Source organism: Ranitomeya imitator, chromosome 2, assembly GCF_032444005.1.
Source record: "Ranitomeya imitator isolate aRanImi1 chromosome 2, aRanImi1.pri, whole genome shotgun sequence".
NCBI classification, from domain to species: Eukaryota; Metazoa; Chordata; class Amphibia; order Anura; family Dendrobatidae; genus Ranitomeya; species Ranitomeya imitator.
This window is the reverse complement of record NC_091283.1, coordinates 132781365-132925543: the sequence shown is the minus strand read 5'-3', so window position 1 is coordinate 132925543 and position 144179 is coordinate 132781365. Positions and strand designations below refer to the sequence as shown.

The 144179-nt window shown below is 47.1% G+C and overlaps 1 protein-coding gene across 1 annotated transcript; it reads left to right on the top strand.

Annotated features, from left to right (window-relative positions):
• Window positions 1-36704: 36704 nt before the first annotated feature.
• Window positions 36705-139293, top strand: TAF1 (TATA-box binding protein associated factor 1). Its single transcript, XM_069747263.1, has 40 exons — window positions 36705-36851; window positions 41375-41492; window positions 42164-42280; window positions 42366-42485; window positions 43470-43711; window positions 44215-44430; window positions 46557-46790; window positions 46878-47073; window positions 47160-47276; window positions 56011-56178; window positions 56259-56386; window positions 56698-56805; window positions 64317-64490; window positions 64709-64882; window positions 64960-65064; window positions 65152-65352; window positions 65441-65582; window positions 65797-65927; window positions 67142-67222; window positions 67354-67503; window positions 67737-67859; window positions 74500-74675; window positions 78723-78964; window positions 81042-81249; window positions 81354-81519; window positions 81654-81865; window positions 96574-96682; window positions 107824-107922; window positions 108241-108418; window positions 108512-108579; window positions 110957-111079; window positions 111351-111443; window positions 111734-111818; window positions 112063-112130; window positions 114558-114674; window positions 115422-115544; window positions 116852-116953; window positions 117047-117197; window positions 129684-129858; window positions 138709-139293. Exons 1-40 carry the CDS (start codon window positions 36744-36746, stop codon window positions 138923-138925), a joined length of 5865 nt encoding a protein of 1954 aa, XP_069603364.1. The 5' UTR covers window positions 36705-36743; the 3' UTR covers window positions 138926-139293.
• The last annotated feature ends 4886 nt before the right edge of the window (window positions 139294-144179 follow it).

The window sequence follows — 144179 nt, the reverse complement described above, 5'->3', positions numbered from 1 at the left end:
CTGAGACTAAATTTCTCTCTCTCTGTGGAGGGGTAATGGACCTGCTGCGATTAAAACACCTGTGGCTAAGAGGCGGAGTGCTCAGTCAGAAGGCTAATGAATACAAATTTCAAAAAACTGACCGTCACTTCCAAACATAGACTAGGTGTGAACAGGTGCTGAACCTAGAGTCGCCAACTCGTATACAGTCATGTAATTAAGGCAGCACACTGCGGTGTTAAAACATGCAAACAGTTACACATGAATTGGCCAATTTATGCGCTAAACGCTCTAATTTTTTCATATTTCTAGTGCAGTAATGCAGTTCAATTTTCATGTTTCATGTTTGCATGTTTTAGCGCCGCAGTGTGCTGCCTTTTTTAATTTTCCATTAACATTGCTGTATGAGGGCATTTTTTGTTGTTGTTCTATTTTTGCATAATAAGAATCTATCACCAGATTTTCAGACATCTTCTATTAAATTAATCTTAGACCAGACGAGGGTGGTGTACTTACTTTGAAAACAATCAATGTCAGAATGGCTGTAAATTCCTTTTGCCAATTCTTCCTCCTGGTATTAAAATGAGCATTTCACAAACCTAGCTCTTAAGAAAACTTTCAAAAAGCAGTATACAGTCATTATAGCATGGATATTCAATGTAAGCACATTGGCCTCATAAGGTCTAAGAGATACATTTAATATTGTGTACAAATTTGACAATGTGAAATCTAGTGACGGATCCACCCTGCAGGTGAACCTGACAATGCCTGTAGTTTACTCAGCACAATCCCGATAGGTTCCCTTTAATATGTTCATTTTATTGTACATGATGATACAGCTGTGGTGAATTTTAGAAGTCATCTGCATCTCATAAAATGGTATAATAGATAACTAATCTAGACATTCATTCCGAGTGCCATATTTGGAGTTAAGGATTTCTTGTCCTAAAATATGGACATTTGGCAATTTATACATTTTTTGCATTTCTTTGGAACTGCATGGTAAAAGGTTAACCTAAATGGATGTCTGCCATTTTCAAACATAATACTTATATAACTACAAAAACTGTAGAACCTGTTGGAAAACAAGTCACATTTCACCTTTAAATCACGGGGGTAATGTATACTTCTGGTGTTACCATGGAGATTCTTTTGTGCAGTTTTATGAGGATAGCCCTGGGCATCCGCTCTGATTTCATGTGTGAGAACTGAACAGATAACTGGAGGGAATATGTTCCCTAAGCCTATTAGCCTAAATGAAAACATATAGCATTCTCCAATCTTGGCAGCAAGCCCTACTCTACAAATATATTGTTCAAGAAAAGTGCTGAAGTCAGGAAAGATACATTGCGGGACAAAGCCATGTAATAGAATATGTTTTCAGCTGAAGACTCTTTCACATGAGTACATGTGATATCCATCTCTTATCTCTACTGAGTAATGTCTCAAAGTAAGAGGAGCACTGCACAGACAGTCTTCAAAGGAGAGGTTGTATGGTCCTGCGAAGCTATTGCTTTAAGGCTTTGTGTACCTTTTACATGAAATGTATGTGTTTGCACCGTTATTTGATCAGAATTGAACATTAATGAGCTTTCAGATCACAGGTAAGCTGCTAGACGAGATCTCTGATGGATTTAGCTGTGCGCACTGGTGTACTAGAGTCCGGTGGCCCCAGATGCAAGATTTGATCTGGGCCCCTCTATCCAGGTATATATACAGTGGAATGTAAAAGTTTGGGCATTGTTTTGTTATTGTTTTGGGGACTGCCCTATGATTAAACCGTTTTGGGCGAAAGTCCAACTCCTCACTAAGCAAGTTTTTGGAGTAGATGTCCTTCTAGATCCTCAGCTCTTTCTATTAAATATTAAAAATCTTTTCCCTGAGTCCATATCTAAGAGATCCATTAGATTGCTTTTACATATGCTGACAGCAGCAAGCTGTTTGATTGCCTACCATTGGAAGCGAACCTCTCCACCTTCCCAACTAGATCTATATTCTCGCATCAAGGATGTCAGGAATTTTTTAGTACCGGGCAGCCTTTAATGACAATATTGTAGAGAGATTTAACCTTGTTTGGTCTCCTTGGGATTTATTTTGGGCAATGTTACATATATGACCTTCATGAGATGAATATTAGTAGGTCAAGGGTAAAAAAGAAAAAAGGCTGTCATCACTGTGACACCTGCAGCCAGCTTATATATCCATTTTAGGAAAGCTGATTATACCTTGCCCCCGGATGGGTGGTCACCATCAGAAAATACAATTTAGGCAATGTCCAAGAGCAAGAAAAAAAAAGGTGGCACTCACCGTTCCATTTAAAAGTTCCTGTTATTGGTCCAAGTTAAAACATACAAGCAGGAAGGTTGTCGTGTGGTACACACCGGACGGCGGCCGTTTCACGCCTTGTGAGCTTCAATGCGTCCTAACATTATTAATAGGTCACAACTTTTTATATCATATCGCCCCCTTTTCCTTTTCTCCGAGTCTATTTACTTGTTCGTTCGTGAGATTTCACACATTATTTACTTGAAAATGTTTAACCGAGAGTTAAAGTATTAAAATAGAATAACATTGCTTGACAAACTATAAATGATAGTGAAAAATTTAAAATGGCTAAAAAAATTCTTCTTTTCATGTAAAAATGTATTTCAATTCTTTTTTTTAAATTACTGTTATTGTGAACAGTTAAGCAAGTTGAAGAGGATATGATCTCTAAGAGGCCTAAAATTAAAGATGACACATTTCTTTTGGATTTTAGGCAAAAAAAATAAAAATTCTCATCGTTTACATGAGCGGCTACCTCATGTTTACTGAAGCTCCTGATGGTGGAGTCAGGCTTGAGCTGCAGGTACCTGCCAGGCACCACTCCTCGGAAGTCACCGGTATTTCAGCTGACCCAAGAGTCAGGTTCGCTGACAGTCGCGAGCTCTGTTCAGGATACTGAGGCAGGACAGATACTGACAAGGAGTCACAGACAGGACAGGATTCAGAGACTGGTTTTAGCAGTCCGGATATATGGAATGCACATTCAGACACTGGTCACACAAGGACCAGGTTGAGGCCCTAACTACATATGGACCAGGGGACAAGATTCAGATGCTGGCTACACACAGACCAGGGGACGAGGTTCAGGCACTGGCCACATACGGACCAGGGGAGCACATTCAGGCGCTGAACACACAAGGACCAGGTTCAGGAACTGGTCACACAAGGACCTGGGGTGCACATTCAGGCCCTGGATGCACACGGACCAGGGGTTTGGGTTCAGGGCATAGCCACACAAGGATCAGGGGACCTAATAACTCACTAGTTCCACTCAAACTAAAAAATCCACGTTGCTTTATCACCTCCTTATTGGGGAGGTTGCCTTTTATACAAGATGTCTCTCAACTGTTGGCTGGGGACCACATGGCAGGTGTGAGGTGCGCCACCGGAAGTCAGTGGAGATGTCCAAGGTGACGGAGAGGTGGCCACGCGGCCACTGCTACAAGTGTGTTTGGCATCCTTGCAAGGAGGGGGAAGGTGAACTGTGCAGGGGTGCCAGCAAGTGTGTTACATGCACTCATGTTCACATATTGATATCATGAGACCAAGACAACACCTAATAATTGATCAATAGTTTCTTGCCATTGCGAGGCTTCAAGCAGGATGTTCTCAGACGGAAGTGGCCGCTGAGCTTTGAGTGTCACAGAGTCATCCCCAGGTTGTAACAGAGACACAGAGAGACTGGAAGAGTCATAGTAAGGCAAAGAAATGGAAATCCTTTGGTCGCATCCCACACTGCTGACCGCTTCATCGTGAACGATGACCTTCATAACTTGATAATTATAAATAAATCTCACACAACTCCAGGCACATTTAAGTGAGCCAAGAGGCATCCATGTTTCACGTCAAACCATTCAAAGCTGTTTACATCAGCATGATTTGCGTGCTAGACGACCGGCAAGGATACCTGACCACACCACCAGGCACAGGCGCTATCATCTTGCATGGGCCAGGGAGCATCTACCGCTGTTCACCAATGAAAGTTGATTCACGCTAAGCAGAAATGATGGCCACAAATGATGTTGGAGACGTCAAGGAGAGGGCTATGTATTAGCCACTGTTGTCACCAGACAAGCCTTTTGTAATGGTGGTATTACAGTGTGGGCAGGTGGATCTAGTCAATATAGAAGAGCCCTACATTTTGTGAATGATACAGTGACAAGCCCCTACTACTTGAATAACATCATTAATCCAGTCATTGTGCCTCTGCATGAACACAGGCCTAATTTCATCTTCATGGACGACAATGGTCCAGTTCATTGAGGTCGCATCATTAGAAAATGGCTGGTGGGGACTGGGTCACCTCAAATGGAGTGGCCTGCACTTTCCCCAGACAAAAATTTCATAGAAAACTTACGGGATTAGCTGAGTTGAGGTGTAGAGGATCTTAACTCTGTATCCCAGAACCTCAATGACCTGAGGGCTGCCCTTCAACAAGAGTGGGTGGCCATACCTCAGCAGACAATAACTCCACTTGTGAACAGCATGAGACATCATTGTCAAGCTGTAATTGATGCTCAAAGCCACATGACATTGACATTTTTGTTGGGATATACCCACCACGGTTGTTGGCTTTTGTTTCAATAAGTTGTTTGAGATGAGGTAATCACAATCGCTGCTTCCACTTAAATGCCCTACCTTCATGATAAAATATCACTGTAGCATGAGCCTTTCATGTTTTTCATAAATTTCACCTGAAAGCCAAATATCCCTAACTTTTTGTGAGTAGTGTGTATATACAGTATATATATACACACACACACACACACACACACACACACACATACACCCTCCATCCTAGTATATACAGTATGTCCCTCATCCTGGCCCCACACTGCTATATATAGGCCCTCCATCCTAGTATATATGTCCCTTATCCTGGGCCCCATCCTGGTATATGTCCCCAGGCTTGCTACTGCTCTTTAATGCAATTTAAAAAATAAACAATTCTACTCACCTTCTCTTCGCCCCCATGCCGTGCTGTGTCCTCTTCTAAAGCCAGCAGCTGACTTCAGTGTGCAATTGACAGGATCGCATGATATCACTGCCATGCACCCCAAGTCACGTGCATGCCGACATCAGCTGCTTGCCACTGATTGTGTATTGCCGCACACGGACCCGACAGGTCTGTGCACCGCAATACAGTGCAGCTGAATGTGCATCCGAGAACGTACATCCAGTTGAAGTTTGAGCCGGCAAACGTTGGCCCCTCAACCTCACGGGTCCGATCGTTACGACTGGCTGTGTGGCATGCTCAGCTTTGTCTTTTATATTGTTCTTTTTCATGTTTGCAATGTCTATTTGCTAGAAAAAAATGTTTGCCTTTATCGTGAATGTGACAATCTCCAACGATTGTTCTCAATCAATCCAAAAGACTCATATATTTCAAAGCTTAATATTTTTGGAAGTTGGAGTGGGTTATTTTTAGATTTGGCTATCTTAGGAGGATATCTGTTTGTGCAGGTAACTATTACTGTGCAGAATTATTAGGCAACTTCATAAAATCCAAATATATTCCCATCTCACTTGTTTATTTCCACCAGGTAAACCAATATAACTGTTCCGAGAGGTGCACTGTATTCCCTCCCTGTAGATCTCACATTTTATGAGGGGCCACAGGTTCTCTATGGGATTTAGATCAGGTGAACGAGGGGGCCATGTCATTATTTTTTCTTCTTTGAGACCCTTACAGGCCAGCCACGCTGTGGAGTAGTTGGAGGCATGTGATGGAGCATTATCCTGCATGAAAATCATGTTTTTCTTGAATGATACCGACTTCTTCCTGTACCACTGCTTGAAGAAGTTGTCTTCCAGAAACTGGCAGTAGGTCTGAGAGTTGAGCTTCACTTCATCCTCAACCCGAAAAGGTCCCAGAAGTTCATCTTTGATGATACCAGCCCATACCAGTACCCCACCTCCACCTTGCTGGCGTCTGAGTCGGAGTGGAATCTCTGCCCTTTACTGATCCAGCCTCTGGCCCATCAAGAGTCACTCTCATTTCATCAGTCCATAAAACCTTTGAAAAGTCAGTCTTAAGATATTTCTTGGCCCAGTCTTGATGTTTTATCTTGTTTCTTGTTCAAAGGTGGTCGTTTTTCAGCCTTCCTTACCTTGGCCATGTCCCTGAGTATTGCACACCTTGTGTTTTTGTTACTCCAGTAACGTTGCAGCTCTGAAATATGGCAAAACAGGTGGCAAATGGCATCTTGGCAGCTTCACGCTTGATTTTCCTCAATTAATGGGCAGTTATTTTGCGCCTTTTTTGCCCAACACGTTTCTTGCGACCCTGTTGGCTATTTGCCATGAAACGCTTGATTGTTCGGTGATCATGCTTCAAAAGTTTGGCAATTTCAAGACTGCTGCATCCTTCTGCAAGACATCTCACAATTTTGGACTTTTCAGATCCCGTCAAATCTCTCTTCTGACCCATTTTGCCAAAGGAAAGGAAGTTGCATAATAATTAAGCACACCTTATATAGGGTTTTGATGTCATTAGACAGCATTTTTTCATTTGAAATAGCTAGTCCAGAAAGTCTGAATGTACCCCCTTGAGCATGTTCCCTGAATCTCTGCAGCCCCCCAAAATTTGTCAATTTTGTTGAAGTGGACTTGATGAACATCTCACCATTAGTGTTTCAAAGGATGAAATCTGCCATGAAATCAGCAGCGGAAATTGAAACGCTGTAGATTTTGAACCTCACGCATAATGCTGGTACTGTATATCTGAATATGCTTCCTGTAGGGACATACACTTACAGCTCTATGCTAAGACAATTGCCATTAATTTAAAAGGTTACAATGTTTATTGTGAATAGGAAAGAGATCATTTTGCTTTATATCCTAGCATAGTTATATGTAGTAAACACAGTTTTATGTGGCATTCTTAACTGTTTATGTTATTTTTATGCTGAACATGTCGAAAATCTATGAAGTATAAATGCTGCTCTCATCGACAAATAATGTGGAGATTAAAGACACGAATATGGGAACGCTGAAAGAGACAAGGCAGGCTCAGATCTGCGACTCTCACTGAAAGATCAGGGATAGATTGAATAATAATGAAGAGGGGACAGTATCGCTGCTTCTCCTAAAGAATATCCCATTGAAAGCCTTGGGCAGCACAGAGCACAAAGCGTCTATTTACTGCCATGAGTAATTTGTGATTGCATAACTCCAGCATGACAGACAGCGAGAACTCCAATGTCACCATTATCAATCTCTTTGTAGCCATGCTCTGTATGGGAGATATTTTCTCGTAGAAATTATTTAATTGCTTGTCTTTAAAAAATAACATTTTACTGAATATCACTATAAAAAAAATGTATGTGCAGAAGCCAGATATTTCATCTTTATAAAAATTGAATCTGTAAAAATTTTAAATGAACTGTACTAGATTAGAAAAAAAAAGCCTGCTTTCTTGTCGGGGTAGCACCACTTGTGTTCATGGGCAAGATCTAGTATTGAGGTATTCATTTGTACAGTAGAATCCTTTTATTAGAGCAAAAGAAAATGGATGTACCATGAAGACAACCTCTATCCATAAGCCCTACTAGGAGTTGCTCTTTGCATGGAAAGTTTTACTAGTGGAATTTTTGTGTACATACTTTTTTTAATCACTTTATATTCTTTTGTTTTTGTAGGAGAGCTGAACAAAAAACAGCAGAATTGTTTTTTTATTTATGGCGTTCACCATGTGGGATATAGGATTTAAATAGTTTTATTTTTTTTAAGTTTTAGTGCTTTTGAACAAGAAAATAACTTTTTTTGTTGGCCATCATATTCTGAGAACCATAACTTTATTGTTTGTGTGTGTGTAGAGCTGTCATGTCTTCTTTATTGCGTAACAAGCTGTAGTTTTTATTGCATTCGAGATCCACCCCAAGTGAGGGAGAGATGAGGAGCAGTACCTGGGAAGGCACCAAGCGCTGTACTGTGCGCACTGTACGAGCGCCAACTGGATGTAAAAACAGCAAAGTTCTGAAAGTTCCATAGTTTCCATTCTTGAGTACTGTAGCTGAGCTCCTACTAAAATCAATAGGAGCCGAGATGCCGTACCTGCGAATGGCTACTACACACTCAACAGACCTGTGCTGATCTGGTTCCATCGTTACACCAATATCTAAATTTTGGTGAACCCCTTTAACAATATAGTCTTTTTAGACCAGATGCCCAGATGTGTAGTTTGCAGCTCCAAGGTCCCTGTTGCTGGGCTTTCATTCCTGTGCTTGACACGGGACAGTTTCCTGTGTTGGCAGGTAATCAGCACAATGACTAATTTGGGCAGGCTGACTGCCAGTTTCAATAGCCTATGCCGCCCCTTCTCTGGCTATGCATCAAACGCACTACTCTACATTGCAACATATTTTTTTGATGCCCCAAACACCACAAATCTGAGTAGACCACAGAACACAATCTATATACTGTATACATCAAATATAGTAATAGCATCACAATATGTCGCATCTTAGGAACAAAGACAAAACAATTATGACATCACTACAGAAGTATGGTGACATTATCATAAAAGAACAAAGCCATGAAAAAAAAAAAAAGATTATTGGTACTTGACGCAAAATCTTACTTTATTGTAGCCTTAATTGGGGAGATAGGAAGCATGGGTGTGATCTACTGCCACAAGAATGCTTACAGAAAGAACAAAAAAAAAACTTGACTCCTTTCAAAACCACCTCCTGGCACTAGAATAAACCAGATAGTGGCAAGTGGAAAGAGAGGGATACAGCAACAATGAACAGGACAACAGGTGTGAAAACATTAGGCAACAACAGAAAGAAGGGATAAAAACATGTTGTCAGGGTCATAAAGGGAGTAGTGGTGTCTCCCATTGAAGGCTACAAGAAAAAGATTGTGTGGTACGTTCTAAAACTTTCTTTTCTCAATTGCTTCGTTGGGTGACCTAGAAATCTTGGGATTGCCTAATGCAATCTTCTTAGGTAGGCATTGAGATGTACAGAAGAAAAAAAGAGGCGTAGGACATTAGACAGAAGGCTGAACCCCAGCTACCTGCCTGTAGAACCTACCAGTCAAGGCCCGCGTTCATGGACAAAAAAAAAAGTGCACCATGTAAAATAGAGAATGTGTGAATGGATCACCAAGCAGCAGACTGAGACTGTCCAGGTGTGGAGGTAGTTATGAGACTGAATGGAGAGAGGCAATGGAATGGAAGCCTAACCGCTACATTAAGGGAAAAAAGAGATAGAAGGAAGTCACCAGACGCAAGTCTCATTGTATAAAGAAAGATGAGAAAAGAAGAGTGGCACAAGACAGACGCCAGTTTTGTGAAATCTCTGATGGACAACATTGCAATGAAGAAGGCTACATCCCAGGTCTAGATAGAAAAGCCGATACAGCATCTAGCACCAAGTTGAGGTCTCACGGACCACAGGATGGGGTCAAGAAGGAACCAGTGGAAGGAATGACTTGACGTGAGAAATGGTGGCCAGAAACCTCTGAAATAGAATGGAAGTTGAGACAAACACTAAAATGGCTGCATGGTCAACTGAAAAAAAAAAATCATTGGGTGGGGAATTGATGGAATCTCACCCTTAAAGATGGGGAGCCTTAAAAAGTAGGATTAAATATGTGACATTAAGGGCTTTCTCGATTTGCTTATTGACTGGAAGACCTGATCTAGCATTCTGGAGGGTTTTTGGTCAACGACACAACAACTGTGACATAAAAACCAAGCAACTGAAATGTAAGTGGAAGAGGGGACACGTGTAAAGGTAGATCTGGATGCTATGGGGTTAACAATATGTGTGAACCAGGAGAGAAGCTTGGTTGGCAAAGGGAGAGTTGGGAACATGTGACAAAGATCGGTGTGAGACTTCTGGGTTGCAAAAGCATCAGAGGCATTAGCTAGAGTGATGGCCTTGTACTGATTGAAGAACCTTATAAAGTTAGCAGTTCATATAACACTTGTCAGGGTGCTTGCTTGTGGTAGATAATCCCAGAGAGATCACCATATTGGAGGAAGGGAAGCAGCAGTCCAAGTTTGCTGAAAAAAAGGTTTATGTATGTTGGACTAATACACCTTTCTGCAACAAACTTTGAGTGTGTGTCCTCCGTTTTCCAATATAATTTCAGAACCCTGTGTTTCCTCCTGGTTAAACAAGCTGATGTCTGGGATGCCTCAATGTTGAACCATAGTATCTGGGATGGAATCTCAGGATCAGTACACCACTTTCCTACTTTCAGCAGTCCTCTGTAAATATAGTCGGTGGCCCAGTTGCTTCTTCATGCAATATGAATTGCAAAACACCACAACAGATCTGTTCTCAACCCATGAGGGTCTTGGAAAATTCTTGCATGGCTGGTTTTGCTGCGATTTCCACCCTGGGTATGCCATTGCAGTGTAGATATTACTCTGAAAGCAATCTGGATCGCCTGGCAGAAGAAATGGCCAGATGATGCCGAGATCTAATTTTGATGGGTAGTTGAGATTCTTTCGACTAACAGCTTGTGCCGGAGAAAATACTTTGTCCTAATCAAAAGACGAGTAGAATATAAATCAGCCGAACTCACAGAGGAAACAGGAACACATGGGCTACTTGCACAGTGAACAAGTCTGTATGATCATGTTCACACACCACCAAGAAACCTGAAGACACAAAAGAGAATAGTAAAACCAAAAACACTCAGTTTGAAAAAATGTTGCAGTAATCCACAAGTGCTAGTAAAAGATGTAAAAAACAGGGTATTTGGTTGATACGTTTTTTGCAAAAAATGTATACTAAGCTGCTCTACCAATCTTCACGGTATACCCTTATCAGAGCAGTCCTAACTAATGTATGCAATCCCTATCTGATGTATTTAAAAACCTGATCATCTGTATATAACCTGTGTGAACAGGGTTCAGAGAGGAAAAATCCATGTGTGCATACAGGGTAGAACAGCTTTTGTGCAGATAGCCCAAGAGGAGTGGTGGAACTCCCCAGTCTTGTAGACACAAGAGAACAATTATGGAAACAGGAACACATGGGCTACTTGCACAGTGAACAGAGAATTGCAAATAGTGCTTGTTTTTATTTCAACACGAAATAATCATTCACCACAGTGTAGGATATTATAGCAAGAAATATGGATAAAGCAACAGGTTACGTTTCGACCTGACCGGCCTCTTTTTCAAATGTCACTAGAGGAGAAATATATACAAGGTTAGGCTACTTTCACACTAGCGTCGGAATCTCCCCGTCGCAATGCGTCGGGCAGAGATTCCGACGCTAGCGTTTAACGCACTGCACAACGGAGGCAGCGGATGCATTTCTCCGGCGCATCCGCTGCCCCATTGTGAGGTGCGGGGAGGTGGGGGCGGAGTTCCGGCCGCGCATGCGCGGTCGGAAAAAGCGGTCCGTCAGGAGCAAAAAACGTTACATGTAGCGTTTTTTGCTCCCGACGGTCCGCCAAAGCAGGACGCATCCGTCGCACGACGGATGCGACGTGTGGCAATCCGTTGCAATGCGTCGTCAATACAAGTCTATGGGGGAAAAACGCATCCTGCAAGCACTTTTGCAGGATGCGTTTTTTCTGCAAAACGACGCATTGTGACGGATTGCAGTTAACGCTAGTGTGAAAGTAGCCTTACTGTGATTTGCCAAATGTGAGATAGCGCTACATGAGTGGGTTGGGGGACACTCGCTTGGCACGGGATTAAAGCACTCAGGCACGGTTTCTCCACATAAACAGTCTATCTGGTTTATTGAACTTCATAAACCGTGTCAGAAAGCAGTTCATTATATACACCAATGGAACACATTAACCACCGACAGTCTGTTCCAATGGCAGATACGCCTCTTATAGGAGCTCCTGCTCCACACACTGACTGCTGGTCAGTGCTGGTGCCCAGTGGAAAGCTGCCTCCCTGGGGTCACCGTCCTTGTGACCAGGGCACCTCAGATAGTCCAGACCCGCAGTAGGAACTGTAGCTTACCCAACACAGTAGCTGTCCCAGGCACTGCAGATATGTGCGCTATTCAGGAAGTCCAGTCCCAGGCACTTCTAACACACAGACTATCAGTCCATGGCCTCATCATGTGCTTCCAGGACTCCAGTCCACTCCAGGACATTCCAACACACTGACCATTCAGTCCATAGCCTCAGCAGGTGCTTCCAGGAATCCAGTCCATCCCAGGACATTCCAACACACATGCTATACAGGAACTCACACTCTGAACCTGTAACCACTCCCATAGGTGGGAGGTGTGTGTGGCTAGTTCGACCCGCCCAGCACTCAAACTAGCCCTGCAAGCCTCCCTTTAAAACTAGGCAAATACTTGTGGGACTATAGGTCGCAGAACAACACTCCTGGCTTACAGTGCAGACTTCCTCTGCGACACATACCGGCCATTCACAATACTGCCGGTCACTGTTTCACTATCATAATTACGCCTCCAAGCGCATCCTGAGAAGCACATACAGCGCCCCCTGGCTGTAACATGGGTCACTGCATCACACAATATACATGTGAATGTCAACAGATACAAAACAAATAAAAATGGGAGAATAAGATTATATGACCCCTAACAATAGAAATAAAAAAAATAATACAATACACAAAAAACACAGCAGTATAGTGTTAAAATACAAAATAATCTGTAACAAAGCCATAACATGAGGCAATGGGTATTAGGTGATATCTGAGTATTTGTTAGTGCTTGGAGATTTAGTTTTCGTGCCTCAGCTGCATGATTTACGGCTGCTGGACAGCCTGAATACATGTGGGAATTCCCTAACAAACAGGCATTCCTCACATGTATTCAGCCTGTCTAGCAGCTGTAAATCATGCAGCTGCGGCAACAAAAACTAAATTTCCGAGCACTCACAAATACTCAGAGACCACCCGAGTGAGCTCGGGAAAACCCAAGCAACGAGTATACTCGCTCATCACTAGTATTAAGCCAACATGATATTTTAGCCATACTAGGAGAGGAGCCGATCCTATGCACTGGTATCTATATATATAATCGTCTAAGGGGCACTTCAGGCTGTTTGTCTGTCTTTCTGTCTGTCATGGAAATCCCAAGTCGCGGATTGGTCACGGCAAAACGGCCACGACCAATTAGTGTCGGGCACATTCCGGCAGGGAAATGGCCACTCCCTACTCCCCTGCCATCAGTGCCTGCTCCATACTCCCCTCCAATCAACGCTCACACAGGGTTAATGGCTGCGTTACCTATGCAGCATCAATAGTAAAAATATCTAATGTTAAAAATAATTAAAAAAAATAAAAAATCATTATATACTCACACTCCGTTGGCCCACCGGATGCAGCCTAGGCCTTTCCCGCTCCTCACGACACTCCGGTGACCGGTCCATGCATTGCGGTCTTGCGAGATGATGACGTGGCTGGGCAATATATTATGTTGCTGGGCAATATACTACGTGGCTGGGCAATATATTACGTGGCTGGGCAATATACTAAGTGTCTGTGCTATATACAGTACTTAGTGTCTGTGCTATATACTACGTGGCTGGGCAATATACTACGTGGCTGGGCAATATACTACGTGGCTGGGCAATATACTACGTGGGCTCGGCAATATACTACGTGGCTGGGCAATATATTACATGGCTGTGCTATATACTACGTGGCTGTGCTATATACTACGTGGCTGTGCTATATACAACGATGGCTGTGTTATACGCTACTTGGCTGTGCTATATTTCTCTGCTGTATCTGTGCATCATGAATCGTGCTATGTGTTACAGAGGGGGGCCCACTGAGACTCTTTCGCCCGGGGCCCTCAAAAACCTGGAGCCGGCCCTGGCTTCACTGATTGTTCACGGCCCGGCGTGACCAATCAGCGACAGGCACAGTCCGCCCGTAAATTGGCGCGGAATTTGAACCATGCTTCGCTAATTGGTCGCGGTCGGCCGAATCCTGTGTATAAATTGCGTTATTCTGAAAACTTCATAAATAAACTACATACATATTCTAGAATACCCAATGTGTTAGAATCGGGCCACCATCTAGTATGTATATATTACTCAAGGAAGGAATTGGCAGGTGAGACAATAATGAGGATATGAGAATAGAGGGTAACCAAGGACATGAGTAGAAAAATATATCCTGATATTAACCCATGACCAGTTATATCAGATATATAGGGCAACTGCATTCTGAGCGATAACCACCGTAGTGTGGCATTCCAAGGCGCGCTGTGGGAGAGAAGTCTCATGAATGTCTGAGGTATAGAATGGCAGAAAAAACAAAATGTAGAATTTACGTTTTCTGCTAACCTTAAGATAGGGCGCCAGGGGACTGGGTGTAAAACGCACTGTGCGCTGTGGTGATGTGGCATCAGTGGCTGTTTAAATGGACGGTTAGAGCGGTACTTCCGATGTGCTAACTCCGGAAGTGACACAGGTACTAACGCCAAAATAACGTCTTGAATGCGGGGCATGTCGCGCATGTACAGTAGCATTGGAACACAGGATAAGGTGAACCGTGTAGTAGCGCTCCGTGGCAGGGAATGTAGTATCTATTGCACATCAAAAGACGGACGACTGAGCTCAAGACTTGGAAGTGAACCAGGAGAAAGGGATGATTTCTATGGATTAGAAGAGCAGAGAGCCATCAGAGAAGAAATTACCTGAGGACATGAAAATGATCTAGTGTGCTAGACTGGAACTGAGATGTCACCATCTTGCCTAGGATTCTCATACAGAACCAAAGAAAGATGGGAGAGTGACATATGGGAGTGTGTTCTCAGGTCAGAAGAGTCAATCTCTGACTACTGTGATGCAGTGACCCCTGTTACAGGTAGGGGGCGCTGCATGGTCTCCCCAGAATACGCATGGAGGCGTATTGAGGCAATAGGAATGCATAGCAATCGCAGGCATAACTGTGGTGATGAGACAAAGTCTGGCATTATTGTGAATGGCCGGTACGTGTGTTGCAGAGGAAGATACTCTGCGCTGTCAGCCTGAAGTAAGCTTGCTCTGTGACCTGTAGTCCCACAAGTAATTGTGTTTTAGAGAGAGGCTGGCAGGGCTAGTTCTGAGAGCTGCGCGGGTCAAACTAATCACACACACCACCCATCTATGGGAGTGATTACAAGTATGTAATGTGACCAGGGTGTGGGTCACAGGGTTCCTGTGTATGGACCTGAATGGATCTTGGCTGGAAGGTCCTGTGAAAGAAAAGGCCTGGGTGTTGGGAGGCCCAGAGTGGGGACCGGATCCCTGAATAGCACCTGGTGAGGCCGTGATCCTGAGTGGCCTGGGTGTTGGGAGGTCCAGGGTGGGGACCGGATCCCTGAAGAGCACGAAGTGAGGCCGTGGGTCCTGAGTGGCCTCTGTGTTGGAAGGTCCTGGGAGTAGGACCGGATCCCTGAAGAGCACGAGGTGAGGCCAAGGACCTGCAGAGCCGGCTACTGTGTTGGGGAAGCTACCGTCCTTCAATGGGTCTGGAACCGACTGGCGTATGCCTGTCAGGCCAGTTGGTGATCCCCATAAGGCAGCTTTCCCAGAGAGAGAGAGGACTGACAAGGAGTCAGCGGGTGGAGCAGGAGCTCCCATAAGGTACCTCCACAGACTGTTGGTGCTTATTGTGTTCCATGAACTAATGAACTGTGCGGCATGCGGTCATCCATGGCAACTGGGCAAAGTAAGTGTCTGTGAGAGGAAGCCGTATATGAAGTGATGTAATGAACTGTTCGTGGTTGCGGTTTATGATACCTCAATAAACCAGATAGACTATTTTGTGTTAAAAACCGTGCCCGTGTGCATTTATCCCATTGCAAAGCGAGTATTCCCCTACCCGTTAGTGAGCGCAATCTCACACTACTAAGGAAAAATCTTTGCCATGGAGGTGACAAACTGTAACCCAAGGAAAGGATGAAATGGAATAGAATCAATGAGCATCTTGTCTTTGGTCCAGACAAAATATAAGTGTACCCATAGGCCCTTGCAATTTCTTGCCAAACACCATGGATGGTATTTCAAAACCTGAGAATCCACCTGAGAAACAGTAATAGTTAATCTGAATAAAAAATGAAGAAATCCATCCAGCATTTGGAGAAATAAGACCTCTGTGACACAGACATACTGGGCAATGGTGTGCCAAAGGTCCTATCAGAGGAGATTAAAAATTTCAAAAAACTGACCGTCACATCCAAACATAGATCAAGTGTGAACAGGTGCTGAACCTAGAGTCACCAACTCGTATACAGTCAAATAAATAAGGCAGCACACTGCGGCGCTAAAACATGCAAACATGAAAATTGAACTGCATTACTGCACTAGAAATATGAAAAAATGAGAGCGTTTAGCGCATAAATTGGCCAATTCATGTGTACCTGGTAGCCACATTAAGGCATCTCTCGTATACCAGGTCCTACACTTTCCTTTCCTCGCTGAGAATAAACGTCTTCATCTGAATGGGTACCTGTGAAACCTCTTCTTAGACTTAATTTCTCTGTGGAGATCTATGTTTGGATGTGATGGTCAGTTTTTTGAAATTTGTATTCATTAGCCTTCTGACTGAGCACTCCTCCACCTCTTAGCCACAGGTGTTTTAATCGCAGCAGGTCCATTACCCCTCCACAGAGAGAGAGAAATTCAGTCTAAGAAGAGGTTTCACAGGTTCCCATTCAAATGAAGACAATTATTCGCAGCGAGGAAAGTGTAAGACCTGGTATACGAGAGATGCCTTAATGTGGCTACCAGGTACACATGAAATGGCCAATTTATGCGCTAAACGCTCTCATTTTTTTCATATTTCTAGTGCAGTAATGCAGTTCAATTTTCATGTTTGCATGTTTTAGCGCCGCAGTGTGCTGCCTTATTTATTTGACTATCAGAGGAGATGACCTCCTATGTGAAAATGCTCCCATCAGTGGAGATATTCTTAGTTCCATGCCTGACAGCAGTGCACCTATACTGAATGCTGGGATGGGGGAGGTAGCTGGAGTCCAATGGTAGAAGAGGGCCTAGGCAGAGTAAAGTTGATGCAAATGGGACTTACAGGGAGGAAAGGGGGCGATGTATGGGAGAAACAAACTGGATTGTCCTGAAGTCCAGTTTTCAGTTTCTTAACCAACTTCATGTGCTGCTATGTGCCACGCTTTGAGAGGCAGGAAGGTCAGGAATAGTGGGCATGGAACGATAACCTGTGGAGCTGAGGCCTTGTAGGTATAGCTGTCCTTGTCTTCCCATCAGAGACAGAAGAGACCATGTGACTCTTTCAGCACTGTCTCCTCTTCCGCAGAGGGGTTTAGCAAAGTGGACTTTCCTGCTCTGTTTCCCAAGAGAAGGAAAAGAAGGTTAAGAACATTCTACAGAAAAAGAAGAAACAGATCTGGAGAACCAATCCCTGTGCCTGCCTCCTATGTGACAATGATCTAAATTGATTTAGTCCAGTGCCAGCTCCTGTTCCCCGACCCCAATGACAACTCTATTGTGACATCATAACGTAAGAAAACAGTAAAACGCTAATTTAATGTAACTGTAGAACGCAGATTAAGGGTCTTTTTACAAGGATCGATGAGCAGCACAATAAGACCACTTATCTGTAAACCTTTACAAATCAGTGGTCATTTAATAGCCTGGTTACACAGGCAGACCACAGATAATATTAGGTTAACGTGAGTGATGTTTGAACGCACAAAAAAACTGAACCAGTCATTGTGCTTGAATATGGCAACCCAGTCCCTTTTGAAAGATGAAAAGGCAATTTTAGAAAACGAGTTGTTGGAAAATAAAATTAAATACAGTTTCATAACAACATACAATCAGTCTCATAGCAATATTTGGGGCAATATCTAAGTATTTGACAGTTCTGGCAAATGATCCTGTCCTATCAGGAAATATAATAACACAGTTTTTTTTGTGGAAATAGGAATCTTAAGAACCATGTTGCACTCAGAAACATCAGATCAGAAGTCCCCCTGACTCACTCCACACAAGGACCCCCAACCAGACCTCCATCAGAGGTTTTTCTCGGTGGGGGGGGGGGGGGGGGGGGGAACAAAATGTCTCGGTTGTAATATGATAAAATGTACAACATTCTCATCAGCAGTCACAGGGGAAATTTTCCCCAGAATCAATTTTTAAACCGTATCACCAATGATGTGATTTATTTGTTGCAGTGTGACTAATCTCCAGTATATTGGTCGCACGACACAAGCAGTTCACAACACAATGAACAGTCATAGATACAATATACGGAATGGTATTATTACACGTAGTTTGTCAAAGTATTTCCTCACCGATCACAGGAAGCATTCCAATTGTCTGAAACTCACAGATCACAACACACACCTAACCAGTTCCAGAATCTGGTGAACAGGGAGCCATATTGGATAAACTATCCACCCCGGTCACCTGGAGATCTCACTTAATGTATAGACAACACCGTTCAGTGAGAATCTGCTTAGATACTATTATTGTAAACTGTATAATTTTTTGCCCTTCATACTAAAATTGTTAAAGGAACAAATTTTTTACTTGGTTTTCATCTGCTAATAGTTTTTCAGTGTGTTTTGTGGTGAACCTAGGAATTTTAAATGTTACTAACATTGTATGTACGGTGAGTATTTAACACATGTGAATTAATGTGATTGGAGGCTATCCAATCATTAAGGCTGTGATGTCATTAAGGATAGTATAAATGACGGCATGTATTACTCAGTTTGTATTACCTTGATGAAGGCACTGGATAGGCTCTGTAAAGCGTAGCTTAGTAAAAATAATTTTAATAAAAAAAGAAAAAAAACAAAACTCTCCCTACATTCTTGGCAGGGCTTTTGGAAGTCAATTTTTTACTCATATTTGTATTGTGATTGTTGCTGGCAGTATAAGTCTCGTTTTGACAGGATGATGCAACTCCGAAAATGATGATCATTTCACATGATAAACGTTTTGCTCATTCATTGGGATACAGGCAGCCTGTTTAAACTGCTAGATAATCATGAAACGAGGATTTTCAAGAATGCTAGATAATTATTTTTCAGTGTAAATGCAGTTTAACATCAATACAACCTAGTCATAATAGATAACAAATCTTGAACATAGCAAGTGTTGGGACATCATCACAAAAAAAAAAAAAAAAGTCAAGCGCTGTTGTGCCCTCACAAAAAACATAGCCTAGGAGTAATAACATACCCTTAGGATGTCATAATATAGACACATTCAGAGGGACTTTATCAATACTGGTGTTTCATACACCCAGCAGTCTTGAACTGAAAGCTCGCTGGACTAAGGTCTAACAAATGTTTTAAGAAGTGCACCTCTTCAATAAATTAATTTGAGGCATCTTATTTTAAACTCATTTTTATTGAAGAATAAACAAAAATGAAAATATACAGCATTGTTATCGCTCATGATAAGCATCAGTTCCACTTTGTCATAATGAATATCCAGGAAATATACAAAAAAATAAAATTCCATTATTACACGTGCACTCCTTTAATGACAGAAAAAAATACAATTGTCACAGAAATAATTTGAATCTGACAAAAGTAATAAATAAAAAAAACTATGAAAATGAACAAATGAAAGTCAGACATTGCTTTTCAACCGTGCTTCCACAGAATTTAAAAAAATCAAACTCTTGAAATAGGCCTGGACAGAAATGATGGTACCCTTAACTTAATATTTTGTTGTACAACCTTTTCTTTTGAGGCAATCACTGCAACCAAACCGTTCCTGTAACTGTCAGTGAGACTTCTGCACCTCTCAACAGGTATTTTGGCCCACTCCTCCAAAAGCAAACTGCTCCAGTTGTCTCGTGTTTGAAGGTTGCCTTTTCCAGACGGCATCTTTCAGCACTTTCCAGAGATGCTCAATAGGATTTAGGTCAGGGCCCATAGAAGGCCACTACAGAATATTCCAATGTTTTCCTCTTAGCCATTCTTGGGTGTTTTTAGCTGTGTGTTTTGGGTCATTATCCTGTTGCAAGACCCATGGCCTGCGACCAAGCTTTCTGACCCTGGGCAGCACATTTTTATCTAGAATCCCTTGACAGTCTTGAGATTTCATTGTACCCTGCACAGATTCTAGACACCCTGTGCCAGACGCAGCAAAGCAGCCCCAGAACATAACAGAGCCTCCTCCATGTTTCACAGTAAGTACAGTGCTTCATTTTTCCATCTGTGAACATAGAGCTGATGTGCCTTGCCAAAAAGTTCAATTTTTGTCTCATCTGTCCATAGGACATTATCCCAGAAGCTTTGTGGCTTGTCAACATGTAGTTTGACAAATTCCAGTCTGACTTTTTTATGAATTTTTTCAACAATAGTGTCCTCCTTGGTCATCTCTCATGAAGTCCACTTTGGCTCATGCAAAGACGAATGGTGCAATCTGACAATGATGTTCCTTGAGCTTGAAGTTCACCTTTAATCTGTTTAGAAGTTTTTTCTGGGCGCTTTTGTTACCCTTGGTAATATCCTTCTCTTTGATTTGTCATCAATTTTCCTCCTGCGGCCACGTCCAGGGAGGTTGGCTACAGTCCCATGGATCTTAAATTTCTGAATATGTGCAACAGTAGTCACAGAAATAGATTGGGACAATTGTGGTAAATTTCTGCGCTGCTGAATCACTAGGATTCCAGAATTATTAGTACATGTGGCATTATTATTCTACGCGTTTCAGAGTTCAAGACTCCTTCATCAGGAAACCCCATAGGAACATCAAGCTGCTTGGAGATGGTCTTATACCTTTAACATGTTTGTCTATAATTTTCTTTCTAATCTCCTGAGACAACTCTTTTCTTCGCTTCCTCTGGTCCATGTTCAGTGTGATACTCACCATGTCACCAAACAGCAGAGAGAGTATCTGTAGCCCAATGTACAGGCCACTCACGGATTCCAACATTGAAGACACCTGTGATGCTAGTTAGTGGACACACAGTGATGTAACATGTGACTTTTGTCACATTAATTTCAGGGGTACCATCATTTCTCTCCAGACCTATTTCATGAGTTTTATTATTATTTTTTTATTATTATTATGTGGAAGCATGATTGAAAACAGATGTCTGACTTGCATTTGTTCATTTTCATAGATTTTGTATTACTTTTGTCAAATTCAAGTTATTTCTGTGACCATTGTGGGTTTTTCTGTTATTAAACGAGGGATACCAACAATTTTGACCATGTGTGTATGTTTACAGATTAGCAGAGTAGTTTGACAGAGCTTCAGTAAGGGCTGCACTTTTACATTTTTGAGAGCCCCTATTTTTAGAGACTACTTTTTGTAGTAAATTGCAGCATTTACTATTTTTTTACATTGAGCTATAGAGGGTCTCTCCCGCATCCAGTGCACAGCAGTAACCTCCTGCACATAGAGTGGTCTTCTTCTTATCATAACACCATAGTTCTTCATCTATCTCAGCTGTGCAATCTATAGGCACCACTACCTGATAAAATTTTTACAACTTCTGACCAAAAATGATGAATCTCAGAACAATCCCCAAAAATTTGCCAGAAACCAGCATGTGGTGTACGACACCTATGACAGCTCCGATGTATAATGTATAGCAGAGTCATTTTATTATTTTGCAGCCATGGAGACAACCATTGGGGACTTGGCTGCTTCCAACCGAAGCTTGTCTGTTAGGAACTCTGCCATTTCACTTTGACAGGCAACAGAGTGGAGGAAACTTTGACACTCAGGAAGGCTATGTGTAAGGCTGAGTTTTTACGAGGAGTCTTTTCAAGCGTTAAGTCTCCAAATGCATTAACTCTCCAAATCTCAAAACTTCTAAAGAGCTTTCAGTTTTCTGCTCACTCTCAGTAAAAACTCTGTGTGCACATTCCTTAAATGGGTATTAAAGAAGCTCTCTTCCCGTCAAAGTTTTTCTCCTTTTAATATAATGCAGTGATCAGATTATATAGCAGTGTGCACTTACAATTGCTCATTTTGACAATCTACCCAGTTAATTCTTCTGTTTTATGACTCATGCAGGGAAGATTTAACTCCTGTTACTTTCCACATAAAGTTTAGAAAGATTCAGATAACTAGTTTTAACCCCTTCCCGACCCATGACGCCACGTAGGCGTCATGAAAGTCGGTGCCAATCCGACCCATGACGCCTATGTGGCGTCATGGAAAGATCGCGTCCGTGCAGGCCGGGTGAAAGGGTTAACTCCCATTTCACCCGATCTGCAGGGACAGGGGGAGTGGTAGTTTAGCCCAGGGGGGGTGGCTTCACCCCCTCGTGGCTACGATCGCTCTGATTGGCTGTTGAAAGTGAAACTGCCAATCAGAGCGATTTGTAATATTTCACCTATTATAACGGGTGAAATATTACAATCCAGCCATGGCCGATGCTGAAATATCATCGGCCATGGCTGGAAATACTAGTGTGCCCCCACCCCACCCCACCGATCGCCCCCCCAGCCCTCCGATCTGGCCGGTACACTGCTCCGGCTCCCCTCCGTCCAGTGCTCCGCTCCCCCCCCGTGCTCTTGTCCGCTCCCCCCGTGCTCCAATCACCCCCCCGTGCTCCAATCACCCCCCCTGCACTCCGATCCACCCCCCCCCCGGTGCTCCGTTCCACCCCCGTGCTCCGTTCCACCCCTCCCGCACTCCGATTCCCCCCCCCGTGCTCCGATCCCCCCCCCCGTGGTCCCCCCCAACCCCATCATACTTACCGATCCAGCCGGGGTCCCGTCCGTCTTCTCCCTGGGCGCCGCCATCTTCCAAAATGGCGGGCGCATGCGCAGTGCGCCCGCCGAATCTGCCGGCCGGCAGATTCGTTCCAAAGTGCATTATGATCACTGAGATATAATCTATCTCAGTGATCAAAATAAAAATAATAATAAATGACCCCCCCCCCCCTTTGTCACCCCCATAGGTAGGGACAATAAAAAAATAAAGAATTTTTTTTTTTTCCACTAATGTTAGAACAGGGTTAGGGTTAGGGGTAGGGTTAGGGGTAGGGTTAGGTGTAGGGGTAGGGTTAGGGCTAGGGTTAGGGTTAGGGTTTTGGTATGTGCACACGTATTCTGGTCCTCTGCGGATTTTTCCGCTGCGGATTTGATAAATCCGCAGTGCTAAACCGCTGCGGATTTACCGCGGTTTTTCTGCGCATTTCACTGCGGTTTTACAATTGCGATTTTCTATTTGAGCAGTTGTAAAACCGCTGCGGAATCCGCACAAAGAAGTGACATGCTGCGGAATGTAAACCGCTGCGTTTCCGTGCAGTTTTTCCGCAGCATGGGCACAGCGATTTTTGTTTCCCGTAGGTTTACATTGAACTGTAAACTCATGGGAAACTGCTGCGGATCCGCAGCGTTTTCCGCAGCGTGTGCACATACCTTTAGAATTAGGCTATGTGCACACGGTGCGGATTTGGCTGCGGATCCGCAGCAGTGTTCAATCAGGTTTACAGTACCATGTAAACATATGAAAAACCAAATCCGCTGTGCCCATGGTGCGGAAAATACCGCGCGGAAACGCTGCGTTGTATTTTCCGCAGCATGTCAATTCTTTGTGCGGATTCCGCAGCGTTTTACACCTGTTCCTCAATAGGAATCCGCAGGTGAAATCCGCACAAAAAACACTGGAAATCCGCGGAAAATCCGCAGGTAAAACGCAGTGCCTTTTACCCGCGGATTTTTCAAAAATGGTGCGAAAATATCTCACACGAATCCGCAACGTGGGCACATAGCCTTAGGGTTAGGGTTGGAATTAGGGTTGTGGTTATGGTTAGGGGTGTGTTGGGGTTAGGGTTGTGGTTAGGGGTGTGTTGCGGTTAGGGTTGTGTTTAGGGTTATGGCTACAGTTGGGATTAGGGATAGGGGTGTGTTGGGGTTAGTGTTTGAGGTAGAATTGAGGGGTTACCACTGTTTAGGCACATCAGGGGTCTCCAAACGCAACATGGCGCCACCATTGATTCCAGCCAATCTCGTATTCAAAAAGTCAAATGGTGCTCCCTCACTTCCGAGCCCTGACGTGTGCCCAAACAGTGGTTTACCCCCACATATGGAGTACCAGCATACTCAGGACAAACTGCGCAACAATTACTGGGGTCCAATTTATCCTGTTACCCTTGTGAATCAAAAAAAATGCTTGCTAAAACATAATTTTTGAGGAAAGAAAAATGATTTTTTATTTTCACGGCTCTGCGTTGTAAACGTCTGTGAAGCACTTGGGGGTTCAAAGTGCTCACCACATATCTAGATAAGTTCCTTGGGGGGTCTAATTTCTAAAATGGGGTCACTTGTGGGGGTTTCTACTGTTTAGGCACACCAGGGGCTCTGCAAACGCAACGTGACACCCGCAGACCATTCCATCAAAGTCTGCATTTCAAAAGTCACTACTTCCCTTCTGAGCCCCGGCATGTGCCCAAACAGTAGTTTACCCCCACATATGGGGTATCACCGTACTCAGGAGAAACTGGACAACAAATATTGGGGTCAAATTTCTCCTGTTACCCCTGGGAAAATTAAAAAATTCTGGGCTAAATAATTATTTTTGAGGAAAGAAAACGTATTTATTATTTTCACGGCTCTGCATTATAAACTTCTATGAAGCACTTGGGGGTTCAAAGTGCTCACCACACATCTAGATAAGTTCCTTTCGGGGTCTAGTTTCCAAAATGGGGTCACTTGTGGGGGGTTTCTACTGTTTAGGCACATCAGGGGCTCTGCAAACGCAACGTGACGCCCGCAGAGCATTCCATCAAAGTCTGCATTTCAAAACGTCACTACTTCAATTCCAAGCCCCGGCATGTGCCCAAACAGTAGTTTACCCCCACATATGGGGTATCACCGTACTCAGGAGAAACTGGACAACAAATATTGGGGTCAAATTTCTCCTGTTACCCTTGGGAAAATTAAAAAATTCTGGGCTAAATAATTATTTTTGAGGAAAGAAAACGTATTTATTATTTTCACGGCTCTGCATTATAAACTTCTATGAAGCACTTGGGGGTTCAAAGTCCTCACCACACATCTAGATTAGTTCCTTTGGGGGTCTAGTTTCCAAAATGGTGTCATTTCTGGGGGATCTCCAATGTTTAGGCACACAGGGGCTCTCCAAACGTGACATGGTGTCCGCTAATGATTGGAGCTAATTTTCCATTTAAAAAGCCAAATGGCGTGCCATCCCTTCCGAGCCCTGCCGTGCGCCCAAACAGTGGTTTACCCCCACATATGGGGTATCTGCGTACTCAGGACAAACAGGACAACAATATTTGGGGTCCAATTTCTCCTATTATCCTTGGCAAAATAGGAAATTCCAGGCTAAAAAATCATTTTTGAGGAAAGAAAAATTATTTTTTATTTTCATGGCTCTGCGTTATAAACTTCTGTGAAGCACCTGGGGGTTTAAAGTGCTCAATATGCATCTAGATAAGTTCCTTGGGGGGTCTAGTTTCCAAAATGGGGTCACTTGTGGGGGAGCTCCAATGTTTAGGCACACAGGGGCTCTCCAAACGCGACATGGTGTCCGCTAACAATTGTAGCTAATTTTCCATTCAAAAAGTCAAATGGCGCGCCTTCCCTTCCGAGCCCTGCCGAGTGCCCAAACAGTGGTTTACCCCCACATATGAGGTATCGACGTACTCGGGAGAAATTGCCCAACAAATTTTATGATCCATTTTACCCTACTGCCCATGTGAAAATGAAAAAATTGAGGCGAAAAGAAATTTTTTGTGAAAAAAAAGTACTTTTTCATTTTTACAGATCAATTTGTGAAGCACCTGAGGGTTGAAAGTGCTCACTAGGCATCTAAATAAGTTCCTTGGGGGGTCTAGTTTCCAAAATGGGGTCACTTGTGGGGGAGCGCCAATGTTTAGGCACACAGGAGCTCTCCAAACGCGACATGGTGTCCGCTAACGATGGAAATAATTTTTCATTCAAAAAGTCAAATGGCGCTCCTTCCCTTCCGAGCCTTACCATGTGCCCAAACAGTGGTTTACCCCCACATGTGAGGTATTGGTGTACTCAGGAGAAATTGCCCAACACATTTTAGGATCCATTTTATCCTGTTGCCCATGTGAAAATGAAAAAATTGAGGCTAAAAGAATTTTTTTGTGAAAAAAAAAGTACTTTTTTATTTTTACGGATTAATTTGTGAAGCACCTGGGGGTTCAAAGTGCTCACTATGCATCTAGATAAGTTCCTTGGGGCGTCTAGTTTCCAAAATGGGGTCACTTGTGGGGGAGCTCCAATTTTTAGGCACACGGGGGCTCTCCAAACGTGACATGGTGTCCGCTAAAGAGTGGAGCCAATTTTTGATTCAAAAAGTCAAATGGCGCTCCTTCCCTTCCAAGCCCTGCCGTGCGCCCAAACAGTGGTTTACCCCCACATATGAGGTATCAGCGTACTCAGGAGAAATTGGACAACAACTTTCGTGGTTCAGTTTCTCCTTTTACCATTGGGAAAATAAAAAAATTGTTGCTAAAAGATAATTTTTGTGACTAAAAAGTTAAATGTTCATTTTTTCCTTCCATGTTGCTTCTGCTGCTGTGAAGCACCTGAAGGGTTAATAAACTTCTTGAATGTGGTTTTGAGTACCTTGAGGGGTGCAGTTTTTAGAATGGTGTCACTTTTGGGTATTTTCAGCCATATAGACCCCTCAAACTGACTTCAAATGTGAGGTGGTCCCTAAAAAAAATGGTTTTGTAAATTTCGTTGTAAAAATGACAAATCGCTGGTCAAATTTTAACCCTTATAACTTCCTAACAAAAAAAAATTTTGTTTCCAAAATTGTGCTGATGTAAAGTAAACATGTGGGAAATGTTATTTATTAACTATTTTGTGTCACGTATCTCTCTGGTTTAACAGAATAAAAATTCAAAATGTGAAAATTGCGAAATTTTCAAAATTTTCGCCAAATTTCCGTTTTGATCACAAATAAACGCAGAATTTATTGACCTAAATTTACCACTAACATGAAGCCCAATATGTCACGAAAAAACAATCTCAGAACCGCTAGGATCCGTTGAAGCGTTCCTGAGTTATTACCTCATAAAGGGACACTGGTCAGAATTGCAAAAAACGGCAAGGTCTTTAAGGTCAAAATAGGCTGGGTCATGAAGGGGTTAATCATGTGATAACATTGTGGGTTATAGTTAATTTAGTGACAAAATGCACAATTAGTGGAGAAAGGTTGAACTGAGGTCTTTTTTCAACCTATGCAACTATGATGTCCAGACCTAATGGAAAAGAGAAGAATTATCTGGGTCGAAAGGCAAATGAGCAATTGTAAGTACAAAGAGCTATATAATATGATAACTGCAATATATTAAGAGGATAACAATTTTGATGGGAGGAGGGCTTCTCTAAGTGCTAACACAATCTCTGGGACCCTGAGTTTTAAGTACGGTTATCAAAAGAGAATACCCAATGTGTGGATGAGGGAACTGAATTGTGATTACATGTTATAATTGTAAATACTTCTAAGGCCGGGGTCACACTTGCGAGTTTGATGTGAGAAACTTGCGCGAGTCTCACGGATCGGCACTCGAGACTGGAGCGTGCTGCAGCATGTATTTCCATGCAGCTACACACTCTGATCCAGAGTGTCGGCGGCAGTGCCGGGCATAGATGTGTGAGTTTCTCGCAACCCACTCGCAAGTGTGACCCCGGCCTAAAAAGCAGAATGTGGAATATGGAATTAATATTGCATTTGGTCAAAAGAGGGAAATGTCATTTGAACAAAATGTGATATATGATAGTAATTTTATGGAGAGTCCAAAACTCTTCTCACATTAGGGAAAGCAAACATGTGTATTCAGAATTTGGTTCATCTTTGAGCTGTTCATGTTTCAGATAATGAAATTTACGGCAGATATGAACCCATTTGTGAAGCCCCACCACTTTTTTATATTCTTAAAGGGGTAGTTTAGCCCCACTCACTTCTGCATGAAAGTGAGCAGGGTTGGTAACATCATATTTATAGATACCTATGCGAGAATCAGACAAGAGTACGTGACCTGACAGAAATCTGTAGACAAAGCCATTGACCGGCTGACCTCCTGATGTGGAAGTGAAGACAAATCACCTCTAAATGTTGAAGCTGGTAGAAAAGAATCCATAAATATTACAGAAATATCTTTTGCCAAACTTTGTGACTTTTAGATGCCAGAATATTGAAGGGGTGAGATAACCTCCCCACATTACTTAGAAATAAACCTAGGACATCCTCACAATGGAATTGTGCCCAGGACAGAATACATGAAATAAGACACAAACAAGGAAACTGCAAACACTACTGGAACAGCATGAGAATAGCACAAAACCTAGGGATAAGCACAGCGAATATTGTGTTATTGTGAGAAAAAAGCACGGGCAGGAAGTAAAGTATGATGCCTCCAACGCTGCTGACTAGAGCGGAAACAGAGCCGAGAGCACATTTACATGACAGTTTTTATGGAGCAGTAAAAAGCAGCATCAAAAAGCATCTGCACTGTTACCACAAATTACTACGGTTCTGCAATGTGTGAAACCATGGACTTCAGCCTCACAAGCCGAATGGCCAAAAACTTTATTGCAAAACCGCGCAATGCACTGTGAAACCACATGCAGTTTTTAATTGCACAGAGACGTCTCGCTTAAATGCACCCGAAAGGTTTTGACTGCTTTACAAATGCCCCATTGGCAAATACAGATGTAACATTTCCTGACTGTCTCGGGATCCCAGTAACTTTACACTAGCTAAAAAGGAGCAGCTCTGCATCCTGCAGAAAGTTGTATTATTGTTAAAGGGAACCTGTCAGCAGGATTGTGCACAGTAACCTACACACAGGGTCAGGTCGGCGCCGTTATACTGAATACAATATACATAGTAACATAGTAACATAGTTAGTAAGGCCGAAAAAAGACATTTGTCCATCCAGTTCAGCCTATATTCCATCATAATAAATCCCCAGATCTACGTCCTTCTACAGAACCTAATTGTATGATACAATATTGTTCTGCTCCAGGAAGACATCCAGGCCTCTCTTGAACCCCTCGACTGAGTTCGCCATCACCACCTCCTCAGGCAAGCAATTCCAGATTCTCACTGCCCTAACAGTAAAGAATCCTCTTCTATGTTGGTGGAAAAACCTTCTCTCCTCCAGACGCAAAGAATGCCCCCTTGTGCCCGTCACCTTCCTTGGTATAAACAGATCCTCAGCGAGATATTTGTATTGTCCCCTTATATACTTATACATGGTTATTAGATCGCCCCTCAGTCGTCTTTTTTCTAGACTAAATAATCCTAATTTCGCTAATCTATCTGGATATTGTAGTTCTCCCATCCCCTTTATTAATTTTGTTGCCCTCCTTTGTACTCTCTCTAGTTCCATTATATCCTTCCTGAGCACCGGTGCCCAAAACTGGACACAGTACTCCATGTGCGGTCTAACTAGGGATTTGTACAGAGGCAGTATAATGCTCTCATCATGTGTATCCAGACCTCTTTTAATGCACCCCATGATCCTGTTTGCCTTGGCAGCTGCTGCCTGGCACTGGCTGCTCCAGGTAAGTTTATCATTAACTAGGATCCCCAAGTCCTTCTCCCTGTCAGATTTACCCAGTGGTTTCCCATTCAGTGTGTAATGGTGACATTGATTCCTTCTTCCCATGTGTATAACCTTACATTTATCATTGTTAAACCTCATCTGCCACCTTTCAGCCCAAGTTTCCAACTTATCCAGATCCATCTGTAGCAGAATACTATCTTCTCTTGTATTAACTGCTTTACATAGTTTTGTATCATCTGCAAATATCGATATTTTACTGTGTAAACCTTCTACCAGATCATTAATGAATATGTTGAAGAGAACAGGTCCCAATACTGACCCCTGCGGTACCCCACTGGTCACAGCGACCCAGTTAGAGACTATACCATTTATAACCACCCTCTGCTTTCTATCACTAAGCAAGTTACTAACCCATTTACATACATTTTCCCCCAGACCAAGCATTCTCATTTTGTGTACCAACCTCTTGTGCGGCACGGTATCAAACGCTTTGGAAAAATCGAGATATACCACGTCCAATGACTCACCGTGGTCCAGTCTATAGCTTACCTCTTCATAAAAACTGATTAGATTGGTTTGACAGGAGCGATTTCTCATAAACCCATGCTGATATGGAGTTAAACAGTTATTCTCATTGAGATAATCCAGAATAACATCCCTCAGAAACCCTTCAAATATTTTACCAACAATAGAGGTTAGACTTACTGGCCTATAATTTCCAGGTTCACTTTTAGAGCCCTTTTTGAATATTGGCACCATATTTGCTATGCGCCAATCCTGCGGAACAGACCCTGTCTCTATAGAGTCCCTAAAAATAAGAAATAATGGTTTATCTATTACATTACTTAGTTCTCTTAGTACTCGTGGGTGTATGCCATCCGGACCCGGAGATTTATCTATTTTAATCTTATTTAGCCGGTTTCGCACCTCTTCTTGGGTTAGATTGGTGACCCTTAATATAGGGTTTTCATTGTTTCTTGGGATTTCACCTAGCATTTCATTTTCCACCGTGAATACCGTGGAGAAGGAGGCGTTTAATATGTTAGCTTTTTCCTCGTCATCTACAACCATTCTTTCCTCACTATTTTTTAAGGGGCCTACATTTTCAGTTTTTATTCTTTTACTATTGATATAGTTGAAGAACAGTTTGGGATTAGTTTTACTCTCCTTAGCAATGTGCTTCTCTGTTTCCTTTTTGGCAGCTTTAATTAGTTTTTTAGATAAAGTATTTTTCTCCCTATAGTTTTTTAGAGCTTCAATGGTGCCATCCTGCTTTAGTAGTGCAAATGCTTTCTTTTTACTGTTAATTGCCTGTCTTACTTCTTTGTTTAGCCACATTGGGTTTTTCCTATTTCTAGTCCTTTTATTCCCACAAGGTATAAACCGCTTACACTGCCTATTTAGGATGTTCTTAAACATTTCCCATTTATTATCTGTATTCTTATTTCTGAGGATATTGTCCCAGTCTACCAGATTAAGGGCATCTCTAAGCTGGTCAAACTTTGCCTTCCTAAAGTTCAGTGTTTTTGTGACTCCCTGACAAGTCCCCCTAGTGAAAGACAGGTGAAACTGTACAATATTGTGGTCGCTATTTCCTAGATGCCCGACCACCTGCAGATTTGTTATTCTGTCAGGTCTATTAGATAGTATTAGGTCTAAAAGTGCTGCTCCTCTGGTTGGATTCTGCACCAATTGTGAAAGATAATTTTTCTTGGTTATTAGCAGAAACCTGTTGCCTTTATGGGTTTCACAGGTTTCTGTTTCCCAGTTAATATCCGGGTAGTTAAAGTCCCCCATAACCAGGACCTCATTATGGGTTGCAGCTTCATCTATCTGCTTTCGAAGTAGACTTTCCATGGTTTCTGTTATATTTGGGGGTTTGTAACAGACCCCAATGAGAATTTTGTTACCATTTTTCCCTCCATGAATTTCGACCCATATGGACTCGACATCCTCATTTCCTTCGCTAATATCCTCCCTTAAAGTGGACTTTAGACAAGACTTTACATAGAGACAAACCCCTCCTCCTCTCCGATTGTTACGATCCTTTCTAAACAGACTGTAACCTGTAAGTTAACTGCCCAGCCATAGCTTTCATCTAACCATGTCTCGGTTATTCCCACTATGTCAAAGTTACCTGTAGATATTTCTGCTTCTAGTTCTTCCATCTTGTTTGTCAGGCTTCTGGCGTTTGCAAGCATGCAGTTTAGAGGATTTTGTTTTGTTCCAATCTTTATTTTTATATAGCGCTAACATATTCTGCAGCACTTTAGTTTGCACACATTATCATTGGAAGGCCCCAGAGTCTGGACGAAGAGTGGAGAGGCCACAATCCAAGCTGCTTGAAGTCTAGTGTGAAGTTTCCACAATCAGTGATGGTTTGACAAGCTTTTTGGAGATGGAAATTTCATTCTCCAGCCAAAAGTACCAATACCTGGTTTACAAACAACAGTATCGCTGTGCTTGATTGGCAGCAAACTCGCCTGACCTTAACCCCATAGAGAATCTATTGGGTATTGTCAAGAGGAAGATGAGAGACACCAGACCCAACAATGCAGATGAGCTGAAGGATCCTATCAAAGCAACCTGGGCTTCCATAACACCTCAGCAGTGCCAAAGGCTGACCACCTCCATGCCACGCCACATTGATTGAGGTCTCCAGTTACCTGGATGACATTGGAGGGGAGGCTCTATACTTGTATATGGGGCTCGTCACTTCCTTTCCACCTAGGACCCATAGAAGCGCATACCAGCGCAAAACGTCCGTTGTCCAGTGCGTCTCCACCAGAAGCTCTCCTGCCTGTTTGTAAGTGAACCCAAATAAAGGACATCTGATGGAAAGGTGAGAGCCATTCCTTTCTTCGCTCAGTGGATTTGGACATAAAGCTCTCCACAGTTCTGCACCGCCTTATATCTCCTCTCTCATCTCCGTCTATCGCCCTACACGTGCCCTCCGTTCTACAAATGACCTAAGACTAACATCCCCCGTAATCCGAACCTCGCACCTCCGTCTCCAAGACTTCTCCTGTGTTGCGCCAGCTCTCTGGAATGCACTTCCCCAGACGATCACACTGATACCTAGCCCCGACCTATTCAAGTGCGCTTTAAAAACCCATCTCTTCAAACAAGCCTACCACATCAACTACTCAGTAAACTAACTTTGTCCTGTTCCCTCCTTCCAAATATTATCTGCATGTGAATCTGCACCCTACTACTCATCTGTCACCACACCCTCCATGCACACGATAGCTGCACTTGATACTTGACTATTGCACTAAAACACACGGGCTGATGACCGGATCATGCAGCTTTGTATGAAAATCCCTATTTATAATTGCCAGACCTGAAATAACAAGCACTTTTCACCTATTGTGTCCCCCCATTTCCTTGTAGATTGTAAGCTTGCGAGCAGGGACCTGACCCCTAATGTCACTATTTAAATGGTCTTAACTTATACTGAATTTATTGTCTGTACATGTCCCCGCTTAATTGTAAAGTGCTGCGGAATATGTTGGCGCTATATAAATAAAAATTATTATTATTATGGGATTTGGCACCCGTGTCCCTTGAGTCGGTAACGTGTTAAAATCCCAGAATATTGCCGCTGTGTCGGTCACCTGTGTTCTCTCTCAGCACAGCCAATTCTATGTATATAATGCCAGCACATATGTAGAGATAAGCTGAGCTCTATTATATTGCTACAATGCAAGTCTAGAGAAAACCTATGTAAACCCTGACTGGTGATGTATTAGAGATCTGCTGAGATACCGACGTGTGTGTCTACGTGACTCTCCTGTACCTACTTGGGTTTTACAATTCAATTTGGAGCAGGCACAACGTCTCAGAACGTCCAACATTACGTGGCGACGACACAGTCCATAAAAGAGGATTTTTTTTTTTAATTTTGTGACTTTTTTATTTACGTGGTGATGCATTTGCAGAAAATTGTGATGACAATTCTTATTTTAATGTCATTTGAGCTACAGACGCAACTTGTGGGCCCCATCTCATACACGTGAGCAGAGAAAGTCACTGTGCAGACACCAATGCACCCAGTCACCCTGCACAGGACGGACCGTGTGAGGCCGCTGCACGTTATCTACCATACCGCCAAGTTCTGAAGAAGGTCCACAGTGGAAAGGTCCCTTTCATCATTCATTTAGTTTTTTCGGTGTCAATGATTCTTTACATTAGTTGTACGTAAAACAAACAATTGATAGTGTGCCGGCAGCCTGTGAGGAGCGGTCAGCAGCCTGCAAGAAGGGGGCAGACAGCCCGCGAGAAGGGATCGCCGGCTTACAAGGAGCGGTTGGCAACTTGGGGAGCGGTCAGCAGCCTGCGAGAAGGGGGCAGGCAGCCTGTGAGGAGCGGTCAGCAGCCAGCGATAAGGGGGCTGGCAGCCTGTGCAGAGCAGTCAGCCTGTGTGGTGGGGTCGGCGGCTTACGAGGAGAGGTCAGCATCCTGTGAGGAGGGATCAGCAGCTTACAAGGAGCGGTAGGCTACCTGGGGAGCAGTCAGCAGCCGCGAGGAGTGATCGGCAGCCTGTGAGAAGGGGGTCAGCATCCTGTGAGGAGGGGGTCGGCGACCCGAGGATTTGTCAGCATCCTGTGAGGATGGGGTCGGCGACCTGAGGAGCCGTCAGCAGCCTGTGAGGAGCGGTCGGCAGCCTGTGAGGAGGGGGGTCGGTGACCCGAGGAGCGGTTGGCAGCCTGTGAGGAGGGGTTGGTGACCTGAGGAGCGGTCGGCAGCCTGTGAGGAGGGGGTCGGTGACCTGAGGAGCGGTCGGCAGCCTGTGAGGAGGGGGTCGGCGACCTGTGAGGAGCGGTCTGCAGCCTGTGAGGAGGGGGTCGGCGACCTGTGAGAAGCGGTCGGCAGCCTGTGAGGAGGGGTTGGCGACCTGAGGAGCGGTCGGCAGCCTGTGAGGAGGGGGTCGGTGACCTGAGGAGCGGTCGGCCGCCTGTGAGGAGGGGGTCGGCGACCTGTGAGGAGCGGTTGGCGACCTGAGGAGCGGTCGGCAGCCTGTGAGGAGGGGGTCGGTGACCTGAGGAGCGGTCGGCAGCCTGTGAGGAGGGGGTCGGCGACCTGTGAGGAGCGGTTGGCGACCTGAGGAGCGGTCGGCAGCCTGTGAGGAGGGGGTCGGCAGCCTGTGAGGAGGGGGTCGGCAGCCTGTGAGGAGGGGGTCGGTGACCTGAGGAGCGGTCGGCAGCCTGTGAGGAGGGGGTCGGCGACCTGTGAGGAGCGGTCGGCGACCTGAGGAGCGGTCGGCAGCCTGTGAGGAGGGGGTCGGTGACCTGAGGAGCGGTCGGCAGCCTGTGAGGAGGGGGTCGGCGACCTGTGAGGAGCGGTCTGCAGCCTGTGAGGAGGGGGTCGGCGACCTGTGAGGAGCGGTCTGCAGCCTGTGAGGAGGGGGTCGGCGACCTGTGAGGAGCGGTCTGCAGCCTGTGAGGAGCGGTCTGCAGCCTGTGAGGAGGGGGTCGGCGACCTGTGAGGAGCGGTCTGCAGCCTGTGAGGAGCGGTCTGCAGCCTGTGAGGAGCGGTCTGCAGCCTGTGAGGAGCGGTCGGTGACCTGAGGAGCGGTCGGCAGCCTGTGAGGAGGGGGTCGGCGACCTGTGAGGAGCGGTCGGCGACCTGAGGAGCGGTCGGCAGCCTGTGAGGAGGGGGTCGGTGACCTGAGGAGCGGTCGGCAGCCTGTGAGGAGGGGATCGGTGACCTGAGGAGCGGTCGGCAGCCTGTGAGGAGGGGGTCGGCGACCTGTGAGGAGCGGTCTGCAGCCTGTGAGGAGCGGTCGGTGACCTGAGGAGCGGTCGGCAGCCTGTGAGGAGCGGTCTGCAGCCTGTGAGGAGGGGGTCGGTGACCTGAGGAGCGGTCGGCAGCCTGTGAGGAGGGGGTCGGTGACCTGAGGAGCGGTCGGCAGCCTGTGAGGAGGGGGTCGGCGACCTGTGAGGAGCGGTTGGCGACCTGAGGAGCGGTCGGCAGCCTGTGAGGAGGGGTCGGTGACCTGAGGAGCGGTCGGCAGCCTGTGAGGAGGGGGTCGGTGACCTGAGGAGCGGTCTGCAGCCTGTGAGGAGGGGGTCGGCGACCTGTGAGGAGCGGTCTGCAGCCTGTGAGGAGGGGGTCGGCGACCTGTGAGGAGCGGTCTGCAGCCTGTGAGGAGCGGTCTGCAGCCTGTGAGGAGGGGGTCGGCGACCTGTGAGGAGCGGTCTGCAGCCTGTGAGGAGCGGTCTGCAGCCTGTGAGGAGCGGTCTGCAGCCTGTGAGGAGCGGTCGGTGACCTGAGGAGCGGTCGGCAGCCTGTGAGGAGGGGGTCTGCAGCCTGTGAGGAGCGGTCGGCAGCCTGTGAGGAGCGGTCTGCAGCCTGTGAGGAGCGGTCTGCAGCCTGTGAGGAGGGGGTCGGCGACCTGTGAGGAGCGGTCTGCAGCCTGTGAGGAGCGGTCTGCAGCCTGTGAGGAGGGGGTCGGCGACCTGTGAGGAGCGGTCTGCAGCCTGTGAGGAGGGGGTCGGCGACCTGTGAGGAGCGGTCTGCAGCCTGTGAGGAGCGGTCTGCAGCCTGTGAGGAGGGGGTCGGCGACCTGTGAGGAGCGGTCTGCAGCCTGTGAGGAGCGGTCTGCAGCCTGTGAGGAGCGGTCTGCAGCCTGTGAGGAGCGGTCGGTGACCTGAGGAGCGGTCGGCAGCCTGTGAGGAGGGGGTCTGCAGCCTGTGAGGAGCGGTCGGCAGCCTGTGAGGAGCGGTCTGCAGCCTGTGAGGAGCGGTCTGCAGCCTGTGAGGAGCGGTCTGCAGCCTGTGAGGAGGGGGTCTGCAGCCTGTGAGGAGGGGGTCTGCAGCCTGTGAGGAGCGGTCGGCAGCCTATGAGGAGTGGTTGGACCTTCTTGCACGGTCGCTAGTGTTGTGTCTCGTCCCGCCTCTCTCCTTGCTGCAGGCTGTGCTCCCCGGAGTGACTGCGGTGCTGCCCCTGTTGTCACACAGTAGTATTACACGTCCAGTGCGCGCTGTGGCATCCTGGGAGTTGTAGTTTCATTACAACAGACTCACTCACTGTAGCAGAACTCATAATGTACTGTAGCTATCGTTAGGTGATATCACGACACACACAACTACGCGTCACTGCATTCAGAATATTCCCACACGCAATCTCCTTTCTTCCTACCGCTCATTTTGCCGCCTGTCCAGTCCTACAAAACAAGCGTCCACTGTACCGGAAACGGAAGTCCATGCGTTCCACCAGGTCCTCTGCCGAAGTTTACCTTTGGAGCTTCCGGTTTGTAGTTGCTCACTTCCGGTGCGTGATGTCGGACTCGGAGAGTGATGAGGAGCGGCCGTTCTCCATCACAGGGTTTCTGTTCGGGAATATTAATGAGGACGGACAGCTGGAGGATGACTCGGTGCTGGACAAGGTGAGGAGCCTCAGGAATCCGCTGGGGGGCGTCTGTCCGACCCTCCAATGGGATTGTGCACTGATAATGACGTTAGGACAGTGCTGGGCTTTGTAGTGCACCTGGCTCCAGTCATATCCCAAAGACCACACGAATCAGAGGGAAGCGTAAAGCTATAGGTGTAAGAATATCATTGTTATTATGGTAAATCAGAGTAAAGGAATACTTTATACTAAGATAAAAATGAGGAGAAAAGAAGCAATGACCTCACACAGCCAGGAGACACAGGACGGAAATATTCACCAGTAGTCCGTCACATAGTGGTATAAGTAATGACACACACCCCGGGTTCCAAAAAAGGAGAGAGGGCTAAATTGGGTATAATTCCAAGTGGAAAAACCAGGAGGAGCTAGTAAGTGCAAATGTAATCAGAAGTGAACAACATGTCTCACAAGTGATCAGTGTGCTGTCAGCCATACATAGGGGTCCTATCTGATATAAGGGGATCAGACAAAACTGCTGATAATGTCGCCATATAGTGTGTGATGCATTACAAGTAATTTGCAGAGAGACTGATCACACAGGAGGCATAAAGACAAAGTATACGTAACTGTACAACCTGGCCGGGGGTGTTGCATGTGGGGGGCTCCCCTTGTTGTCTGGGAGGCATTGCACGCTCGCACGCAGGGGCTCCCCCATTGACAGGTGGGCGGACTTTCCTGTCAGCAAGCTTGATGCATTAGCACCAGATCCAGGAAGCAGCTAGATGGAAACTTTTGTGAGTTGCCCTGATCAGAAGACTGGATCTTAAGGCTCGCATATTGTTGGGAGTGGTTGTGGGAATATATACGGTAAGCTGGCGATAGGATGATAGTGGCAGGTAGAGGGCTGCTTGAATTTGGATGCTATAGTGTGGTGGGAGTGCCAGGTGCAATGATCCTGAAATGCTGAAAAGTGGGAACCCCTGGATGTATCCTGCGTATAAAAGAAGGATCACAAGGTGTCACTGTGGTGAAGCTTTAGCTGTCATTATACCATTAATGGGGGGTCTCGGGGTGTCACTACAGTAGGTGAAGGGGGTGCCGGATGGCTCACAACTATCTTTCAGAGCTGAGTGTGGCTCTCTAAGTAAGAAATGTTGGGGACCACTGATGTAGGTAATGCTCGCGTTCTCTTTACCAGCAGTGATCACATCATCATCACAGCGAGACACATCGTGCAGAGAATTGTCAAAACGAGATCAGAAGAAAGCAGATGCTCACAACAGCTAATCACAATTCTGCTTTATTTTCTAAAAAAAAATAACCAACAAGTGCCCAGAGAATGCACGGGATGTTCTCCAGTTCCCCTTGCAGAGTGATCTGTCACCTTCCCGGACGAGTAACATAGTAACATAGTTAGTAAGGCCGAAAAAAGACATTTGTCCATCCAGTTCAGCCTATATTCCATCATAATAAATCCCCAGATCTACGTCCTTCTACAGAACCTAATTGTATGATACAATATTGTTCTGCTCCAGGAAGACATCCAGGCCTCTCTTGAACCCCTCGACTGAGTTCGCCATCACCACCTCCTCAGGCAAGCAATTCCAGATTCTCACTGCCCTAACAGTAAAGAATCCTCTTCTATGTTGGTGGAAAAACCTTCTCTCCTCCAGACGCAAAGAATGCCCCCTTGTGCCCGTCACCTTCCTTGGTATAAACAGATCCTCAGCGAGATATTTGTATTGTCCCCTTATATACTTATACATGGTTATTAGATCGCCCCTCAGTCGTCTTTTTTCTAGACTAAATAATCCTAATTTCGCTAATCTATCTGGGTATTGTAGTTCTCCCATCCCCTTTATTAATTTTGTTGCCCTCCTTTGTACTCTCTCTAGTTCCATTATATCCTTCCTGAGCACCGGTGCCCAAAACTGGACACAGTACTCCATGTGCGGTCTAACTAGGGATTTGTACAGAGGCAGTATAATGCTCTCATCATGTGTATCCAGACCTCTTTTAATGCACCCCATGATCCTGTTTGCCTTGGCAGCTGCTGCCTGGCACTGGCTGCTCCAGGTAAGTTTATCATTAACTAGGATCCCCAAGTCCTTCTCCCTGTCAGATTTACCCAGTGGTTTCCCATTCAGTGTGTAATGGTGATATTGATTCCTTCTTCCCATGTGTATAACCTTACATTTATCATTGTTAAACCTCATCTGCCACCTTTCAGCCCAAGTTTCCAACTTATCCAGATCCATCTGTAGCAGAATACTATCTTCTCTTGTATTAACTGCTTTACATAGTTTTGTATCATCTGCAAATATCGATATTTTACTGTGTAAACCTTCTACCAGATCATTAATGAATATGTTGAAGAGAACAGGTCCCAATACTGACCCCTGCGGTACCCCACTGGTCACAGCGACCCAGTTAGAGACTATACCATTTATAACCACCCTCTGCTTTCTATCACTAAGCCAGTTACTAACCCATTTACACACAATTTCCCCCAGACCAAGCATTCTCATTTTGTGTACCAACCTCTTGTGCGGCACGGTATCAAACGCTTTGGGTCTGGATTAGTAGATTCCCCATGCAGGAATGATTCTGTTCCCTGTGTTGTGCTTTTCTTCTGTTCCACTTCCTGCAGAATGTTTCTAAATAAATGAACAACTGGATGTCACCATTTGCTGTTTCACTACATAGTCAGACACTGGCAGTCCTGATTGGATAATACATGGCCATACAGGACCTGCACATCCAGTCGTCCGGCGTTTCTAGGAGGAGTAACAGAGGAATGCCATGACACAGGTCAATCAGCAGATCCTGGGTCGTTGCTGCACATGTGGAGTACAATATTTGATCAGACCGGGTTTGGGCAAGCACAGTGGACAGCACACAGACTATTTGCATCCTATGTGCTAGTGCATTTGAGCAATTTACAGACCAGAATACTGCATTTACTGGCGGCATTAGTAGCCTATTTATTATGATGGTCTGAACTTGGCATTAACCAGACGTCTCAGGAGGGGTGATAGGCCCTATTTACCATTTGGTGCATTGGCTCCTACCCAGGGTGGATAAAAATCAATGTTTTTTTTTTAAAAAAATCAAAAACGGATTTTTTTTATTTAAATCGGATTTTTTTCAATAAACTGCTTTTTGAGGAAAATGTTTTACCATCCAAAGGTTCTTCCATCATGAGTTAAAGCTTAGTTGTTTAACTCAGTAGAATAAAGGCTGTATATGTGTAACATTCACAATGCCATGCTCTTCCAGAGGTTTCTGTAGGATTAGTGGGCAGTTTCTCTCCTATATTATCACAGACGCTCGCTTTACTTACGCAGTTCTCAAAACTGAATTTGACTCCGCAGAGGTCCCAGCCTCTTCTTCACGGCAAAAATGTTACAACATGAACAGAGTTGAGAAAAAGACCTTAATCCTATTGTTCTACAAACCTATGAATACAGAATCAACCCCTTCAGTGCCAAGTCCAAGAAGTTAGACAATATGTTTCTGATTGTTTGGAGTGGAATAGATCTGCACAACACAAGAAGAATGTGAATCTAAGTGTGAGGAGGAGGAAGGGCAAGCAGACAAGAAAATGAAAGTGAAACTTTTAGCACAATACTGCAGCATAGCCACAGACAGACAAGTCTGGATCTGTTTGTGTGTACGATCTGAGGTTTATTACATTCTTTCCTTATAATGGCAGCAGGCCGTAAAAGAAACCCAGTTTGGGAATATTTTAATGAAGCTCCTTTGCCTATCGGTAAGGCAGGCATGCGTGCAAAATGCAAATGATGCAACAAAGAGATGCAAGGCCTGGTGGCGACTTCTCATGATGTTGCCTCATTCGCGCCACCAGGCCTTGCATCTCTTTGTTGCATCGTTTGCATTTTGCATGCATGCCTGCCTTGTTGATCGTACACACAAACAGAACCAGACTTGTCTGTCTGTGGCTATGCTGCAGTATTGTGCTAAAAGTTTCACTTTCATTTTCTTGTCTGCTTGCCCTTCCTCCTCCTCACACTTAGATTCACATTCTTCTTGTGTTGTGCAGATCTATTCCACTCCAAACAATCAGAAACATATTGTGTAACTTCATGGACTTGGCACTGAAGGGGTTGATTCTGTATTCATAGGTTTGTAGAACAATAGGATTAAGGTCTTTTTCTCAACTCTGTTCATGTTGTAACATTTTTGCCGTGAAGAAGAGGCTGGGACCTCTGCGGAGTCAAATTCAGTTAGGTAGAAACTTTGATTTAAATCACTGATTTAAATTAAGCCTTACTGACTTGTGATTTAAATCGTGATTTAAATCAGTTAGATTTAAATCAAATCCACCCTGCTCCTACCTGTATCTGACCATGTAGCTGGACGTCTTACCACTCATACCTACACTTACATAAATGGTAAATGGATGTTTACTAATTTTCATTGCAGTTGAAGCGATTTCCTCTCCAGTGTCTCCACCAGAGTCTCCTGCCGACATTGTCTTCTTATCATTCATGATATAAATATCTTTTACTAAGACATTTGACTGTTTCATGGTTTTAGGAGTCAAAGAAACACCTTGCAGGGTTGGGAGCTCTTGGCCTTGGAAATCTTATTACAGAAATCACATCCAGCGCGGACGAGGCCACAGAAACTGAAGGGGTGAACTTGGATGAAGATGGTAATGGCATTGACATAAGGCATTTTGTGTATTTCAGCAGTGTATGTAGTATTCCTCAGTTTTATAGTTGTAAAATTGCAGGGGTCATCCATTAATAAAAAAACCTAAATAAACTTTAAATAGTAAGTTCTTTAAAGGGGTGGATGAACTTTCCATAGGACAGGTCATCAATGTGAGATCTGTCAGGGGTCCCCTCCCCACCAATCAGCTGATATCAGATCTGGCTGCCGGTGTATGTAAGCAATGTACTGCAGCTCCATAAATTGTTTAGTAGCTGCTACTGCCACTTTCTAATATAGTTCTATTAGGCCTGCTGCCCCGATATTATTTATCTGCTCTAGTCCCCGGCTCATTATTTCCACTTTCAGTTTTGTGCTCGACATAGGAGAGTGTTTCATGTGATCTGCGATGTGTGTGAAGGGGGCTGGCTGGCTGCACAATAGCTAATAGCTAACCCAGTCCCTTTATTTTCTACACTTGTCGGCACCAGAAACTGTGTATTACAATGGCCAGAAATTGATGGAGAAGCTGCTGAGACTCGGGACCAGAGTTTCTATCTGAATATCTGCATCTTTCTACAAAAGCTTTTTGTTATTAAACCTCTACTTATATCATTTTTATTCTGCTCATTGCAGTCTATCTACTTATAACTCACCATCTCTATTGTACAGGTTGGGTTAAGAGTACTGATGACGCGATCGACTACTCTGATATCAATGAAGTGGCTGAAGATGAGTCTCGAAGGTATAGGCAGGCTATGGGAAGTCTCCATCTCTCCCGAAGAGCAGGTAAATGTTATCGTCATCGCAGGAGACCTGACTGTAGAATTTCATGTGCTAGTTGAGGTTTTGATGAAATTTGTGCTCTGATTAGATGATGATGACGACGACTATGATGCGGACTGTGAAGATATTGATTCCAAGCTAATGCCACCTCCACCTCCTCCACCAGTGACATGTAAGAAAGAAGAGGAAAAGGGAGCAGCACCAACAAGTAAGTGATCATGGATAGATATATACATATATTCATATCCATATATCTCCTGTGGCAGCGACTTACCTGTCTGTAGAACAAAAGGACTAGGCAATCCTTAGTCTGGAGTCCAGCTTTTGTGTATGAGACCTTAAGAGGTTTACACCAAGAAATTTGATCTTCTCCTATCTACTACTTCTGCCCTTTCTCCCACTATGTAGTCTCACATGGAGAGAAGCTGCTGTGTACAGTCTACTCCCCTCCATTTTCTCACTGCAATATTTACTTAATCAGCTTCATTTTGGGACTACATTAGTTTCTGGATATGTAAAACTGCTGCATCATTGGTGAAAAAAATACTACTTTCTTCTAAGAACATAGGGGCTGATCCATTAAGATTGGTGTTGCTCATACCTGTCTTAATGAAGAGCTGGCAGGAGTAAAGTGCAACAAATTTATTAAGAGCCACTTAATGGATTTGGCACATTTTTCGGTGGCGTGTCCTCGCCACAAATGCTATTGCAGCCAGAGATTTAAGAAATGCCAGCACTTTTGCTATATTTGATGGGCTGGTGTGGCCCTGCTCCTTCTCCACCCGTTTTTGCAGAGCTACTTTACACTCTATCGCAGAGTTCACAGTCGCAAAATTTTTGCACCACTATGCATTGTGCCAAAAACCATTTTACACCAGTTATCTCTCGTAATAGATTTGTTGAATCGGGACTACCTTTTGCAAATCCTATAAATATTCACATGCTGCAGAAAGTTGGGACAAAGTTTGCATTTATCTACATAAGTTATCAACCATGTACAAAAAAACAGTCATCTATAAAGTTGGGCTCTTCGCCTATGGGGCTTTCCATATGAGTGGAGCAGAAGTGCACATGATTAGCCTCCACGCCGTTCACTGTCTAAGAAAGCCGAGTACTATGCTCTATGTGTAGGAGATAGCTTTCAGTTGGGGTTATACCTCTCTTAAAGCCGAATTCTGCTTGTTTTATACAGCCTCTGAAGAAGGTGATGGGATCATTCTTCCTTCCATTATTGCGCCATCTTCCGCTTCCTTGGAAAAGGTGGACTTCAGCAGTTCGTCTGATTCTGAATCTGAGATTGGTCCTCAAGAGCGCAGACAAAGTGAGAAAAAGGAGCGAAAGTTGACATTGCCACTTGCTGGCATAATGCAGAGAGATGGCACCAAACCTCTTCCTAGCGTCACTGAGCTCTTCCCAGAATTTAGACCTGGCAAGGTATTTTCTACCATTATTGTTGTTTTTATGTTCTCCACAAGCTCTTTTTGGGATGCTATAAGGCAGCACGGTTGTATTGGGGTCCTGTGTTTAAACTCACCAAAGACTACCTCTGCAAGGAGTCTGTATGTTCTCCCCATGTTTGTAGGTATTTCCTCCGGGTTTTCTGGTTTCCTTCCACCCCCCAAAGACATACTGATAGGGATATAGATGGTGAGCCCCATTGGAGACAGTGATGTCTGTAACGAGCTGTGGAATATGATGGCTCAATATAAGCAACCAACATGTGATGGGATTAATCAGTCCTATTCCTTACATATTACAGCTGATTTGATTTCTGCCCACATGTGGCATGCAGAGTCCCCATCTTTTAACAAGTGATTGCTGGGGCTAATAGAGTGAGCAATGACACACATGGTTAATAAAATAAGGCAACATCAATAGTGAACCACGTTGATAGCAACTGTTAGTTCTTCTAAGGAGCAGTTTTATTTTGCCTACAGGTTTTGCGCTTTCTTCGACTATTTGGACCTGGGAAAAGTGTCCTGTCAGTTTGGCGTAGTGCCCGCCGAAAACGCCGAAAAAAGCACAGAGAATTGACCCAGGAAGTTCAGGCAAAAGAAGGTGAAGAAGCCGAGGCAGGACCCGAGAAGAAGTCATGTTGGGAATATGAGTATGCTCCAGCACCACCACCTGAGCAATGCCTCTCGGACGATGAGGTACGACGTCCCGCAGCTTATCCTGATGACTGCTTTACCTAATCATGGGGAAACATTTAGTGAATGATTGTCCTAGTTTTATTTATTAGGTGGCCTTCTTTCCCAGGATCAGTGGATGTCTAAAAAAAAAATGCCCCCTGCCCCCCTAATCATAAAGTGGCAGGATATCCTAGTGATACGCTATCATTTCATGAGATCAGAAAACCCTTTTTTAGCCCTTTAATGACCTCTGGCGTACATCATTATAGGTCCCTTGCAAAATAATGAAGCCAGGTAAGGTGCGGACCCTGCGTCATACCAGCTATCGGTTTCCAAGCCAAAAATATAGCAGATTACACCAGGGTGCTGACTAAAAAGGCTTACACTAGAATAAATCACAATCCTCTAAATATAAAAGCAAGCATTTATCATACACCACTTATAAAGGTCATTTGCCCAAATACAGAGCACAAACACTATACCAATGGATGTCAGATTAATGCACTGATGTAGGATCTTGTAATTATTGCTCCCCTACATTAGTGCATTAATTTGTCCCTCATTGGTATATTATCCCCAGTGCTTGTCTGTGTGCATATAATATGTGTTCTGCTTTTGGGCTCTAGTCCTTTTTAAGTGAGTGTATAATAAATGCTTGCTATTGTATTTGTCGGGTAGAGATTTTTTTCCAGTGTAACACAAGTAGATTTCTGTAACTGCAGCAACCAGACTTGGCTCCATTTGCTGCATTTAACTATCTATTGCTTTTGTCGGTCACAGACAGCAGCCTTTAAAGGGAACCTGTCACCCCGAAAATCGCGGGTCAGGTAAGCCCACCGGCATCAGGGGCTTATCTACAGCATTCTGTAATGCTGTAGATAAGCCCCCGATGTTACCTGAAAGAGGAGAAAAAGACGTTAGATTATACTCATCCAGGGGCGGTCCCGCTGCTGGTCCGGTCGGATGGGTGTCTCTGGTCCGCTGCGGCGCCTCCCATCTTCTTTCCATGACGTCCTCTTCTGATCGTCAGCCACGGCTCCGGCGCAGGCGTACTTTGTCTGCCCTATTGAGGGCACAACAAAGTACTGCAGTGCACAGGCGCCGGAAAGGTCAGAGAGGCCCGGGGCCTGCACACTGCAGTACTTTGCTCTGCCCTCAACAGGGCAGACAAAGTACGCCTGCGCCGGAGCCGTGGCTGAAGATCAGAAGAGGACGTCATGGAATGAAGATGGGAGGCGCCGCAGCGGACCAGAGACACCCATCTGACCTGACCAGCAGCGGGACCGCCCCTGGGTAAGTATAATCTAACGTCTTTTTCTCCTCTTTCAGGTAACATCGGGGGCTTATCTACAGTATTACAGAATGCTGTAGATAAGCCCCTGATGCCGGTGGGCTTACCTCACCCGCGATTTTCGGGGTGACAGGTTCCTTTTAAATGACTTCATCGCCGGGAAAATTCTTGCAGCTACCACTAGAGGCAGCATGCTGCCTGCTATTGAGTTTAGTGTGTAACTAAACTCAGTTCGCTCCTTTACTCCCTCTAGTGGCAGCTTTAGGTATTCTGAGCATTTGGAAACTCAGTTTTTGTAAATAAAAAAAATAAAAAGTATCGCAATAAACATATAACAGGAAATTAAATGGCACATAATTCTTATCCTATTTACTTTAAAAAAAAATTATATTTAGGGTGGTATTTCATCTTATACATGAAAACTTACCTGAAGGTGCCGTTACACTTTAGGTGTCCTGTGTGCGTACAAGAGGAATGACCCTATTTCTGGCCATCACATGACTTGCATCCTAGATTTCCACATTTTCCCCTCCACATTTGAAGCCTCAGCGTATCCTCTTTATGTTCTCTGGCTTTTTCTCCCCTACCTTCCTTCCCGTTGGCTCTCCTAGCCCTGCAGACTGACTGTAGACAGACCTGAGCAGTTCGTGAGTGAATGATCAGTACAGGAGGCAAAAAAAGTGACCGATAAGTGAAGAAAGAAACAGATTTCTCAGATAATAAACTTTGTAACTTCTCTTCACCTGTTCTATTGATTTATGGAGAATAGTGTAGTTACTATTCTAGATTTATCTTTTTAAACTTATTTTTTTAGAATTCAGTTGAAATGAATCCAAATATTTTTTTCTTTCTGCAGATCACTATGATGGCTCCTGTGGAGTCCAAGTTCTCCCAGTCCGCTGGGGATACAGATAAGGTTGCGGATACCAAACCCCGAGTAGCAGAGTGGCGCTACGGCCCAGCGCAGTTGTGGTACGATATGCTGGGAGTACCTGAAGATGGCAGTGGATTTGATTATGGATTTAAGCTGAAGGAGGAGAACAATGATGACGATATTGTTCCTGATACTGGCAATGACATAAACGACCAGGTTTGTGAATGAGTAAGTAAGCAGAGATTCTTGGTCATAATGTTTCTCTATCAGTATCTTACACAAGTAGTTTCTGACATTGTTTAGAAACCGGAGGAATCCACAGAGGCACAATTTCAAGATGAACATTTCCTGATGGTAACACAGCTTCAGTGGGAGGATGACGTGATATGGAACGGGGAGGACGTGAAGCACAAAGTAACCAAGACCCAGAGAGCCAGTTTAGCTGGTTGGCTTCCCTCCAGCATGACCAGGAATGCCACAGCGTACAATGCCCAGCAAGGTGCCACCAGTTGGAGCAAAGATGTCAGTAGTATGAGGCTCAGGTCCTTGTTTGCTGATTTAAGGAGTCTTTCTTCTTTCGTGCAGGACTGAATCGAAGTGGATCACTGTTAAACCTACCAACGCCTTTAGTGCAAAAGCCGATCATTCCTGGTTCACTCATTGCTACCAAGGGGAAGGAAAAGCATCCTCCAGAACAGCAAGGTATAGTATGGATTTCTCCTTCGCCTCATTGGGGGACACAGACTGTGGGTGTATGCTGCTGCCACTAGGAGGCGACACTAAGTGATACAGAGAAAGTTCTCTCCTCCCCTGCAGTATACACCCTCCTGCTGGCTCTCAGCTAACCAGTTCTTAGTGTCCGTAGGAGGCACACGGAGGGCTCTGCTATTCAGACCCAAAACTCTTTATTATTTAATTTTTACTTTTTTACATTTTTGATTTTACTTTCTACAACGAAGGGGCGGCGGATCCTTTCAAGGTTCCAATCTCCCCGAACCATCAACAGGCGAGCATGGAGAGTGTCGTCTCTCCGTATCCTCTCCTGCGACGTGGGATACCAGGCCTGAGCTGATTCTTAGGGGCGACGGGCCCCTTCAAGGGTACCGATCTCCCCGCACCCTGAACGGACGAGCACATGGAGTTTCATCTCTCCGTATCCTCTCCTGCGACGTGGGATGCCACTGCCTGAGCTGATTCTTAGGGGCGACGGACCCCTTCAAGGGCACCAATCTCCCCGCACCCTGAACGGACGAGCACATGGAGTGTCGCCTCCACGTACCCTCTTCTGCAGCCAGGCCTAATGCCGGACAACTGGCCCTGTCCACCCGGGGGCTGAACTCCGTGGATGTACAGAGGCCCCTCTCTATGGCGTCCGAGCAGTCCCCACTGTCCCACCACTGTGAAAGCGGATGGCACAAGGAGGCGGACGGTTCCTCTCCACCTCCCTAACAAAAGGGATGATGGATTGAGGTTTACACCTTTATCCCTGCACCTGCAGCAGAACAGTAGAGTGCGCACGCTTTTCTCGGCGCTGAATCCCAGTCATCCGCAGCGGCTCCATGCCGGGACGCGCACCCATGGTGAGTGGATCCAGTCAGCGGTGGGCCTCTGCAGTGGGATATTCACATGCTGACTGGCAGCCTCAGCTTCCCTGTGGCCCACCTCCCTGAGGTAATGCTGCGGCCGGCTGCAAAAATTTAGCCTCCGGCTTCAGCCGATGTGTAGGCCGCATCCCGAAAGCCACGCCCACACTATGGCGCGCTAAGGCGGCTCCGCCCGCTTTTCTGGCGCTTGTCGCCTGGCACAGGAGCATTCAATTTTCTCGGCCACTACTACGCCATTCACTTCTACCGCTGGTATCGCTCCCGCCTGCTGCAGAAATTTAGGCCCCGGCTTGGGCCTATTCATCGAAGTCTCGAGGCTCCACCCACCACATGTATGTGGCTCCGCCCACGAATGGGCACGTCTCGCTCTCTGCAAGACTTTATCACCTCTGCATCTACCTGTGGTCATCTTGGTCCACCTGGCCGGCTCACACAGGGGCGACAGTTTTTTTGCATTAAAGGGGCACAACGACTCTGCAACATCAGTACCCGGGTAAGGAAGTACCTGACCAGTATTCCCTGGTCTTAAAGACACATAATCAGTGTGGTGAAATATGTGTGTGTGTATATATATATATATATATATATATAAATATATATATATATCTATATCTATATGTGTGTAGGGACATATGTCTAGGGTTATATGTGTGACTAGTGGTAATGTAACATCTGCCCTGAAGGCAAGTCGCACCTAGGTGTTAATAGGTACTTCATTGGTTCCTTGGGACTAGTAGAAATTCTGTCTCCATATCCCACCAGGAGGTCTGGCTAAGGCCAAGAAGAAATGAACACTTGGCACCCCCTAGTGCTTGGAGGGGAGATGCTAATTGCGGCTTGAGGGCTAGCTATCCCTGGGAACCACCTCACAAGTGTCTCCAGAGGAAAATAATATATATTCATTAGTAGAGCGGCCGTGGCCCAATCAAACAGAACGCAATTATGATATTAACCTGGAAGGCCGGTCTAGAAACCTGACCTCAGACCAAAGTTATACATTTAGGCTGCAAACAGAGAATTGTGTTCACATGTGAGGGCAGCCTGAGAAGCTGGGGTGATCCAATCTACATTCTTCCTTCCCCCAGGGAGCAGAAAGCAACTACCAGTTAGGTAATTTCTGTAAGTTTTCTGCTGTTTATTTTGACACTGTTTTGCATAAGTTGTATGTCTTTTTAGTATCATATTTTTATACCTTTTTCTTATTGTAAGCATTGAACTTTTTGTTATTAAAGTATAAAACTTTAACAAGTTGAACCTTGAATGTTCTAAAAGCATCCATAGCCTAAAGGTGTGTGAGCCTTATGAGTGATAGACATATTTTTATTAATAATTAGACACAGTCTTCGAAAAATAACTGGCAAAATCGTCAAAGTACAAGATGAAATACACACTACCACTACAATGGAGGGTAGAAAAAACGAAAAAAAGCCAAAATAAAATATAATGAATTTTATTAGATATATTATTAAAAAAGAATGATAAAATACCAAAGGAAGCTACTAGAGAGGACACACTTGAGAGGAAACCTATGGACAGTGCCCAACATATATAAATGTCACAATGATGACTAAAGTTTTGTCCAAAATCCATAGAAGCACATCAAAAAATATATAAATATTTGATAATAATAATAACAAAAATAACCTCTATGCAAAAAATAACAAATAACAATAGTAAAAAATACTAACAAAAAAGTGCCTAGTGCAAGATGTAGACAGAAAAATCCATGAATAAATACTAATGTCAGATGATAATGATATAATAATATAACCTCTGTTTGTGTGGCTCTAGTAGCTTGCTTTGGTATTTTATAATTCTTTTTTAATAATATATCTAATAAAATTCATTATATTTTGGCTTTTTTTTTTCGTTTTTTCTACCCTCCATTGTAGTGGTAGTGTGTATTTCATCATCACATATTTTTATTAGTATTGTTATTAGTCCGGGACTCATCGCCCGTGTATTCGATGAGTGGTGGCAGCGCGTATGAGCGGGTGTGTGGCCTTGTTCGGTGTGTGATTTATGCTCCCATTACAGCATAGGACAGAGCCTCAATTTTTTTAATTTTTACATGGGCAACAGTATAAAATGGATCCTAAAATTTGTTGGGCAATTTCTCCTGAGTACACGGATACCTCACATGTGGGGGTAAACCACAAGGCTCAGAAGGGAAGGAGCACCATTTGACTTTTTGAATGGAAAATTAGCTCCAACGTTAGCGGACACGTCGCGTATTGAAAGTATGTAGTGTATGTCAGGTTGGTATGTGGTGTAGTGTACGTCAGGTTGGTGTGTATTGTGTTTTATACACCACACACACACACCAACCTGACATACACTATACCACACCACACACCAACCTGACATGTCAGGTTGGTGTGTGTGGTGTAGTGTACGTCAGGTTGGTGTGTGGTGTAGTGTACGCCAGGTTGGTGTGTGGTGTCGTATAGTGTACGTCAGGCTGGTGTGTGTGTGGTGTATACTACACCACACACACCAACCTGACATACGCTACACCACACCACACACCAACCTGACACTACGTCAGGTTGGTGTGTGTGGTGTAGTGTACATCAGGTTGGTGTGTGTGGTGTAGTATACACCACACACACCAACCTGACGTACACTATACCACACACCAACATGACGTACACAACGCCACACACACCAACCTGACACGCTATGTCAGGTTGGTGTGTGTGGTGTAGTGTATGTCAGGTTGGTGTGTGGTGTTGTATAGTGTACGTCAGGTTGGTGTGTGTGTGTGATGTGACAGGATGGAGCTGTCAGGTAGGAGAGGAGCAAATGGAGTCGGCAGCAGCAGGTGATAAAGGAGCACAGGGGGTGATCAGGGGGGCAAGGGGTGATCAGGGGCCGTGGGTGATTGGGGGGGGGGGGTGCAGGGGGTGATTAGGGGGGCCGGGGGTGGGGGGGGGTTAGGCTGATCACCAGGGGAGGATGGAGCTGTCAGGTAAGGGGGGGGGGCAGGAGGGGAGCAGAGGACGAGCTGTAGATGGAGCCGGCAGCAGGAAATCGGGGTGATCAGGGGGCAGGGGGTGACCAGGGGGGCCGGGGGTGATTAGGGGTGATCACTGGAGAGGGTGATCACCTGGGGAGGAGGGGCTGACAGGCGCAGGGGGGTAGGAGAGGAGAAAATGGAGCTGGCAGAAGCAGGTGATCAGGGGGGGGTAGGGGGTGATCTGGGGGGCAGGGGGTGATTGGGGTGATCACTGGGGGGTGATCACCAGGGGAGGATGGAGCTGTCAGGCGCCGTGGGGGCAGGAGAGGAGCAAACGGAGCCGACAGCAGGTGACAAAGGAGTGCAGGGGTGATCAGGAGGGCGGGGGGGTTGATCACCAGGGGAGGATGGAGCTGTCAGGCACAGGGGGGGGGGTGGAGCAGAGGACAAGCTGTAGAAGGAACCGGCAGCAGGTAATCACGGGGTGATCAGGGGGCCGAGGGTGATTGGGGTGATCACTGGGGGGGGGGGGGTGATCACCGGGGGAGGATGGAGCTGTCAGGCGCAGGGGAGGGTAGGAGAGGAGCAAATGGAGGCAGCAGCAGGTAATAAAGGAGTGCAGGGGGTAATCAGGGGGTAACTTTGGGGTGATCACCAGGGGAGGATGGAGCTGCCAGGTACGGGGGGGGGGGGGGCAGGAGGGGAGCAGAGGACGAGCTGTCGATGGAGCCGGCAGCAGGTAATCAGGGGGTGGGCAGGGGGTGACCAGAGGGGCTGGGGGTGATTAGGGGTGATCACTGAAGAGGGTGATCACCAGGGGAGGAGGGGCTAACAGGCGCAGGGGGGGTAGGAGAGAAGAAATTGGAGCCAGCAGCAGCAGGTGATAAAGGGGGGCAAGGGATGATCAGGGGGGAGGGGGTGGAGGTTGGGGTAGAGTGGAGGACAAGAGAGGGGAGATACCTGTCCTCAACAGCAGCGGTGGTAGTGGCAGTGGGGGAGGCGGTGGCACTGTGAAGAGGTGTGCAGTGGTGGCGGCGATCGCAGTGTCTGGGGGGCAGGTGAGCAGTCAGGCACCTCACTCCTCAGCTTCCACGGAAGGCATGAAGCTGAGGAGCGAGGCAGATATTGTTTTTCTCCGCCCCTCCACATCTGATTGGAGGGCTTGCGTCACATGGACGCTAGCTCCAATCAGATCTGAGGGGGGGTGACAAAAAGGTCATCAGGAGTGATCGTAGCCTGGGGGGCAAGGCCACCCCCCCCCCCCCCCCGGGGTCAAGTATAGGTCCCCCTGCACCTACGGGACGGGTGACCTTTCATTAACCCCGGTCACCCGACCCGCAGTAACGCAATCCTTCTGTGACACAGCATCTGCATCACAGGTCGGATTGGCACCTACTTTCAAGACGCATACGCTGTCACAGGTCGTGAAGGGGTTAAAGGGCACCGATCTCCCCACACCATCAACAGATGAGCACATGGAGTGTCGCCTCCATGTATCCTCTTCTGCATCCAAGCCTAACGCCAGACAACCTGCCCTGTCCACCCGGGGACCTGAACTCTGTGGACGTACAGAGGCACCCTTTTTGGCGTCCGAGAACCCCCCTCTGCATCACCACTATTTAGCAGATGATGCACTTCCCTGTTAAGAGGACGGTGGACCGAGGGTTCCTAATTTTTAACTCTGCACTGTCAAAAGAGAGAGACGATGGCAAGAGATGGCTTTTTTCCGAACTGCTGAATGCAGCCGCACATTCTGCCACTTGGCAGATTAACCAGGTAGAATCTTCTGTGGTTTACCTACCAGTATCCCTGCCTGATGTATCATCAATTAAAAATACACGGACTGTCAGATAGAAAATCTGGTTCGTTTTGTCTTGCGTTTTCTGGTTCAGCGCTTTACCTTTCCTTAGCCGCCGCATGGGTTGCTAGAGCAATGGTCTCCTGGTCGGAGATCTTAACTACCTTTATTTCACACCAGTAACCTTTTCCCGAAGACAGTACACAATCAAATCTTCTGAGCGGGAGTCTAACAAAGGATCGTATGTTTCCTACAGACCCAACCAGCAGTGGAAGGGTTGTCCAGGACAGTCTAAATCTAAGGGATCTTGGTTCCAAATGGGGAACGAAAAGTAAGACCGATCCTGGACCTAAAACTTCTAACAACCTTTGACAAGGTCCTCCTTTTTCGGATGGAGTTCCTCTGCTCAGCCATTATTTCAACAGAAAAAAGTGTTTTTTCTGGCATCTTTCGACATTCGGGATGCTTGCCCTCACGTTCCTGTTTTTCCCCTCTTCAAAAGTTCCTTCGCTTTTCCATTCGCGAACAGCATTTTCAAGTCTTGACCTTGCCCTCCGGCCTTGCTACCGCACCCAGAGTGTTCGCAAGGGTCATGGCGGCTGTCATGTTCCTCTTGCACCCTAGAGGCGTGGTCGTCCTGCCCTATTTGGTCAACTTTCTAGCCACTCTTCCAGGACTACGCTGAGTCGTCTCTATCACTTGCGATACCCTCTCACCTGGGCTGGCAGCTAAACTTAGACAAGTTTTCCTCATATCCAGCCCGGTAGATCCTTTTTGAGGATGATCCTGCACACTTCCAGAAGGATGGTAATTCTCCCTCGAGACAAGGTCGTGGCCCTTCAACAGGGAGCTCGCGCACTTGATCACTCATCCCCTCATTTCATTCGATTTGCTAGGAGGGTTCTGGGGGAAAATGGTGACGACAATGGAAGCAGTTTCCTTCGCTCCGCTCGTTTTAAGCAAGTCAAGCAGGCTTTCAGAGGGTAGTCTCTGAGCTCCTTCCTCATCTAGGGCCTTTCTCCCTGTTCAATGGTTATTGGTGACTATCTGTGCCAGTCTTCTTCTCCCGATCATTGCTCTGGGGATCCAAACGGTACGGCTAGTCCTACAGCAGGTCCACTGCATTTTGGCGGGTCACCCCATCCACATTCAATTGGATAATGCCACGGCTGTGCCATACATCAATCATCTAGCAGGTACCCACGGTCAGGCGCCTTGGCCGAGGTACCTCACATTCTCTGATGGGCCGAGATCTATCACTTGGTGATCTCAGCAGTACATATTCCAGGAGTAGAACTCTGGGCGGCAGACATATTCAGTCGTCAGGGTTCCCCCTCAAGTGAGTGGGAACTTCACCCGGAAGTCTTCCATCAGATCTTCCTTCACTGTAGCTCTTCAGTTGTAGATCGGATGGCGTCCAGACTGAACGCCAATGTACTCGAGTTCATGGTTCGGCCTCGAGATCCAAGAGCCATCGCAGTGCTTGCTCTGGTTCTTCCGTGGTACCAGTTTCCATAACCCCTCTTCCACTACTTCCAAAAGCCTTTCCGAAGCAGAAAGGCCCCCCAGTGATCCTCGGGGATCCGCACAGACCACGTCAGTTTTTTGTTTGCGGAGCTAGTATCTTTCCGTCTTCTTGCAACAGGGGAATTTTCACATGTAGTCCTTCCCTATCGCATACCGTTAGATCTTTGGATCCTTAATGGTCCTGGGAGTCTTACAGTAGACTCCTTTTGATCTGGACAGACTTTTCTATCAGGGAAGGTCGCCCTTTTTTCTGTATGATCTTGTCATCCTGATGAGTCTTCAGAGCTTGCCACTCTGTTCTTTCAGACTTTTTTCCTTATTACCATCAAGGCAAGGTTGTCCTCAGGCCATCCCTGTCCCTTCTTACCAAGGTGGTATTGTGTTCCCACTGTTATGAGGCTATCGTTCTTCCCTCATCTCTTTCGGCTCCAGTCTACAAAACGAAATGGGTTCCCCATAATCTCAACAAAGTGAGTGCTCTGAGTAGGTACGTATCGAGGACGGCGTCCTTCCGAAGGTCGAACACTTTATTTGGGCTTCCTGACGATAAGAAGGCTTCCTTATGGTTACAGGAAGGGTTTAGCCATTTTCCTTGGGTTTGTTAGTCTGGTGGATTCGTTTCACCATCCAGGAGTCCTTCCGTGTTAGATGTCAGCCTATCTCCCTGTCTATCGAGGGATCTAGGCACCAGGCGTCGGCAAAGCACACCTGCAAGCTTGTGGATTCGTCCAGTCCACATGCATTCTTGAAGCACTATAATTCCCACACTTCCACAGATGTGAGTCTGGGCAGGCGGACTCTGCAGGCCGCGATGGCGCACTTGTAAGTAGCGGTTACACAGGGCCTGATCTGATGCTGTCCCCACCCAGGGACTGCTTTGGGATATCCCACTGTCTGTGTCCCCCAATGAGGCGAAGGAGAAATAGGGATTTTTGTGTACTCATCGTAAAATCCTTTTCTCCGAGCCATTCATTGGGGGACACAGCTCCTACCCTGTTATTAGCTTGTGTTTGTTTTATAATTTGACATGCTATACTCTCATATATAATGTGACATGATATACGCTCATATGTTATTGATCTCCTACTTTTGCACCGAACTGGTTAGCTGAGAGCCAGCAGGAGGGTGTATACGGCAGGGGAGGAACTAACTTTTTTTGTATCACTTAGTGTCAGCCTCCTAGTGGCAGCAGCATACACCCACGGTCTGTGTCCGCCAATGAATGGCTCGGAGAAAAGGATTTTATGGCGAGTACACAAAAATCCCTATTTTGGCTGTGGGCGAGGCGCAAGTCACAATTCTTACTGATAAACCTTAAATACTCCTAGAAAAGTATAGAATTTATATATGTTCCTTGCGCAACTTTTCTTCCTATGACACAAATGTTTCCAGACCAAGTAATGTCTGTATGCTGATGGCTACTACTATAAGGGATAGTATCTGCACATCGTCACGGCACAGTCAGACCTGGACTAGACAGTGACTTGTGGTCAGATTGTGCTGTGGTTTTAGGAGTCTGATTGCAGATATGTCCACCTTGCTTTTTAGCATCCACGGAAGAAGATCGCCCTTGGTTTTCAATTTTTCCTATTGACAATGAAGAATTGGTATATGGACGGTGGGAAGACAATATAATCTGGGATGATCAAGCCATGGACAGGATTTTGGACCCTCCTGTGTTAACGTTAAATCCCAACGATGAAAACATTATCCTGGGTTGGTAACATTTCACACACAGTTGTAATATACTTGTCCTTAGGAATTCTTCTATATTTAACTTATTTTTTTATCAACAGAAATCCCAGATGAGAAAGAAGAAACCACGTCAAATTCTCCCTCTAAGGAGAGCAAGAAGGAGTCATCTCTAAAGAAAAGTAGAATTTTATTAGGGAAAACTGGTGTCATCAAGGAGGAGCCCCAGCAGGTAAGGGGGCCATCCCTTAAAGGGATATTCTAGACAGAATATCTTATTTAAATTAGTACAAGCAGCTAAATTTTTTTGTAATCTCACCGATAGCTCTTTTTTCTCTTATTCTACCCCCTTAATTAACAACTGAGATGGATAGCTTGATGCCACATGCTCCGCAGTGTAACATTTGGCCCTCTAAGAGCTACATGCTTAATTACACTAGCTCCTATTGATCTAGGACTCGCTTATTAATGTCATACTGAGACAGCAAAGCATCTAAGTCTGGACGAGTAAAAAGGGATGTTGTGTAATGTGTCCTCTCACAGAACATGTCCCAGCCGGAGGTGAAGGATCCCTGGAATTTATCCAATGATGAATTTTACTATCCAAAACAGCAAGGGTTACGAGGAACATTTGGAGGAAACATTATCCAGGTAAATTCTTATTCTTACAGGCACACAATTCCTAACTGAAGCATTGATGCTAATACTAAACAAAATGATCTTTGCTGCTGAGATCTGATTTTGGATTGTGAACATATATCACATGACTATGGGTCTTTGTTAGCAGCGATGTGCGGTATATAGTGATGAGCAAACATGATCAGGTAAGGTGTTGTCCAAGCATGCTCGGGTGCTCAAATAATATGTTTGAGTCCCCTCGCCTTCATGTTTCGCGGCTGTTTGACAGCCACAACACATGTAGGGATTGCCTAACAGGGAATCCCTGCATGAGTTGTGGCTGTCGTAATGGATGGTAACAATATTAAGGGACCTGAGAAGACTGATCTTAAGGTACCTTCACACATAACGATATTGTTAACGATATCGCTGCTTTTTGTGACGTAGCAACGATATCGTTAATAAAATCGTTATGTGTGACAGCGACCAACGATCAGGCCCCTGCTGGGAGATCGTTGGTCGCTGAAGAAAGTCCAGAACTTTATTTCTTTATCGCCTCTCATTGGGGGACACAGGAACCATGGGTGTATGCTGCTGCCACTAGGAGGCTGACACTATGCAAATAAAAAAGTTAGCTCCTCCTCTGCAGTGTACACCCCACCGACTGGCATTATACTCTTCAGTTTAGCTTAGTGTCAGTAGGAGGTGGACACGGGTCTTTCATTAGACCCTTATCTACCTCTATGTGCGTCGCTTCCTTTACAGGTTTCCCGGAGGGATACAGGGTGAACAGTCACACCTGTAGTCCCACAAGGCGGACTATGAGTACGGTGTGTACTGCCACCCCGTATCCTCATAGATCCCTCTCCAGGACCAAGAGCCTAGCACACAAGCGTGCTCAGAAGTCCGGTCCTGGCTCCGTCACCCACCCACTCGCCCACCAGAGCCTGTCGGTTGCGGAGACGAGGACGTCCATCAGCTCCCTGGACGTCTCAACCCTTTTTCAAGGTTAGTACGCGTGGAATTTTTAGGTGAGTATATTCTCCCTTCCCCTCCCATCCCAGACCTTTGATAGGGTTCTTGTTAGGGGCTCCCTGGCGACTCGCTTACCCGGTCATCGCCTGTCTTTCGGTGGCGCGGCTGGTATTTCCACATTTCTTCCCCTTTTCTGCAGGGGCCTTCTGCTCTCCAGCGCGGGGCCCCCCTTTTAGGCCACCGCGCTCTTTTCCCTGTGGCCAGCATTTCTTCCACGACAGCTCTATGGCTGCCGTACGCTCCTTCCGCGGCGCATTACCGGCGCTGCGGTTTTTACTCTGGGCACATCCTTTGCGCGGCAGCCCTGCAGGCGGTCGCGCCGCTTCTCGCTGCGGCGCTTTGCTCTGGCGCCGCAGAAGGTGTTTATCTGCGGCGCCCTTCTGTGACCTGCAGGCTGTCACGCCGCTTCTCCCTGCGGCGCATTGCTCTGGCGCCGCGGGAGGGTGTTGTCTGCGGCGCCCTTCAGCGGCCCCAGCCTCCCTCACGCCGCATTGTTTCCGGCGCTCTATTTCGGCGCCGCGGCCTTTTTTTCTCGGCCGCCGGTCCCTAATTTAGGCCCCGGCTTCGGCCGGGGCCTACTTCCGGTTGTCGGCTTTCTCCATTTCCGCTTCTGCGGGCGGGCTTTTTCCCGCCCGACATACTGCGCCCTGCCCACCGGCGCCTCTACGTCTGGCTCCGCCCCCCTTCCTCGTGGGACTCTCAGCTGGTGTGCGCCGCTTCACACAGCAAGCAGCCCTCGCAGCACCTCACGCAGCGCGCCACGCTCCTTCGCCCGCATCTTCTGTGGGCTCAGCATCGCAAGAATACAGCAACAAGTGGGACATCTTCCAGGACCGGGTCCGTGAGTAGCTGCACTGCAGACTGACACCCTTCTCTGCCCCACTGTCCCCTAACCCACTGGCATCTTCAGGGATCTCTCAAAATGTCTTCTAAAGGGGGCCGCTCTCGCCCCCCTACCTCTTCATCTTCTGCCTTAGTCACGTACTTTGCATGTTCGTCCTGTAACAGCAAACTTCCCTCAGGTCAGTCCTCTCCGCTGTGTCAGTCCTGCAGCAACCCGATTGTTCCCACCGCCCAGGATCCCCCGACTGTTCCGCCCGAGAGTGATCCCCCCATCCCAGGCTGGGCCGCCTCTCTGTCACAATCGGTGGCCGATTTAACACGGGTATCTCAAACCTTGGTGTCCGCGCTGGATCGGTTACCCCTGCAGACCCCTGCCGTGGCCAGCGGGTCGCAGGAACCGCCACCCGAGACCTCCTTGCCAAGCTACAAAAGGTCCAGACAGGAACGTCGGTCTGAGTCCTCTTCGCGTTCCATCTCGCCGCCCGGCCCTCCCCCGCGGTTGGTGTCGCACCGTTCCTCCTCCCCTGAGTCAGGCGAGGCTTTATCTGATGCGCCCTCAGAGGAAATTTCGGAGCTGGATCCTAGCCAAATCGCCACCATGAGTGAGTCGGTCCAGAACCTCATTCGGGCTATAAACCAAACCTGTGGCATTAAGGATCCCTCTACGGAACCCGCAGATCTGGCGGTTTCGTTTAGACGGGCCAAACCACCTTCAAAATTTTTTGCTCCTCATCCTGAATTCGAGGAAATCCTGGCCAGAGAGAGAGAGAATCCGACCAGACGTTTTCAGAGGGGAAAACGCCTGGGGGTGTTATATCCTTTTTCACCAGATCTTACCGCCAATTGGACGGTCTCTCCCTCGGTGGATCCCCCTGTTTCCAGGCTGTCCACCAACACGGTGCTTCCACTGTCCGGCGGAGCGTCTCTGAAGGATTCTAACGACAGAGTTATAGAATCCTTCGCGAAATCTGCCTTTGAAGCGGCTTCAGCAGCGCTATGCCCAGCCTTTGCTTCCACTTGGGCTTCAAAATCCATCTCAAAATGGGCCAAGGATCTACGGCGAGGTATCCTGGACGGGGCTCCTCCCGCGCAATTAGCGGAACTTGCCAACCAGATTTCCCACGCGGGTGAATACCTGGTTTCCGCCTCCCTGGATGTCGCCTCTTGTGCGGCTCAGGCTTCCAGCAATGCCGTTGCCATCCGCCGGACCGTTTGGCTCAAGGCCTGGCAGGCGGACTTGTCCTCCAAAAAGTCCCTCACTAGTCTGCCCTTCCAGGGCTCTCGTCTCTTTGGTTCCCAGCTGGACCAGATCATTAAGGACGCCACTGGGGGCACAAGTTCCCTTCTCCCCCAGGCTAAACCTCGTCGCCCTCCCCCTAGACGGCAGTTTCGCTCGTTTCGGCCTTTTCGTCGCTTCGCTGCATCAAACTCCTTTTCCCAGCAGCAACAGAGGCCACAGGCACGTCAAGAGAAGAAGGCGGTGTCCTTCAGGCCCACTCCGTCCTGGCGTCCTCGCTATTCCCAGGGTAGATCGTCCAGGCCCAGGACTGGAAGATCCACTTCCGCATGACTCTCGGCAAGACTCCAGCCCAACTCCCAGGTTGGGGGGCCGTCTTCTCCGTTTCAGGGACGTCTGGATTTCCGCAGTAGAGGATGCATGGGTCAGGGAAGTTGTATCCTCGGGATACAAAATAGAGTTCGCCTCCCGACCCAGGGATCGTTTCTTCCAATCTCGTCCTCCAAAAGATCCCGCTTTGTTTCCGGGCTTCTTCGCAGCCATCGCTTCTCTGCTAAAATCCGGGGTAATTGTTCCCGTCCCAGAAAAGGAACGGTACACGGGTTTCTACTCGAACCTCTTTGTGGTACCGAAAAAAAAAGACGGCCAGGTTCGTCCCATTCTGGACCTCAAATTGCTGAACAGGAGGGTTCGCCTGAGACACTTCAGGATGGAATCCCTTCGTTCAGTAATTGCTTCCATGGAGGCTCAGGAATTTCTATGCTCTATAGATATCCAGGACGCCTACCTACATGTTCCAATATTTCCCGGACATCACCGTTTCCTGCGCTTTGCAGTGCAACAAGATCATTTTCAGTTCGTCGCCCTGCCGTTCGGTCTCGCAACCGCGCCAAGGGTGTTCACGAAAATCATGGCGGCGCTGATGGCCATTTTGAGGGTCAGAGGCTTGGTCCTGTTTCCATACCTCGACGACATCCTCATCAAGGCTCCGTCCTTTGCTCAGGCCCACGAGAGCTTGTCCATTGTTCTCGACACCTTATCCCGTTTCGGATGGCTGGTCAACCGGAAGAAGTCCTGCCTTATTCCTTCTCAGCGCATCATCTTTCTGGGCATGCTCTTCGACACTCGTCAGTCCAGAGTCTTCCTTCCCAAAGACAAGAGATCCACCCTTTGTCGGGACATACTCTTGCTCCAGGGTCCTCGGCCTCCCTCCCTCCGATCGGCCATGAAGGTTCTGGGGAGGATGGTAGCTACCTTGGAAGCGATTCCCTTCGCCCAATTCCATTCTCGACCCCTTCAGCAAGCCATTCTGTCTCAGTGGGACAGGTCGGTCTTCTCCCTGGATCGGCCGATCAGACTCTCCTTTCGGGTCAAGCGGTCTCTCAACTGGTGGCTGACGTCTCCTCTCATCTCCCAGGGCAGGTCCTTCCTTCCGGTTCACTGGCAGGTGGTGACAACGGATGCCAGCCTGATCGGCTGGGGTGCGGTTTTTCGCCACCTGACGGTTCAGGGCCGTTGGTCGACGCAGGAGTCTGCGCTGCCGATCAACGTCCTCGAAATTCGGGCCATCTTTCTGTCCCTCCGCCATTGGGAAAGGATCCTCAGGGGCCTTCCAGTCCGGATCCAGACGGACAACGCCACGGCTGTGGCATATGTCAACCATCAGGGGGGGACTCGGAGCTCCTTGGCCCTTGCCGAGGTATCCAAGATCCTCCTTTGGGCAGAGGCAACGGTTCCGGTGATATCCGCGGTGCATATCCCCGGCGTAGAAAACTGGGCCGCCGACTTCCTCAGCCGCGAGGGTCTCGCGGCAGGGGAATGGTCCCTGCATCCGGAGGTCTTCCATCAGATTTGTCTTCGATGGGGAACTCCGGATGTGGATCTCACGGCGTCTCGAATCAACAGGAAGGTTCCGCAATTCGTCTCCAGGTCCCGCGATCCTCTCGCAGTGGGCGTCGATGCTCTGGCCATTCCTTGGTCACAGTTCGAGCTGCCCTACCTGTTCCCACCCCTTCCATTACTTCCCAAACTGTTGAAGAAGATCAAAGCGGAAGGGGTGACGGTCATCCTGATCGCCCCGGATTGGCCCAGGAGAGCTTGGTTCGCGGAGCTCGTCAACCTTCTCGCGGACGCTCCCTGGTGCCTTCCAGACAGGCCCGATCTGCTGTCCCAGGGTCCGATCTGCCACCCGAATTCTCGGTCGCTCAGTTTAACGGCGTGGCTGTTGAGACCGCGGTTCTAAGAGCGTCCGGCCTTTCGGACCGGGTGATTCACACCATGATTCAGGCTCGGAAGCCTTCGTCTTCCAGGATCTACTACCGCACCTGGAAGGCCTACTTCCGTTGGTGCGAGTCCAACCGCGTGCCGCCTATGGTTTTTTCTCTGCCTTCTCTTTTGGCCTTCCTTCAGGCAGGACTGGATTCGGGCCTGGCTCTTAGTTCCCTGAAGGGTCAGGTCTCTGCGCTTTCCATCCTCTTTCAGAAGACCTTGGCCTCTCGGCCACAGATTAAGACCTTCTTTCAGGGGGTAGCCCACGCCGTCCCGCCGTTCAGGGCCCCTGTGGAGGCTTGGGACCTAAACCTGGTACTGGACGTTTTGAAGGTTTCTCCCTTTGAACCTCTTAGGGAGATTCCTCTATCAGTTTTATCTTGGAAGGTGGCCTTTCTTGTGGCCATCACGTCCATTCGCCGCGTTTCCGAGCTGGCGGCACTGTCTTGCCGCCCTCCGTTTTTGGTCATTCACCAGGACAAGGTGGTCTTCCGACCTCCACCTTCTTTTCTTCCTAAGGTGGTTTCCACCTTCCACCTCAACGAGGACATCGTTCTACCTTCCTTTTGTCCAGCTCCGACTCATCCTCTGGAGCGATCGTTGAACAAGCTAGACCTAGTCAGGGCAGTGAGGATTTATCTGGATAGAACATCCTCTTTCCGGAAGACGGATTCTTTTTTCGTCATTCCTGATGGCACACGCAGAGGCCAGCCGGCTTCTAAAGCGACTATTGCTCGCTGGATCAGAACGGCAATTTTAGAGGCTTACCGGGTCAAGAACAGAGTGCCCCCTCCTGGGATTAAGGCTCACTCTACCCGGGCAGTCGGCGCCTCCTGGGCGGTGCACCACAGGGCTTCCGCCCTACAGCTTTGCAAAGCGGCAACTTGGTCTTCCATCCACACGTTCGCCAAATTTTACAAGGTCCATACCTACGCATCGGCGGACGCCAGCCTAGGCAGAAGGATCCTGCAGGCGGCAGTGGTGAGTCCTCTGACCTGATGGAAGTCTGTTTTCCCGCCCTTGGGACTGCTTTGGGACGTCCCATGGTTCCTGTGTCCCCCAATGAGAGGCGATAAAGAAAACAGGATTTTTGGTTGCTTACCGTAAAATCTGTTTCTTGAAGCCTCCATTGGGGGACACAGCACCCTCCCAATGTTTTCTGTTGTTATCTGTTCTATGACTGTTCTCACGTTACAGTTCTCAAGTTTGTGGTTATGGTTTTTCAACCTTGTTTCATTATCTCCTACTGCTTTCTCACTAACTGAAGAGTATAATGCCAGTCGGTGGGGTGTACACTGCAGAGGAGGAGCTAACTTTTTTATTTGCATAGTGTCAGCCTCCTAGTGGCAGCAGCATACACCCATGGTTCCTGTGTCCCCCAATGGAGGCTTCAAGAAACAGATTTTACGGTAAGCAACCAAAAATCCTGTTTTCGTCGCTGGATCTCCCGCGGACATCACTGGATCGGCGTGTGTGACACCGATACAGCGATGTCTTCACTGGTAACCAGGGTAAACATCGGGTAACTAAGCGCAGGGCCGCGCTTAGTAACCCGATGTTTACCCTGGTTACCATCCTAAAAGTAAAAAAAACAAACACTACATACTTACCTAACGCTGTCTGTCCTCCAGCGCTGTGCTCTGCACTCCTCCTGTACTGGCTGTAAGCGTCGGTCAGCCGGAAAGCAGAGCGGTGACGTCACCGCTCTGCTTTCCGGCCGCTGTGCTCACAGCCAGTACAGGAGGAGTGCAGAGCACAGCGCTGGAGGACAGACAGCGGTAGGTAAGTATGTAGTGTTTGTTATTTTTTACTTTTACGCTGGTAACCAGGGTAAACATCGGGTTACTAAGCGCGGCCCTGCGCTTAGTTACCCGATGTTTACCCTGGTTACCGGCATCGTTGGTCGCTGGAGAGCGGACTGTGTGACAGCTCTCCAGCGACCAAACAGCGACGCTGCAGCGATCCGGATCGTTGTCGGTATCGTTGCAGCGTCGCTTAATGTGAAGGGGCCTTTACTGTTAGAGATTGCCTTTCTTTCTTACAGATTATAATCTAGTGTCTTCACTACATCGCTTATTAGAATAAGCTACCTGCCGAATTCATTATCTTCATGTAGACGTGACTAACAGGTTAATCACATTCAGCCTCTCCTTTGTGTCAGCACTCGATACCGGCAGTGGAGCTCAGACAGCCTTTCTTCCCTACTCACATGGGACCCATGAAATTAAGACAATTCCACCGTCCTCCATTGAAGAAATATTCATTTGGGGCCCTGTCCCAACCAGGAGCACATTCGGTGCAGCCTCTTCTTAAACACATCAAGAAGAAAGCAAAGGTAAATTATTAGGGGTAAATAAATCCTAATTATGTCACATATTTTCAGGTTTAATTCCCCTGATATACCCGTAGTTGCCTCCCCCATGCAATAAGCAGGCATTTGGGAAAAGTGTCTCATCTGTAGTGTTCAATGAAATATTCAGCACAGCATTGCATTTCATTTTTAAAGGGTCAGTTGTTGTATTTAATCTATTCATATCCTCTTCTGGGCATTAGATGAGAGAACAAGAACGCCAGGCATCTGGTGGAGGAGAGATGTTTTTTATGCGCACGTCACAAGATCTCACCGGCAAAGATGGAGATCTCATTCTGGCCGAGTACAGTGAAGAAAACCCTCCGTTAATGATGCAAGTTGGAATGGCAACTAAAATCAAGAACTATTACAAGAGGGTACAAATTCTAGTCTTACAGCAGTATTTGTAAGGTTTTATAAAACATTGTTTTCTGAGCGTTTCACTTTTTTCTAGAAACCAGGGAAGGATCCTGGAGCGCCGGATTGCAAGTATGGAGAGACCGTATATTGTCACACCTCACCGTTTCTTGGCTCGCTGCACCCAGGACAACTTTTACAGGTATGTGCCACCACATATTACAGGTTGGGCATTTCTGATCTGAGCTTTCATTAAACTGCTTGTTTGTTTGTTTTTTCTTATTTTTAGGCTTTTGAAAATAATTTGTTCAGATCTCCAATCTACTTGCACAAGATGCCTGAAACAGATTTCCTGATCATCCGAACCCGGCAAGGTTATTACGTTCGTGATCTGGTGGACATTTTTGTAGTTGGGCAGCAGTGTCCTCTCTTTGAAGTTCCTGGGCCAAACTCTAAGCGGGCGAACACACACATCCGTGATTTCTTGCAGGTCCGTCCCTCCCACTTTTCTTCATTTTTATTTTATTTGCATATTGGCCAAATGATGGAGAAACAGTTTTGCTCCTGATCTGTTACAGGTGTTTATATATCGTCTGTTCTGGAAAAGCAAAGATCGACCGCGTAGAATTCGTATGGAAGACATAAAAAAGGCTTTTCCTTCCCATTCAGAGAGCAGCATTAGAAAGAGGCTGAAACTGTGCGCTGACTTTAAAAGAACAGGTACTGTCTCATCACTTTTATGTTTTGTAGCCTTAATTGACAGTAATCTGATTTGTCACCTTCCACCAAAGCTGAATGGTTAAATGCATTGTTCATAGGAGGAGCTAGACATTCATGGCGCAGTCTGTAGCCGTAATGCTGCCGTCATAGTGAATATGACTAATACAGTATTTTATCATGGATACATAAAATTCCATTATATTTTATGTTCTAGGAATGGACTCTAATTGGTGGGTGCTGAAACCGGATTTCCGCTTACCAACGGAAGAAGAGATTCGTGCTATGGTTTCTCCTGAGCAGTGCTGTGCATATTACAGCATGATTGCAGCTGAACAGCGCTTAAAGGTCAGTAAGTTGTTAAACTGTAGTTTTGGAAAACCCCTGTCCCCCTGCTGCAGTTTGTCTTTAAATTTCAGTCCAGTATGTTCAGGAACAGTCTCCATTCTCACACTCCCTAACTTTCCATCCACTCTTTTATTCTTCATTAGCATTTTGCCAGTACTATAGGAGCTGGATGTTCCTTTTCCTCATTTCCCAGCATACATTGCACCTGCCATGGTCCAATGCCCTGTCTGCCCTTAACTAAAAGCCCTCATCTCTGTTCTGCATCTACAAGACGTTTAATGAACAGGAGAGCGGGAGCAGAAAGACCAACACGCACTCCCACACCCTGTAATCCGTCTCACGGTCTTGGCTGCTGGAAACGGATTACATAGCACGCAGTGGGCAGCAGCTTAAACAGAAGGGAAGCACTTAGTTGGTCAGCACTTTAACATGGTTTTTTAGGGGTAAAAACCACATTAGCGATGAAATTAATTTAAAGGGGTTGTCCGGTCTTCCGATAAAAGTCTGCAGTTATTTTGTGACTGCATACTTCTGAATCCTGACAGCATGTGATGTACACGATGTCAAGATTCATCGGTATTGCTGGGAGAGCGGGCAGTCATGTGACCTCAAGTATGGGATTTGCATACATGCAGTCACCTGCTAACTAGACTTGCTTGGCTTCTCTCTCTTGTATCGATCAAGGCTGTGCACGTCTAGTCGGAATGTGGCCCGTTGTATGTAAATCGCATACTTGCGGTCACGTGACTGACTCTCTCACTGGCAATAATGGTGAATCGTGCAGTGACATAGTGATTATATACTTATTGGAAGACCAGACAACCCTTTAAGGTGTCAGAAAAAACTTTGACATACGTTGTTTGGATAGATTTTGAATATTATGTGGACTGTGGTAGGGTCCGACATAGAGATGGGCAGCAGAAGCGAGGAAAAGATTTGAGGGACACTAATGGATACATGGTAGACTAGAAGGTAGTTGTTATAATCCATGAATGTATGATGAGGGAAGGACAATCAGAGGAAAACAATATTAGGTTGGAGGTGATGTGCTTACTTTTCATTTACGTGATGAGTTCCAAGCTGTACGTGTCTGGAAATCAGTGCCCATTGTCATGCAGTGATTGTGATGGCGGGCTCTTCTCCTGAGGCAGATCTATACTATGCGTGGTTCTGCCTTATTGATTGGGACATACTGGATTATTGTGTCCTTGCAGGATGCTGGCTATGGGGAAAAATCATTTTTTGCCCCCGATGAGGAGAATGAAGAAGACTTCCAGATGAAGATAGATGATGAGGTAAGTGTGAGTGGAAGACCCTGCTGGCACTATGGTGCACACACCCTGCAAGTGTTGGCCTCAATTGAGAGGATTACACTTTATTGGTGGCTGGATCTCCAAATCATGCGTGATCACTTGTGTATGAACAGGTCAGGACTGCACCTTGGAACACCACAAGAGCATTTATTGCTGCTATGAAAGGGAAATGTCTGCTGGAGGTGACAGGAGTGGCAGACCCCACCGGATGTGGAGAAGGATTCTCTTATGTGAAGATTCCTAACAAACCAACACAGCAAAAGGTTAGAGGTTTGCTAAATCCTGATGTGACTCGTGTAGCATGTAAACCTTCAGAGGATGTACATTTGTGTAGATTGGCATGCTTTCTCCGCTCTTTGTGGAAACACCAATGGTCTACTTTCCTTCCTATAAGTAGAAGATACAAGTATTGTTGATGATTATTAAATGCCAGTGTATAGAAGTGCCTAAAATAGATAACTTTATTAGTGATGTAACTTTTTACTTCTTGTAACAGCAAGATGATAAAGAGCCTCAGCCGGTGAAAAAAACAGTGACTGGAACAGATGCCGATTTGCGTAGACTATCCTTGAAGAATGCTAAACAATTGCTCCGCAAATTTGGAGTTCCAGAAGAAGAGGCGAGTATGAAAATGAAAGGATGATAATTGTTTTTATGTGATGGGAAGGTTTCATGGAACTGCTGAAGATTTGGAGGTTTCCTTGTTTTATTTAAATAAATGAAATATATACGATATCGGTTATTAATCACCTGCGTCTTGCAAAGCTTTGATCTCCATATGTGGAATGTTACACATTACATGTTTTATGTGTAATATATATTTCTTTATCGCCTCTCATTGGGGGACACAGGAACCATGGGGTGTATGCTGCTGCCACTAGGAGGCTGACACTATGCAAATAAAAAAGTTAGCTCCTCCTCTGCAGTATACACCCCACCGACTGGCATTAAACTCTTCAGTTTAGCTTAGTGTCAGTAGGAGGTGGACACGGGTCTTTCTTTAGACCCTTATCTACCTCAATGTGCGTCGTTTCTTTTCAGGTTTTTTCCGGATGGGATACAGGGTGAGCAGTCACACCTGTAGTCCCACAAGCGGACTATGAGTACGGCGTGTACTGCCACCCCGTATCCTCATAGATCCCTCAGCAGGACCAAGAGCCTGGCACACAAGCGTGCTCAGAAGTCCGGTCCTGGCCCGTCCCCCACCCACTCGCCCACCAGAGCCTGTCGGTCGGAGGAGACAAGGACGTCCATCAGCAGCTCCTATGGACGTCTGATACCTTCTCAAGGTTAGTAGCAGACGACGGGGGATTTTACTAGGTGAGTATTTCTAAAGGGGTTCCCAGGACTCAGCGCGGGTCATCGCTGCATTTGCAGCACTTTCCCCGTTCCCTGCGCGGTGGCTACCTTTCCATGCCCCACCGCGTTCCTCCAGCGGTCGCCGTTCTTCCTTCAGGCCCCGGCCTCCCGGGGCCTGCTTGCGGCACACTCCTGCCTGCAGCTTTTCCTTCAGCGGTCGCTGGCTCCTAATTTAGGCCCCGGCCTTTCCCGGGGCCTACTTGCGGCGTACCAGCTGCCCTCAGCGTTCCCCCCTCAGCGTTCTATGCAGCGGCCTCTCCGGCGTCGCTCACCTCCACAGCCAGCTGGGGCCTACTCCGGCGATTCTTCACCGGCGGCAGCGCTCCCTCTCTTAAATGCGGCGGCTGCCGCGCCGCTCTGCCGGGCAGCGTCTGCGCCGCGGGGATCTTCTCTCTGTCCACCGGCTCCTAATTTAGGCCCCGGCTTTTCCGGGGCCTACTCCGGCGACTCTTTTCCGGCGGCAGCGCTCTCTGTCTTTCATGCGGCGGCTTCAGCGCCGCTCTGCCGGGCAGTGTCTGCGCCGCGGGGGTTCTTCTCAGCGGGCACCGGCTTCTAATTTAGGCTCCGGCTTTTCCCGGGGCCTACTTCCGGTGCCGCGCTCCGCCCACTTCCTTCTTCATCGGGCGGGCTTTTTTCCCGCCCGACATACTGTGCCTGCTCATCGGCGCCCCCCTGTCTGGCTCCGCCCCCTTCCTCCAGGGACAGCGTCTGTGTGTGCTCACCGCTTCTTAGCTGCAGGAGCTCACGCAGCGCGCCCCACACCTTCGCCACTGCATCCTCCGTGGGCACAAAATCTGCACAGAATCCAGCACCTCAGGGCAGGAGTTCTCCGGCAAGTGGGACATCTTCCAGGACGGGTCCGTGAGTAGCTGCACTGCAGACTGACACCCCCCTCTGCCCCACTGTCCCCTAACCCACTGGCATCTTCAGGGACCTCTCAAAATGTCTACCTCTAAAGGGGGCCGCTCTCGCCCCCCTACTTCTTCTTCTGCCTTAGTCACGTACTTTGCTTGTTCGTCCTGTAACAGCAAACTTCCCTCAGGTCAGTCCTCCCCGCTGTGTCAGTCCTGCAGCAACCCGATTGTTCCCACTGCCCAGGATCCCCCGGCTGTTCCGTCCGAGAGTGATCCCCCCCATCCCAGGATGGGCCGCCTCTCTGTCACAATCGGTGGCCGATTTAACACGGGTATCTCAAACCCTGGTGTCCGCGCTGGATCGGTTATCCCTGCAGACCCCGGCCGTAGCCAGCGGGTCACAGGAACCGCCGCCAGAGCTCTCCTTGATAAGCCACAAAAGGTCCAGACAGGAACGTCGGTCTGAGTCCTCTTCGCGCTCCATCTCGCCGCTCGGCCCTCCCCCGCGGTTGGTGTCCCACCGATCCTCCTCCCCTGAGTCAGGCGAGGCATTATCTGATGCGCCTTCGGAGGATACTTCGGAGCTGGATCCTAACCAAATCGCCACTATGAGTGAGACAGTCCAGAACCTCATTGGGGCAATAAACCAAACATGTGGCATCAAGGATCCCTCTACGGAACCCGCAGATCAGGCGGTTTCATTTAGACGGGCCAAACCACCTTCAAAATTTTTCGCTCCTCATCCTGAATTCGAGGAAATCGTGTCCAGAGAGAGAGAGAACCCCACTAGGCGTTTTCAGAGGGGAAAACGCCTGGGTGTGTTATATCCTTTTCCTCCAGAACTTACCGCCAATTGGACGGCCTCTCCCTCGGTGGACCCCCCTGTTTCCAGGCTGTCCACCAACACGGTGCTTCCTCTGTCCGGCGGAGCATCTCTGAAGGATTCTAACAATAGAGTTATAGAATCCTTCGCGAAATCTGCTTTTGAAGCGGCTTCAGCGGCTCTATGTCCAGCTTTTGCGTCCACTTCAAAATCCATCTCAAAATGGGCCAAGGATCTTCGGCGAGGTATCCTGGATGGGGCGCCTCCCGCGCAATTAGCGGAACTTGCCAACCAGATTTCCCACGCTGGTGAATACCTGGTTTCCGCCTCCCTGGATGTCGCGTCTTGTGCGGCTCAAGCTTCCAGCAATGCCGTTGCCATCCGCCGGACCGTTTGGCTCAAGGCCTGGCAGGCGGACTTGTCCTCCAAAAAGTCCCTCACTAGTCTGCCCTTCCAGGGCTCTCGCCTCTTTGGTTCCCAGCTGGACCAAATAATTAAGGACGCCACCGGGGGTACAAGTTCTCTTCTCCCCCAGGCTAAGCCTCGTCGCCCTCCTCCTAGACGACAGTTTCGTTCTTTTCGGCCTTTTCGTCGCTTCGCTGCGTCAAACTCCTTTTCCCAGCAGCAACAGAGGCCACAGGCACGTCAAGAGAAGAAGGCGGTGTCCTTTAGGCCCACTCCGTCCTGGCGTCCTCGTTTCTCCCAGGGTAGATCCTCCAGGCCCAGGACTGGAAGATCCACCTCGGAATGACTCTCGGCAAGACTCCAGCCCAACTCCCAGATTGGGCGGCCGTCTTCTCCTTTTCAGGGACGTCTGGATTTCCGCAGTAGAGGATGCATGGGTCAGGGAAGTTGTATCCTCGGGATACAAAATAGAGTTCACTTCCCGACCTCGGGATCGTTTCTTCCTATCTCGTCCTCCAAGAGACCCCGCTCTAGTTCCGCGCTTCTTCTCAGCCATCGCTTCTCTGCTCAAATCCGGGGTAATCGTTCCCGTCCCAGAAAAAGAACGCTTCACGGGTTTCTACTCGAATCTTTTTGTGGTACCGAAAAAAGACGGCAAAGTTCGCCCCATTCTGGACCTCAAATTGCTGAACAGGAGAGTTCGCCTGAGACACTTCAGGGGTGGAATCCCTTCGTTCAGTAATTGCTTCCATGGAGGCTCAGGAGTTTCTATGCTCAATAGATATCCAGGACGCCTACCTCCATGTCCCGATATTTCCCGGACATCACCGTTTCCTGCGCTTCGCAGTGCAACGAGATCATTTTCAGTTCGTCGCTCTGCCGTTCGGTCTCGCAACCGCGCCAAGAGTGTTCACAAAGATCATGGCGGCGCTGATGGCCATCTTGAGAGTCAGAGGCTTGGTCCTATTTCCATATCTCGACGACATCCTCATCAAGGCTCCGTCCTTCGCTCAGGCCCACGAAAGCCTGTCCATTGTTCTCGACACCTTAGCCCGTTTCGGGTGGCTGGTAAACCGGAAGAAGTCCTGCCTTATTCCTTCTCAGCGCATCATCTTTCTGGGCATGCTTTTCGATACTCGTCAGAGCAGAGTCTTCCTTCCCTCAGACAAGAGATCCACTCTCTGTCGGGACATACGCTTGCTCCAGGGTCCTCGACCTCCCTCCCTCCGTTTGGCCATGAAGGTTCTGGGGAGGATGGTAGCTACATTGGAAGCGATTCCCTTCGCCCAATTCCATTCGCGACCCCTTCAGCAAGCCATTCTGTCTCAGTGGGACAGGTCGGTCTTCTCCCTGGATCGACCGATCAAACTCTCCTTTCGGGTCAGGCGGTCTCTCAACTGGTGGCTGACGTCACCTCTCATCTCCCAGGGCAGGTCCTTCCTTCCGGTTCACTGGCAGGTGGTGACAACGGACGCCAGCCTGATCGGCTGGGGTGCGGTTTTTCGCCACCTGACGGTTCAGGGCCGCTGGTCGCTGCAGGAGTCATCTCTGCCGATCAACGTCCTCGAAATTCGGGCCATCTTCCTGTCCCTCCACCACTGGGAAAGGATCCTCAGGGGCCTTCCAGTCCGGATCCAGACGGACAACGCCACGGCTGTGGCATTTGTCAACCATCAGGGGGGGACTCGGAGCTCCTTGGCGCTTGCCGAGGTATCCACGATCCTCCTTTGGGCAGAGGCAACGGTTCCGGTGATATCCGCGGTGCATATCCCCGGCGTGGAAAACTGGGCCGCCGACTTCCTCAGCCGCGAGGGCCTCGCGGCAGGGGAATGGTCCTTGCATCCGGAGGTCTTCCATCAGATTTGTCTTCGATGGGGAACTCCGGATGTGGATCTCACGGCGTCCCGAGTCAACAGGAAGGTTCCGCAGTTCGTCTCCAGGTCCCGCGATCCTCTCGCAGTGGGCGTCGATGCTCTGGCCATTCCTTGGTCACAGTTCGAGCTGCCCTACCTGTTCCCACCCCTTCCATTACTTCCCAAACTGTTGAAGAAGATCAAAGCGGAAGGGGTGCCGGTCATCCTGATCGCCCCGGATTGGCCCAGGAGAGCTTGGTTCGCGGAGCTCGTCAACCTTCTCGCGTACGCTCCCTGGCGCCTTCCAGACAGGCCCGATCTGCTGTCCCAGGGTCCGATCTGCCACCCGAATTCTCGGTCGCTCAGTTTAATGGCGTGGCTGTTGAGACCACGGTTCTGAGAGCGTCTGGCCTTTTGGACCGGGTGATTCACACCATGATTCAGGCTCGGAAGCCTTCGTCTTCCAGGATCTACTACCGCACCTGGAAGGCCTACTTCCGGTGGTGCGAGTCCAACCGCGTTCCGCCTATGGTTTTTTCCCTGCCTTCTCTTTTGGCCTTCCTTCAGGCAGGACTGGATTCGGGCCTGGCTCTTAGTTCCCTGAAGGGTCAGGTCTCTGCGCTTTCCATCCTCTTTCAGAAGACCTTGGCCTCTCGGCCACAGGTTAAGACCTTCTTTCAGGGGGTAGCCCACGCCGTCCCGCCGTACAGGGCCCCTGTGGAGGCATGGGACCTAAACCTGGTACTGGACGTTCTGAAGGTTTCTCCCTTTGAACCTCTTAGGGAGATTCCTCTATCAGTTTTATCATGGAAGGTAGCCTTTCTTGTGGCCATCATGTCCATTCGCCGCGTTTCCGAGCTGGCGGCCCTGTCTTGCCGTCCTCCGTTTTTGGTCATTCACCAGGACAAGGTGGTCTTCCGGCCCCCACCTTCTTTTCTTCCTAAGGTGGTTTCCACCTTCCACCTCAACGAGGACATCGTTCTACCTTCCTTTTGTCCAGCTCCGACTCATCCTCTGGAGCGATCATTGAACAAGCTGGACCTTGTCAGGGCTGTGAGGATCTATCTGGACAGAACGTCCACTTTCCGGAAGACGGATTCCTTTTTCGTCATTCCTGATGGCACGCGCAGAGGCCAGCCGGCTTCTAATGCGACTATTGCTCGATGGATCAGAATGGCAATCTTGGAGGCTTACCGGGTCAAGAACAGAGTGCCCCCTCCTGGGATTAAGGCTCACTCTACCCGGGCAGTCGGCGCCTCCTGGGCGGTGCACCACAGGGCTTCCGCCCTACAGCTGTGCAAAGCGGCAACTTGGTCTTCCATCCACACGTTCGCCAAATTTTACAAGGTCCATACCTACGCATCGGCGGACGCCAGCCTAGGCAGAAGGATCCTGCAGGCGGCAGTGGTGAGTCCTCTGACCTGATGGAAGTCTGTTTTTCCCGCCCTTGGGACTGCTTTGGGACGTCCCATGGTTCCTGTGTCCCCCAATGAGAGGCGATAAAGAAAACAGGATTTTTGGTTGCTTACCGTAAAATCTGTTTCTTGAAGCCTCCATTGGGGGACACAGCTCCCTCCCAATGTTTTTGTTATATGTTTCTCTGACTGTTCTCACGTTTACAGTTCTCAAGTTTGTGGTTATGGTTTTTCAACCTTGTTCTTTCTCCTACTGCTTTCTCACTAACTGAAGAGTTTAATGCCAGTCGGTGGGGTGTACACTAGAGGAGGAGCTAACTTTTTTATTTGCATAGTGTCAGCCTCCTAGTGGCAGCAGCATACACCCCATGGTTCCTGTGTCCCCCAATGGAGGCTTCAAGAAACAGATTTTACGGTAAGCAACCAAAAATCCTGTTATTTATATGGTAAAGGGAAAGTACACATCTTTACAAAGCAGCACCTTTCAATCATATTGCTAATTTTTCTTTACAGCTTATGGTTAATCTCTTTTTTTTTTTTTCTTCTCCAGATTAAGAAGCTGTCTCGTTGGGAAGTAATCGATGTTGTGAGAACAATGTCCACTGAGCAAGCACGCTCTGGTGAGGGACCAATGAGCAAATTTGCTAGAGGGTCACGCTTCTCAGTGGCCGAACATCAAGAACGATACAAAGAGGAGTGCCAGCGGATATTTGACCTTCAGAACAAGTATGGTCTCCAAATTTTGCTTCACCACTAACAAATCCATTTCAAGCTTTTTCTTATCAGTATTGTAATATGTTAAAGTTGAAAGAATCTATTATTAGGCTTATAGTTAGGCTAGGACCACACACACTCACCATAACCTAGAGCAGGTTTCACAGTGTGTGAGACATATGATTTCAAATAGCACTGATCTCCTGGTCTAGCCTGCATGATTAGAAAATAGAGCAGTGATGACTATCATCTTTCAGATAAGGTCTGTGTGCGGGAAGGGGCAGCAGAACTGAGTTTAACTGTGTCACATTACAAACCTCTTTATCAGCTTGCCGCCTATCATAGCACTGTCTGCTCTGCTGTACTGCCTCTCCACTGCCTGTTCTGGAGATGAAAGCTCACAGGTATTAGTAATTATTTCTGTGCTCGTATTTTCTCTGCAGTGAGATCAGGCTGTCTCTCATATGTATCACACGCGAGTAGCCTACCTTTTCTGGCCTATTCCTGTGTGAGATGTAATGAAAACCCTGCTCTTCTCTCACTGAAGAGTGGTTATAAGATACCCTGAGCACATCAGACATAAGTGATTACTGACATCTTTGAGCTCTCAACTCCAGGACAGGCAATGTGGGGGAGGGGCAGTACAGCAGAGGTGACAATGCTAAGAAAGGAAAATAGTGATAGAAGGATTTGTAATGTGACGCAGCTAAACTCAGCTGTGCTGCCCCCCAATTAAAAAATGTTTTATTTCACTTTGCAGTCTGTATTGCATCTAATGACCAGTTCAACATAAAAAAAATTGGTGAAATGTCCTCTTTAAGGCAGGCTAAATTCTTACTACCATGGCATCAAGGAGGTGCTGGAAACATCCATGATATGAAGGCATTGTTTAGTTACATTAGCTTTGTCACCTGCTTATTCATGCTTAAAAACATCAGGTCAACTACATCAGATAGGTACTTTACATGACTGAGATGCAATTAGCCTAATTAGACCTACAGTAATTAGCATGTGCTGCACTGAATTTCTTGTCATGTTCTGTGACTTGATATATGTCTTATGACATCAATATATGATGGATTGCCAGATCTCAGGCATAAATGATATCACTCTAGGACATTATTATACATATTTATAGAGCCATTTATTCCATGGCGCTTTACATATGAATACGGGGCAAATATAGACAAATCCATTAAACGTGAGCAAAAAACAAGGCACACAAGTACATAAGGAGGGAGGACCCTGCCCGGGAGGGTTCACAGTCTGCAGGGGATGGGTGAGGATACACTAGGAGAGGGTAGAGCTGGTTGTGCGGCGGTTCAGTAGGTTGAGCATCGCTGTAGGCTTGTCGGAAGAGGTGAGTCTTCAGGTTCTTTGTGAAGGTTTCTATGGTAGGCAAGAGTCTGATGTGTTAGGGTAGAGAGTTCCAGAGTATAGGGGAAGCACGGGGGAAGTCTTGGATGAGGTTATGGGAAGAAGAGATGAGTGGGGAGTACAGAAGGAGGTCTTGAGAGGATCGGAGGTTGCGTGTAGGTAAGTACCAGGAGACCATGTCACAGATGTATGGAGGAGACAGGTTGTGGATGGCTTTGTATGTCATTGTGAGGGCTTTGAACTGGAGTCTCTGGGCGATAGGAAGCCATTGAAGGGCTTGGCATAGGGGAGAGGCTGGGGAATAGTGGGGAGACAGGTAGATTAGTCGGGAGGCAGAGTGTAGGATGGATTGGAGTGGTGCCAGAGTGCTAGAGGGGACTCCAGAAAGTAGGAGGTTGTAGTAGTCAAGGTGGGAGATGATAAGGGCATGCACTAGTGTTTTTGTGGTGTCGCGGTCAAGGAATGCGCGGATGCGGGAAATATTTTTGAGTTGGAGTCGGCAGGAGGAGGCAAGGGCTTGGATACGTGGCTTGAAAGAAAGGGCAGAGTCGAGGATCACCCCTAGGCACCGGGCGTGTGGGACTGGGGAAAGTGAGCAGCCATTGACATTGATGGATAGGTCTGGTGGAGGGGTAGAGTGAGGTGGGGGAAAGATGATGAATTCTGTTTTGTCCATGTTCAGTTTTAGAAAATGAGCAGAAAAGAAGGCCGAGATAGTAGACAGACAGTGTGGGATTTTGGTAAGTAAGGAGGAGAGGTCAGGTCCAGATAGGTAGATCTGCGTGTCATTAGCGTAGAGATGATACTGCATACCGTGAGATTCTATGAGCTGTCCAAGGCCGAAGGTGTAGATGGAGAAGAGTAGGGGTCCTAGAACAGAGCCTTGAGGAACACCGACTGACAAGGGGCGAAGTGAGGAGGTGGTGTGGGGGAGGGAGACACTGAATGTTCGGTCTGTCAGACATGACGAGATCCAGGATAGGGCCAAGTCTGTGATGCCAAGAGATGAGAGGATCTGTAGCAGAAGAGAGTGGTCCACAGTGTCGAAGGCAGAAGACAGGTCCAAGAGAAGGAGGACAGAGTAATGTCGCTTGCTCCTGGCAGTTAGTAGGTCATTGGTGACTTTAGTTAGGGCAGTTTCAGTTGAGTGATGCAGTCGGAAGCCAGATTGTAACCGATCAAGATGGGTGTGACCTTGGCATGCTTGAAGGATGAGGGGAAGACACCTGTTGTGAGTGAGAGGTTGAAGAGGTGTGTTAGGGTTGGGATGAAGACCATGGAAAGGTTAGGGATGAGGTGGGATGGGAGCGGGTCGAGCGTGCAGGTGGTGAGGTGTGATCTTGACAGGATGGGTGGAGAGCTGATCTTCTGTCATGGTGGAGAAGCTGGTTTTGGAGCAGCTAAGAGGGGCAGTGGGCGCTGTGGGCCAAAGCTTTCTCTGATTGTATCGATCTTCTGTTTAAAGAAAGAGGCAAAGTCTTCAGCAGAAATGAGAGGGGAGGGAGGGGGTACTGGGGGGGACGGAGTAGAGAATTGAAAGTGTTGAAAAGCTGTTTAGGGTTGTGAGACACGGAGGATATGAGAGATGAGAAGTAAGTTTGTTTTGAGGGAATGAGAGTGGACTTGAAGCTGGCGTGGGACTGCTTGTATGCAGTGAAGTGGTCAGCAGAGCGGGATCGCTTCCTTCTCCACTCAGCAATTCTGGAAGCCCATCTCAGTTCTTTGGTTAGGCTGGTCAGCCAGGGCTACTTGTTGAGTGTACGAGTTTTGCTATGCATGAGTGGGGCGGCCGAATCGAGTGTTGCTGTTATTGTGGTGTTATAAAAAGTGGAAGCAGCATCTGTGTCATGAAGGGAGGCTATGTCTGTAAGAGGGAGAAGGGACTCAGAGAGTGATTGTAAGTTGAGATGTTTGAGATTTCTGCTAGGGTGAGTGAGTTTGTGGAGTGGGGGTTGCACACTAGGAGAGGAGAGGGAAGAGAATGTCAGTAGGTTGTGGTCAGACAGGGGGAGGAGTGTGTTAATGAGATTAGTAAGGGAGCAGAGGCAGGTGAAGATGAGGTCCAGCGTGTGGCCATCTTTGTGAGTGGTCTCAGAGGACCATTGAGTGAGGCCTAAGGATGCAGTCAGTGATTCAACGTAATTAAAAAGATGGAAGTTAAAACATGAATGCAGCAGACTGCGTCTGGAGCAGACGCCTGCATGTGAATATATCCCCAGTTAATGGCAATCAGATGTGAATGAGGAGGTGGGTGGGTATGGGAGACCAGATGTAGAGAGTTAAGCAGAGGTCATAAAGAGATGGAAGGGTTGGACTGACCACTCAAAGAGATGCCAGGATAACACAATGAGAGACATGAAGCAGATCATGGAAACAAGATGATAGGTAAGAAAGCATACTAAAAAAGGATTATATGTGCTGCACCAAGACACTCAGATGCCAGGGAAAGCATAGAACATCAAGGCAATATACAGAGACATTCAGGAGCTAGGGAAAGTCAGTGCATACCATAGAAAATCAATGTAATATACAGAGACATTCAGGACTCAGGGAGAGGTGGGGAAAGTCAGTGCATACCATAGAATATCAATGCAATATACAGGACATGGTACCAATGTGTAATTGGCAGGGGATCAACCAATGTGATCCTCACTGATGTGATCCTTACTGTCCCCTTTCTAGGGTCTTGGAGTCTGCAGAGGTTTTGTCCACAGACACAGATAGTAGCTCTGCTGAAGATAGTGACTTTGAAGAGATGGGGAAAAACATTGAGAACATGCTGCAAAATAAGAAGACCAGTTCTCAGCTGTCTCGAGAACGGGAAGAGCAGGAGAGAAAAGAGCTGCAGAGGATGTTAATGGGGGAAGACAGTGGCAATGACAAAGAGCGGAGCCGAAAGGACAAAAAAGACAGAAAGGGGTTTTGTGAGTATTGGTATTAAGGTCTTAAACTGCTAATTGGATAATATCCCACCAAGTAGCGATTGGCTGCAGCTGTCATATGGCTGATTTCACTGCAAAATAGACAGGGCTCCCCAGAGCAGGAGCCAAGGAGGTGTGAACATTTAGATAATGGTTCATTTATTACTTTATAAAAAGTCCTGCTGTTGGACAAATTTCTGTAAATCGATTGGTGAGCAGATTGGGAAATACTGCATTTTTTGGACTACAAGAGGCACTTTTTCCTCCAAAATGTTGGAGGAAAGTGTGTGGGGGGGGGGTTGCTTCGTATAGTCCAGATGTACTTTATGTATGTGTGTGTGTGTGTGTGTGTGTGTGTGTACAGCCAACAATGTAACCGCTGTTAAAGAAAATGAATATTTACTGCTCCCCACACCAATAGTCCCTCCCACCTCTACATACTGAGGCCGGCGCCGAAAGGTGAGAGGGACTATGGGCTCTGGGAACAGTGAATATTCATCCTTTTTAATAGCAGGCACAGTGTTAGCCGCAGCCATCAGCTCCTACAGCGGCTAGGCGATCACGTGTGCCTTCTACTAAAGAGAATGATTTTTCACTGCTCCCCACGTCCATGGGAGTGGAGTGCAGTGAATATTCATTCTCTACAATAGTGGGCACACATGATCGCCCAGCCACTGCAGGAAGCCAGCGGCTATGGCCAACAGTCTGCCTGCTATTAAAGAGGCTGAATATTCACCGTTCTCCATGCCCATAGTTCCGGGTGTGGAGAGCAGTGAATATTCCGGCAGCTCACCTCAGCGTGTGGGGGCGCATGGCAGTGACGTCATGCGCTGCTTACACATTGCAGAAAGCTGCCGGCATCAGAACAGGACTCCGCTGCGTGGGAGCAGAGGGAAGGTAAGTAGAATGGTTCATTTTTTTAATGTGTGCAGCGTGATGGGGCCATGTATACTAGGACGTGAGAGGGGCGGGCAATGTATACCATTATGGTGGCCATGTATACCAGGATGAAGGATGAAGGGGATCATGTATACAGGGATGGTGGATGGGCGCCATGTATACCGTTATGGAGGGGTATGTATACCAGGATGGTGGAAATGTCAACCATTTTGGTATACATGGCCCCCTCATCCTGGTATACATATATACCAGGATGGGGGAGACCATGTATACAAGTATGGGGGGGGCATGTACTGTATACCAGTATGGTGGATGGGGGCCATGTATACCAGGATGGGGGCCATGTATACCTGGATGGTGAATTGGTGCCATGTATACCAGGGTGGTGGACTGGGGCCATGTATACCAGGGTGGTGGATGGGGGCCATGTATACCAGGGTGGTGAATGGGGGCCATGTATATCATGGTGGTGGATGGGGGCCATGTATACCAGAGTGGGGGATGGGGGCCATGTATACCAGGGTGGTGGATGGGGGCCATGTATACCACAGTGGGGGATGGGGGCCATGTATACCAGGATGGTGGATGGGGGCCATGTATACCGGGTGGTGGATGGGGGGCCATGTATACCGGGTGGTGGATGGGGCAATGTATACCAGGGTGGTGGATGGGGGCCATGTTTACCAGGATGTGGATGGGAGCCATGTATACCAGGGTGCTGGATGGGGGCCATGTATACCAGAGTGCTGGATGGGGGGCATGTATACCAGGGTGGTGGATGGGGTCCATGTATACCAGAGTGGTGGATGGGGGCCATGTATACCAGGGTGGTGGATGGGGACCATGTATACCAGAGTGGTGGATGGGGCCATGTATACCTGGGTGGTGGATTGGGGTCATGTGTACCAGGGTGGTGGATGGGGGCCATGTATACCAGGGTGGTGGATTGGGGCCATGTATACCAGGGTGGTGGATGGGGCCATGTATACCGGGGTGGTGGATGGGGGCCATGTATACCGGGGTGGTGGATGGGGGCCATGTATACCGGGGTGGTGGATGGGGGCCATGTATACCAGGGTGGTGATGGATGGTGGCCATGTATACCTGAATGGGGGATGGGGACCATGAATACCTGGTAAGGACCCACGATGTGGTCAGTAACTTATTCTCTTGTCTACAGGGGCAGGTACTCCAGGAGGCTCTCACAAGGATGATGACACGGCTTCAGTGACCAGCTTAAATTCAGCCGCTAGTGGACGTCGACTGAAAATCTACCGCACATTTAGGGATGAGGATGGAAAAGAATATGTCCGATGTGAGACTGTGCGTAAACCAGCTGTTATTGATGCCTACAGTCGAATCCGTAGCACTAAAGATGATGAGTTTATGTGAGTACTTCTGCCATTTCCAGGAGACTCCTATGGATGTAGTCACATTTTCGTGAAAAATGACATGTTTTATGTTATGTGACCCTGGCTACTCTGTGTTAAAGACGGAAATTCGCCCTCTTTGATGAACAACATCGTGAAGAGATGAGGAAAGAAAGGCGAAGAATCCAAGAGCAGCTGCGAAGACTTAAACGTAACCAAGAAAAGGAAAAATTAAGAGGTCCGCCTGAGAAAAAACCCAAGAAAATGAAGGAACGTCCAGATCTGAAGGTTTGTCAATGGAAGAAATTTTGAACATGAACTAGACAGATAATTCCTACTAGCTAAAAAAAAAAGCTTAATGTATTTAACGTCAGCTGTTAAACCTATATCCTCAATCATCTGTTCTTTTTTTATTCATGCAGCTAAAATGTGGAGCTTGTGGAGCAATCGGACATATGAGAACAAACAAATTTTGCCCATTGTACAACCAAACAAACGCTCCTCCATCGAATCCGGTTGCAATGACTGAAGAACAGGAAGAGGAGTTGGAAAAAACCGTGATACACAATGACAACGAGGAGCTGATCAAAGTGGAAGGAACCAAAATAGTTTTGGGCAAGCAACTCATTGAAAGGTATGGCAGTGGCAAAACACCACACAAGGCTTTGCACTGTGTTGAAGAATATTCCTCTATTTTTCTAGGAGGGCATCACCATGTGACTTGAGCTCATTATCAGTAAATATATTTTCTGGATCTTCAATGGGGGACACAGGAAATCATGGGCGCATGCTGCTGCCACTAAGAAATACACTTAATGAGAAAAGTGGCTTCTCAGCAGGCTACACCTGCCTACCTACCCCGTTTTGCTTAGTGTCACGAGGCAGACAGAGACAGGTTTGGGTCTCAGACATGTGTCTACCTGTTATTTTCTACAATGTACTAGTCTTCTTATCCTCTAAGTAGGGACACTTAAGACAGAGAGGACAGTCTGCAAAGTATCACTGGCTTACCTTGGCCTGTACCCCCAGCTGCCATCATGCGCCGATGTCTCTCCATTCCTGGTCCCCTTCTATTTGCGACATTCATGTTTTTCGTAGGGCATACTCTATCTGCATATCCTCAGAGGACTGGTCTTCCTGGAGGGTCCCCCGTTGTTCGCTCGACATCCTCTCCCTTCTGGTCTTGGTAGCAGCTTCCCTGGCGCCCCTGCTACAGCCAGAACTCTAATTTAGGACCCGGTTTGTGTTGCAGCCTAGCCTGCTCCAGTGGGTCAAGCCTCCACTCCTATCTTCCCACATGGTCTCATTTTCCACCTCTTGGTTTATGTCCATTGCTTCCTCGCCTCTAGATGTCTTTTTTATTCAAGAACGCTCTCTATTTGAGAGCCCACTACTACTGTGTTTTTCCCTCTGTCCTGCTGTCTCTTCCTCCCTATCATGTCTCTTCCCAAAGGGGACCACACACTTAAGCCCACTTGGCTTCACTCATTTTGCCTGCTCCTCATGTAAGCACAGCGACCTGCTCTGCTTACTTTTGCCCATCTCACCTCTTCCCCATACTTCCAGCTCAGTACCCCTTCGTTGCCTGCAACATGAGTGTGGCCCCTTCCTAACAGGTGTCCTTACATTCAGCGGCTGAATTGCCTAAGGTGTTTCAGACCTTGACTACCTTTATGAAGCGTCTGCCTATGTCTAGTGTCACCCCCAGTACTGTGACTACTGCCCAGAGTGAGACCGAACCACCAGCTACTCTGCACCCATATATCAGATCGGGTCAACGTTCCAGGTGGCCTCAAGTGAGTTCACTAGGTTTTCTCCTATTTCCACGCCTCCCAGCGTGCATTCGCCATTTCACTTACTTGCCTCCACTACAAAAATTGGACCATCATTCCCACTGTGACTCAGATATGCAGACTAATCAGCCACTCAAGCTAAAGGTACCTTCGCACATAACGATATCATTAACGATATCGTTGCAACGTCACGCTTTTTTGTGACGTAGCAACGATCTCGCTAACGATCTCCTTATGTGTGACAGCGACCAATGATCAGGCCCCTGCTGGGAGATCGTTGGTCGTGGGGAATGATCAGGACCTTTTTTTTGGTCGCTGATCACCCGCTGTCATCGCTGGATCGGCGTTTGTGACGCCGATCCAGCGATGTGTTCACTTGTAACCAGGGTAAATATCGGGTTACTAAGTGCAGGGCCGCACTTAGTAACCCGATATTTACCCTGGTTACAATTGTAAAAGTTAAAAAAAAAACCAGTACATACTCACATTCCGATGTCTGTCACGTCCCCCCGCCGTCAGCTTCCCTGCACTGACTGTCAGCGCCGCCGGCCGTAAAGCAGAGCACAGCGGTGACGTCACCGCTGTGCTCTGCTTTACGTCCGGCACTGACAGTCAGTGCAGGGAAGCTGACGGCGGGGGACGTGACAGACATCGGAATGTGAGTATGTACTGTTTTTTTTTTTAACTTTTACAATTGTAACCAGGGTAAATATCGGGTTACTAAGCGCGGCCCTGCACTTAGTAACCCGATGTTTACCCTGGTTACCCGGGGACTTCGGCATCGTTGAAGACAGTTTCAACGATGCCGAAGTCTTTCCCCGGATCGTTGGTCGCTGGAGAGAGCTGTCTGTGTGACAGCTCCCCAGCGACCACACAACGACTTACCAACGATCACGGCCAGGTCGTATCGCTGGTCGTGATCGTTGGTAAGTCGTTTAGTGTAACGGTACTTTTAGAGTCATAGTTAACAGTTTTGTTTGCTCTGTGATCCAATCCCTGAATGTAAAGGAAGAAGCTCTATCTCTTCCTGCAGAGACAATGTCTTTCAGGATGGTTAGGTGTACCGCCAAAGGTTTTTAGAAACACACAGTTCAGCAAACTGCTAGACAAGGAATGGGCACAGCCAGAGAAACGCTTCACTTAGGTGAAGACACATGTAACTACTATACTGTTCCAGTGGCTCACATTACGACCAAGTTTCCCCCTCTGTGAGTGGCTAATTGTGCAGACTTCATCCAGCCGTCTATGAACTCATCTGCCTACTGTTGGGTACTCCAGACATTGATCTGATGGCACTCAGACTGAACCACAAGGTCCCTCGGTTCATGTCGAGGTCTTTCAACCTTCCAGCAATTGCCTCAGGCACACTGGCAATTCCATGGTCCCATCTCTCCTTTCCTTATCTGTTCCATCCTCTGACCCAGCTACCAAAGTTGCCCAAGATCTTCAAATCAGAGGGGTTTTCGTCATCCTCATGGCACCGGATTGGCCCAGAAGATCTTGGTACGTGTCCATATTCAACCTTCTCGCAGACATACCGTTGAGGCTTCCGGATCGTCCAGATCTGCTTTGCTTTTGCACAGTTTTGCCTTCCACTTTTGTCCTTTTCGAAAGAACTTAGCTTACAGGATTCAAATTTTTACTTTCTTTTAGGGTGTGGCACAATTGACCCCCCATTTATCAGACTTGCTTGAACCTAGGGGATCTGAATATGGTGCTAGGCAGCTTTTAAAGTGCTCTCCTTTTGAACCGATTCAGGATATCTCCCCACTTTTCCTTTCCTCGAAGGAGGCCTTCCTTTTAGTGATCACTTCCATCGTGTGAGTCTCTGAGTTTGCTGCTCTCTCCTGTTGGACAAAGGGGTCATGCTTCTGATGCACTCTTTTCTTCCTAAGGTGGGCTCTTATTTCCACCTTAATAAGATTGTGCTGCCTTCATCCTTCTCCCTCTCATCCCGCTTAGTGATCCTTTACACAAGTTGGACTTGGTCAGAGTCGTGCATCACTACCTGTTGGAGACGGCCTTTTACACATTTTCACACCCCTTGTTTAAAGGGAACCTGTCATTCCCCCCCAGGGCCTATTAAAGTAAAAGAGGCACGTTCAGCAGCACTAAGGCTGCATTCTGTGAAGGTGGCTCTTATGTTTATTATCCCTAGGAATGCTGAAATAATGACTTATAAATTTCCTGCCATACCTCTATTGAGTCAGGGAGGTATGTTTTCTCCCCTGACTCAACCGCCTTGCAGCCATCAATCATCCCCCTTTTTCCTCCGGGCGCCGCCTCCTCTCTTTGTCGTGATGTCACCGGCGCCTTCGTGTAGCCGAGGCCCCAGATCCTGCCCCGCAGTCTTTTATGATGTATTCACACTGCGGGGCTGGGAATCTGGCGTCTGCGCAGTGGAGCTGGTCACCGTGCTCCATTGAAGATAATGCCGAAGTCTCGCGAGGTGGCTTGGGTGTGTGACAGGTTCCCTTTAACATTTAGGATGGCTGCCATAGAGGTCACTCCGCCTCTGAGGCTGCCATCACTGTTCTACCAATCTGGAAGCTTATTGAGCAAACCCCAAGTTATAACTCACCACCCAGGCGGTGGCGGCTTCTTGGGTGGTTCGGCATCAGCCTTCTGTTGTATGGCTTTGCAAGGCTGCTACCTGGTCCTCTGTCCACAACTTCTCCAGATCTTGACACCTTCATTTCTTTCTCACTTCATTGGGGGACACAGGTAACCATGGGTGTATGCTGCTGTCGGTAGGAGGCTGACACTATGCAAATAAGGAAATGTTAACTCCTTCTCGGCAGTATACACCCTCCGACAGGGACAATGAAACTCTGTTTTTGCTTAGTGTCTGTAGGAGGCAGACCTGGATCTAACCTCGAGATCCGCATTATTTTCTTTGAAAGTGTTTTTGTGTTTTATTAATCATTTCCCTTTCCCTTTCAGATTCATGTCTTCGGGTAACAGGGTGCACATTCTCACCCTGTTTTTCCCACATTTAAGCGACCGAGAGAGCAGTGTGGTACTCCCCGCATTACCCACTATCGGACCCGCTGGCAGGACTTCGTCCCCTGTCACCCTTATGATTCGCTCGCACCTGAACACGACCCGCACAGAGTCAGTTTGGACAAAGGATCCAGAAAGAGAACTGTCTAGCTCCTCATCCAGTTCTCCGAACCCGCGGCACCATCTGGAATACCCCTCTCCACCCTTTCACCCTCCACTGAGGCAGACGTCGGGTCGGATGTACTTTCGCACACAGAGTCTGATTCAGATACAGATCAGACATCTGGCACGCAGGACATGGTAGATAGCCTTATTTCGGCTATTATTCAAACCCTTGAAGTTGAGGAGGATTCCACCTCCCAGGAGGACTCCGTTTCATTCAAACAGGTGAAATGGCCCTCTAGAGTTTTTCCCAATCACAAAGAGTTTGAGAATACTATCTCTAGACACTGGGAACAACCTGGAAAATGTTTTCCAGGAAGAAAGCGTCTGGATATCTTGTAGCCCTTTAATCCAGAGCTAGTCAGCAAATGGTCTGATTTCCCTAAGGTAGACCTACCTGTGTCTCGTCTATCCTCGCAGACAGTTCTGTCTATCCCTAATGCAGTGTCTCTTAAGGACACTACTGACAGGCAAATTGAGGCTTTAACCAAATCAGCCTTTGAGGCGTCCGGCGTCTCTCTCTGCCCGAATTTCGCCTCCTCTTGGGTGGCAAAAGCCGTGTCTGCCTGGGCCAAGATACTTCGCAGGGGCATCGTTGCCTCGGCTCCTTCGGAGGAACTACCTGATTTAGCTGACCAGATTGCACATGCAGGGAAATATCTGTTAAATGCCTCCTTGGATGCGGCTGCTTGTTCCGCAAGAGCAAACAGCAACATCATTGCCATTTGCCGTCTCCTTTGGCTGAAGGTGTGGAACGCTGACCTCACTCACTGGCCTCCCGTTCCAGGGCTCCAGGCTCTTCGGCACTAAGCTAGACCAGATCATCTCAAACGCTACAGGTGGAAAGAGCACCTCTCTCGCTCAATCCAGGCCTAAGCGCCCCTTTAATCGTAGGGGACCCCAGTCCCTTCTGGCCCTTCTCCTTCTCTGGCGGTTTCTCCCAGCAGGAGCGTTCTTCCGCTCAGGGGGAATGGAGGAAACCTTCCTTCAGGCCTACCCCTCACTGGAGGGCTAAGAGCCGTTCCTCTAAACCTTCCTGATCTCGCAGCTACAGATTCTCTTTCAAAATGACGGGTCACCCCCACCTGGAAATCTTTCCAGGATGGGAGGCAGGCTTCTTCTGTTCACAGAAGCTTGGTTATCGGTAGTCGACGACGCCTGGGTCAGGGAGATCGTCACATCAAGATACAAAATAGAATTTTCTTCGCCCCCAGGAAGACGTTTCTTCCTCTCCCGTCCACCCAAGCAGCCGTCCCATGCCTCAGGGCTCCTCCAGGCCATGGATGCCCTCTTCACCTCAGGAGTGATCGTTCCTGTTCTTTACCACGAGCGGTTTTTGGGGTTTTACTCAAATCTGTTTGTGGTTCTAACAAAAGACGGCTATCTCCGCCCCATTTTTGATCTCAAACAGTTGAACTGCCACCTTTGGGTTCGACACTTCAAGATGGAGTCACTGCGCTCGGTGATCTCTTCCATGGAACCGGGGGAATATCTGTTCTCTGTGGACATTCAGGATGCGTACCTACACATTCCGATTTGTCAGCAGCATCAGAGGTTCCTGCGTTTCGCGATCCAGGAAAACATTACCAGTTTACAGCTCTCCCGTTCGGCCTAGCGTCCGCCCCCCAGGGTCTTTACGAAGGTAATGGCAGCGGTCATGGCCATCCTTCGTTCAAAGGGGATCCTCATAATCCCCTATCTCGACGACCTTCTAGTCAGGGGTCCGTCGCATCGGGACTGCGACCAGAGTCTCCAGATCACTCTGGACACGCTGGATAATCAACAGGGATAAGTTGACCTTGATTCCAACTCAACTCCCCGAGTTCCTGGGCATGGAATTCAACACCATCTAAGCTCGGGTCTTCCTCCCGAAAGAGAAGTTCTTCTCCCTCCGCCAGGGCATCAAAGCCTTAAAGCGCCCAGTCCCTCTGCCTCTACGGCTCTGTATGAAAGGTCTAGGGAAGATGGTCACTTCCATGAAAGCAGTACGCTACGCTCAATTTCACTCTCGCCCTCTCCAGCTGGCTCTCCTGTCTGCCTGGCACAAGAACTTTCCCTAGATCGCCCAATTTGCCTTCCTCTCAATGTGAGGCAGTCTCTCACTCGGTGGATGCTTTCCGCCTCCATGCTGCGCAGGAGGTCATTTCTCCCCCTCGCCTGGCAGATCACCACCGACGCCAGTCTTCAGGGGTGGGATGCGTTTTTTCTCCATCACACAGCGCACGGTCGCTGGAAGGTTCAGGAGACCCTTCTCCCCATCAATCTCACGGAGATCAGGGCGATCTTCCTCACCCTCCTCCGCTGGCAGCCCCTCCTCGCGGGAAATCCGGTCTGCGTTCAGTCGGACAACGCCACGGCCGTGGCTTACATAAACCATCAGGGAGGGACTCACAGCAAGCAGATCATGAGGGAGGTGTCAAACATTCTACGCTGGGCAGAGAACCACATTCCCGCCATCTCAGCTCTCCACATTCCAGGGGTGGACAATTGGGAAGCCGACTTCCTCAGCCGTCAGAGCCTCACGTCAGGCGAGTTGTCTCTCTATCCCACCGTCTTCAACCAAATAACTCAGAGATGGGGAGTTCCGGACGTGGACCTAATGGCCTCCCAAACGAACCACAAGGTTCCCCAGTATGGAGCCAGGTCTCGGGACCCGATGGCTGTCTGTTGCGATGCCCTGGTGATCCCCTGGGCCCAGTTCCACATGCCCTATCTGTTTCCTCCTCTTCTCTTGATCCCAAGGGTCATAAAAATGATAAAGGCAGAGAGGGTCCCCGTTTGCTTAATAGCTCCTGATTGGCCTCGCAGGGCCTGGTACGTGGAGCTAGTAAACATGCTGTTGGACGTCCCCTGGAGACTCCCAGACCGTCCGGATCTTTTATCGCAGGGGCCCCTCTTCTCCCCGAATTCTCAGTCTCTGAATTTAATGGTATGGCCATTGAGGCCGCGGTCCTAAAGGACGCATGTTTTTCTCACAGCATCATACAGACCATGATAAAAGCTAGGAAACAGGCTTCTTCTCGCATCTATCATAGATGTTGGAAGGCCTTTTTCCGATGGTGCGATGACAACAGCTTGTTCCCTATGGTTTTTCCCTTCCTTCAGTCCTTGGCTTCCTTCAAGCGGGTCTCGATTCGGGTCTTTCTTTGAGTACTTTAAAGGGCCAGGTCTCCGCCCTGTCCATCCTTTTCCAAAGGGACCTAGCTTCCCTTCCACAAGTTAGGACCTTCCTCCAATGTGTTGCCCACATAGCACCTCCTTATCATTCCCTGCTTGAGCCATGGGATTTCAACCTCGTTCTCGGCGCTCTCCAACGCGCGCCTTTTGAACCAATCCAGGACATTTCCTTTTCTCTCCAATCTTGGAAGGTGGCCTTCCTGGTCGCCAACACCTCTATTAGGAGGGTATCCGAGTTAGCGGGATTATCCTGCCGTTCTCCTTTCCTAATTCTGCACCAGGACAAAGTAGTCCTGCGGCCTGTTCCTTCATTTCTACCAAAAGTATTTTCGGCTTTTCACATCAACGAGGACATCGTCCTTCCTTTCTTGTGCCCTTCCCCGGTTCATCCCTTGGAGAAATCTCTCCACAAGCTGGATTTGGTCAGGGCTATCCTAGTCTATCTTACCAGAACTGCTTCTTTTCGCCAGTCCGATCCTCTGTTTGTCGTCTCTGAAGGTCGTTGAAAACGGCTCCCCGCTTCTAAATCCACTATTGCTCGTTGGATTCGATATCATGTTGTCCCCTTAAAAAGTATAAGTTTAATCAAGAATTCTTTAAAAAAATACCACTTCCCAGTGAAACAGAAAAAAAAAAAATAAATAAATAAAAAATAAAAAATATACAAATATGGATCTCTAATGTGCACCTATCCTAATATAATAACCCTACGCTTACCTACTGTCCCTTCCTAGCAGTGGAGGTTGGCACCCTGATAGATAATTTGGCGCCCCCACGCCGCGGCGGCTGACACCTGCTAGCCCTATTACGAACCTAACCAACTAAAGGAGGGAAAACAATGAGCAATAAAAAGAGTTGAAAGAAAGCGTGAGGTAAGAAAAATACATATAGGTGCACAAAGAATACCAATATAGCCCCCTTCTATATTGGAATCTCATGTAGGACGATTCAAGCATTAGGAAAGGCAATAGAAGCGAACAAATCCGTATGCTCGAAAAAATCTACCAGTCCTACTGCACATTTCTCAGGGATATAACTGTGCAAAAATAATGAGATAACCATAGAAGGAAGGACATATATTAACAAAAGACCTGGTTCAGTCTAAAATATAAGATATAACATATGTATGGCAACACCTCCCTCGTAAGGGCTAATAAACAGTAGTTATAATCAGCGCTTTACAGGATGTTCAACAGTATTATATATTCTCAGTATAACTCCTGTTATAGTGATTAAAAAATGCTCAACTGTTCTTTGGTATGTACAACCACCAATGCGCTATTATAGCCAATGATAAATGCCTATACGGATTTGTTCGCTTCTATTGCCTTTCCTAATGCTTGAATCGTCCTACATGAGATTCCAATATAGAAGGGGGCTATATTGGTATTCTTTGTGCACCTATATGTATTTTTCTTACTTCACGCTTTCTTTCATCTCTTTTTATTGCTCATTGTTTTCCCTCCTTTAGTTGGTTAGGTTCGTAATAGGGCTAGCAGATGTCAGCCGCCCCGGAGTGGGGGCGCCATATTATCTATCAGGGTGCCAACCTCCACTGCTAGGAAGGGACAGTAGGTAAGCGTAGGGTTATTATATTAGGATAGGTGCACATTAGAGATCCATATTTGTATTTTTTTTTTTTTTCTGTTTCACTGGGAAGTGGTATTTTTTAAAGAATTCTTGATTAAACTTATACTTTTTAAGGGGACAACATGATACACAGTCTTTAAATTTCCCTTCTTTGATTATTATTTTGTACGTTTCTGCTCGTTGGATTCGATCAGCGGTTCTGGAGGCATACCGCGTTCAGGATAAACAGCCTCCTCCCGAGGTGAGGGCTCACTCTACCCGGGCTGTGGGAGCTTCTTGGGCCGTTCGTCACCAGGCTTTGGCTTTGCAGGTTTGCAAAGCTGCAACGTGGTCGTCCCTTCATACCTTTGTACGGTTCTACAAGGTGCATACTCAGGCTTCTGCGGATGCAGGCCTGGGTAGGAAGATACTGCATGCGGCGGTTTCCCACCGGCCGGCCAAAGTCTTCTTTTCTCTGACTATTTTTTTTCCCACCCTTGGGACCGCTTTTGCACGTCCCATGGTTACCTGTGTCCCCCAATGAAGCGAGAAAGAAAGATGGATTTTCCCTTCCCCCATGACAGCACACCTGAGAGAGTGGATCCGCCCAGTCAGGACAGGAAACCCTACTGAAAATAAAAGGGCGGTACCTCTCTGTCGCTTCAGTTAGGTTTCCTGTCCTGACAGGGACCCTCGTGCTGAACACGGCGGAGAAGTTTCCACTTACCCAGTACCCGTCCCGGCGTGGAAGAACAGGCAGCACTTGTGCGTCAGTGTTCGGGTTCTGGATGCGCTGTCCGCAGGTCCTCCGGGGCTTTGCGTCCGAGCGGCGTCCGTGCAGCACGGTCGGATAGGCGGGCTCCTTCCGTGGCTGCCCTCCTGTCTCTGCCGGCGTCCAGGTGCGGCGGCCGCTTTCGGGTCGCCCGTCTGACGTCACGTGCAAGGCACTCTGGGAATGGGCGTGCCCGCGTGATGTCGGAGGCGGGCGCCGGATCCAAGATGGCGGCGCCCATGAAGAAAACGCCGGCCAGTGGTATAGGACTCCGGCGGCGTGGCAGAAGAGGGGAGGGGAGTGCAGTGGATCCCCCATAAAACGAATGATGACCACAGAAGACACGCTCATGCCCAAAAAGCTTCATCATGGAAGTGGGGCAACAAGAGCAGCAGCTGCAGCCGCTGTCACGGCAGCAGCAGCCGCATCAGGAGCTCTCACCAGATGCCTTGCTGAGCCACCAGGAGCAGCCGCTCAAGTGGTAGGAGCATCAGTCGTCCTGTCCGGCAAGACTCTTCGGCGTCCAGAAGGGACGCTGCACTTGCATCTGTCCAGCCTCCGAAACCGGTACCCTTGACTGTCAGCGGTGGTGAGTGATCTACGTGAATGTCACCCTTATGGTAACAGGGTCCATTTTTTCTGTTTGATCACTAGGGGTCGAGGAAATCTAGCGGCAAAGCAAAGAATCGAGAATGTGCCCTTTGTAAAGTTCCGCTTGCAGTTCAGTGGATGAAGGACCTCTGCGCTGACTGCATTAATAAAACTATACAGGAAGAGACCCCTAATTTTGCCACTAGCCTTAAAGCCATAATACAGGCAGAGATAAGACTCCTTAAAACTGGCCCTTAAAAAAAAAAAAGGGAGGAAAAGCTGCAAGGTGTCTACAGATTCGGATACCTCTCAGAGACAGGAGAGTCATAAATCATCCCGGGCTCCCTCTACCTCCTCCGCCTCTATCCAGTCCTCAGATTCCTCCTCAGACAGTGATACAGGGGGTCGACCATGTTTTCCAACTGAGGATGTAAAAAAACTAGTTAAATTAGTCAGGTCTGCAATGGGTCTTAAAGAGGAGAAGACACCTAGGTCACTTGAGGATGTCATGTTTGGCGGGTTAGAAGAAAAAAGGAAACGTACGTTTCCAGTCAATTCAAAAATCAAAGCATTGATTGAAAAAGAATGGAAAAAACTTGAGAAAATGGGTACCTTGCCTTCTTCATCAAAAAGGAGATATCCTTTTGAGGAAAAAGACTCCGAATCCTGGGAGAAAATCCCTAAAATTGACGGTGCGGTGGCGAAATCTTTGAAAAAATCTTCCCTTCTATTAGAAGATTCAGGTGTCCTAAAAGACCCGCTTTACAAAAAAGCAGATAGTTTTTTGAGACACATCTGGGAAGCTTCGACTGGGGGCTTGAAACCAGCAATAGCTTGGACATGTACGGCTCGTGCTCTCATGGTTTGGCTACAGCAGATAGAAGATCAGCTAAGGGATAAAGGTCCTAGAAGTGATATCCTTGCGAATATATCCTTAGTGCAAGGAGCGGCAGTTTTTTTGGCAGATTCCTCTGCGGATTCTGCAAGATTAACAGCTAGAGCAGCAGGCTTGTCCAATGCGGCAAGGAGAGCCCTATGGCTTAAAAGTTATCCGGGGGATTTGCTGTCTAAACATAAACTCTGCTCCATCCCATGCGACGTTCAATTCCTCTTTGGAAAAAAGCTAGAAGAGATCTTGGAACATACAGGAGATAAAAAGAAAGCCTTTCCAAGTTTCTCTAGAGCAGAGGTCCCCAACTCCAGTCCTCAAGGCCCACCAACAGGTCATGTTTTCAGGATTTCCTTTGCATTGCACAGGTGATGCAATTATTACCTGGGCAAAACTAAGGAAATCCTGAAAACATGACATGTTGGTGGGCCTTGAGGACTGGAGTTGGGGACCTCTGCTCTAGAGATCCCAAAAAACCTTTCTTTCGGAGGAGAAGATATAACAGAGGTCGTCCCCCAGGAGATAGGAGAAATTGGAACTTTAAAGATAAAAGGGGATTGGGCTATATGTTCAAAGGGCCCTCTACATCAGCAAAAAAATCCCCCCAATGACATTACATCAGAGGTTGGAGGAAGGCTCCAACTCCCTGTAGGAAGTCCCAGCAGGAGCAATCTGCTCTGGAAACAGAAGTCCTCGGACTTGTTCACAAAAATGTTTTGCAGGAAGTCCCGGCTCGGGAGGAAGGAAGGGGGTCTTTCTGATACAAAAACCAGATGGTTCCTGGAGAACCATAGTCAATCTAAGAAAGCTCAATCAATCAGTTGAGAACTACTCCTTCAAGATGGAGTCCATCAACACAACCACAAAACTTCTGTTCCCTCACTGCTTCATGGCAGTAATAGACTTAAAAGATGCATATTATCATATCCCAATACATCAGGAATATCGCAAATACTTGAGAGTAGCGCTCTACATACAAAACCAAGTGAAACATTACCAATATACAGCCCTTCCATTCGGCCTGTCTACAGCTCCCAGGGTCTTCACCAAGGTGATGGTAGAGGTAATGTCATACCTCCGATCCCGGGATGTGGTGATTGTCCCATAGCTGGATGACTTCCTTGTGGTAGGGAGGACAGAGACCCATTGCTCCCATCAAGTAACAGTTGTAACATCAACTCTAATAGAGCTGAGATGGATAATAAATATCCCCAAATCAAAGTTAGTTCCAGTAAAAGTCCAGTCCTTCCTAGGATTAATACTGAACTCCGAGCGTCAGCTCTGCCTCCTTCCGGAGAACAAAGTAGCCAAAATAATCAGCTTGACCAGTACAGCAATACATCAGCCAGCGATGACCCTAAGAAATGCAATGTCCCTACTAGGCTCATTAACGTCTTGCATTCCGGCTGTAGGATGGGCACAATTTCACCTGAGACAACTGCAGTGGGAAGTTCTATCAGCTCAGAAACTGTTAAGAGGGCATTTGGAAGGAAATCTATGTCTTTTTCAGGGCGTAAGAGATTCCCTAATTTGGTGGACTGTGAGGGAACATCTCACAATGGGGGTCCAGTGGCAGAAACCAGTCGAAGACATCATCACGACCGACGCAAGCGGTATAGGTTGGGGGGCTCATCTGAGGTCTCATTCAGTACAAGGAACCTGGTCTTTCCAAGAAAGGAATTATGGCTCAAACAAAAAGAACTATGGGCAGTGGAAAAGGCCTTGAAACAATTTCTCCCCTTGCTCCAGGGCTGCCATACACGAATCATGATGGACAATCGAGCAGTGGTGGCTTATATCAATCACCAACGGGGACGAGATTCCGGGGCCTCATGGAGGTCTCAAATCTACTTTTCCAGTTGGCAGAACAACACCTGTCGCCAGTACACATAAGGGGTGTAGAAAACACAGGCAGACTTCCTGAGTCGCAGAGGTCTGAGACAGGGGGAATGGCCCTTGAACCCCGAGGTTTTCCAACAAATAATACAAGCCTGGGGTACACCAGAAATAGACTTATTTGCCCCCTCACACAACAAAGTAAAAAAATGTTGCTCCCTAAACCCAAGAGAACATCCTTTTGCAGTAGATGCCCTGCTAATACCATGAAGGTTCTGTCTGGCCTACGCATTCCCCCCGATAGTGATGATTCCAACAGTAGTCCGGAAGATCAGAGAAGACCGAGCAAAAAATAATACTCATAGCTCCATTCTGGCCAAGAAGGCCATGGTTCTCCCTTCTAAGGCAGATGTCATTAACAGACCCATGGATTCTGCCAGAAGTTCCGGACCTGTTAACCCAGGGACCAGTGACCCACTCTCAGGTGAAGGGTTTCCATCTGGCAGCCTGGAATTTGAGAGGGCGTTACTGAGTCGCCAAGGATTCTCACCAGGGTTAGTCTCCACCCTTTTGAAAAGCAGAATGCCTATAACATCTAGAATCTACAGAAGGATGTGGAAAAAGTTTCTTGACTTCCTGGGTGAACCGTTGGGGAATGTAGCTCCAGTGGGACCAATCCTAGAGTTCCTGCAGGCAGGGTTGCAACTCTGATTAGCAATTAGCACCCTTAAGGTTCAAGTTTCAGGCTTGGGGGCCCTATACAACTGCAACCTGGCATCAAATAGGTGGCTTTCACGATTCGTAAAATCCTGTGGCAGGTCTAGGCCGGTTATTATCCCAAAAATCCCTCCTTGGGATCTAAATTTAGTCTTAGAAGCCTTAACAAAAGACCCTTTTGAGCCTTTGCAGGAGTTGTCACCTAAATTACTCATCCTGAAAACAGTCCTACTGGTAGCCCTAACATCGGCCCGTAAGGTAGGTGATTTACAAGCTCTGTTGATATGCCCTTCTTATACTCAGGTTTTTGACGACAGGATAATTCTAAGACCAGACCTGACGTATCTCCCCAAGGTGGTCCTAAAATTCCATAGGAGTCAGGAGATTACTTTACCATCGTTTTGTAATAATCCTAAAAATCCTGGGGAACAAAAGTTTCATATGTTAGATGTAAGAAGATCTATGTTACAATACATGACCATGACTAGTCAGTGGAGGAAAGACCAAACCTTATTTGTAGCCTTTCAGGGTAGTAAAGGGTGTGGCGTAGCTAAAAGTACCATTGCTAGATGGATCAGGGAGGCCATTAGTCTATCCTATTTTGCGAGTGGCACTCCGGTTCCTGGTGGCATCAAGGCTCACTCCACCAGAGCCGTGGCTACCTCCTGGGCAGAGAAAGCTGAGGTATCGATTGACCAAATTTGCAAGGCCGCTACCTGGTCCTCACCCTCAACTTTTTTCAAACACTACCGGCTAGACCTTTCCTCCTCTGCTGACTTAACCTTTTTTTTTATAGGAATTTATTCACACCTTCCATTTGTGTTTTCTTCTAGTGCGGATGAGGTTCGTAGGAAATCCTTGGTCTTGAAGTTCCCTAAGCAGCAGTTACCCCAGAAGAAGAAGAGAAGAGTGGGAAGCACTGTGCATTGTGATTACTTGAATGTAAGACTTTCAACATGATTCATCTGCTTAACCCCTTTCTGACATATGACGTACTATCCCGTCGAGGTGGGGTGGGCCCGTATGACCACCGACGGGATAGTACGTCATATGCCATCGGCCGGGTGTCAGCTGACTATCGCAGCTGACATCCGGCACTATGTGCCAGGAGCGGTCACGGACCGCTCCTGGCACATTAACCCTGGGAACACCGCGATCAAACATGATCGCAGTGTTCCGGCATTATAGGGAAGCATCGCGCAGGGAGGGGGCTCCCTGCGTACTTCCCTGAGACCCTTGGAGCAACGCGATGTGCTCGCGTTGCTCCGAGGGTCTCCTACCTTCTTCTCCCTGCAGGCCCCGGATCCAAAATGGCTGCGGGGCTGCTTCCGGGTCCTGCAGGGAGGTGGCTTACCAGCGCCTGCTCAGAACAGGCGGCGGTATGCCTGCAGCCCTGCCTGTCAGATCGCTGATCTGACACAGTGCTGTGCACAGTGCTGTGCAAAGTGTCAGATCGGCGATCTGACCCTATAACATGATGCCCCCCCAAAGCAATGTTGTAGTGTAAAAAAATAAAATTCACATGTGTGTAAAAAAAAAAAAAAAAATAATAATAAAATTCCTAAATAAAGAAAAAAAAATATTGTTCCCATAAATACATTTCTTTATCTAAATACAAAAAAAAAAACAATAAAAGTTCACATATTTAGTATCCCCGCATCTGTAACGACCCGACCTATAAAACTGTCCCACTAGTTAACCCCTTCAGTGAACACCGTAAAAAATTTTTTTTATCATACCGCCAAAGAAAAAGTAGAATAACACGCGATCAAAAAGACGGATATAAATAACCATGGTACCGCTGAAAACGTCATCTTGTCCCGCAAAAAATGAGCCGCCATACAGCATCATCAGCGAAAAAATAAAAAAGTTATAGTCCTCAGAATAAAGCGATGCAAAAATAATTATTTTTTTTATATAAAATAGTTTTTATCGTATAAAAGCGCTGGGGTTAGGGTTGGGGCTAGGGTTAGTGCTAGGGTTGGGGCTAGGGTTAGGGTTGGGGCTACAGTTAGGGTTGGGGCTAAATTTAGGGTTATGGTTAGGGTTTGGATTACATTTACGGTTGGTATTAGTGCTAGGGGTGTGTTGGATTTAGGGGTGTGGTTAGGGTTGGGATTAGGGTTTGGGGTGTGTTGGAGTTAGGGGGTGTGGTTGGGGTTAGGGGTGTGGTTGGGATTAGGGTTAGGGGCATGTTCGGGTTAGGGGTGTAGTTAGGGTTATGGTTAGAGTTGGGATTAGGGTTAGGGGTGTGTGTGGGTTAGCAGTGTGTTTGGGTTAGGGTTTCAGTTAGAATTGGGGGGTTTCCACTGTTTAGGCACATCAAGGGCTCTCCAAACGCGACATGGCGTCCGATGTCAATTCCAGCCAATTCTGCGTTGAAAAAGTAAAACAGTGCTCCTTCCGTTCCGAGCTCTCCCATGCGCCCCCAAACAGCTTTACCCCAACATATGGGGTATCGGCGTACTCAGGACAAATTGGACAACAACTTTTGGGGTCAAATTTCTCTTGCTACCCTTGGGAAAATAAAAATTTGGGGGGTTAAAAAACCCTTTTTGTGGGAAAAAAATTATTTTTTATTTTCACGGCTCTGTGTTATAAACTGTAGTGAAACACTTGGGGGTTCAAAGTTCTCACAACACATCTAAATAAGTTCCTTGGGGGGTCTAGTTTCCAATATGGGGACAGTTGTGTTTTTTTTTTACTGTTTAGGTATATCAGGGGCTCTGCAAATGCAATGTGACTCCTCCAGACCAATCCATATAATTCTGCATTCCAAACGGCGCTCTTTCCCTTCTGAGCTCTGTTATGCACCCAAACGGTGGTTCCCCTGCACATGTGGGGTATCGGCGTACTTGGGACAAATTGGACAACAACTTTTTGTGTCCAATTTCTCCTGGTACCCTTGGGAAAATACAAAACTGGGGGCTAAAAAATAACTTTTGTGAAAAAAAAAAAAAAAGATTTTTTATTTTCACGGCTCTGTGTTATAAACTGTAGTGAAACACTTGGGGGTTCAAAGCTCTCACAACACATCTAGATAAGTTCCTTAGGGGGTCTACTTTCCAAAATGGTGTCACTTGTGGGGGGTTTCAATGTTTAGGCATATCAGGGACTCTCCAAACGCGACATGGTGTCCCATCTCCATTCCAGTCAATTTTGTATTGAAAAGTCAAACGGCGCTCCTTCCCTTCCGAGCTCTCCCATGCGCCCAAACAGTGGTTTACCCCCACATATCAGGTATCAGCGTACTCGGGACAAATTGCACAACAACTTTTGTGGTCCAATTTCTTCTGTTACCCTTGGGAAAATACAAAAGTGGGGGCGAAAAATCATTTTTCTCTATCGCCTTTCATTGGGGGACACAGGAACCATGGGTGTATGCTGCTGCCACTAAGAGGCTGACACTATGCAAATAAAAAAGTTAGCTCCTCCTCTGCAGTGTACACCCTACCGACAGGAAGTAGGATATTCAGTTTAGCTTAGTGTCAGTAGGAGGTGGACACGGGTCTTTCATTAGACCCTTATCTACCTCAATGTGCGTCGTTTCTTTTCAGATTTTCTGGAGGGATACAGGGTGAACAGTCACACCTGTAGTCCCACAATACGGACTATGAGTACGGCGTGTACTGCCACCCCGTATCCTCATAGATCACCCACCAGGACCAAGATCCTAGCACACAAGCGTGCTTAGAAGTCCGGTCCTGGCTCCGTCCCCCACCCACTCGCCCACCAGAGCCTGTCGGTTGGAGGAGACGAGGACGTCCATCAGCTCCCTGGATGTCTGATATTTTCCCACAGAATGAGGTTAGTAAGGACGGCGTGGGATTTTTTAGGTGAGTATTCCAAAGTACCTCTGGGTCCTTCATCAGTTCCAGGGTAGTTATTTGGGGGTCCCTTGGGATTTTTTCCAGGCTGTATTGACCTGGTTGACATTTTCTCATGGGGCGGGGGTCGTCGCCCCATTAGCGTGGCAGCCGCGCTGTTCTTGGCCTTACAGGCGGCCACGCTGCCTTTTTCCCCCGCACTGTGCTCTGTCCCGATGCGGCGGCCTCTGCCTTTTTTCCCCCTGCGGCTGCACTGTTTCTGTCCTGGCGCGGCGGCCTTATGGTAGCCGCGCCGATTTCCTTGCGGCCGCACTATTCTTTTCTGACACGGCGTGGCCGCCTCGCTGGCAGCCGCGCCGCTTTCTCCTGCGGCCGCACCGCTTTCTTCTGGTGCGGCGGCTTTGCAGGCACCGCCGCCGCTTCCTCCTACGGCCGCACTGTGCCCTTTTACCACGGCACGGCGGCCTTGCAGGAAACCGCGCCGCTTCACCCGCCGCCGCGGCCCTTCCCGGCGGCCGCCGGCCTTAAATTTAGGCCCCGGCTTCTTCCGGGGCCTACTTCCGGCGCTGCGTCTCCTCCCACTTCCTTTCCCTCGGGCGGGCTTTTCTCCCGCCCGACTATTATCGGCAAGCTCCGCCCACCGCCGCCATCTTGGTGCTCCTGGCCTGGCGGTTAAGCCCCGCCCACCACTCCCAGGCAGCCACAGATGCTTATTTCAGTGCCAGGAACGTTTTTCTTTGCACATCCTAAGAGTGCAAATTCCTGGCATCCTCGCATCTCCCCACTGCTGTTCTTCAGACCTGCAGCAAGTTTCGGACAAGAGTGCCCCAGATGTGTCTGCCTGTTCTCCTAGGGGCTATCGTTCCTGAGGAGCATCTTCAAGGCCGTGCAACCTTCCATCTGGATCCCGCAGTGTCTGCCGTGAGTACCTTTGCACCGCAGTTTGTCTCAATCCCCGGTCCCCTAGTCTTCTGACATTTACCTCAGGGGCCCGTTCGGTCTAATTTTAAGGAAGGTCACTCCCGACCTCCTACTTTTTCCTGTGCCTTAGTGAAACACTTTCAGGGTGCGTCTTGTAACCGCAAGCTTCCCTCAGACAGGCCTGCAGCAACCCACATTATGTTCACCACCCAAGACCCCCCCTGCTGCTCCGCCTCAGAGCGAAGTCCCCACCCCAGGCTGGGCCTCCCCTCTGTCTCTATCAATAGCGGATCTCACACGGGTGTCCCAGACCCTTGTGTCCGTGCTCGATCGGTTGCCCCTGCAGACTTCCGCAGTAGCCAGCGGGTCGCAAGAAGCTCCGTCCGAGTCTTCCAATACAGGCCGTGAAAGATCCAGACAGGAACGCTGGTCTGAGTTCTCTCCTCGGTCCATCTCGCCCCACGGTCCTTCTCTGTGGTCGACTTCCCCCTGATCCTCCCCCCCCCCCCTGAGTAAGGCGAGGTTTTTCTCTGATGCGCCTTCGGAGGATAATTTGGGGCCGGAGTCTAACCAAATCATAACATGAGGGATATGGTTCAAGGCCTCATTGGAGCGTCCAATCTGACCTGTGGCATCAAAGATTCCTCGACGGAACCCGCAGATCAGGCGGTTTCGTTTAGACGGTCTAAATTACCTCCCAGGGGATTCGCTCCTCATCCTGAATCGAGGAGCTTCTGGCCAGAGAAAGAGCGAATTCGACCAGACGTTCTCACAGAGACAAGCGTCTTGGAGTCTCATATCTCTTTCCTCCGGACCTCATCGCCAACCGGAATGAGAGGCGTTAGAGAACGACCTCTCCCTCTGTGGATCCGCCGCTGCTAGACTTGCCACCAACACAGTCTTCACGCTGTCCGGTGGGGAGACTCTGACAGATTCCATCGATAGGATCATGGAATCCTTCGTGAATTCGACTTTCGAAGCTGCCGCATCATCTCTATGCCCGGCTTTCGCTTCCACTTGGGTTTCGAAGTCTGTATCCGAAGGGGCTAAACAACTCCGTTGGGGCATTCAGGCCGGAGCTCCACCAGACTGGATGGCGGAAGTTTCCACCCAGATTACTCACGCCGGGGAATAATTTGTTCCCTGGACGTCGCGTCTTCAGTACAGTAATGTTGTTGCCAGCCGTCACTCTGTTTGGCTCGAGTCATCAAAGAAGTCCCTTAAGGGCCTGCCTTTTTCAAGGATCACGTCTTTTCGGTTCCAAGCTGGACCAAATTACTAAGGAAGCCACTGGCGGCACCAGTTCTCTTCCTAGGCGGCAACTTCGGTCCTTTCGGCTTTTCTCGTCGCTTTGCAGCATCAGATTCCTTTTTCGCAACAGCAGAGGCCTCAGGCACGTTAAGAGAAGAAGGTATTCTTCGACTCACTCCTTCCTGGCGTTCCCTCTACTTCTAAGGTGGATTCTCCAGGTCCAGGACTGGAAGTTCCACCTAGGCATGACCCACGACTAGACTCCAGCCCATTTCCCAGGCTGGGCAGCCGTCTCCTGTTCCTCAGGGACGTCTGGGTCTCCTCAGTAGAGGACGCATGGGCCAGGGAACTTGTATCCTCTGGATACAAAATAGATTCATTTCACGGCCCTGGGATCGTTTTCTTTGAATCCCAACCTCCAAGAGACCCCGCTCTAGTCCCGGGTTTCTTTACAGCCATTGTTTCCCTCCTTTAATCCGGGGTAATCGTTCCCGTCCCAGAACAGGAACGGTTCAAATCTCTTTGTACTGAAAGAGGACTACACGGTTCGTCCCAGTCCGGATCTCAAATTGCTTAACAGGAAGTCTCGTCTTGAAACACTTCAGGATGATATTCCCTCATTCAGTAATCGCTTCCATGGAGGCTCAGGAATTTCGGTTTCAGGCTCCCGAAAGTCTATCAATCTTCCCCGACGCTCTAGCCGTTGCGGGTGGCTCGTCAATAGGAAGAAGTTTCGTCTTGTTCGGCGCCTCGTATCTCTGGGCATGTTCTTCGTCACTTGTCTGACCAGAGTCTTTCTTCCCGAAGACACGATTTCCCTCCTTTGTCGGGAAGTTCGCTTGCTCCAGGGTTCTCGGCTCCCCTCCTTTCCGATGGGCCATGAAGGTCCTAAGGAGGTTGGTTGCAACATCGGAAGCAATTTTCCCTTCGCCCGTTTCATTCAAGACTTCTTCAGCAGGCTATTCTATCACAGGGGGACACGTCTGTCTTCTCCCTGCATCGTCCGATCCGGCTTTCTCCCGGGTCAAACGGTTCCTCGACTGGTGGCCGAGGTCACTTCTCTTATCCCAGAGCAGATCCTTCACAGCATATCCTTTCTTCCAGTTCCCTGGCAGGTGGTGACGACGGACGCCAGCCTGCTCGGCGGAGGCGTGGGGCTTTGTCACCTGTTCTTTTCAGGGTTGTTGGTCGGCGCAGGAGTCCTCTCTACCGATCAATGTCCTCGAGTTCCGGATCATCTTTCTGTCTTTCACTGGATAAGGATTCTCAGCAGCCTGCCAATTCGAATCCAGACAGACAATGACACAGCAGTGGCATATGTCAACCTCCAGGGATGGACTCTGAGTTCTCTGGCCTCTGCCGAGATCCCAGGATCCTCCTCTGGACAAAGGCTACGGTCCTGGTGAGATCCGCAGCGCATGTCCCCGGCGTGGACTATTAGGCCGCCGACTTCCTCGGCTGCGAGGGCCTCGCGGCAGGGGAATGGTCCTTACTTCAGGAGGTCTCCTACCTGATTGCTCTTCGATGGGGGACTCCAGAGGTGGACCTCACGGCGTCCCGATTGAACAGGAATGTCCCTCGGGTCGTCCCAAGGTCCCGCGATTATCTCGCAGTGGTGTTTACTCTTTGGCCATTCCTTGGTCGCAGTTCGTGCTCCCCTATCGGTTCCCACCCCTTCCCTTGCTTTCCAAGCTGTCGAAAAAGAAGGGGTGCCGGGCATTCTGATCGTCCCGGATTGGCCCAGGAGGTCTTGGTTTGCGGACATCGTCAATCTTCTCGCGGACGCCCCTGGTGCCTTCCAGACAGACCCGATCTGCTGTCCCACGGTCCGATCTGCCACCCGAATTATCAGTCGCTCAGTTTAACGGCGTGGTTGTGGACACCACAGTTCTAAGAGTGTCCGGCCTTTCGGCCCGGATGAGTCACACTATAATCCAGGCTAGGCAGCCTTCGTCTTCCAGGATCTACTATCGTACCTGGAAGGCTTACTTTCGTTGGTGCAAGTCCAACCGCTTTTCACCTATGTCTTTTTCCCTGCCTTCCATTTGGTTTTCTTTCAGGCAGGACTGGATTCGGGCTTCACTCTTAGTTCCCTAAAGGACCAGGTTCCTGCGCTCTTCTTCCCTTTGAGAAGATGTTATCTTCTCAGCCGCAGGTTAAGACCTTCCTTCAAGGAGTAGCCCATTCTGTCTCTCCGTACAGGGCCTCTGTGGATTCATGGGATCTAAAGGTTGTGCTGGTCGTTCTTGGGGGTTCCCCCCTCTGAGCCTCTCAGGGAGTTTTCCATGTCAGTTCTATCTGGGAAGGTGGCTTTTCTCAGGTCCATCACTTCGATCCGCCGCATTTTCAAATTGGCGGCCATTTCTTGCCGATCTCCTTTCTTGATTTTCCACCAGGACAAGGTGGTCCCAGGCCTCCGCCTTCCTTCCTTCACAAGGTGGTTTTCACCTTTCCACCTCAACGAGGACACCGTTCTACCTTCCTTTTGTCCAGTTCCGATTCAGCCTCTGGAGCAATCGTTGAACAGGCTGGACCTCGTCAGGGCAGTGAGGATCTCCCTTGCTAGCACGGCTGCTTTCCGAAAGCTGGATTCTCTTTTCGCCATCCCTGATGGTGCGTGTGAACGCCTGCCGGATTCCAAGGCGAATATTGCTTGCTGGATCAGGATTCCAAGGCGACTATTGCTTGCTGGATCAGAACGGCAATTTTGGAAGCTTACCGGGTCAAGAACAGAGTGCCCCTCCAGAGAGAAAGGCTCACTCTACCCGGGCAGTCGGCGCTTCCTGTGCGGTACGTCACAGGGCTTTCACCGACGGCTTCGCAAAGCGGCAACCTGGTCTTCCATCCACACGTTTCGCTGAACTTTACAAGGTCCATACCTATGCTTCGGCGGACGCCAGCCTGGGCAGAAGGATCCTGCAGGCGGCAGTGGTGAGTCCTCGGACCTGATGGAAGTCTGTTTTTCCCACCCCAGGGACTGCTTTGGGACGTCCCATGGTTCCTGTGTCCCCCAATGAAAGGCGATAGAGAAAACAGGATTTTTGGTTGCTTACCGTAAAATCTGTTTCTCGGAGCCTTCATTGGGGGACACAGCTCCCTCCCAAGTTGAACAGCTTTGTTTACTGTTTACGTTTGAGTTCTTTGAACACTCTTTGAGTGTTTGAAACTGTTAATCTGTGGAGCGCCATGGAATTTGTTGGCGCTATATATAAAGTTTATTATTATTGTTATATTATTCTTTCTCCTTTACACGTTGCTTCTCCTACTGCTTTCTCACTAACTGAATATCCTACTTCCTGTCGGTAGGGTGTACACTGCAGAGGAGGAGCTAACTTTTTTATTTGCATAGTGTCAGCCTCCTAGTGGCAGCAGCATACACCCATGGTTCCTGTGTCCCCCAATGAAGGCTCCGAGAAACAGATTTTACGGTAAGCAACCAAAAATCCTGTTTTTGTGAAAAAATATGATTTTTTATTTTTACAGCTCTGCATTGTAAACTTTTGTGAAGCACTTGGTGGGTCAAAGTGCTCACCACAAATCTAGATAAGTTCCTTAGGGGGTCTACTTTTCAAAATGGTGTCACTTGCGGGGGGTTTCAATGTTTAGGCACATCAGGGGCTCTCCAAACGCAACATGGCGTCCCATCTCAATTTCAGTCAATTTTGCATTGAAAAGTCAAACGGCGCTCCTTCCCTTCCGAGCTCTGCCATGCGCCCGCACAGTGGTTTACCCCCACATATGGGGTATCGGTGTACTCAGGACAAATTGTTCAACAACTTTTAGGGTCCATTTTCTCCTGTTACCCTTGGTAGAATAAAACAAATTGGAGCTGAAGTAAATTTTTGGCGAAAAAAAGTTAAATGTTCATTTTTTTTTTAAACATTCAAAAAGTTCCTGTGAAACTCCTGAAGGGTTAATAAACTCTTTGAGGGTATGTGCACACGTCCGGATTTTTAGCGTTTTTTTTTGCGGAATTTCGCTATAAAAACGCTATAAATCCGGGAAAAAAACGCTAACATTATGCATCCTATCTTTTAGAATGCATTCTGCATTTTTTGTGCATATGTTAGCGTTTTTTTCCGCAAAAAAGACGCATTCCGCAAAAAGAACGGACATGCTCATTCTTTTTGTGGATTTTTTGCGGATTCCATGTCAAAAAGGACATTCAGGGAAAAAAAAAAAAAACACACAAAAATTCCGCAAAAAATCCGCGCAAATTCAGCGAGAAATCCGCGCGAAAAAAGACGCGGATTTCTGGCAGAATTCTCAGGATTTTGTCAGGAAAAAAACCTGACGTGTGCACATACCCTGAATGTGGTTTTGAGCACCTTGAGGGGTGCAGTTTATTTTCTATCATATAGACCCCTCAAAATGACTTCAAATGTGATGTGGTCCCTAAAAAGAAATGGTGTTGTAAAAACGAGAAATTGCTGGTCAACTTTTAACCCTTATAACTCCCTAACAAAAAAAAATTTTGGTTCCAAAATTGTGCTGATGTAAAGTAGACATGTGGGAAATGTTACTTATTAAGTATTTTGTGTGACATATCTCTGTGATTTAATTGCATAAAAATTCAAAGTTGGAAAATGAGAAATTTTCATAATTTTTGCCAAATTTCGTTTTTTTGTCACAAAAAAACGCAGGTACTATCAAAGAATTTTTACCACTATCATGAAGTAAAATATGTCACGTGAAAACAGTGTCAGAATTATCAGGATCCGTTGAAGCGTTCCAGAGTTATAACCTCATAAAGGGACAGTGGTCAGAATTGTAAAAATTGACCCGGTCCATAACGTGCAAACCACCCGTGGGTGTAAAGGGGTTAAAATGCATAATCTGTTTTGTTTTTTTTTCTCATTCATTTGTCTTATTTTTTTTTTTTTTTTTTTTTGCCAAAGCGTGTCTGGTTTACAAATTTTATTTTATTTTCACGATCTCTAAAGAAAATATATTTATATTGTGAACATACATTTTTTTGACGGGGAGGGGATAGAAACAGAGATTTGAACTGTCAGTCTCTCTCTATTTTTCCTTTTTCTGTTTTTTTTCTGTTCTTTTATTTTACACACTCTACTATTAGGTATTAAAAGACCCTTGGTGGTAACATATTAATACATCCTTTTGTATTTTTGGTTTCTGTGTAATTGAGGCTGGTGTATTGGGCCTGGTAACAAGGAAAATTCAGCCTCATGCACAGCAGAGCTCACTGGTTCTCGTAGAACCCAGCAGTTCCTAATGTTGTTACACCCAACGATCATATGACTGCTGTTTTCATAGGAGAAAGCGCCGTCAGTGCTTCTGATACTGGATACACAAAGTTTTTTCTGTATACATCAATTCAGAAAGGCAGAGACAGTAATAAAACCTCTCTGCCTTCTCTATGTTGAGTCTGGCTGTGTCTGACAGCTGGTTACTTACTACAACATCTGCACTATCTGGTGCAAGCAGTTTACTCTGCATTGACATTTTAAAATGTCAGTGCAGAGTAAAGTGCGGACCGCCCAAATGTATGAAATTAATGGGCGATTGGATAGGAGAAGGTAGCATGCACTGTGTGTACGACGTGTTGCATTACACATTCTCACAACATATATAGCATTTACAATCCTGCACTGGCGTTTCTCAGCCTCATTGCCTTACAGCAGGAAGCTGTGGGTGTAGGCGAAACACAATGTGATGTAGACAAATCTGCATGTGTCCAACACAGTATTGCCCTTTGGTTTATAGGGTTTTTTGTGGCCTGTGTAATTTGTATTGTGATTGCTATCCCTCAAGCTCATAGAAGATGGTAATCACTCTCAGGTAGCAGAATTACACTGGTGGAACAGTAGCAATAGTCCATCATACAAATACCAAGTCAACTTGTAACTATCAGTAATTTGCCGTTTTTAGCATCCTGTAATAGGGCTGTATACATATTGCAGCAGATGTCGCCGTGTTTTCCTTGCTATTCACTTTTTGCAATAACATTAATTTTGATATGTGATGTCACTTTGCATATTCTTCACATGGACATGATCTGATGTGATTGACATCTAATATAGAAAATACAGCTTACATTGTGATCCTTTGCTTGTCTTTCAGCGACCTCATAAGTCAATACATCGTAGAAGGACTGATCCCATGGTCACCTTATCATCAGTCCTTGAGTCCATCATCAATGACATGAGAGACATGGCCAATGTAAGTCGTGTAATTACACGGAGGGACAATGTAATTGTGGTAAAATCATAGCATTAAGAGACTTCATTGTTTCTTTACGGGTTAGAAAGGTGCCAGCTGCATGTTAAAAATCCATGTCAGATTTTCGGTGAAACATTGACATACATGATTTACAAGTGACTCGCTCTGGAGCCCCAGCCTAAGACTATCCTGCAATGCGGAACATCACCCTAATCATTCTAATGCAGAGATGGACAGAAAACCGCATTGTTGCTTTTTTTTTGGATTACTTCGATGCATTTTTTTTTTTTTTTACATGATGTTTTTTTTCTTTTGAAGACCTACCCTTTCCACAGTCCTGTAAATGCTAAAGTAGTAAAGGATTACTACAAGATAGTGACAAATCCCATGGATCTACAAACATTGCGAGAAAATGTGCGCAAGAGAATGTATCCGTCCCGTGAAGAGTTTCGAGAGCAGGTGGAGCTAATCGTGAAGAACAGCATCCTTTATAATGGTGAGGAATCTCTAATATGTCATCTGTACGGTATGATTCTATATTGGGAACCTTTTTTTTATATACACCTATTTATTTTTTTTCGAAATTCAGGACCTAAACATGCGTTGACCCAAATTTCAAAAGAAATGTTGGATCTGTGTGATGAAAAACTCAGAGAGGTAAGCTGCTAACATTCTAATAATGGTAATGCTGATACAGAGAAGTCACAAATTAGGAACTGAAAAACGTATTAAGACAAAGTGGAAGGGTGTAAGTATGCGATGATCATACACAAAGCATGGAAAACATAACACTCCGGCACTGAGAGTTCAAAAAGGAGTCCCAGGAATTGCTGCCGTAAGACCAGAACAGAATTACTGAGATAGAATTTTAGATCCTAAGGCGAGTATAACCAGGAATATAATAATTGATAATGAGTCATACAAGTGAATAAATGGGCTTTAAGGAAGAAAAAACTATAATCAGCGGGATTCCTTATAGGATTTGTGGTTTAAAGTGAAAACCTCTCATCCTGATAGTCACGAGAACTGCGGTACGGACATAGGTACATGACTTCTCTGCTCACAGTTACCCTCTCTGAAATGGTGGTTTGCCCAAGCAGGTGATTGTCATGCTTGGTTGGTTTTTTAGAAAACTAGTCTTTGCACTGGAAAGTCTCCACATTTCTAGAATAGTCTGCCGAGGGTCTAGTATAATGGCAATGAATAGGTTGCGGCCCTCTTCTGTATCTGGCTTTTCTGGAAAACTTTGCATGAGAGCTTGACTTTTACAAACACAGTACGGCATCACTGAGACGTGGGAGAGGGGTCCAGAGCATACAGAATTAGTGGTGCCAGACTTCATGAATTGCCCTCAGACATTTCGGACGATGGCATAAAGTTTCTCTTTCTGGCAGCCTTTTAAATGAAAGGATAACACTTTATATGATAGTTCAGTTATGGAAGTCTCTCTGCACTGGATGAAAATACTTCTACACTATAAGCAGAATCATACGGTGATGTGGAGGAAATGACAGCAAGTCCTATGAGAGATCTGCATTGTCCAACAATGCTTTACCTCTTCAGGAGTTTCCAAATTCCCCTTGATGCCCACAGCAAATATCCTGGTGATCTGATGTTGAAGTCACAGGACGCCTGCTTGAATGAGGTCCCGTCTGTTCCCCTAACATGGCTATTTTGCTCAATCCTTGTATTCTCCATGAAATAACAACTCTGGGACTTTTCTTTGAGCTTTATGTTGTGTCATTCCTCTGTTATTCCTCCTAGAAATTGAGGAATAAATTGACACCAGTTAGATGTGTCCCTCCACAGACTTCGGCTTGGGTGACGTGTCTGAAATTGCAGTGACACCTTGTATCTAAGGATATAATGATTTCGTATGTCGTTGCATTGTGACCTGCTGCACATTGTGACTGTGTCAGTTACATATGTTTCCAAATGTGCAGCATGTTCTGTCGCAGGTTGCACGCGACACACTTGTCATAGACTTCAGTGCAAGTTGCACGTGACATGTCTTGCATGCAAGTTAGCTTTTTATTTATAGTCAAATCTTATCAACTTGTCAGATAACGGCTGCGGTGCGACACATCACCATGTAGCCCCAATCCCATACTGTCCAATCAGTAACATTGGTTTCAGACTGTAAGGGACAATGCTCCTTTATCAACAGAAATGGTGACCTACAATTGTCACTTTATTAATAAATATATAGGTGGGATAACAAAGAAATGGAACAACACAAAGCTGTAAGGAAGTATGGGGCATCCAAGTATTTGCTAGATCTGATGTCCTCCAAAGACGAAGGCTGCACAGCAACATGTCGGGCGACGGCAATTCTCAGAAAAGTTGTATCACAAACCATGTCCTGTGCTGGGATCTTGTTGTAAAAAAAAAATGGCCAAATCGCAAGTGACTTATACTGAAATCTATGGCAAGTGAGTTGTGTGTGACTTGTAACCAACGCCGGAGAAAGTCCAACTTGTTTAGGCACATTTGTAATTCTCTTTCTCCATCGCGGAGGGTTGCAGGTCAACTCTATTGGAGATTATTAGATGCAATGCAACACTGCAATGTCAGTATCATACGACACATCACCGCGTATCCCAGCCTGGATAACCACATCTGAAAATAAATTTGCCACCCCGCAGTCAGCTGAGCACTGTGGGTCTATCGGCGCTACCCTTTGGCCATCCGCATTAATTGCTGGCTCTGGATTGACAAACCCTTCAGTGGTGCTGGCCAAATGGGTGAATAGTCGTAAGAGAAAAGGGACTTAGATTAGTGAAATTGCTCTAAAGTAGAATAGTAGTAGTCAGACCTTCGCCATGAGCATTCCCCATCATTTGCTCTAGAGCTCGTTACACCGTATTACTCCATACTATGTCCCATACGATCAAGCAAAAGTGGAAAGTGCAGGAATGAGACCGCTGACTATGTTCAAAGGTGAATTGATACCGGTCATTTACTGGCTGATTTCTCTAAAACATACATCACTTTCTAGGTTTGTAAGACATGTTCTGTGCGCTTTTGTTAACAGAAGGAGGACAAGCTCGCGAGACTGGAGAAAGCAATTAACCCATTGCTGGATGATGATGACCAAGTTGCCTTCTCCTTTATCTTGGATAACATCGTGACTCAGAAGATGATGGCAGTGACTGACGTATGTTGAGTTTTAAGATTTCTTCACAATGTTAAATCACATAGGTATGTCTCTTCATTTTATGATGAAGTTGCCACCACTGGAGATGGTGGGATTTTTACTATACGACTTTACATGTAGATAGAAATCCTTGTCTGAGGAACACATGTCATTTGTTTTCCTTTACCATAATAAGTGTAATGATTATTGGTAAAATAGAAGACGGTAAGAAGGGGGAAACTTCTGTAGGATGCTTCTATAACGTCTAAAACCTTTCTTCTCATTTCTACAGTCATGGCCCTTCCATCATCCTGTAAATAAAAAGTTTATTCCTGACTACTACAAAGTCATTGTCAACCCGATGGATTTGGAGACTATTCGTCAGGTTATTTATTCATTTATTTAATCTTTTATTTGGTGTTTTTCTTTTTCTTCTAGTTTCAAATTTGTAATCAAAATATGAACAGTTTAATAACTTACATTTAACTGCCTGTGACTATTGCATAGAAATCTATGAAATAAGTAGATTCATGCTGCATACGGTGTAAAAAAAATAATAAACCATCCCCTTCTTCAGGAAAAAGCAGAAATTGTGTCGGAATTCCCGATATCCTAATGAATTACTTTTTATTTTTGTAAAGCTATCTAAATAATTGCATTTATTCTTGTGTCCAGAATATTTCCAAACACAAATATCAAAATCGAGAAATCTTCCTGGCTGATGTTAATTTAATCTGCACAAACAGTATGAAATACAATGGTAAGTTATGGGTGATCACCCTATTTTCGGTTGTTCCAGTTCGCTTGTATGTCAGAAAGAGCTCATGTGGAAGATTCTGCCCAGTTTTCTAAAATTGATGCAATTTTGCAAAAGTAAAATTTTGGTGAGGATGCTGGGACTTTTTATTTAGTTTATTTGATACTTTTTGTGATGTTACTATGTTCATTGTGTTCATCACATAGTGAGTCTACCGTAATTACACAATAACTTGTTTTATTCACAGGGCCAGAAAGTCCGTATAGTAAAACGGCACAGGAAATTGTTAATGTCTGTAGCCAGACTCTGGCTGAGGTAAGCTGTGTTTGGGGAGGTATTAAAGTCAACCACACAACACGATTCATCAAGACCGCTGTTTCTCACGCTGATCTTGATGAGGGGGGTATGTAGGAGTCAGACGCTCTTGATTCGTTAAAAAGTGCATGCCTCTTAATGAATCCGGCGCCCTTGACGAGTAGCGTGCACTGCGCCACACATCTTACTCCAGTCTTTGACTGGAGTAAGATTTCTGGCGGAATGCCATAACTCGTCATGAATTAGACATACTGCGGGGTCACACTCCTGTCCTGCCCTAGTTCCATTTTGGCGGAGTTGGAAGAAACTTTTCTGAATCTCTTAAGGGACCCTAATACACATAAACACCTGCAAAATCTCCCATACTAAAAGGAAGATGGACAAATCTTCAATGGCAAAGATAAGTGCCCTTATAATTCAATCCAAAGATACACATAATAATAATCTTTATTTATATAGCGCCAACATATTCCACAGCACTTTACAGTTTAACAGTTTCAAACACAACGGTCATAAGTAACAATGTTAACAATACAATAATTAAAGCAAAATAAGACGACCCTACAATGAGGTGGGGGAGATACAAAGTACAGGAGCTTATTTACAATGATGTATTTACAATGATGGTCCAGCCATCTTCAGGGGGTGGGGGATAGATAGGGATAGTGAATGGGCTACACACACACAAACATAAAATGACTTTGATTTGATTAGTGACCGTGATAGGCCGCTCTGAACAAATGTGTTTTGAGTGAGCGCCTAAAACTATGCAAATTGTGGATGGTTCTATTATCTTGGGGTAGAGCATTCCAGAGGATTGGCGCAGCACGGGAGAAGTCTTGGAGTCGGGAGTGGAAGGTACGGATTAGTGCAGAGGTTAGTCGAAAGTCATTTGCAGAGCGCAGAGGTCGGTTAGGCCGATAGACAGAAATGAGGGAGGAGATGTAAGGGGGTGCTGCACTGTGAAGAGCTTTGTGGGTGAGAACAAGTACTTTGAATTGTATCCTGTATTGAATGGGCAGCCAGTGTAATGACTGGCGAAGAGCGGACACGAGTAACGATTAGCTAGATAGACGACCCCGGCTGCTGCATTAAGGATGGACTGGAGAGGGGAAAGTCGAGTAAGGGGGAGGCCAATTAATAGAGTGTTACAGTAGTCCAGGCGGGAGTGGATCAGGGCGACAGTGAGGGATTTTGTTGTTTCCATGGTGAGAAAAGGGCGGATTCTAGAGATGTTCTGTCGGTGTAAGCGGCATGAGCGGGCAAGAGATTGTATATGGGAGGTGAGGGAGAGATCGGAGTCAAACATAACACCCAGACAGCGCGCCTGCTGCCAGGGTGTTGTTATGGTGCCAGCCACGGAGAAGGAAATGTCAGATTTAGGGAGATTAGTAGACGGTGGGAGCAGAAGTTGTTCAGTTTTGGAGAGGTTGAGTTTCAGATAGAGAGCGGACATGATGTTGGAGACTGCGGACAGTCATTGGTGTTCTGTAGTACAGCGGGGGTAAGGTCAGGGGCTGACGTGTATAGTTGTGTGTCGTCGGCATAAAGATGGTACTGAAAGCCAAATCTGCTGATGGTCTGGAGAAAAGGAGATGAAGTGGTGCCAGAGAACAGAACACTGAAGGAGCGGTCAGAAAGATAGGAGGAGAACCAGGAGAGAGCAGTGTCCTTAATGCCAAGTGACTGGAGCCTAGAGAGTAAGAGAGGGTGGTTAACAGTGTCGAAAGCTGCAGAAAGATCGAGAAGAATGAGCAGAGAGTGGTCACCATTACATTTTGCTGTCAGAAGGTCGTAGGTCACTTTGATGAGTGCAGTTTCTGTTGAATGTAGGGGGTGGAAGCCGGACTGTGAAGGGTCTAGGAGGGAGTGAGTGGAGAGGTAACGGGTAAGGCGGGAGTAGATCAGGCGCTCCAAGAGTTTAGAGATGAAGGGGAGATTGGAGACCGGTCTGTAGTTATTTGTGCATGGTACTAACACATATTTACATGATTCCTAAATGCCAGACATGTAAATATGAAGTCACAACCAACATGATGCCATAGCAGCTCTGTGGTAGTTTGGGCCCAGTGTGAAATGCACAAGTAGTCAGCTGAAAACGACCATTGTATTTAAGAATAATAAGACACAAGGGTGTCACTAAAAATACAGCTAGATGTGACGTGTTTCCCCATCATGGGTAGTGGTTCCTCAGGAGGGTAAAGCAGGTAGTAATTCATACAGGAATGAGGTGATGACGTATGGGTGAAAACACTTGTGAAGATCTTGCATACGCAAACATTTTGTAGCTTATGACTTAACTCTGAGTTGCACAAAAATGTATCAACTTTTCAAGGCCTTTACCCCAGAATTCTGGCAATATTGCTTTGATGAACCTGGAGCCATATTCTTTGCTGATTTCTGGTCTTTGTTTCCTTTTTGGACCAGTATGATGAGCACCTAACACAACTAGAAAAAGACATTTGCACTGCTAAGGAGGCTGCCCTAGATGACGCTGACCTAGATAGCCTAGATCCGATGACTCCTGGACCGTACACTCCCCAGGTTAGTACTTGTGTATCTGGGTATTTTCCAATATGGCATAGTCAAACGGAAGCCATTACACTACTTAGACTACTCCATCTTACATGTTAGTGTTTCCGAGTACAGTAAGAAACCTTATACTCGCTACCGCACCAGCGCCATTCCAGGGATGACCGTGCCAGGTCTCCCAGCGCTCATGCGACTTTTTCACATCTACTGCCTTTGGTACTTCTTCTCTTGTGACGTCCACTATAGGGAAATATTGATGAGCAGCATCTGGTTAGTGATCGTCTGCAGTGCTCAGGTGACATGATAATGAGTGGTTGCTGATCGGGGGGCTGCTCATCATTATGCCATGAGTGGATGTCTACTCTGATGGATTAATAAAGACAGCAGCCTTTTAGCGATTGCCGATTGGCTGCAGCGTTCACATTGCTTAACAGTGGTCATCTGTGCACTGAGAGTCCTGGCGCAGACATCTCTGGCATGATGCTGGTGCCGGTGATAAGTACACGTTTTTGTTATTTTACTCTGGGAACTCGGGCATATATGAATAGGCTGTACAAGTAGTGGACAGCCCTTTTGTCTGGGACAGACATATGGTTCAGCGTAGGGGATGCGTACTCGGCAGACTTCTTTGCGGGTTTTATGATGTTCCCAGCCATTCATTATGCATGTGTATGTTAAAACCAAGATATGCAGCATACCAGGAATGTCTCTACACACGTAAGTTGTAGACAGCTGATGCGTTTTTCTATTACATGGCAGCCTCCTGACTACTACGACACAAACACGTCGCTGAGCATGTCCCAGGAAGCTCCTTTCTACCCAGATGAAAGCAATTTATCTGCCACAGAAGCCGCTACCGCCTCCCTGGAGAAGAGAAGCCTGGTGATAATCCACTTACTTTATTATATGTTTCTACACAAACACCGGGGATTATTTGTAGCCTTCTATTTTTCACATTATTTCATTTAGTAGTTTTGTCATTCCTACCAAAAAAGCTATTGGTTATGTTTTCCGTATTGCAAGCCTGTAGCCTGTATTCACCTCTCCGCAGTTAAAGGAACTGGGATCACATTGATCATTCAGTCTTATGTGCTGGCAGAACAGTAAAATATAAGAGGAGCTAAACAAAATAATATGTGCTTGCTGCACTTTTTATTCTTAAGGCACCACTCCAGCATTTTTTGTTATTGCACCCCTGGAGTGGTGCTTTAAATGTAAGTCCCCTGCTCCCTGTCTCATACTCGCCTGCTACTGCCTTCAACCTTTTCCAGCATTGCTCCCGTCGGTCTCCGGCAAAAAGTGACCTGCCGGTAGCTCCAGTGTTTCACGGAACGCATCGGAGGTCACTTCTCAATACATGCCTATCAGAGCCTCGTTCTCTCATAGAGCTGCATTGAGCTCTTGTGACGCAACCTCTGATTTCCGGAGAAATAGACGTTGATGGCACCGCGAGACACGAGTGGCAGCGGTAAAAGGTGAAGCCGCCGCAAGGTGAGTGTAAGAACGTGGGCAAGGGGCTTACATTTAAAGCGCTACTCTAGCACTGAAAAAAAATAAACCACTGAAGTGGTGCTTTAAAAAGAATCTGTTAGCAGGTATTTGCCACCCCATCTGAGAGCAGCATGTATAGGAACAGAGAGCCATCGGCGCAGATCTATCGGTTCTGTGTACAACCCTCCCCTGTATAACGCTGCCATTCATCTGTGGGCGCCAGATGAACAACCTGGCTGCAGCTTTACTAGTCCTCTAGTTATAACATCCTGCTGTACAACAGTGATTTTATAAGAAACTACAGCAAGCAGCTCATTAAGTGAAACATCCCTTGAATCGGTATCTCTGTTCCTACACTATGCTGCTTTCAGATTGGGTAGCAAAAACCCGGTGACAGATTCCCTTTAAGTATCAAGTGGGTGGTCCTAATCCGTGATTGACCATTAGCGCTGTATCCACGATTATACAAGGAAGACTCAAGCACTGATTAGGATCACTGATTGGACTCCTGAGAATAAAAAGTGCAGGGCTTATATAAATGTGTTCGGCTTCTCCTGCCCTGTAACGTGCTTCCCAGAGGTTGCACAGCATTGTCCAGCTGACCAGTTCCCTTTAAGAAGAAGGGACTAGTTCTAGCCATCAGCAAGAATCCCAGCCCTTGTACATCTCACACTAATGTATATGTTCTTTATCTGCAGATGAGACTAGGAAGAAACCGTCTAGGGGAAGATGATTCTGATGTTGACATAGAAGGATTTGAGGATGATGATGATGATGGGAAGCCTAAGACTCCAGCCCCTGTAAGTTTCTCCTAAAGGTGTTTTGACCATTTTTCATACAAACCTAATGCTTCATTAGTTTTTTTTTTATCTGTATCCCTTAAATTATCTAAGGAAATTGAGGATGTTGATGGAGACTTGGCAGAGGAAGATGAGAACATCGTGCAGCTGCCTCAGGCCAGTGTATTGTATGAGGATTTACTGATGTCTGATGGTGAAGATGATGATGATGGAAGCGACGAGGAAGGAGATAATCCCTTCTCATGTAAGTACATAGTGTTCATACACCGTAATGGTTGTGTAATTCAGAAAGACTGTTCATCATGAACAGATTTTGTCACTGTATTGTTGTACTGTCCCCTCAGATATCGCAGGTCAGGGTGCACAACTTTTGTGGTTTTTATGCCATTTTCGGCCAGGTCTGACAAAGTGGGTGGAGCTTTGGCGTGGCGACACCTCCTTATCAAAATCACCATCAGAAGTGGGATTCTTTTTACCCCAAATCACATCCTCCAGTCCCTGAGTGGAGTAAGATGTGTTGAGGTGTTGAGTCTCTTAAATAATCAGATGCCTTGCACTCCATCCTACACCTTCATCAAAGCCAACATGACCAATGCCAGTCTTTACCAATTGTGGCCAAAGAATTTACTACTAACTGTATTTCAGTCACCAAAAGGCAACAGGGTCATGGGCATTTTACCGACATCTGGTCAGTGAATTTGTGACTAAAGTATATGATGTTGTGCTGCATGTGGATATGTGAGCGGTGTGCGTGCTTCCTGTGTGACATATGGGCTGTGTTCGTCTGCTGCATGTGGCTAATATTTTGAGTGTTGTTTGTATTGCAAGTGCTTAACATCTGAGCAGTGTGGGGAGGCGGCACGTGGATATGTGTGTGCTGCATATGTCTGATATGTGAGCGGTGTATGTGTGCTGCATGTGTCTGATATGTGAGCGGTGTATGTGTGCTGCATGTGTCTGATATGTGAGCGGTGTATGTGTCTGATAGTGTCTGATATGTGAGCGGTGTATGTGTGCTGCTTGTGTTTGATATGTGAGCGGTGTATGTGTGCTGCATATGTCTGATATGTGAGCGGTGTATGTGTGCTGCATGTGTCTGATGTGAGCGGTGTATGTGTGCTGCATGTGTCTGATATGTGAGCTGTGTATGTGTGCTGCATGTGTCTGATAGTGTATGTGTGCTGCATGTGTCTGACATGTGAGCGGTGTATGTGTGCTGCTTGTGTCTGACATGTGAGCGGTGTATGTGTGCTGCATGTGTCTGATATGTGAGCGGTGTATGTGTGCTGCATGTGTCTGATATGTGAGCGGTGTATGTGTGCTGCATGTGTCTGATATGTGAGCGGTGTATATGTGCTGCATGTGTCTGAAATGTGAGCCGTGTGTGTGCTGCATGTGTCTGATATGTGAGCGGAGTATGTGTGCTGCATGTGTCTGATATGTGAGCGGTGTATATGTGCTGCATGTGTCTGAAATGTGAGCCGTGTGTGTGCTGCATGTGTCTGATATGTGAGCGGTGTATGTGTGCTGCATGTGTCTGATATGTGAGCGGTGTATGTGTGCTGCATGTGTCTGATATGTGAGCGGTGTATGTGTGCTGCATGTGTCTGATATGTGAGCCGTGTATGTGTTCTGCATGTGTCTGATAGTGTATGTGTGCTGCATGTGTCTGACATGTGAGCGGTGTATGTGTGCTGCTTTTGTCTGATATGTGAGCGGTGTATGTGTGCTGCATGTGTTTGATATGTGAGCGGTGTATGTGTGCTGCATGTGTCTGATATGTGAATCGTGTATGTGTTCTGCATGTGTCTGATAGTGTCTGATATGTGAGCGGTGTATGTGTGCTGCATGTGTCTGATATGTGAGCGGTGTATGTGTGCTGCATGTGTCTGATATGTGAGCGGTGTATGTGTGCTGCATGTGTCTGATATGTGAGCGGTGTATGTGTGCTGCATGTGTCTGATATGTGAGCGGTGTATGTATGCTGCATGTGTCTGATATGTGAGCGGTGTATGTGTGCTGCATGTGTCTGATATGTGAGCGGTGTATGTGTGCTGCATGTGTCTGATAGTGTCTGATATGTGAGCGGTGTATGTGTGCTGCATGTGTCTGATATGTGAGCGGTGTATGTGTGCTGCATGTGTCTGATATGTGAGCGGTGTATGTGTCTGATAGTGTCTGATATGTGAGCGGTGTATGTGTGCTGCATGTGTCTGATATGTGAGCGGTGTATGTGTGCTGCATGTGTCTGATATGTGAGCGGTGTATGTGTGCTGCATGTGTCTGATATGTGAGCGGTGTATGTGTGCTGCATGTGTCTGATATGTGAGCCGTGTATGTGTTCTGCATGTGTCTGGTAGTGTATGTGTGCTGCATGTGTCTGATATGTGAGCCGTGTATGTGTGCTGCATGTGTCTGACATGTGAGCGGTGTATGTGTGCTGCTTGTGTTTGATATGTGAGCGGTGTATGTGTGCTGCATGTGTCTGATATGTGAGCGGTGTATGTGTGCTGCATGTGTCTGATATGTGAGCGGTGTATGTGTGCTGCATGTGTCTGATATGTGAGCGGTGTATGTGTGCTGCATGTGTCTGAAATGTGAGCCGTGTGTGTGCTGCATGTGTCTGATATGTGAGCAGAGTATGTGTGCTGCATGTGTCTGATATGTGAGCGGTGTATGCGTGCTGCATGTGTCTGATATGTGAGCGGTGTATGTGTGCTGCATGTGTCTGACATGTGTGCGGTGTATGTGTGCTGCATGTGTCTGAAATGTGAGCCGTGTGTGTGCTGCATGTGTCTGATATGTGAGCGGTGTATTTGTGCTGCATGTGTCTGATATGTGAGTGGTGTATGCGTGCTGCATGTGTCTGATATGTGAGCCGTGTATGTGTGGTGCATGTGTCTGAAATGTGAGCGGTGTATGCGTGCTGCATATGTCTGATATGTGAGCCATGTATGTGTGCTGCATGTGTCTGATGTGTGATCGTGTATGTGTGTTGCATGTGTCTGATATGTGAGCCCTGTATATGTGCTGCATGTGTCTGATATGTGATCGTGTATGTGTGCTGCATGTGTCTGATATGTGAGCGGTGTATGTGTGCTGCATGTGTCTGATATGTGAGCGGTGTATGTGTGCTGCATGTGTCTGATATGTGAGCGGTGTATGTGTGCTGCATGTGTCTGATATGTGAGCGGTGTATGTGTGCTGCATGTGTCTGATAGTGTCTGATATGTGAGCGGTGTATGTGTGCTGCATGTGTCTGATATGTGAGCGGTGTATGTGTGCTGCATGTGTCTGATATGTGAGCGGTGTATGTGTCTGATAGTGTCTGATATGTGAGCGGTGTATGTGTGCTGCATGTGTCTGATATGTGAGCGGTGTATGTGTGCTGCATGTGTCTGATATGTGAGCGGTGTATGTGTGCTGCATGTGTCTGATATGTGAGCCGTGTATGTGTTCTGCATTTGTCTGGTAGTGTATGTGTGCTGCATGTGTCTGATATGTGAGCCGTGTATGTGTGCTGCATGTGTCTGACATGTGAGCGGTGTATGTGTGCTGCTTGTGTTTGATATGTGAGCGGTGTATGTGTGCTGCATGTGTCTGATATGTGAGCGGTGTATGTGTGCTGCATGTGTCTGATATGTGAGCGGTGTATGTGTGCTGCATGTGTCTGATATGTGAGCGGTGTATATGTGCTGCATGTGTCTGAAATGTGAGCCGTGTGTGTGCTGCATGTGTCTGATATGTGAGCGGAGTATGTGTGCTGCATGTGTCTGATATGTGAGCGGTGTATGTGTGCTGCATGTGTCTGATATGTGAGCGGTGTATGTGTGCTGCATGTGTCTGACATGTGAGCGGTGTATGTGTGCTGCATGTGTCTGAAATGTGAGCCGTGTGTGTGCTGCATGTGTCTGATATGTGAGCGGTGTATTTGTGCTGCATGTGTCTGATATGTGAGTGGTGTATGCGTGCTGCATGTGTCTGATATGTGAGCCGTGTATGTGTGCTGCATGTGTCTGATATGTGAGCGGTGTATGCGTGCTGCATATGTCTGATATGTGAGCCATGTATGTGTGCTGCATGTGTCTGATGTGTGATCGTGTATGTGTGTTGCATGTGTCTGATATGTGAGCCCTGTATATGTGCTGCATGTGTCTGATATGTGATCGTGTATGTGTGCTGCATGTGTCTGATATGTAATCGTGTATGTGTGCTGCATGTGTCTGATATGTGAGCGGTGTATGTGTGCTGCATGTGTCTGATATGTGAGCGGTGTATGTGTGCTGCATGTGTCTGATATGTGAGCGGTGTATGTGTGCTGCATGTGTCTGATATGTGAGCCGTGTATGTGTTCTGCATTTGTCTGGTAGTGTATGTGTGCTGCATGTGTCTGATATGTGAGCCGTGTATGTGTGCTGCATGTGTCTGACATGTGAGCGGTGTATGTGTGCTGCTTGTGTTTGATATGTGAGCGGTGTATGTGTGCTGCATGTGTCTGATATGTGAGCGGTGTATGTGTGCTGCATGTGTCTGATATGTGAGCGGTGTATGTGTGCTGCATGTGTCTGATATGTGAGCGGTGTATATGTGCTGCATGTGTCTGAAATGTGAGCCGTGTGTGTGCTGCATGTGTCTGATATGTGAGCGGAGTATGTGTGCTGCATGTGTCTGATATGTGAGCGGTGTATGTGTGCTGCATGTGTCTGATATGTGAGCGGTGTATGTGTGCTGCATGTGTCTGACATGTGAGCGGTGTATGTGTGCTGCATGTGTCTGAAATGTGAGCCGTGTGTGTGCTGCATGTGTCTGATATGTGAGCGGTGTATTTGTGCTGCATGTGTCTGATATGTGAGTGGTGTATGCGTGCTGCATGTGTCTGATATGTGAGCCGTGTATGTGTGCTGCATGTGTCTGATATGTGAGCGGTGTATGCGTGCTGCATATGTCTGATATGTGAGCCATGTATGTGTGCTGCATGTGTCTGATGTGTGATCGTGTATGTGTGTTGCATGTGTCTGATATGTGAGCCCTGTATATGTGCTGCATGTGTCTGATATGTGATCGTGTATGTGTGCTGCATGTGTCTGATATGTAATCGTGTATGTGTGCTGCATGTGTCTGATATGTGAGCGGTGTATGTGTGCTGCATGTATCTGATATGTGAGCGGTGTATGTGTGCTGCATGTGTCTGATATGTGAGCGGTGTATATGTGCTGCATGTGTCTGATGTGTGATCGTGTATATGTGCTGCATGTTTGATATGTGATCGTGTATGTGTGCTGCATGTGTCTGATATGTGAGCCCTGTATATGTGCTGCATGTGTCTGATATGTTATCGTGTATATGTGCTGCATGTGTCTGATATGTAATCGTGTATGTGTGCTGCATGTGTCTGATATGTGAGCGGTGTATATGTGCTGCATGTGTCTGATATGTGAGCGGTGTATGTGTGCTGCATGTGTCTGATGTGTGATCGTGTATATGTGCTGCATGTTTGATATGTGTTCGTGTATGTGTGCTGCATGTGTCTGATATGTGATTGTGTATGTGTGCTGCATGTGTCTGATAACAGGATTTTTGGTTGCTTACCGTAAAATCTGTTTCTTGAAGCCTCCATTGGGGGACACAGGAACCATGGGGTGTATGCTGCTGCCACTAGGAGGCTGACACTATGCAAATAAAAAAGTTAGCTCCTCCTCTGCAGTGTACACCCCACCGACTGGCATTATACTCTTCAGTTAGTGAGAAAGCAGTAGGAGATAAGTAGCAAGGTTGAAAACCATAGCCACAAACTTGAGAACTGTAAACGTGAGAACAGTCATAGAACAGATAACAAAAACATTGGGAGGGAGCTGTGTCCCCCAATGGAGGCTTCAAGAAACAGATTTTACTGTAAGCAACCAAAAATCCTGTTTTCTTTATCGCCTCTCATTGGGGGACACAGGAACCATGGGACGTCCCAAAGCAGTCCCTAGGGCGGGAAAAACAGACTTCCATCAGGTCAGAGGACTCACCACTGCCGCCTGCAAGATCCTTCTGCCTAGGCTGGCGTCCGCCGAAGCGTATGGACCTTGTAAAATTTGGCGAACGTGTGGATGGAAGACCAAGTTGCCGCTTTGCAAAGCTGTAGGGCGGAAGCTCTGTGGTGCACCGCCCAGGAGGCGCCGACTGCCCGGGTAGAGTGAGCCTTAATCCCAGGAGGGGGCACTCTGTTCTTGACCCGGTAAGCCTCCAGAAATGCCATTCTGGTCCAGCGAGCAATAGTCGCTTTAGAAGTCGGCTGGCCTCTGCGTGTGCCATCAGGAATGACGAAAAAGGAATCTGTCCTCCGGAAAAGGGACGTTCTATCCCGGTAGATCCTCACTGCCCTGACGAGGACCAGCCTGTTCAACGATCACTCCAGGGGATGAGCCGGAGCTAGACAAAAGGAAGGTAGAACTATGTCCACGTTGAGGTGAAAAACCACCTTAGGAAGGCAGGAAGGCGGAGACCTGAGGACCGCCTTGTCCTGGTGAATGTCCAAGTACGGAGGTCGGCAGGACAGGGCCGCCAACTCGGAAAAGCGGCAGATAAAGGAGATGGCCACAAGAAAGGCCACCCTCAAAGATAGAACGGACAGGGGAATCTCCTTGAAAGGCTTAAAGGGGGAAACCCTCAGAACGTTCAGAACCAGGCTTAAATCCCATGAATCCACGGGGGCCCTGTACGGAGGGACAGCGTGGACTACTCCTTGAAGGAAGGTCTTAACCTGTGGCCGAGAAGCTAAAGTCTTCTGAGAGGATGGAAAGCGCAGAGACCTGGCCCTTCAGGGAACTAACAGCCAGGCCCGAATCCAGTCCTGCCTGAAGGAAGGCCAAAAAGGAAGGCAGGGAGAAGGACACAGGTGAAACGCAGTTGGACTAGCACCAACGAAAGTAAGCCTTCCAGGTACGATAGTAGACCCTGGAAGATGAAGGCTTCAGAGCCTGAATCACGGTGTGAATCACCCGGTCCGAAAGGCCGGACGCTCTTAGAACTGCGGTCTCAACAGCCAAGCCGTTAAACTGAACGACCGACAATTCGGGTGGCAGATCGGACCCTGAGACAGCAGATCGAGCCTGTCTGGAAGGCGCCAGGGAGCGTCCGCAAGAAGATTGACGAGCTCCGAAAACCAAGCTCTCCTGGTCCAATCCGGGGCGATCAGAATGACCGGCACCTTTTCTGCTCTGATCTTTTTCAACAGTTTGGAAGTAATGGAAGGGGTGGGAACAGGTAGGGTGGCATGAACTGTGACCAAGGAATGGCCAGAGCATTGACGCCCACTGCAAGAGGATCGCGAGACCTGGAGATGAACTGCAGATCCACGTCCGGAGTCCCCCATCGAAGACAAATCTTGATGGAAGACCTCCGGATGCAAGGATCATTCCCCTGCCGCGAGGCCCTTACGGCTGAGGAAGTCGGCGGCCCAATTGTTCACGCCGGGGATATGCACCGTGGATATCACCTGAGCCGTAGTCTCTACCTAAAGTAAGATCTTGGATACCTCGGCAAGGGCGAAGGAGCTGAGAGTCCCCCCTGATGGTTGACATATGCCACAGCCGTGGCATTGTCAGTCTGGATCCGGATTGGCAGGCCCCTGAGAATCCTTTCCCAGTGGCGGAGGGACAGAAAACATGGCCCGAATCTCGAGGACATTGATCGGCAGAGACGACTCCTGCGCCGACCAACGGCCCTGAACCGTGAGGTGGCGAAAAACCGCACCCCAGCCGAGGAGGCTGGCGTCCGTCGTCACCACTTACCAGTGAACTGGAAAGAAGGACCTGCCCTGGGAGATGAGAAGTGACCTCAGCCACCAGTTGAGACCGTTTGACCCGAGAAGAGAGTCGGATCTGACGAACCAGGGAGAAGACAGACCTGTCACACGGAGACAGAATGGCTTGCTGAAGGGGTCGCGAATGAAATTGGGCGAAGGGAATCGCTTCCCATGTTGCTACCATCCTCCCAGAACCTTCATGGCCGGTCGGAGGGACGGAGGCCGAGGACCCTGGAACAAGAGTATGTCCCGACAGAGAGGATCTCTGGTCTTAGGGAAGGAAGACGTTGGTCTGACAAGTGTCGGAGAGCATGCCCATAAAGATGATGCACTGAGAAGCAATAAGGCAGGACTTCTTCCAGTTGACCAGCCACCCGAAACGGCTAGGGTGTCGAGAACGACGGACAGACTTTCGTGAGCCTGAGAAAAAGGACGGAGCCTTGATGAGGATGTCGTCGAGGTATGGAAATAGGACCAAGCCTCTGACTCTCAAGATGGCCAACAGCGCCGCCATTATCTTCGTGAATACCCTTGGAGCGGTTGTGAGACCGAACGGCAGGGCGACGAATTGAAAATGTACCGGGAGCACCGCAAAGCGCAGGAATCGGTGACGTCCGAGAAATATCGGGACATGGAGGTAGGCGTCCTGAATATCTATGGAACACGGAAATTCTTGAGCCTCCATGGGAGCAATTACGGAACGAAGGGATTCCATCCCGAAGTGTCTCAGACGAACTGTCCTGTTCAGTAATCTGAGGTCCAGAATGGGGCGAACTTTGCCGTCTTTTTTCGGTACCACAAAGAGGTTCGAGTAGAAACCTGTGAATCGTTCTTTCCTGGGACGGGAACGATTTCCCCGGCTTTGAGAAGAGAAGCGATGGTTGCGAAGAAACCCGGATCTAGAGCGGGATCTCTGGGAGGTTGGGATTCGAAGAAAACGATCCCGGGGTCGTGAAAACGAACACTATCTTGTATCCCGAGGATACAACTGCCCTGACCCATGCAACTTCTACTGCAGAAATGCAGACGTCCCTGAAGAAGAGAAGATGGCCACCCAACCTGGGAGGTGGGTTGGGGTCTTGTCAGTCATGCTGAGGTGGATCTTCCAGCCCTGGCCTGGAGGATCTACCGGAGAGTAGCGAGGACGCCAGGACGGAGTGGGCCTAAAGGGCACCGCTTTCATCTCTTGACGTGCCTGTGGACTCTGGTGCTGCTAAGAAAAGGAGGTTGGTGCCGTGAGGCGATGAAAGAGGCCGAAAGGACCGAAATTGCCGTCTAGGAGGAGGGCGACGAGGATTAGCCTGGTGGAGAGGAGAACTTGTGCCCCCGGTGGCGTCCTTAATGGTTTGGTCCAGCTTGGAACCAAAGAGACGTGAGGCCTGAAAGGGGAGACTGGCGAGGGACTTTTTTGGAACACAAGTCTGCCTGCCAGGCCTTGAGCCAAACGGTCCGGCGGATGGTAACGGCATTGCTGAATGCCTGAGCCGCACAAGACGCAGCATCCAGAGAGACGGAGACCAGGTATTCACTCGCGTGGGAAATCTGGATGGCAAGCTCCGCCAGATGCACAGGAGGCGCTCTGTCCAGGATATCTCGACGGAGTTCTTTGGCCCATTTGGAAAGGGATTTCGAAACCCAGGAGGGATCGAAAACTGGGCATTTGAAGCGACTGCAGCTGCCTCAAAGGCTGATTACGCAAAGGATTCTATAACTATCGTTAGAGTCCTACAGAGATACTCCGCCGGACAGTGGAAGCACCGTGTTGGTGGAGAGCCTGGAAACGGGGATCCACCGAGGGGGAAGACCGTCCAATTGGCAGTAAGTCCTGGGGAAAAAACTTAGAAGGTGGTTTAGCCCGTCTAAACGAAACCGCCTGATCTGCGGGTTCCGTAGAGGGATCCATAATGCCACAGGTTTGGTTTATAGCTCCAATGAGATTCTGGACCATATCCCTCATGGTGGCGATTTGGTTAGAATCCAGCTCCAAATGTCCTCCGAGGGCGCATCAGATAACGCCTCGCCTGATTCAGGGGAGGAGGATCGGGAGGACGCCGACCGCAGAGGAGGACCGTGTGGCGAGATGGAGCGAGAAGAGGACTCTGACGTTCCTGTCTGGACCTTTTGCGGCTTATCAAGGAGGGCTCGGGCGGAGGCTCCTGCGACCTGCTGGCCACTGTGGGGGGCTGCAGAGGTAATCGGTCCAGCACGGATAACAGAAATTTTGAGACACCCGCGTTAGATCGGCCACCGATTGAGACAGAGAGAAAACCCAGCCTGGGATGGGCGTATCACTCTCGGGCGGACCGGCCGGAGGATCCTGGGCGGTGGGAACAATCGGGTTGCTGTGGGCCTGACAGAGCAGAGAGGCAGAAGAGGATGAGAGCGGCCCCCTTTAGAGTTAAACATTTTAGAGAGGTCCGTGAAGAAAATGCCAGAGGGTTAGGGGACAGAGGGAAGAAGGGAGTGTCAGTCTGCAATTGCAGAGCTACTCACGGCAGACGAAATGCGGAGTGAAGCTGTCCGGCTTGATGGACCTCTGGCGAGAAATGGTCCCTTAGGCAGGATGGTGGGATGGCCTCCTGGCGCAAATTGGACCGATCTGCGACTGTCTTAAATACGGGCTCTCCTCCCATTACTGTATCCTGTGTGGAGGAGAAGGCTCGTTTGGGAGTCCCAAGATGGCGCCGGTGGGCAGGGAAAAGAGGCGGTGCCTCAGTGTAATTGTCGGGCGGGAGAAAAGCCCGCCCGATGAAAGAGGGAAGGGGGCGGAGTCCGCCACCGGAAGTAGGCCCGGGCAGAAGCCGGGGCCTAAATTAGGAATAGGAGACCGGCGGAGAAGGGCCGCGGCGTAGGCACAGTGCGCCGCATGGAGGAAGCGATGCGGCAGGTGAGCAGCTGCAAACAGCGGCCGTATGTCCAAGCGGCGTGGCAACCTGGCAGGCCGCCACGCTGAAGGAGAAGGAACGGCCGCTTACAGTGGCCGGATTGCAGAGGTGGAAAAAAATGCGGCGGCTGCACAGCCCCCGCGCTGATGAAAAAGAACGGCCGCTGTAGGAGCAGGCGCAGGGGGCCGAAGCGATGCGGCGGCTGGTAAGGCCGCCGTGCTCAGAGGAAAGGAACGGACGCTTACAGCGCCGGAGCAGGGAAGAAGCAGGGAACCGCAGGGGCCCGAAGCGGTGTGGCACGGCCGCGCTTTTAAGGAGGCCGCTGAGAGCACAGCGCAGTGACAGATAAGAAGCGGCGCGGTAGTCCGAAAATGCAGCCGCGCCGGAACAGGAGAGAGGGCGGTCGCAGCCGAATAGGCACGGCGGCTGGGAAGAAAACGCGACCCACATAATGAACCCCTTAACAGGCACCCCCTTTTGAGGATCCAGGGACGAAGAAAAAAATAAAAAATAAAAATACTCACCTTAGACATCCCACGCCGGTACTAACCTGGAAAAAATGAGACGTCCAGGGAGCTGATGGACGTCCTCGTCTCCTCCAACCGACAGGCTCTGGTGGGCGAGTGGGTGGGGGACGGAGCCAGGACCGGACTTCTGAGCACGCTTGTGTGCTAGGATCTTGGTCCTGGTGAGGGATCTATGAGGATACGGGGTGGCAGTACACACCGTACTCATAGTCCGTATTGTGGGACTACAGGTGTGACTGTTCACCCTGTATCCCTCCGGAAAACCTGAAAAGAAACGACGCACATTGAGGTAGATAAGGGTCTAATGAAAGACCCGTGTCCACCTCCTACTGACACTAAGCTAAACTGAAGAGTATAATGCCAGTCGGTGGGGTGTACACTGCAGAGGAGGAGCTAACTTTTTTATTTGCATAGTGTCAGCCTCCTAGTGGCAGCAGCATACACCCCATGGTTCCTGTGTCCCCCAATGAGAGGCGATAAAGAAATGTGAGTCGTGTATATGTACTGCATGAGTCTGATATGTGAGCCCTGTATATGTGCTGCATGTGTCTGATGTGTGATAGTGTATGTGTGCTGCATGTGTCTGATATGTGAGCGGTGTATGTGTGCCGCATGTGTCTGATATGTGAGCGTTGTATGTGTGCAGCATGTCTATATGTGCGCTGTTAGTGCTACATGGGTAAATGAGCGGTGTGTGTAATAATATGACACAAAGCATCTTAAAGGAAACCTCTTAGCAGGTGTTTGAGAACCCAAAGTGACTTTCTAGTAGTAAAGATCTTGCAATGATTCCTTCCATACCTTTTTTTTTTAAGTCCGTGTCTCCATTGACTCATAATAGAGATGCGCGAATTTGATCGGGTCAGGGCTTATTCGGCAAGCTATAGCGCTTATGAAATAAGCTGCAGAGGGAACGCGGCTTCCCGGATCGCTACGGCTGATCAGATGTTCGGCTCCGCAGCTGCATGTGTCGCAGCTGTGTGACAGGCACGACACATGCATGGAGAATTGTCAGTCTCTGTGACCTGCTTCTGAGTGCTCACATAGGCGCCATTAGTCCCAGGGGTCAGTGCACGCCTAAATGGATAGTTCGGCTCTCACCGCCCCCAGGAGTAATGGCACGTGCACAAGTTGTGGGGAAGCAGCTCACGGAGAAGAGTGACCTGTCAATCACTGGTAGGACGGAGAAAGATGGAGTGATGCAAGAGAACTGTATGCACAAGTCAAACCCCTGCATTTGTATAAGAACTTGCAAATGGATTACAAGGCTGACACAGAATTATGATATAAAGATATGGAAATAATCATTGTTACAGGCACGTTACTGTAATTATGTTACTTTGAGATATGAAAACCTGCCGACACGTTCCCATTAAGTATTATTGAGGTTCCTTAAAATACAAACATATGACAATTCGTCCTTCAAACTAAAAAAAGTTGTGCACCCCTGTCTTGGGGAATCAAATGTTGCCAAATCTCTAACTTTTTTGAATTCTTAACATTTTTTGCACATATATTTTGTGCAGCCATCCAGCTTAGTGAGAGCGGCAGTGACTCTGACATTGAGTCAGGAGGAATTAGACCTAATCAACCTCACATGATGCAGGAGAATACCAGGCTGGGGATGGAAAATGATGAAAGTATGATGTCATACGGAGAAGGACTGGAGACCTCACAAGGGATGGAAGACAGCAACATCAGGTTGGTAGAAGAACCTATAATGTAATATTCACGTGTTCAGCTCACATTAAACCATTCTTTAGCTCACATCTGCATTAGGACTAGTACGTAAGATTACACTGTACATAGCAATGTCATGTCTAACAAACTGATGTACCAAAAACTCACGCCAGTGTCCGTACAACACTCCTGTTACTCCTAACTCTGAATGAAACCTAAAGCAAGATACAAAATGCAAAAATAACAGCGATTTCTGGATATCATTGTGAATATGACACAAATGAAGCGGACTACGTTGCTCCGGCAGACCCTTAATTCTAAAGCTTTCCAAAGATGGAAATAATGGAGCACAAATCCTGGCACTGGAAAATCCCTCTTAAAAATGGATATACAGTCATGGCCAAAAGTTTTGAGAATGAGACAAATATTAATTTTTCCAAAGTCTACTGCTTCATTTTTTCTAATGGCAATTTGCATATACTCCTGAATGTCAGAGTGATCAGCTTAACAGCAATTACTGTACTTGCAAAGTCAATATTTGCCCAGAAAATGAACTTTAACCCCCAAAACACATTTCAACATCATTGCAGACATGCCTTAAAAGGAGCTGCTAACATCGTTTTAGTGATTGATCCATTAACACAGGTGTGGGTGTTGATGAGGACAGGGCTGGCGATCAATCAGTCATGATTAAGTAAGAATGACATCACTGGACACTTTAAAAGGAGGCTGGTGCTTGGTATCATTGTTTCTCTTCAGTTAACCATGGTTATCTCTAAAGAAACACGTGCAGCCATCATTGCACTGCACAAAAATGGCCTAACAGGGAAGAGTATCGCAGCTACAAAGATTGCACCTCAGTCAACAATCTATCGCATCATCAAGAACTTCAAGGAGAGAGCTTCCATTGTTGTCAAAAAGGCTCCAGGGCGCCCAAGAAAGACCAGCAAGCACCAGCACCGTATCTTAAAACTGTTTCAGCTGCGGGATCGGACTACCAGCAGTGCCGAGCTTGCTCAGGAATGGCAGCAGGCTGGTGTGAGTGCTTCTGCACGCACTGTGAGGCGGAGACTCTTTGAGCAAGGCCTGGTTTTAAGGAGGGCAGCAAAGAAGCCACTTCTCTCCAGAAAAAACATCAGGGACCAACTGATATTCTGCAAAAGGTACAGGAAGTGGACTGCTGAGGACTGGGGCAAAGTCATTTTCTCTGATGAATCCCCTTTTCGATTGTTTGGGACATCTGGAAAACAGCTTATTCGGAGAAGAAGAGGTGAGCGCTACCACCAGTCTTGTCTCATGCCAACTGTAAAGCATCCTGAAACCATTCATGTGTGGGGTTGCTTCTCAGCCAAGGGAATCGGCTCACTCACAGTCTTGCCTAAAAACACAGCCATGAATAAAGAATGGTACCAGAATGTCCTCCAAGAGCAACTTCTCCCAACCGTCCAAGAGCAGTTTGGCGCCCAACAATGCCTTTTTTTCAGCATGATGGAGCATCTTGCATTAACCCCTTCCCGACCTTTGACGCCACGTAGGCGTCATGAAAGTCGGTGCCAATCCGACCCATGACGCCTATGTGGCGTCATGGAAAGATCGCGTCCCTGCAGATCGGGTGAAAGGGTTAACTCCCATTTCACCCGATCTGCAGGGACAGGGGGAGTGGTAGTTTAGCCCAGGGGGGGTGGCTTCACCCCCCCGTGGCTACAATCGCTCTGATTGGCTGTTGAAAGTGAAACTGCCAATCAGAGCGATTTGTAATATTTCACCTATTATAACGGGTGAAATATTACAATCCAGCCATGGCCGATGCTGAAATATCATCGGCCATGGCTGTAAATACTAATGTGCCCCCACCCCACCGATCGCCCCCCCAGCCCCCCGATCTGTCCGGTACACTGCTCCGGCTCCCCTCTGTCCTGTGCTCCGCTCCCCCACGTGCTCTTGTCCGCTCACCCCCGTGCTCCAATCACCCCCCCTGCACTCCGATCCACCCCCCCCCGTGCTCCGTTCCACCCCCCCGTGCTCCGTTCCACCCCCCACCCCCCCGTGCTCCGTTCCACCCTCCCCGTGCTCCGTTCCACCCCTCCCGCGCTCCGATTCACCCCCCCATGCTCCGATCCCCCCCCCTCGTGCTCCCCCCTCCACCCCATCATACTTACCGATCCTGCCGGGGTCCGTCCGTCTTCTCCCCGGGCGCCGCCATCTTCCAAAATGGCGGGCGCATACGCAGTGCGCCCGCCGAATCTGCCGGCCGGCAGATTCGTTCCAAAGTGCATTTTGATCACTGAGATATAATCTATCTCAGTGATCAAAATAAAAAAATAATAAATGACCCCCCCCTTCCTTTGTCACCCCCATAGGTAGGGACAATAAAAAAATAAAGAATTTTTTTTTCCCACTAATGTTAGAATAGGGGTAGGGGTAGGGCTAGGGTTAGGGGTAGGGCTAGGGTTAGGGGTAGGGTTAGGGCTAGGGTTAGGGTTTCGGTATGTGCACACGTATTCTGGTCCTCTGCGGATTTTTCCGCTGCGGATTTGATAAATCCGCAGTGCTAAACCGCTGCGGATTTATGGCGGATTTACCGCGTTTTTTCTGCGCATTTCACTGCAGTTTTACAACTGCGATTTTCTATTGGAGCAGTTGTAAAACCGCTGCGGAATCCGCACAAAGAAGTGACATGCTGCGGAATGTAAACCGCTGCGTTTCCGTGCAGTTTTTCCGCAGCATGTGTACAGCGATTTTTGTTTCCCATGGGTTTGCATTGAACTGTAAACTCATGGGAAACTGCTGCGGATCCGCAGTGTTTTCCGCAGCGTGTGCACATACCTTTAGAATTAGGCTATGTGCCCACACTGCGGATTGGCCGCTGCGGATTCGCAGCAGTGTTCCATCAGGTTTACAGTACCATGTAAACCTATGGAAAACCAAATCCGCTGTGCCCATGGTGCGGAAAATACCACGCTGAAACGCTGCGTTGTATTTTCCGCAGCATGTCAATTCTTTGTGCGGATTCCGCAGCGTTTTACACCTGTTCCTCAATAGGAATCCGCAGGTGAAATCCGCACAAAAAACACTGGAAATCCGCGGAAAATCCGCCGGTAAAACGCAGTGCCTTTTACCCGCGGATTTTTCAAAAATGATGCTGAAAAATCTCACACGAATCCGCAACGTGGGCACATAGCCTTAGGGTTAGGGTTGGAATTAGGGTTGTGATTAGGGTTATGGCTACAGTTGGGATTAGGGTTAGGGGTGTGGGGGGGTTAGTGCTGGAGGTAGAATTGAGGGGTTTCCACTGTTTAGGCACATCAGGGGTCTCCAAACGCAACAAGGCGCCACCATTGATTCCAGCCAATCTCGTATTCAAAAAGTCAAATGGTGCTCCCTCAATTCCGAGCCCCGACGTGTGCCCAAACAGTGGTTTACCCCCACATATGGGGTACCAGCATACTCAGGATAAACTGCGCAACAATTACTGGGGTCCAATTTATCCTGTTACCCTTGTGAAAATAAAAAAATGCTTGCAAAAACATCATTTTTGAGGAAAGAAAAATGATTTTTTATTTTCACGGCTCTGCGTTGTAAACGTCTGTGAAGCACTTGGGGGTTCAAAGTGCTCACCACATATCTAGATAAGTTCCTTGGGGGATCTAGTTTCTAAAATGGGGTCACTTGTGGGGGGTTTCTACTGTTTAGGAACACCAGGGGCTCTGCAAACGCAACGTGACGCCCGCAGACCATTCCATCAAATTCTGCATTTCAAAAGTCACTACTTCCCTTCTGAGCCCCGACGTGTGCCCAAACAGTGGTTTACCTCCACACATGGGGTATCAGCGTACTCAGGAGAAACTGGACAACAACTTTTGGGGTCCAATTTCTCCTGTAACCCTTGGGAAAATAAAAAATTCTGGGCTAAATAATTATTTTTGAGGAAAGAAAACGTATTTATTATTTTCACGGCTCTGCATTATAAACTTCTGTGAAGCACTTGGGGGTTCAAAGTGCTCACCACACATCTAGATAAGTTCCTTTCGGGGTCTAGTTTCCAAAATGGGGTCACTTGTGGGGGGTTTCTACTGTTAAGCCACATCAGGGGCTCTGCAAACGCAACGTGACGCCCACAGAGCATTCCATCAAAGTCTGCATTTCAAAACGTCACTACTTCACTTCCGAGCCCCGGCATGTGCCCAAACAGTGGTTTACCCCCACATATGGGGTATCAGCGTACTCAGGAGAAACTGGACAACAACTTTTGGGGTCAAATTTCTCCTGTTACCCTTGGGAAAATAAAAAATTGCAGGCTAAAAGATCATTTTTGAGAAAATAATTTTTTTTTTTTATTTTCATGGCTCAGCGTTATAAACTTCTGTGAAGCACTTGGGGGTTCAAAGTCCTCACCACACATCTAGATTAGTTCCTTTGGGGGTCTAGTTTCCAAAATGGGGTCATTTGTGGGGATCTCCAATGTTTAGGCACACAGGGGCTCTCCAAACGTCACATGGTGTCCGCTAATGATTGGAGCTAATTTTCCATTTAAAAAGCCAAATGGCGTGCCTTCCCTTCCGAGCCCTGCCGTGCGCCTAAACAGTGGTTTACCCCCACATATGGGGTATCAGCGTACTCAGGACAAACTGCACAACAACATTTGGAGTCCAATTTCTCCTATTACCCTTGGCAAAATAGGAAATTCCAGGCTAAAAAATCATTTTTGAGGAAAGAAAAATTTTATTTTCATGGCTCTGCGTTATAAACTTCTGTGAAGCACCTGGGGGTTTAAAGTGCTCAATATGCATCTAGATAAGTTCCTTGGGGGGTCTAGTTTCCAAAATGGGGTCACTTGTGGGGGAGCGCCAATGTTTAGGCACACAGGGTCTCTCCAAACGCGACATGGTGTCCGTTAACGATGGAGATAATTTTTCATTCAAAAAGTCAAATGGTGCTCCTTCCCTTCCGAGCCTTACCATGTGCCCAAACAGTGGTTTACCCCTACATATGAGGTATCAGCGTACTCAGGAGAAATTGCCCAACAAATTTTAGGATCCATTTTATCCTGTTACCCATGTGAAAATGAAAAAATTGAGGCTAAAAGAATTTTTTTGTGAAAAAAAAGTACTTTTTCATTTTTACGGATCAATTAGTGAACCACCTGGGGGTTCAAAGTGCTCACTATGCATCTAGATAAGTTCCTTGGGGCGTCTAGTTTCCAAAATGGGGTCACTTGTGGGGGAGCTCCAATTTTTAGGCACACGGGGGCTCTCCAAACGTGACATGGTGTCCGCTAAAGAGTGGAGCCAATTTTTTATTCAAAAAATCAAATGGCGCTCCTTCCCTTCCAAGCCCTGCCGTGCGCCCAAACAGTGGTTTACCCCCACATATGAGGTGTCAGCGTACTCAGGACAAATTGGACAACAACTTTCGTGGTTCAGTTTCTCCTTTTACCATTGGGAAAATAAAAAAATTGTTGCTAAAAGATAATTTTTGTGACTAAAAAGTTAAATGTTCATTTTTTCCTTCCATGTTGCTTCTGCTGCTGTGAAGCACCTAAAGGGTTAATAAACTTCTTGAATGTGGTTTTGAGTACCTTGAGGGGTGCAGTTTTTAGAATGGTGTCACTTTTGGGTATTTTCAGCCATATAGACCCCTCAAACTGACTTCAAATGTGAGGTGGTCCCTAAAAAAAATGGTTTTGTAAATTTCGTTGTAAAAATGAGAAATCGCTGGTCAAATTTTAACCCTTATAACTTCCTAGCAAAAAAAAATTTTGTTTCCAAAATTGTGCTGATGTAAAGTAAACATGTGGGAAATGTTATTTATTAACTATTTTGTGTCACATAACTCTCTAGTTTAACAGAATAAAAATTCAAAATGTGAAAATTGCGAAATTTTCAAAATTTTCGCCAAATTTCCGTTTTTATCACAAATAAACGCAGAATTTATTGACCTAAATTTACCACTAACATGAAGCCCAATATGTCACGAAAAAACAATCTCAAAACCGCTAGGATCCGTTGAAGCGTTCCTGAGTTATTACCTCATAAAGGGACACTGGTCAGAATTGCAAAAAATGGCAAGGTCTTTAAGGTCAAAATAGGCTGGGTCATGAAGGGGTTAAGGAAAGGTGATAACTAAATGGCTCATGGAACAAAACATAGAGATTTTGGGTCCATGGCCTGGAAACTCCCCAGATCTTAATCCCATTGAGAACTTGTGGTCAATCATCAAGAGACGGGTGGACAAACAAAAACCAACAAATTCTGGCAAAATGCAAGCATTGATTATGCAAGAATGGACTGCTATCAGTCAGGATTTGGTCCAGAAGTTGACTGAGAGCATGCAAGGGAGAATGGCAGAGGTCTTGAAGAAGAAGGGTCAACACTGCAAATATTGACTTGCTGCATTAACTCATTCTAACTGTCAATATAACCTATTGGTACTCATAATATGATTGCAATTATATTTATGTATGTGATATAAACATCAGACAAACACTAATAAAAACCAGAGGGCAGCAGATCATGTGAAAATATAATTTTGGTGTCATTCTCAAAACTTCTGGCCATGACTGTAGTTTATTAATTTCGTAATATAAGACAGTTGGTGTTTGTTTATAAAAGGTGACACCAAGTTAAAAATATCCACTAAAATACAAAAAATGTATAACATAAACACATCAATGATAGTTTGTCCATCACCTTGAATATTGCATTTTCAGTTCTGTATTTCATAAGAGGCCCATGCCTGATCTTGATCCTGAACCCGAACCCCATTGAAATCAATGGGGACTCGGACTTTAGAGCTGGAAACCCCCTTCCCCTTTTCTCTCTCCCTCCCCTCTCTCTTTCACAATCCCTTTATCTCCCCCTCTCTCTTTCTCCCCCTCTATATTTCTTTCTTTCTCTCTCTCCCCTCCCCCTCTTTCCTTCTCTCTCCCCCTCCCGCCTTTTCCACCCCTCTCCCTCTTCCGCTTGCTCCCTCTCCCACTCTCTCCCCATCTTTTTCTCTCTCCCTTTCTTTATCTCTCCCCCCCTTTATCTCTCCCCCCTTTTTCTCCCTTTCCCTCTCTGACTCTCCCTTTCTCCCCTCTCTGCTCCTTTTTTCACCCCCTCTCTCTACTCCTCCCCCTCTTTCCCTCCCTCCCTCTCCCTCTCTTCCTCCCTCTTCCTCCTCCCCAGACTCCCGAACTGAAAAATGGACATCCAGGAGAAGTCCACATTCAGAATTCAGCACCACACACTAGGTGTTCGATATGAACCCCGAGCTTTGCAGTTCGGGTTTGCTCTTCTTTAGCCATGACCTCCGATCTATTATTGTTATTTATTGTTATAGCGCCATTTATTCCATGGCGCGTTACATGTAAGGAGGGTTATACATAATAAAAACAAGTACAATAATCTTAAACAATACAAGCCATAACTTGTACAGGAGGAGAGAGGACCCTGCCCGCGAGGGCTCACAATCTACAAGGGATGGGTGAGAATACAGTAGGTGAGGGTAGAGATGGTCATGCAGTGGTTTGGTCGATCGGTGGTTACTGCAGGTTGTAGGCTTGTCGGAAGAGGTGGGTCTTCAGGTTCTTTTTGAAGGTTTCGATGGTAGTCGAGAGTCTGATGTGTTGTGGTAGAGGGTTCCAGAGTAGGGGTGATACGTGAGAAAAATCTTGTATACGATTGTGGGAAGAGGAGATAAGAAGGGAGTAAAGAAGGAGATCTTGAGAGGATCAGAGGTTGCGTGTAGGTAAGTACCGGGAGACGAGGTCACAGATGTATGGAGGAGACAGGTTGTGGATGGCTTTGTATGTCATTGTTAGGGTTTTGTACTGGAGTCTCTGGGCAATGGGGAGCCAGTGAAGGGATTGACAGAGGGGAGAGGCCGGGGAATAGCGGGGGGACAGGTGGATTAATCGGGCAGCAGAGTTTAGAATAGATTGGAGGGGTGCGAGAGTGTTCGAGGGGAGGCCACAGAGCAGGAGGTTGCAGTAGTCAAGGCGAGAGATGATGAGGGCATGGACTAGGGTTTTTGCAGATTCTTGGTTGAGGAATGAACGGATTAGTGAAATATTTTTGAGTTGAAGTCGGCAGGAAGTGGAAAGGGCTTGGATATGTGGTTTGAAGGAGAGATCAGCGTCAAGGATTACCCCGAGGCAGCAAGCTTGTGGGATCTATAAAGGTAGAACTGCCTGTAGCCTTTAGGATTGAGGTTTCATAGTTTGCACATTGTGTGGTGGGCAAGGCTGCTGTGAAGGACAGAGCGCTGTGATATCCTTTGTTTATTATGGGTGGGTTTTGTCATTCAAAACCATTACAAGCTGAATCCTAGAATCTGTGGCCATTGTGACATAGGAGGGAAAGTTGAGTAACAAGTTTTGCTATTTCTCTAGTTTGCATTATTTAGCATTACCTGCATGGGGCCTCACTTGCATTTCTTGGCAATCATCTTACATAATAAAGTTAAAAAAAGTAGTTTTGTTTTCAAACACCATCACAACTGTTCATGGTTTATATATTGATTGTAGCACAGCCCCATTAACATGAATGGCATTGAGCTTCAGTGCCACATAGAACCCATAGACAAGCGTATTTCCATTTCTGGAACAAATAATTTATTTGCTACTTATTGTCTTAACATTCGGAGAAAAGTATTACTACAAAAATTGCGAAGTGAAAATGTTTGGACAGTTTCCGACATCTGTATATGGACCACAATGCCTGGACTGAACGCTGGTCTCCTGACCCGCGAGAGAGCCACAGTCAGTCCCAGTATTGCAGTTTTTTTATGGCCCTGGAAATACGCTTGTCTGAACCAGGCCCAATAAAGATTATTTTGTGTAAGAGGGAGTCGTATCTGAATTGAATCAAACTGATTTGTATTTTATAGTTATGGAAGTTATGAGGAGCCTGACCCAAAATCTAATACTAGAGACACCAGTTTTAGTAGCATGGGAGGCTATGAGATATCAGAAGAAGAAGAGGACGAGGAAGAAGAGCGTCATGGGCCCAATGTACTCAGTCAGATCCAGCTCTCAGAAGATGAAGAAGACAGCGAAGAGTTTGCATCAATTCATGGAGATAGTGACATGGATTCTGATAATTAAAATAACTAAGAAATGTTCAATTGTCCTTGTATGTAGACTATGTATTATAAATAAATTATATTAAGGTTTTTGTTTTTCATTCCATTTGAACATACAATTTGACGCCATTAATAGACTTGTCATAAAAACAGAACTGAGTCTGTGTGACCAGAACTTCACAATATATGTGAAATTTAGCTTTTTCAAGGCTTTACACAATTGAAGCAGCTCTGTATCAGAGGTGTGTTTACATCCGGTGAAGTCACATCCGGCTGTATTGCCCTGTAAATGTGTGCTTGACTGTGCAAATATTGTCTGTAAGTTTCCAGTGTACTGTACAAAGTTTTTCATGTAATGTTTCTTAATAAAGCTCACTTTGGTATACTTTACTTTTCACTTTTCCATACTTCTGACATGTCAAGGAAAATAGATACACACACAGATATGTGTGTGTATATGTATATGTATATATATATATATATATATATATATATATATACATACACAGTACAGACCAAAAGTTTGGACACACCTTCTCATTTAAAGATTTTTCTGTATTTTCATGACTATGAAAATTGTACATTCACACTGAAGGCATCGAAACTCTATATTCTAGGTTCTTCAAAGTAGCCACCTTTTGCTTTGACGACTGCTTTGCACACTCTACTCTTTACACACTGGCATTCTCTTGAAGAGCTTCAAGAGGTAGTCACCCGGAATGGTTTTCACTTCACAGGTGTGCCCTGTCAGGTTTAATAAGTGGATTTCTTGCTTTATAAATGGTGTTGGGACCATCAGTTGTGTTGTGCAGAAGTCTGGTGGATACACAGCTGATAGTCCTACTGAATAGACTGTTAGAATTTGTATTATGGCAAGAAAAAAGCAGCTAAGTAAAGAAAAACGGGTGGCCATCATTACTTTAAGAAATGAAGGTCAGTCAGTCCGAAAAATTGGAAAAACTTTGAAAGTGTCCCCAAGTGCAGTGGCAAAAACCATCAAGCGCTACAAAGAAACTGGCTCACATGAGGACCGACCCAGGAAAGGAAGACCAAGAGTCACCTCTGCTTCTGAGGATAAGTTTATCCGAGTCACCAGCCTCAGAAATAGCAGGTTAACAGCAGCTCAGATTAGAGACCAGGTCAATGCCACACAGAGTTCTAGCAGCAGACACATCTCTACAACAACTGTTAAGAGGAGACTTTGTGCAGCAAATATATACAGTTAGGGCCAGAAATATTTGGACAGTGACACAATTTTCGCGAGTTGGGCTCTGCATGCCACCACATTGGATTTGAAATGAAACCTCTACAACAGAATTCAAGTGCAGATTGTAACGTTTAATTTGAAGGGTTGAACAAAAATATCTGATAGAAAATGTAGGAATTGTACACATTTCTTTACAAACACTCCACATTTTAGGAGGTCAAAAGTAATTGGACAAATAAACATAACCCAAACAAAATATTTTCAATATTTTGTTGCAAATCCTTTGGAGGCAATCACTGCCTTAAGTCTGGAACCCATGGACATCACCAAACGCTGGGTTTCCTCCTTCTTAATGCTTTGCCAGGCCTTTACAGCCGCAGCCTTCAGGTCTTGCTTGTTTGTGGGTCTTTCCGTCTTAAGTCTGGATTTGAGCAAGTGAAATGCATGCTCAATTGGGTTTAGATCTGGAGATTGACTTGGCCATTGCAGAATGTTCCACTTTTTGGCACTCATGAACTCCTGGGTAGCTTTGGCTGTATGCTTGGGGTCATTGTCCATCTGTACTATGAAGCGCCGTCCAATCAACTTTGCAGCATTTGGCTGAATCTGGGCTGAAAGTATATCCCGGTACACTTCAGAATTCATCCGGCTACTCTTGTCTGCTCTTATGTCATCAATAAACACAAGTGACCCAGTGCCATTGAAAGCCATGCATGCCCATGCCATCACGTTGCCTCCACCATGTTTTACAGAGGATGTGGTGTGCCTTGGATCATGTGCCGTTCCCTTTCTTCTCCAAACTTTTTTCTTTCCATCATTCTGGTACAGGTTGATCTTTGTCTCATCTGTCCATAGAATACTTTTCCAGAACTGAGCTGGCTTCTTGAGGTGTTTTTCTGCAAATTTAACTCTGGCCTGTCTATTTTTGGTATTGATGAATGGTTTGCATCTAGATGTGAACCCTTTGTATTTACTGTCATGGAGTCTTCTCTTTACTGTTGACTTAGAGACAGATACACCTACTTCACTGAGAGTGTTCTGGACTTCAGTTGATGTTGTGAACGGGTTCTTCTTCACCAAATTAAGTATGCGGCGATCATCCACCACTGGTGTCATCCGTGGACGCCCAGGCCTTTTTGAGTTCCCAAGCTCACCAGTCAATTCCTTTTTTCTCAGAATGTACCCAACTGTTGATTTTGCTACTCCAAGCATGTCTGCTATCTCTCTGATGGATTTTTTCTTTTTTTTCAGCCTCAGGATGTTCTGCTTCACCTCAATTGAGAGTTCCTTTGACCGCATGTTGTCTGCTCACAGCAACAGCTTCCAAATGCAAAACCACACACCTGGAATCCACCCCTGACCTTTTAACTACTTCATTGATTACATGTTAACGAGGGAGACGCCTTCAGAGTTAATTGCAGCCCTTAGAGTCCATTGTCCAATTACTTTTGGTCCCTTGAAAAAGAGGACGCTATGCATTACAGAGCTATGATTCCTAAACCCTTTCTCCGATTTGGATGTGGAAACTATCATATTGCAGCTGGGAGTGTGCACTTTCAGCCCATATTATATATATAATTGTATTTCTGAACATGTTTTTGTAAACAGCTAAAATAACAAAACTTGTGTCACTGTCCAAATATTTCTGGCCCTAACTGTATATACTGCAAGGTAAGAATGTTTCCAAAATAGATGTGTTAAAAATTTGCATTTTGATCATTTACAAAAATTAAAGTGAGTGAATAAAAGAAAAATATAAGCTCACAGGGATATGGACTTCTCCCTTCTGTACCTGTCTGTCACTATAAGTTTGTTCATTGTAACTTCTATTTGTGTTTTGAATGTAATACCTCCTCATGTACAGAAGCAAGGAATCAATGGTGCTTTAAAAATAAATAATAATAATGATAATAAAAGAACAATATTTGGTGTGACCAGCCTTTGCCTTCAAAACAGTATCAATTCCTGTTTGTACACTTGTACACCGTTTTTGAAGGAACTCTCCAGGGAGATTGTTCCAAAAATATTGGAAAACTAATCACAGATCTGTGGGTGTCGCTTGTGCAAATCCATTTGTCTCTTCATGTAATCCCAGACAGTCACGATGATGAGAACAGGGCTCTGTGGGGCTATGTCATCACTCGGTGGTGCCAATCAGATGCCTCGCTGATGGTGTTGCATGATGGCTAAGTATCTGCCTGTATTTCTCAAGATTGAGGACACCACTAATCCTCACCAATTCCCCAACTCCACTTGCTTAAATGCAGCCCCAAACTTGAAAGAACCCTCCTCCATGCTCCACTGTTGCCTGCAGACGCTTACCACTCTCCTGTCCTTTGGCAAACAAGCTGCCTTCTGTTATAGCCAAATATTGCACATTTTGACTCATCAGTCCAAAGCACCTGCTGCCATTTTTCTGAACCCTAGGTCTGATGTTTTCCTACGTACTTGACCCCCTTTGGCCTTTTTTCTATGCCAAAGGTAGGGCGACAATTCTTCCATGAAGACCACTTTTGGCCAGATTTCTCCAAACAGTAGATGGCTGTAACTAGGGTCCTACTGTTTGCTGACAGTACTGAGCTGATGGCAGTGATGAACATCTAATTTAGGTATCACGTAAACATGTGTCTTTCACTTGCTGCACTGTTTGTTGGCCATCCATTGTGTCTTCAGTCCTCAATATTGCCCCTTTTTTGATTTGTCAAAAATCTTGAGTAGTACATTTTGCTTAGTAATCTTTGCATGAGAAAGACCTTGTTGATGAAGTATACAGCTCTGGAAAAAATTAAGAGACCACCACATGAAATCCCTGTCATGGGCAGCACAATCTCCAGACCTGAACCCCATTGAAAGGCCCTGGAATGTAATCAAGAGGATGATGGATAGTCACAAGCTAACAGAGATAAAAGAACTGCTTAAATTTTTGCGCCATAAGCAGTGTGAAAGACTGGTGGAAAGCATGCCAAGACACATGAAAGCTGTGATTAAAAATCATGGTTATTCCACAAAATATTGATTTCTGAACTCTTCCTGAGTTAAAACATTAGTATTGTTGTTTCTAAATGATTCTGAACTTGTTTTCTTTGCATTATTTGAGGTCTGAAAGCACTGTTTGTTTTTTTAATTTAGATTTTTCTTTGTCAGGAAAAAAAAATACAAAATTTATTGCTTGGAAATTCGGAGACATAATGTCAGAAGTTTCTAGAATAAACTAGATGGTGGCCCGATTCTAACGCATCGGGTATTCTAGAATATGCATGTCCACGTAGTATATTGCATAGCCCACGTAGTATATTGCCCAGCCACATAGTATATTGCCCAGCCATGTAGTATATTGCCCAACCATGTAGTATATTGCTCAACCACATAGTATATTGCCCAGTGACGTAGTATATTGCCCAGCCACGTAGTATATTGCCCAGCCACGTAGTATATTGCATAGCCCACGTAGTATATTGCCCAGTCACTTAGTATATTGGTTAGTCACGTAGTATATTGCCCAGTCACGTAGTATATTGCCCAGCCACGTAGTATATTGCCCAGCCACGTAGTATATTGCATAGCCCACGTAGTATATTGCACAGCCCGCACAGTACCACGCACTCAGTATATAACACAGGCAACGTAGTGTATAGCACAGCCCGCATACTACATTGCACAGCCCGCGCAGTACATTGCATAGCCCGCGCAGTACATTGCACAGCCCGCGTAGTATATTGCACAGCCCGCGTAGTATATTGCACAGCCCGCACAGTACCACGCACGCAGTATATAACACAGGCAACGTAGTGTATAACACAGGCTACGTAGTGTATAGCACAGCCCACATAGTACATTGCACAGCTCGCGTAGTACATTGCACAGCCCGCACAGTACATTGCCCAGTCACGTAGCATATTGCCCAGCGGCGTAGTATATTGCCCAGTCACGTAGTAGTATATAATACAGACCACGTAATATATTGCACAGCCCACGCAGTATATAGCAATGTGGGCACCATATCCCTGATAAAAAATAATTAAAATAAAAAAGTTACATACTCCCCCTCCGTTGGCCCCCGGATCGAAGT

Coding starts and splice junctions, on each gene's coding strand:
- TAF1 (XM_069747263.1), top strand. CDS start 36,744: ATGTCGGACTCGGAGAGTGATGAGGAGCGGCCGTTCTCCATCACAGGG. Junction 81,866..96,573: donor GGCAAGCAACTCATTGAAAG/GTATGGCAGTGG, acceptor GTTTTCTTCTAG/TGCGGATGAGGTTCGTAGGA. Junction 96,683..107,823: donor TGCATTGTGATTACTTGAAT/GTAAGACTTTCA, acceptor CTTGTCTTTCAG/CGACCTCATAAGTCAATACA.